The sequence below is a fragment of the Trichomycterus rosablanca genome, chromosome 2 (assembly GCF_030014385.1).
Source record: "Trichomycterus rosablanca isolate fTriRos1 chromosome 2, fTriRos1.hap1, whole genome shotgun sequence".
NCBI lineage: Eukaryota > Metazoa > Chordata > Actinopteri > Siluriformes > Trichomycteridae > Trichomycterus > Trichomycterus rosablanca.
This window is the reverse complement of record NC_085989.1, coordinates 43,539,959-43,684,137: the sequence shown is the minus strand read 5'-3', so window position 1 is coordinate 43,684,137 and position 144,179 is coordinate 43,539,959. Positions and strand designations below refer to the sequence as shown.

The following is a 144,179-nucleotide window of genomic DNA, read 5'->3' as shown; positions in this document are numbered from 1 at the left end:
TAGCAGTTTAATTAAGCTTTTTAATGAAGCTTTTTAATGTAAGAGAGTCACACAGAATGTTCTGTAGTAGCTGGTGTTTATTTAAAACCACGACATTTAATTAATAACAGTAAACACGGAGAGATAACTGAGAAGAGAAACTTACGCTTCGCGAAAAATGACTCGTGAATCAATGAATCACTTATAGCGATACTGTGAACAAAGCGTCTCTTCTAAAGGCACACACACACACACACACACACACACACACGCGCGCTGCTCCGCTTTATCTTCACTGTGAGGCTCTTTTTAAGTTTATTTATTTTATTTACTGCTAAACCCCAGCCCCCCATCCGACCCCCCGATCGCAATCGGCTATCGGCTATGTCCCTGAAAGGAGATCGGAGATCGGAATCGGTGCCAAAAACCCCGATCGTCCCATCTCTAATCTCCATGATTAAGAAGTGCAGGGAAGCAATAAAGAAGTAAAGCTAAAGTGCAGGTTTTTATTGTTTTTAATATTGATTTTTAACTGTTTTTCAATTAGATTTCAGTGTTTTATGTAGACTTTTTATACTAAAACGACAAGCAAGGAATTTCATTAGTGGAGAGAACTTGAGCAGTTATAATTAAGAGAAGTTTAGTGTTCCTGACTCATTCTTTTATTACATTAATCCACATTAAGCTTTATTATTATTATTTTTACGATGAGTGGTTTAAACTCGGAAAAAGTGATTCTCACAATTTCTTAGAACCTCGAGCTATAACTCAGAGTCGTCTCATACGCGCACTTTGATGACGAATTACTGCACCGCTCAAGCAGTGTGCCAAACAAAGCGGCTGTTTATTGTTAATTTAAAATTAAATAAATAATTTTTATTTCAAATTTAAGGAAACCGTCAAGTTTATGGGTACAAATTTCTCCATGAAGGGTGTCGAATTTTAAAGATTTTGAGTTTAGAGGACGTTGAATTACAAGGTACCACTGTACATCAATACTGCGATGCTGAGATGGATTCAATAATGACTGTAATATAAATCTAGCTGGAACAGTGTTAGACTGTAAGACAGACGACCGAGTGAAGAAGGAAGAGCAGATGGCGAGTGAGAATGAAGAGAGGAGGGTTGTACAAAATCTGGCTCAATAAGAGCTTAGAGACAGATGAATATAAACTCAGCTCACAACCCTGCATGGAATACATAATGATTAAAAAGCATTACAGCGTTCATTCAAGTGCTTCTGTCTATATTGGTTGTTGATTAAACAGTTATCTTCATGCTTACCGGCGCTCTCACACTATATGGACAAGTACTAGAACACATTTTTAGTATTGAATTAATGTGTTTCAGACACAACAATTTCTAACGGGTGTAATACATCAGTTATATAATGTGATTTATTTGGCCGGGACTAAACAGCAAAAGTACTTAAGGCTACTAAAACTTTGATTCATACCGTGTTCTAAAATCAAATGAGAAAAAGGATTTTAAGTTTATCATGGCAACAAACACATACAGTGGATTATATTTAGGTTTCCACTGTTGTGTGAAGAAAGATCTGGAACATCTTCAAACCTCAGTATGATAGCGCTCAGTATTCTGCATGGTAGTGCTCAGTATTGGTTATTTAAATCTCAGTATTCAGTATGTAGTGCTCAGTATTCTGTATGGTAGTGCTCAGTATTGATTATGTAGTGCTCACAATTCAATATGTAGTGCTTAGTATTCAGTATTTGGTATGTAGTGCTCAGTATTCAGTAATCAGTATGTAGTGTACAGTATTAGGTATGTAGTGCTCAGTATTCAGTAATCAGTTTGTAGTGCTCAGTATTGGTTATGTAGCGTTCAGTATTTAGTATGTAGTGCTTAGTATTCAGTATTAAGTATGTAGTATTTAGTATGTAGTGCTCAGTATTCAGTATTAAGTATGTAGTATTCAGTATTTGGTATGTAGTGCTCAGTATTCAGTAATCAGTATGTAGTGTACAGTATTAGGTATGTAGTGCTCAGTATTCAGTAATCAGTTTGTAGTGCTCAGTATTGGTTATGTAGCGTTCAGTATTTAGTATGTAGTGCTTAGTATTCAATATTGGGTATGTAGTGTTCAGTATTCAGTAATAGTTATGTAGTGCTCAGTTTTAATTATGTAGTGCTCATTATTTAGTATGCAGGGCTCAGTATTTAGTATGTAGTGCTCAGTATTTGATATACAGGGCTCAGTATTTAGTATTCAGTATGCAGTGCTCAGTATTGGTTATGTAGCGTTCAGTATTTAGTATGTAGTGCTCAGTATTCAATATTGGGTATGTAGTGTTCAGTATTCAGTATTAGTTATGTATTGCTCAGTTTTCATTATGTAGTGCTCATTATTTAGTATGCAGGGCTCAGTATTTGGTATGTAGTGCTCAGTATTCAGTAATCAGTATGTAGTGTACAGTATTAGGTATGTAGTGCTCAGTATTCAGTAATCAGTTTGTAGTGCTCAGTATTGGTTATGTAGCGTTCAGTATTTAGTATGTAGTGCTCAGTATTCAATATTGGGTATGTAGTGTTCAGTATTCAGTAATAGTTATGTAGTGCTCAGTTTTAATTATGTAGTGCTCATTATTTAGTATGCAGGGCTCAGTATTTGGTATGTAGTGCTCAGTATTTGATATACAGGGCTCAGTATTTAGTATTCAGTATGCAGTGCTCAGTATTGGTTATGTAGCGTTCAGTATTTAGTATGTAGTGCTCAGTATTCAGTATTAAGTATGTAACATTCAGTATTTGGTATGTAGTGCTCAGTATTCAGTAATCAATATGTAGTGTACAGTATTAGGTATGTAGTGCTCAGTATTCAGTAATCAGTTTGTAGTGCTCAGTATTGGTTATGTAGCGTTCAGTATTTAGTATGTAGTGCTCAGTGTTCAATATTGGGTATGTAGTGTTCAGTATTCAGTATTAGTTATGTAGTGCTCAGTTTTCATTATGTAGTGCTCATTATTTAGTATGCAGGGCTCAGTATTTAGTATGTAGTGCTCAGTTTTTAGTATGCAGGGCTCAGTATTAAGTATGTAGTGCTCAGTATTCAGCAATCAGTTTGTAGTGCTCAGTATTTAGTATGTAGTATTTAGTATGTAGTGTTCACACTCGGTGTGTATGGGGTGCTCAGCATTTGGTTTCGTTTCCTCAGGGTGTGTTAATTATTCCCACACTGCTTTCTCACCTCTTTAAATAACCTGCAATCTGCTTCCTATTCACTAAGGTACTTATTAAGCAGCAATATAACCTCCCTCAGTGCGCACGCACACACACACACACACACACACACTCATAAATACACAAATACAGTGGTGTGAAAAAGTGTTTGCCCCCTTCCTGATTTTCTGTTTTTTTGCATGTTTGTCACACTTAAGTGTTTCGGAACATCAAACCAATTTAAATATTAGTCAAAGACAACACAAGTAAACACAAAATGCAATTTGTAAATGAAGGTGTTTATTATTAAGGGAGAAAAAAAATCCAAACCTACATGGCCCTGTGTGAAAAAGTGATTGCCCCCTAAACCTAATAACTGTTTGGGCCACCCTTAGCAGCAACAACTGCAACCAACCGTTTGCGATAACTTGCAATGAGTCTTTTACAGCGTTCTGGAGGAATTTTGGCCAACTCATCTTTGCAGAATTGTTGTAATTCAGTTACATTAGAGGGTTTTCGAGCATGAACGGCCTTTTTAAGGTCATACCACAGCATCTCAATAGGATTCAGGTCAGGACTTTGACTAGGCCACTCCAAAGTCTTCATTTTGTTTTTCTTCAGCCATTCAGAGGTGGACTTGCTGGTGTGTTTTGGATCATTGTCCTGCTGCAGAACCCAAGTTCGTTTCAGCTTGAGGTCACGAACAGATGGTCGGACATTCTCCTTCAGGATCTTTTGGTAGACAGCAGAATTCATAGTTCCATTTATCACAGCAAGTCTTCCAGGTCCTGACACAGCAAAACAGCCCCAGACCATCACACTACCACCACCATATTTTACTGTTGGTATAATGTTCTTTTTCTGAAATGCAGTGTTACTTTTACGCCAGATGTAATGGGGCACACACCTTCCAAAGAGTTCAACTTTTGTCTCATCGGTCCACAGAATGTTTTCCCAAAAGTCTTGGGGATCATCAAGAAGTGTTTTGGAAAAATTGAGACGAGCTTTAATGTTCTTTTTGCTCAGCAGTGGTTTTCTTCTTGGAACTCTGCCATGCAGGCCATTTTTGCCCAGTCTCTTTCTGATGGTGGAGGCATGAACTCTGACCTTAACTGAGGCAAGTGAGGCCTGCTGTTCTTTGGACGTTGTTGTGGGGTCTTTTGTGACCTCTTGGATGAGTCGTCGCTGCGCTCTTGCGGTAATTTTGGGTGGCCGGCCACTCCTGGGAAGGTTCACCACTGTTCCATGTCTTCGCCATTTGTGGATAATGGCTCTCACTGTGGTTCGCTGGATTCCCAAAGCTTTGGAAATGGCTTCATAACCCTTTCCAGACTGATAGATCTCAATTACTTTCTTTCTCAATTGTTCCTGAATTTCTTTGGATCTCGGCATGATGTGTAGCTTTTAAGGATCTTTTGGTGGACTTCACTTTGTCAGGAAGGTCCTATTTAAGTGATGTCTTGATTGAGAACAGGTGTGACAATAATCAGGCCTGGGTGTGGCTAGAGACAATGTACTCAGGTGTGATAAACCACAGTTACAGTATGTTTTAACAAGGGGGGCAATCACTTTTTCACACAGGGCCATGAAGGTTTGGATTTTTTTTCTCCCTTAATAATAAACACCTTTATTTAAAAATTGCATTTTGTGTTTACTTGTGTTGTCTTTGACTAATATTTACATTGGTTTGATGTTCCGAAACACTTAAGTGTGACAAACATGCAAAAAAACAGGAAATGAGGAAGGGGGCAAACACTTTTTCACACCACTGTATGTACACACACACACACTCACAAATACACAAACATGTACTTTCACACTACGCTGTGCAATATGACATTAAAATCCAATTAAAATAATAAATACATACAACTTTATGCTTTTCAGATGTTGGAGTTGGTCTGCACCTACAGCGAGTGATGAAGTGCCACTGGCAGGGCCGGCCGCTGGACAAGATCAAACCCATCAAAAAGCTTTCGCTCAAACGCAAGCCGTTCATCAGCAGTCGTCTCTCTGACCTTTCATCCTCCTCCTCCTCTTCTTCCAAAGATAAACTCAAGCTGGGCAGCTCGCTCATCTCTACAGTCCGTAAGTCACACACCCACATTTTATCCACACAGGTCACCAGGCCTCTTATTAATACATTTTCCCATGGAGCCTAGCGTGAATCTAAGTACACGATACAGTTCTGTGTGTAGTGAGACTGGACATCTGTTGGTGTTTTGACTCCCTTTGATCAGGTCGAGCGCTGTGCTAGCAGCAGCAGATTCACAAACGACTGCATTCAAAGATAAAAGGGGGGAAATTTTTAATCCCTGAGGGGTTAACATTTGTTTGTGTGCAACCTTTACAGTGGTGCAAGTGGATGCAAACCAGGGATGTTAACTGTTTACAAGCTTTGTGTGTTCTCTTCACTGGCTTCCTGTAGCTGCACACATTCAGTTTAAAACACTGATGCTTGCCCACAGAGCCAAAAATGGACCAGCCCCAAGTTACCCTTGTGGTCTAATCAAACCCCGCTCTGTACCACGCAACCTCCGAGCCTCTAGTCTCGCTCGACTTGATCCTCCACCCAGGACTCGAGGAAGACAAGCATCAGCATCAATCTCTGTACTGGCACCCAAGTGGTGGAACAAACTTTCTCTGTCTGTCCGAACATCTGAGTCTCTTGAAAACCTTCATCACCTCTTTACTGAGCACTTAAGCTGACATGTACTTACTTACTAACGCTCTTATTCATTCCTTGCAAAAACAACAACAACAACAACAAAAAAAAACAGGTTCTATTAGGGTTTTAGCAGATTTGTGTTCTTGGACTGTTGTTTACTTAAAGTAGAGTAGGGCTGGCCCGATACCACTTTTTTATGTCCGATATCGATACCAATTCGATACCGTCGTTTGTCCTCCCAAACAACCAAGCAGTAATAATATGTGTCTCAATTCACCATGGTTAAACTAGCTATCTAAATAACAATGCTCAGACTGTGAAATAAATATTCTAAAGGAATAAATACAGAACCTACAACATCACACTTATACAAAACTGCTGTTTTTATTTTCACTTTTACACACAAAACATTTAGCAGCATTTTTGGCTTTTTAACAAAAGTGTCTACAATTGGAAGATGTGGATGTCAATCAAACGTGATGGACCAGTTAGAATTGACGCAGAGTTGAGTTTTTTTCGTTAAAGTTCTGTCACGTTTTTAGATTATTAAAAACCAAAGCACGCTTATTAAAAAACCCTGCTGGATTTTGAAGAGGACATCTGTGGCTAAACGGGAAATGGTGGTGTTTGTTTTATTTCGTAACACTGATGGATTAATCGTTGAGGATGTGAGAGCCTCCAAGCCTGAACAATACCGATTTATCCAAGTCCGATTGATCATTTATAAAGAGATTTATAAGGCGATTTTTATTGTGTTTAAACAGTGTTTAGATGTGGCAGTAGTAGATTATTTTTATTGTGTTAAACAGTGTTTTTAGTTGTGGCAATAGAAGATTATCTTTTAAAATGCTAAAAGTTTAAGTAAATCAGTGTATTTTAATTTCTGAATGGCTGTTGCGGATGAGTTGTAGATCAGTGGCACATGTTAATGATGTCATCAAGTGTGAGTGGCAATAAATGACACTTGTCATGTAATGTGAATTACATATATATTGTCTGGCCCTTTAAGAATGTTAAGTGTACAATGCTAGGGTATAGGGAGCGAGTGTGTAGGGAAGAGATTAGAAAATGATAGTCTCCAGCTGTGGTACGTTGTTCTGTGTTTGCACTGAGTGTTTGTGACATTAAAGTAGCGTTCTCGTGAAACCCCTAGCGAATGTTTGAACACTGAATTAAGTGTTATTTACATCAAGCGACAGTATCGGATCGGATTACACGTTTTTTTCCTTCCGGTGTCCGATCCAGTGATTTGGGCCAATATCGGACCAATACTGAGTATCAGATCGGTGCCAGCCCTAAACTAGAGTAAGGTAATGTTTACTGTGGAAGCTCTTCTGTAAGTTGCTCTGGATAAGAGCGTCTGCTAAATGCCGAAAATGTAAATTAATATACCAAACACCCTTGAGTTTCATATCTACAAGTCTTAATGCTTTGTTGATGAAAGCCAGCGTAACCTTCTGAGAAGAACCAATTCACTTTTCAGAATGTCGATTTGTTTGGGCAAAAAATGTGCCAAACCTAAAAAAGCTAAATATTAAGTTTTTAACGATCTACGCAGCAAATACTTGGTTTGGTAATAAGTAGATAACAAATAGCTGACTTGGTATGCAAAAGCCTTTCCTTTTGATACCCTTAAATGTTCAATTCTTGTGGGTAAACGTGTGGACAGCTTTTTACAGGATTAGCAGAGGCAGGGTCATTTTACTCAATGGCAATGAGTCATTTCCTGCTTAGTTTGTTTAATGTGGGACCAAATATTCTCTATAGGCCCCAAATCTGGGCAGAGCCTGAGCAACTTCTTGGTAGTCTGTGAGGCATTGTATTGTTAAAAAATAACACGTGATTGCTCCTACTTAGAAAACAACTGTGAGGTACAAGCCTCGTTTTGTAACATTTTCCAAAGCCTTTATTCATGCTTAATGTCAGTAGAGAAACAATTACTCTTGTATTTCTCTCCAGAACTTTTCTCTGGACCGTAACCACCAAAATGACACAAAGAAAAATGATTTTTGTAATCCATCCGAGTTCTGTAACTCCAAAAATCAGTTTATACTCTAACCTGTTCATTTTTTCTAGTGTTGATTGATGGTGTATATGTTAAGAGTGGTTTTTAGAGCAGATCGGACAGATTTAAATGTGATCTTTCTTCTCATGAATTACTACATCTTCAGCTCTTTCAAACCCTTTCAAATCTTAGCTGTCCCATTGACCTGGCCAGGAATCCGACAGGCACAGTTGGCTGTGCCTGAGGGAAGGATGGGGGTTGAAATGGGTTCCTCTATGTTGCTTTTAAAGACTCTTCTCTGGAAAATACCTCAAATTGTGATTCATCAGTCCACACAACTGCTGAACCACTCTGAATCAACCTTTCAATAATCTGCCAGTCTTCATTCTATCCTTAATGTTTTTCTTAGACAGCGATGGCTTTTTAACACGTCTTTTAGATGTTAAAATGCATAAGACAATCTTTGGGTTATTCTTTTTTTTTCTATTTTATTTATGCTTTTTCTCTCGATTTAGTGAAGTCAATTTGTCTTCCGCTGCTGGGGATCCCTGATTGCAATCGGGGCGGGTATATTGCTGCTTATGTCTCCTCCGACGACGACCTTTGCGGACATCTTCTTTCGCCCATGCTTTCTGCACAGGCACCTCTATCTGCTAACCAGTTTCCTTGCACAGTGTTAAAAGACCCCACCCACTTAGTCCGGTCATCCCACCAAGCAGACACGATGGCCGATTATTGTCTGCTGCAGGCACTAGCAAAAGGCACCCAGCCGACCGGTGGCAGAGCCCAGATTTGAACTGAGGTGTTTGTTTCAAATCATTGACCTATTCTCTTCATAGCTGAGAGTAAAATAGGGATTCGCTGTGTCTACAGCGTGTTGTAAATTTTTGAGTAGCTGCAGCTGACCTGAAGAAAACCAATGCAGGACTTCACTGGTTTATCTTGGGACTCACAAGAATGCATATTGTAGATGTCTTCCAGGCTTGTGATGGGCTGCATTAGGTGTAGGCTTTTTTGCCCAAGGGTTTTTTTCCCCACCCACCCAGATATAGCCAATCATGTCTGTATGTATATGCCTGACCAGCTGACAGCTTGACTAGGGAAACAAGCCCAGGATCCCAGCTGTAGTTGGATAGTGTTATTTATTGCTTTTATTGCATTAATTATTAAATGATATACTTTATTATGTCAAGTCATGTGCAAAGTGCAAACTGTATTTGTAGCAGAGCTGTTACTGGAATTGCAGCCTGGTTAGTAGGTGTGTGTTGAGCTGTGATTACGATCTTTATTCATGTCATGACTACAGGACACATTTGGGCAAGATAGAATTTTAACCAGACTGGTTGTGCAACTCCACACATGTTGTTTAAGGGCAAGTCATCAAAGCACACTGCACCTAGGGCAGGAATCAGCTAGAACCCCAGCACACTGAGTCACCCAACCCTTACAAGCTGTTTTTTGTCCTTTTAAAGGAGTTTCTGATGGGGAAAATGATCCCTGACCTTTACACAGATGCCAGACTGTGCAGACAGGTGTGAAACTGGTTATTTTTAATGTCAGACCAGCTGAAGCTGTTGATTAGGTTTAGGTAACGGTGACTCAGGACAGTGCAATGACCGAGCAGCTCGGTCTGTAAAGTATGGGTCGACAGCTGCAGTGGTGATTATAAATGGAATCGGAGAACACGTCGATTAGGATGTGGGTCACACTATTAACAGTGCTGTTTAAAGCGCATGCCCTCAGTCTGCTTTACCTATATTATTGCATTAATACCCAAAATGACTTTATTTACATTTTTATACCTTAATATCTTACAGTACTGTGACAGTATACACCGATCAGCCATAACATTAAAACCACCTCCTTGTTTCTACACTCACTGTCCATTTTATCAGCTCCACTTACCATATAGAAGCACTTTGTAGTTCTACAATTACTGAATGTAGTGGTGAGGTTTGAACCATTGACCTTTTCATTACTAGTCCAGTAACTTAACCACTAGGCTACAACATTTTCATTCAGATCACTAAGCAAAGCAAACTACACAAAGATGGAAAGACACCACATTCATCACTAAATTTGTATTGCTAAACCAGTGTAACACATTGAAAACACACACACACAAATTAGTAATAGAGTTTGTACTGTATGTCGGGCTACATTCACATTGCCGTTCTTGGCCTCCATTAAATACGCATTGGTGTGTGATGCTGATTTGTTTATGTATTCCAAACATAAGAACTAAAAGCAAAATGACTTTCAGAATTCATGCAAGTTGCATAACACCTTTTTTAGTTTTGATTGATGGTGTATATGTGAGCAATGGATTTTAAGAGCAAATTGGAAAGATTTAAATGAGATCTTCACAGTTTTTTGGACACTGTGGTCAAATTTATTAGCCCCCTGCATCACTTTTGAATCTCAGCTGTATTATCGACCTGGCTGGGCATCCGACAGACACAGTTGGCGACATAAGAGACATTAACTTGGTTCCTCTATGTTGCCACAGATGTGGCCTCTGCTGGCTGGTTGTGGCTCCTACACTAGAAGTAGGGATCTCATGTCCCTCTTCATGTATTCGACTCTATGCGAGATTCCACCCCTATGAAAATTGAAAGAAGCAGCGAGCAATGCACGTGTCACATGGGGCATGTGATAGTCTGTGGCTCTCCTCAGTCAGGGCAGAGGTGATGCAGGCTGTTGTATTACAATCAGGAATGGGAAAACTAGAGTGGGAGAAAAATGTCAAGAAGTGTTTTTTTTTTTCCTTTTGCATTAAGAAGCACTCTTTCGTGTAAGCACATTCAGCAGTAACTGTATTACAACCCCAAATCAAACAAAAAAGTTGGGACAGTATGAAAAATGCAAATAATAAAACAGTCTATCTTACAGTGACTTTTATCTCATTACAGACTAGGGATGTAACGATACACTCTACCCGCAATGCGATTTTTTTCCCGATTTTTTTTTCCTTTTATTATTTCTCTTTAATAAAAAATTTAAAATACTGTATTTGTGCTTATCTTTTATTTATCTGAATAATGAATGCCCTTTTATTTTTGAGGTAAGTACAAATATGAAATGAAATAAATCCCACATTAAATAAATGAATGAATAATACAAATAAAGAAAGTCTCCTCACATAAATCAATTTGGCTGGAAAATTCCGAACCTGGCAACCCTGTGGTGACGTCAACCAGGCGGTGAATAGCGCCAGTGCCCTCTGCTGTTTAAAGTAAATATCGATTCATTACACATGTAAACCGTACGAACTGTATGAACCCAGGACGTTTCATGTTTTGTCTGGTCAACTTCATTTCATTTGTTGATATTAGATTAGATTCAACTTTATTGTCATTACACATGTACAAGTACAATGCAACGAAATGCAGTTTAGCATCTAACCAGAAGTGCAATAAGCAGAAAGTGCAGAATAAACAGTATTTATGATATACATTACAGTATTTACAGTGGGCAAATAGCAGTGGTATAAACAGGATCTATAAACTATACTATAAACAAGATATGTAGCTGAAAACAATATACCTATTAAGGTGCAGATTAATATTAAGGTGCTATGCAGGTTAAAGTGATTAAGGTGCTATGGACACGATCAAGGAATGAGTACGTAAAAACATAATAAACAGATGTATACAGTATATATGAGATTTATGTACAAATGAGGTATGTACCAGTGAAATACAAATACATCCATTCCTGCATGGATGTACAAAAGGCCTACAACACATTCCAAAAAAGTTTAAACTGGAGCAATGGAAGACTAGAAATAGGAAAAAATAAATAAACTAAATAATTATGTGAAACATTTTGGGTTCATACTGTCTGCAATTAAATGAAATTCAGTCAGCACTTAATGTATTAAACACTGCATTTTTATTCACATGTTCGTATTGTCCCAACTTTTTCTGATTTGAGGTTTTAATTTAATTTCGATATATATAAATATTTGTACCTTGGCTGTTCAGAAATGTCCACCTTATAGTTTATTGTTTACCAGTGGTTGAAAGTAATGGTGCCTGTAATTACCTTGACTTCCCAGCAGATGTCTGACATCTAGTGGTGGATCTGTGTAATTACATAACTGTAATGAAAATCTTTTTAAATTCCTTACCAGATTCTGTATTTCTGTATTTCATAATGATAACCCAGTTAAAACATCAAATGTTCTATTAGACAGAACAATTCAGATCTCATGTTCACTCGCTGTCTCTCTTTCAGGTTTCTCCCATCACAAAGTGAGATCAGAGAAGCTGTTTTGGCAGCAGCAGCAACATCAGCAGCAGCAACAGCAAAGTGACAGCGAGACTCAGCAGCACTACAGATCAGAGCGCGGTCACACCCGCAAGAGACCCCGCGAACACTCACAAGAGCAATCAGACAGTATGCATATTTTCTATCTAATTTATTTTGGCCGTCTGTCCTAAAAAGTCAAACACGCTTGCTTTGCTCTGTCAGGTTTACAATAAGCTAATGAAACATACCCAAGCCGCCCCCCCTTGATGAATACAGAGAGACTGGCATGTTTCTCTGAGCGGGCAAGAAGCCACACGTGTCATCTCAACCAGTGTGGGAGTTGTACATTTGGTGGGCTTCTTAAGTGCAAATGTGCTCTGTTAGATGCAGTTACAGATCTGCAGACTGGGGAGGCCATTGAGGTCCACTGTCCATTGACATGCTCATAGAACTACTATAAAATCTGGATGTAGCCATTAAAAAAGATGGCAAATTGGGGACTCAAATGGATGCACATTTTATTATCAATACTCAAATAGACTGGGGTGGCAGAGTGGCTCATTGGGTAGCACTGTCACCTCACAGCAAGAAGGTCCTGGGTTCGATCTCCAGATGGAGCGGTCTGGGTCCTTGCTGTGTGGAGTCTGTGTGGGTTTCCTCCAGGAGCTCCGGTTTCCTCCAACAGTCCAAAGACGTTCAGGGGAGGTGAACTGGAGATACAGAATTGTCCATGATTGTGTTTGAACTGATGAATCTTGTGTAACCAGTAACTACCTGTCCTGTCATGAATGTAACCAAAGTGTGTAAAACATCACATTAAAGTCCTATTAAGTAAATAAGTGAATACTCAGACTGTTGTATTTACACAAGGCTTGAGTCCTAAATACTTACATGAAGTACAATGTATAGCAATACCTAAGACTATGAGAAACAATTCTCAATTTTTGGAAATGATTGGTCTAAAAGAGCGCATCTGATAAAACAATGTACTACAACAACTCTTAACAATGGCTATAGGCTGATATAAAAATTACATACCTTTGCTGTCGTGAATATACACAGTGTAAAACATCTGAACAAACAAATAAATAAAGTATGATTTCTGCTCTTGTAGTGAACGTTTTTCTAACTTTGCTGTCCTTTTCCTGTCTCCTTTTTCTCTACAGATGTGAGTAAGGTATACATGGAGGTGGCGAGTCCCAGTTCAACTCTTGCCATGCCCACTTTCAGTCCTGTAGTCCGACAGTTATCATCCTCCGAAAGCCCCACAGCCTGCAGCCTTACCAACACCACACCGGTAATAACCCACTGTGTGAGCATGGTAGTCTTTTATTATTGTTGTTGTTGAACGCAAATGCAGAAATAGAATTTAAAAAATAAGCTACATAATATGGTCAAAAACGTGGAACTAGTTGGACATTCCAAAACCATAGATATAACTATAGTGTTGGCCCCTGCTTTGTGGATTCCTCAGCTTACTATATTCTGGTAAGGCTTTCAACAACATTTTGATGTAGGAATGTATGTAGGACTTTGTGCCCATGAGTCAGGAGTATCTTTGAGGTCAAACATCAATGCTGGACAAAAAGGTTTGGCCCGCAATTGACGTTACGATTTTTTTCTTAAGGCGTTCAGTAGCTTTGAGTTCAGGGCTTTATGCAAGCCACATACACTGATCAGCCATAACATTAAAACCACCTCCTTGTCCATCTGTTTCTCTACATATCTTTTTTAGCCTGCTTTCACCCTGTTCTTCAATTGTCAGGACCACTACAGAGTAGGTATTATTTAGGTGGTGGATGATTCTCAGCACTGCAGTGACAATGACATGGTGGTGGTCTCAGTCCAGCAGTGACGGTGAGGTTTTTAAAACTCCATCAGTGCTGCTGTGTCTGATCCACTCATACCAGCACAACACACACTAACACACCACCACCATGTCAGTGTCACTGCAGTGCTGAGAATCATCCTCCACCCAAATAATACCTGCTCTGTGGGGGTCCTGACCATTGAAGAACAGCATGAAAGGGGGCTAACAAAGCATGCAGAGAAACAGATGGACTACATTCAGTAATTGTAGAACTACAAAGTGCTTCTATATGGTAAGTGGAGCTGATAAAATGGACAGTGAGTGTAGAAACAAGGAGGTGGTTTTAATGTTATGGCTGATCGGTGTAAGTTCCTGTATTAACCTCGCACAGAGGCACAGCGCTTGGCTTGAGTGGTGCGGTAAAACGTCATCAGAGTACGAATTTGAGACGAATCTGCATTTGTGTGGAATAACCATCAAATTCACTCTAAAAGCGTCCATGTGTATCTGTGTTTATCTGTATTTTTCTCACAGTTTCACTGTTAAACTTGTGTTACAGCTCACTAAACTAAACGTAGTTGTTAATGTATTAAAAGAACGACACGGGAACGCTAAACTTCTCTTAATTATTACTGATCATATATTCTCTCCACTAATGAAACTCCCTGCTCATTGTTTTAATACAATAAGCTTTGACCCTTTGAGTTCTTGTTACAAGGCAGTGGCTTCGTCTACTGATTACAGCTGCTCAACAACTCTTTTTATATCTTCCAGCAGTCTGCACAGCGCAAGAGGAGAGGCGACAGTCCATTCGACATCAACAACATCGTCATCCCTATGTCTGTGGCAGCCACCACCAGAGTGGAGAAACTGCAGTACAAAGAAATCCTTACACCCAGGTCACAACAGCACTCTTACACACCTGTTTACTTGTTTACTTGTGTTTGGTAGGTGTTGGACATGGAGCAGTGTGTAACTTTTTTTATTTGTTTGTTTGTCTGTAGTTGGAGGGAGGTAAACATCACAGCCACTCCGCTGTGTGAGGAGGAGAACAGTGTGGAGGTGAGCAGCAATCACACACTTCTCTCAATCAACACCAAACTCTAAGTATTTAAGCTCACACACCAATGCAGTGCACAATCAACAGGCTTGTTTTCTGAGTTCAGCCAAGGTTGGACTTGTGCGTATGACTTGGTTTATGCCCTTATTTGCTAGAAGTGTGTGTCCGAAATGGCAGCGTTTACATACAGACACCATATGGCCATGTCAGAAAGGGTTGGCGTCCTGTTTGATTGGTGTCCGTGATTCTAAGAAAAGGAGGATTAGAAGAATGCCTTTATTTGTCATATATATATATATATATATTAGGGATGTCCCGATCACGTTTTTTTGTTCCCGATCCCGATTATTAATTTTGATCCCGATCCGATACCGAGTCTCAAACCGATACTTGTATTTTCTAGATATTGTCTAGATAAGAACTAGATAATACTGTTCACACTTCAAGTACATTACAATTATTCAATTTAATCCAGTGTATATGTTTAACAACTATATAGCTCTGCAGTGCTGTAGGGAAAAATGCTGCATCCAAGCTATTGGTTTAATGTTTTTGTATTTTTACAAAATCAATCAAAATGAGTGAGATAATTAGTTTTACTTTCAACTTTACAATCAAAGAAAAAAAATGTTTAATGCAGTGATGCACTAAAAATGAACAGAAATCTGTGTAGCAGCTTAACTTGAATATAAGAAAAAAAGTTACTTAAAAGCATTACAGTAAAACCTGAATACCAAAATAAAATGGAAAGGCTCTTTTGTTATGAAGGAAAGCCAGTTCTTAAAGTGCTTGTATTGTGACAATGGTTTGATGGACGTTTGTACACGAAGTGAGTGTGTTTTGACCCTTTAGGCCTTCCATAGTGCATAGAATAGTGTGCTTGACTCTAGCTGTCGGCTATTCGGTACCGTAACAGAAGAAGTTAATAAAGTGTTCTGCTCCCGACAATATGTGAAAATACTGTGTATTTCTTTCTTTATTAAACGAGTGCATCACTACGTTGTTTTGTAAACCGGTGTGATCCTTAACTCACACACACTCTCACACATGAACGCAGCTCTGCTCCCACCGCCTCGTGAAACGCTCACACTGCAGACGTTACACTTCACTGTTGGACTTGTTTTACTTTTCAGTTTAAAGTATTTCCACACAGCGGACATGCTGACGTAACACAAAAGATCGGGATTAAGATCGGGTTTAGTAAAGCCGATTCCGATCAATTAAAAAATGCCTTGATCGGCCCCGATCCCGATCTTTGAGACATCCCCAATATATATATATATATATACAAGGGAATACGAGAAAAAGCACACACACACGCACGCATATACAGTGAAGCCCGAAATTATTCATACCCCTGGCAAATTTTGACTTAAAGTTACTTTTATTCAACCAGCAATTTTTTTTTTGGACCGGAAATGACACGGGCGTCTCCCAGAAGATAATAAGACGATGTACAAGAGGCATCATTATGGAAAAAAATATTTCTCAGCTTTTATTTACATTTGAACAAAAAGTGGCATGTCCAAAATTATTCATACCCTTCTCAATAATTAATAGAAAAGCCTTTATTGGCTATTACAGCAATCAAACGCTTCCTATAATTGCTGACCAGCTTTTTGCATGTCTCCACTGGTATTTTTGCCCATTCATCTTTAGCGATGAGCTCCAACTCTTTCAGGTTGGAGGGTCTCCTTGCCATCACCCTGATCTTTAGCTCCCTCCACAGATTCTCAATTGGATTCAAGTCAGGACTCTGGCTGGGCCACTGCAAAATGTTAATGTTTTTGTCCGCTAACCATTTCTTCACCACTTTTGCTGTGTGTTTTGGGTCGTTGTCGTGCTGAAATGTCCACTGGTGCCCAAGGCCAAGTTTCTCTGCAGACTGCCTGATGTTGTTGTTAAGAATCTTGATGTATTGATCTTTTTTCATGATGCCGTTTACTGTGATTAGGTTCCCTGGTCCATTGGCTGAAAAACACCCCCAAATCATTAGGTTCCCACCACCATGTTTGACAGTGGGGATGGTGTTCTTAGGGTTGAAGGCTTCTCCTTTTTTACACCAAATGAAGGATACATCATTGTGGCCAAACAATTCAATTTTTGTTTCATCTGACCATAAAACAGAAGACCAGAAGTCTTCTTCTTTGTCCAGATGAGCATTTGCAAAGGCCAAGCGAGCTTTTGTGTCCCTTTTCTGGAGAAGTGGCGTCCTCCTTGGTCTGCGTCCGTGGAACCCAGCAGTGTGCAGTGTCCGTTGGACTGTCTGCCTTGAGACGTTGCCACCAGCAGAGCCCAGATTCACCAGGATGGCCTTGGTGGTGATCCTTGGATTCTTTTTCACCTCTCTCACTATCCTCCTGGCCAGCACAGGTGTCACTTTTGGCTTCCGACCACGTCCTCTGAGATTTTCCACAGTGCGGAATGTCTTGTATTTTTTTATAATACTTTGCACTGTAGCCACTGGAACTTGAAAACATTTAGATATGGCCTTATAGCCCTTTCCTGACTTGTGAGCTGCCACAATGCACAGCCGCAGGTCCTTAGTGAGCTCCTTTGTCTTAGCCATGACTGTCCACAAACCAACTGCAGAGAGTTGCTGTTTTTCACCTGTTGAGTTGATTAAAACAGCTGTTCCCAATGAATCAGGGTAATTAGGATGCTTTAGAACAGCTTGGACTATTTGGAATGGTATAGAACTTTGGATTTTCCCACAGACTGTGACAGTTTGCAAAGGGTATGAATAATTTTGGACATGCCACTTTTTGTTCAAATGTAAATAAAAGCTGGGAAATATTTTTTTCCATAATGATGTACATCATCTTATTATCTTCTGGAAGACACCTGTGTCATTTCTGGTCAAAAAAAAAATTGCTGGTTGAATAAAAGTAACTTTAAGTCAAAATTTGCCAGGGGTATGAATAATTTCGGGCTTCACTGTATATATATATATATATATATATATATATATATATATATGTGCGTGCGTGTGTGTGTGTGTGTGCTTTTTCTCTTATTCCCTTGTAACAAACAACTTTGCTCTTCTCTCTTTTGCTCTCTCTCCTTCTCTCTGATTCAGATTGAAGATCTGTCAGACACTGCGTTCTCTCAGCTGCATCTTCCGCTTCAGGAGCAGGAACGTTCACGCTGGAGCTGGACGTCTAGCTCCATTGCCAAGAGGCGGGGCAGTCGGTGAGCATCTTACACATCTTAGCTACTGTAATGAATCAGAAAAGATTTTTGTTTTGCTGAATGACATTTTGATCTTAAGTTTTAAGTTTATGTAGCATAAGAACATAAATTAAATATAAACAAAATTTCTACTTAGCTCTGCCATCCGGCAGGCTGGGCACCTACATAAACAACGATTAGCTGTTGTTCATACAGGGTGGGAGCTGAACGGCTGCTCATAACTGATGCAATTACGACCTCTGCTGGCTGATTAATGCCGCCTGCACAGAGACGAGGGATAACGGGGATCAGTGTGTGACTCTCCGTACACAAAGCTGATCCACATATAAATTTGCCTTGTGCAGGTGAAAAGATGCATTTGGCTACTGCACATGTGTCGGAGGGGGTGAGTGTTAGTCACGGCTCTCCTCAGTCAGAAGTGGAGATTAACATCAGTAGAGAGAAAGCGTAATGCCCTCCGGTAATTGGATATGACTAAATTGAGGGAAAAAATTCTTGCTTATCATCCAGCATTAACAATGTTCACATTCTCTCAGTTGGGCCTCTCCATACAAACACAATTGGCTAGGTCTGGGTGAGGGTGACCAAGGCCCCGTGACTGATTGGTGTCACGTCTGCCCATGGACTCCCGGGGAAGTCAGACCCTCCATGACCTCGACCATAAAGTGGTGGTAAAACAAGGTAATCTGAAGGCTGTGATTATGATGCGTTTATTAATGATCCGGTGGGTATTTAACGCATCAGAAAAAGATGGATGAGGTGTGACTGGTGACACATTAATGCTCTACCTCACAGTCATATTATATTGGCTTGTGGTACCATCCTCTCCAGTCAGAATGAAACCAACTGTTTTCTGTCTCGCTCCTCCAGGTCGTACAAGTCGTTGGATGGACGCAGTACTCCACTGTTAGGCGGGACGACGCCCTCCACACCTCAGCCTTCCTCTCCTGACCCCGCCCACTTCACTCTGCTGCAGGATTACAGCTCTGCCCCGTCACCTTCACCCTCCAGTCCCGCCAGCCCTGACCTGCCCATGCTGTCCCACACACACACCCCAGCCCCCAGAGACTCGCAGCGATTCGTGTCCAGTGAGGACACACGTTGTTCCACGCCTGACACCAGCTACGACGAGACGGTAAGGCATACATGCAGGATTTTTTAGAGATTTATTCTGATTTATTGACCGTCACTGTAGCCCTGAAATATAAAGACAAGATAAAATAAACAGACAGTTTTGCCACTAAGTGACTTGTGTGTTAAATATGGTTAAAACCCAAATACATAAATTGGTCGTCATTATTCGTTCTGTCACTAATATACACCAACATTTTTGTTTGTTCCTATAATAGACCTACTATAAAATAGGGTGATTACATATGTTGTAACATAATGGAGTTATTGAACAGCTTGTCAGTATTGCTTCATATTGGTGAGGGTGGCTGGGTGAGCAAGAAGGTCCTGGGTTCGATTCCCAGGTGGAGTGGTCCGTGTCCTTTTTCCCCCCAATTTTCCTCCTAATCTAGCCGTATCCAATTACCTGATGGCATTATGCAATATTCTTCATCTCAACTGATGCTTATCTTTAATTTTCTCCACTTACTTCCACTGATTGAGGAGAGCGAGACTGTCACACGCCCCCTCCGACACAAGTGCAGTAGCCGACTGCATATTTTCACCTCACAAGGAGAGTTCCTTTACTCCTCAACTCTGTGCAGGCGCCATCAATCAGCCAGCAGAGGTCGTAATTGCATCAGTTTTGAGGTCCCTATCCGGCTCCCCACCCTGTATGGAACAACATGCCAATCATGGTTTATGTAGCCGCCCAGCCCAGCCGGATGGCAGGGCTGATCCGGGTCCTTTTTGTGTGGAGTATATATGTTCTCCCCATGTCTGCATGGGTTTCCTCCAGAAGCTCAGGTTTCCTCCTACAGTCCAAAGACGTGCAAGTGAGGTGAACTGAAGATACAAAGTTGTCCAACCAGTAACTACCTGTCCTGTCATGAATGTAACCAAAGTGTGTAAAACATGACTTTAAAATCCTAATAAAATAACTATCATATTAGTAAAGACCCAGCCCATACCTTTGGTCTTGCTTATGTTCTTTTGATATTAAGTCTGAAAGCTAGGTTTTCCCACAGCTTAGTTAATCATTTGTTTCTCCTCTGTCTTCTCTCTGTTTGGGTTCTTCAGCCTGTACAACCATGGGAGCATCGCACTTTTCCTCTGGATGCAGAACCAGAGCAGGAGCTCGATCACCACGTCAGCCCGAGCGTGGAGCGGCCCGGTCGAAGCGCCAGACGAATCTCGGGCTGCAGAAGCAGCACCCGGTCCGAGTGCGACGGGGAGCCTCCGTCGCCACTGCCTGAAGATACCGGCAAGCACAAAAGCCACCCACACAAACACGGCCACTGATGGACCCCTGAAACCCGCCTCCAGCTCCACCAGCTTTCAACCGCACCAACGCTTTACAGAGCAGAATAAACCTCCTGCTGTTTGATATTCAAACATCAGTTAATTCTTTCACAGTTTTTAGTGAATTGGTGAGTTGAAGATTGATAACCAGTAGAGACTCGTGTTCATCCTTTACGTTCTCTTAGCTTCTTTGTTTTCGGCTCACTTGGAAATTCGATGGTGGCTAAAGAGCTATTTAAACCATGAGAGAAGGAGATGAAGTCTTGGTGGTGTCCCAAATCGCTGATGTGCACTTGCTTCGACTCGGAACAGACTGAACAGACTGTAGTGGTTATCGCACAGCAGTGGGTTGACCGCAAGCTTCCTGTTAATTTAATTACAACCCCAACGACGTAAATTCACAGATTAATGCGCACAAATTTTGTTGTTGATTGTTTTAGCACTTTTGTTTTTTTACTTTCTATTTCTCATTCTTGGCTACTGCATTTCAAAACAGTCATGCTAACATAATGATGCAGGGTCAGCTTTAATAAAAAATCTTACACAATATTCTGACTTTAAACCAAATCTAGTCGGTCAGCAAAGACATGTTTGGTGTCCAACGTCCTTGCATGCACTGCAACTACTAGCTCTTTCTTTCTTTCTTTAGTAATAAATACGCTGTCCAAAGCTTATTATATTTTTCTTATATATTTTTTATTGTAAATAATTGCTTTAAAAATTTAAATTCACCCCATTTCCAAAAATAAATATATAAATAAATAAGCAGAACACAATAACAGTGTTTGGCCTTGTTTCTTGATTTCAGTTTGAACTAGGACTATAGTAGTGAACTGCACCTAAAACTATGAAAACATAACAAACCTACACCAACAAATGCTGGGAAAAAAACTAGAAATAATAGAAAATAATAAAGTAAGGGCCGCTCAGGTGGCGCAGCGGTTAAAACACACGCTGGAACCAGAGCTGGGATCTGGAATACATCGTATCGAATCTCAGCTCTGCCTAAAGGCTAAGGCTGAGCGGCCACATGAACAACGATTGGCCTGTTGGCCAACGATTGATGGCGCCTGCACAGAGATGAGAAAAGAGTGCTCTCAGGGTGTGTCTCTCCGTACACAACGCTGAGCTGCACTGCACTTATCAAAGTGTAGGTGATGAGATGCATACGGCATGCTGCCCACGTGTCGGAGGGGGCGTGGGTTAGCTTCGTTCTCTTCAATCAGCGTTGGTGGAGAGGAAGCATGATGCAATCGGGCAATTGGATGCGCTAAAAAAAAAATAATAATAATAGAAATTCTGCCTCCCAATCAAATTAAAATTAAAATAAATAAAAAAAACTAATTAATTTAAAAAAAATTTTTTAGTTAGGAAGTAGAGTGTATGACTTTTAGCCTTGATTTACTTAGTCTTTCTCTTTAATATGCAACTCCTTTCTTATGCTTTAAAGTACATAAAATGTAAAACAAAAAATACTTTAATTAGTGTAAAATCTGCCCTTTGTGATGTAATATTGCTTCGTTAATCCTTACAGATTTACAAGCACTTGCTGACTTTACATTTAACCAGAACAGAAGCTTCTAGTCTAGTGTACCAGCGGAGGTTCTTGTTTTTCATTGCACATGTGATAATTATCATTATTTAGTCAATCACGTTCCTGTTAGTGTAAACAGAATACATGTACAGTCTGTGGGCCAGTTTAGCTCCAGTTTAGCTCCCCTTTTAAGCTCTGACCCCTGACTGGTTGCCAGCACAAAGCCATGGTTACATCACACATTATTCGCTGTGGTCAGGCTCGCAGTGACTCAGCATTTTAGCTAAAAAAAAAAATGATCGGCTTCAGGATGCTGTGGTCCACATCATAAATGCAGTTCAACTTTCATTTAAGGACCAGATGATGTTTTAATGTCCACAGAGTTTTAATCATTGGAAGGCTGTTGGAAAGCTGCTTACTTCCCAGCCTGTCTGAGTAACAGAACTAAGCCAACCTCTCTATTTCCTCGGCTGCTCCCGATTCGCATTATTGATTTGGCACGGTTTTTATGCCGGATGCCCTTCCTGACACAACCCTCCCTATTTATCCGGGCTTGGGACCGGCACTACAATGCACTGGTTTATGCATCCTAGTGGTTAGGTACCTATAGGACAATTCAGTGTCTTCAATTTGCCTGCATGTTTTTGGACTGTGGGAGGAAACCGGAGCACCCGGAGGAAACCCATGCAGACACGGGGAGAACATGCAAACTCTACACAGAAAGGACCGTCCCACCTGGGGATTGAACCCAGGACCTAGCTAAGCCAACCTGAGATCTATAAATAATAAAAAGCAGTTTAAATTAGTCCCCTGAGTGACTGACTGCACCATGTTGCTGTATTTATACAGCAAACTTATAGCCAGTACACCGCTAAAGTTTGTGCTTCCTTAATTTTGTATTGCAACATGATGCACCACCCCAGAGTTTAGAACATTTGTACTAACAGTTTTTCATTTAATTTCATTTGCAGCTCACATGCAGTTTTTTGTGCTTTAAGGTTGCAGTGCTGCTTATTAGTATAAAATCAGTTTGAAATGAACCTTCTGTGACCACAAAGTTGCTCTGTTTGCATATTCACAGCTCTTGTCATTTATTAAACATATTGCTATTAATTAGAGCTCCAATATTTCTCAATATAAGGACAACGTATGTGCCGGATTTATTATTATTCAGTGCCGTCAAGACGATTCTTACTCCTGGCCACTATAAGGATAGTGTCTCGCCATAGTATCCTATCTACTGTTTCCTGATCTAATGATAATAATAATAAATAATAATATGTGTGATACATCATAATTAAGTACTAAGTAGCATGATGAGCCTTGGAGCTTCAGTGTGAAACTAAAAAAGCCAACACAACTTTGGACACCAAACACGATCTGTTTGCGCAGCTACATTTAAGATAGGACAGAATATGTGTATTATTTATCTCTTAGATGGCGAAGTTAAATCAAGTCTATGTTTTGCTGGTTTCATTTTGCTTCTGCATTTTCAGTCAGCAGGATTTTATCTAGCATTTGTGAGAATACCTGACTATACTGGTCAAGTTGTGTAAAAAGCACTCTTATATAACCTTTGCCTGCATCACCACCGCAGACCTGCATTCTGTGTCCCTTCAGGATTGATGCACTTAAGTTTCTTCTTCCTCTTATAATAGTAATTATTTTTTTAATTCCTGCTACCCTTGAATGCTTAAAGAAAACACCCGAATGCAACACTGCTGCACAAAGTGTCATCCTAAACATGATCTCCTTTCATTTTGCACTCTGATGCTTAGCACTTCTCTGTTCTGTCCTTCATTCCACATCGCATTCCACATCGCTTCAATCGAGCTCATATTGCACTTACACTGGAATCTGATTTCTATTCTAACAGCACTGCTAACGTTTCTTTAATGAAGGAAGAAAACAGTGGACTAAATTTAACACATTAACTGCCAGATTTTTCTATTTTTCTGTTTTTTTTCCGTTATTTTAAGTGACAGTCAGATGGCGGTACCAGACGGGTAAAAGTACATGATCCCTAAATGGGGATTATGGCAGTTAATAGGTTAATCTTCCTCATTTCCTCTTTTTCAGTTTATTTTATACAGTGCAAATTATTCTAGAAAGGCAGAATTATGGCATCATAAAGGTCTCTGTTTAAAAGTAATTGTACTTTAATGCATATTTTTTTCCGATTCCAGAGCCAGAGTTACAGTAATAATCCTGCAGCTATGATTATATTACTATATTCATTTCTACAGTCCTTTCTTTATAACACCAAATTCATTTTAGGTTGATTAAATAATTAAAATATCTCCCTTTTTATCACTAGTGCCATAAGCATACAGTCCTGAACAAGAGTTCCTCCTGCTCCTGCACACTAATGCACAATATTGGGTTGATTCGTCCTGTGTCTTGCCCTCACACTCTTCAGTTAGATACGTTTTGATGGTTTGCACGTGTCTTTTAGCGTTTCTTGAACGAATGTGGATGCTTAGCTTAATACAGCGTGTCCCTAAAGTCTGGACACACAGGCATAATGCATATTTTCAATATTCAAAATTTTATTTCATTGGAATATTAATCAATAACATCTTTAATGTGTTTTCCACTGTTTGTGATGCAATATTGTATGTGTGTGTATTTTTGTAAACATATAGTTAGTTATAGTTAGGGATATGTCCTATGTGTCCAGACTTTAGGGACACCCTGTATAGACAGACCTAGTGTAATGGAAGCTTTTCCCCATGTACACATGCAGATATCATTTATTAATGTTATTCTGTTGCTTTAATACATTTTAATTAAAGGAAAGGGAAGTAATGCATAAAACATAAGGCGAATCAGATTTTTGTAAATGTATGGAGTTTCTTTGTGCAGGACTCTACAGGCTGGTGAGGGTGGGACACAAGATTAATAAGCCTGATATCTTGTGAGATTCAAAAGTCAAACCCAGTGCACATAGACCACACTAACCGATTTTTATATTAAACAAAATCTTTGCCATTTAATGCTGGCCATTCATTAAAGTAGATCAATCCAAAAACCACATTTATTTACATTTTTGTGTGGACATCACATGGATTTTGGGGAGTAATTTTTTTCCAAGTTGGCACATTAGCACAATATATAGCTGTATATTCAGTTTAAATTCTCTGACCCATGATATAAGTATTTATACATATTTCATTCTGATGATCCCCAGTAAAGCCTGGTATTGAAGCCAGTGACATTGTTGATGGGGTGAACCTTAAATTACTTAATATTAGCTACACGGTGCACTACATAGTGTGCAGAAACTGGGATGTTGTTCCCCACCTAGTAGAATTCAAGAAATAATACTTGTCTTCCTTTTGTAAAAGTTGAGCCAGAAGGCACAGAAATAATACAACCAGCATGCCATTTTCGAACGTTTTTACATTTCTTCAGGGTTAGGGTTAGAAATCTTCAAAATGGCATCAACATTTCAGTGCTGACTAAAACACAAAAAGCGTGTTTTATTATGCGTCTATGATAGTCTGGAAAAGGTCTCAGCCCCTCTCAGATCTCCACCTTTAAGCTCAAACAGTTCCTCTACTGGGATTTTACTTACCAGTCTGCCCTTCAGTCACAGAGCTACCACTGCCTTTTCCTCATGTTGGAGCCGCACTGAATCTCTTCTCTATAGTGGAGTTTGGTTTTCTGCTTTGCTTAAATTATGACTCGAGTTTGATCTTTGCTTCCTCTATTCTCACATCAGTCTTCCGCTTCCATTTCTCACCTAAAACTACTTCAGCTCATCCTGATTCACTTGGCTTTGTCTGATTTATATGTGTTTGTGTGTTTTGACAAGTCCCTAGTGTGTCCGTATGTTATGTTAATATACCGAAAGCCATTTACAGTAGGATTGACACAATGCTATAACTATTGTGCTCTCGTTCATTGCGTGTCTTTGTTTTGTCCGATTCATTATCCATGAGGTATAATGTGTACATTTGGGTTGGTAATTAGGAGAATATTAGCTACTGCCCCGTTTTCTCATTATTATTTTTTTTTTTAGCCGGATCAGTAAACGGAAATGATCAGCGATGGTCAGCGACTCGTAGAGTTTGATTAGCTTTGGGGAGCCGATCTTGTATTGTGTGGGTTATTTTCATACTTTAAAATGTGGTAACTTGCGGGAAGTCTGGTGTATCCTTTAGCATGTAATAGTTTGTACAAAAAAGAGTATATTTTGTAAATACATTGTTTGATTCTTTACTGTGTTTGATTTTGAGGCTGTAGCTGTCCTGATTGTATAGAGAGAAAAACACATACAAATATTTAACAACTTTCTTTTACAAAAAAATAAAGGTGTATGGATCATTGGTCAATTTGACAGCATTTCTGCTTCTCCAAATTAAAGTGAATTATATTGTACTGTTGTGTGATGTGCTGTTTTTTTATTTAGAGTTTTAACTTCACACCAATAAACAATAAACTGTACGAGATTCACCCTAACGTCAGAAGTAAACCAAAAATACACTATGGAAAATGTATAGATCAAGTAACCCACACTAGATGTAGAATAGGCCATTCCAAACTGAGTTTTAACTACACACCAATAAACAATAAACTGTACGAGATTCTCCCCAACGTCAGAAGTAAAACAAGACTACACTACTGAAAGCATATAGATCAAGTAACCCACACTAGATGTACTGTAGAATAGGCCATTCCAAACTGACACCGACATCTAGTACGAGGTAGGGATGTAACGATACACTCTACCCACGATGCGATGCGATTCACGATACTGGGTTCACAATACGATTTTTTCCCGATTTTTTTAAACTGAAATTGAAGACAAATTATGACAAAGTTCCCTTTTATTACTTCTCTTAAAAAAATTAAATAAAATACTGTATTTGTGCTTATCTTTTATTTATCTAAATAATTAATGCTTTTTTTTATTTCTGAGGTAGGTACAAACCATGCAAAACAATTTTGAATCAAGCCCAATTTGGCTGAAAATCCCCGAATTTGGCAACCAGGTGTATAGCGCCAGTGACGTTAACCAGGCGAGGTGTATAGCGCCAGCGCCCTCTGCTGTTTAAAGTGAAAATCCATTCATTTAACATGTCAAATCGATTTGAATCGTGAAATTTTTGAATCGGTTATTAACTGTCTTGTGGTGAATCGTTACATCCCTTGTACGAGGGGAAGACCCCACACTATACAGAAATTGTCAAACACCCATCACGATAAAACATATCCTGAATAAAGGAAGTATTTTATTAGGGATTTAACGTCATGTTTTACACACTTTGGTTACATTAATGACAGGACAGATAATTACTGGTTACACAAGATTCATCAATTCAAGTCTTTATTGTAAAACACAGTCCTGGACAATTTAGTATCTCCAATTCACCTCACTTGCATGTCTTTGGACTGTGGGAGGAAACTGGAACTCCCGGAGGAAACCCACGCAGACATGTGGAGAACTTGCAAACTCCACTCTTTAAAGGACCCGGACCGTTCCACCTGGCAATCGAACCCAGGACATTTACATTTTCTGCATTTAGCAGACGCTTTTATCCAGGTTAAGGGCCTTGCTCAAGGGTCCAACAGTGGCAACTTTGGCAGTAGTGGGGTTTAAAACAGCAACCTTCTGCTTATTAGTCCAGTGCCTTAACTGATTGATGGTGTCTGCACAGAGTAGAGGAATAATGATGCTCATGCTCATGCTGATTGGCATGAGAACTCACCCTCGTGCAGTTGAAAAGATGCAGTTCGCTCTCCTCAATCGGGGCGGGGATCAGCATCAGTAGAGAGGAAGCATAGTGCGATTGGGTAAGAATCGGGGGGAAAAGGTGGAGAAAATGCATTTAAAAATAATATAATTAAATCTATGTTTCCTGATGACTGAACTCTAAAGCTGTAAAAATAATTAAAAGTCCAGGCCAAACAATTGTTTTAATTCAAATTGAATATAATTCTTGAATTTATTATTTTAGAATTTGAGGGTAATATAAAAATAAGTAAATAAATAAAAAATATATATTTTTACCAGCTAAGCTGCTTTCAATTTCACAGAAATCCTGTTTCGGGTGATTAAAAAATAATCAGAATGGGCTATACTGCTTTAAGAGATCAGCAAGATATGCAAAAGCTGAACCATTTAGAGATTTAAAGGGCATTAGCAGGACCAAAATTTGTGTGGTACCAACATCACAAGTCAGAACAAATTTCAGATTTATGGTGGCAGAATTCAAAGCTTTGGATTTTAATATTATATTAATATTATATTATCCTTTTTCTTGTGTGTGTGTGTGTGTGTGTGTGATAAACTGCGGTTCTTACTGAACATGTTGACAATAAAGAATCCCCAGCAGCCTCTGATTCATCCTTCTTCTGTAGTGTAGGCTGTAACAGTGTGCAGGAAAGAGTTCCCACATCATTTCTGCTTGGTTTGGAACAAAGAGATGCAGCCAGGCCAGAAATTGCCTGTGTGTGTGTGTGTTGTGTGTTTGTGGGTGTCTGTGTCTGTCTGCCCTGTGATGAACTGGTGACCTGTCTGGGATGTTTTCTGCCTTTCACCCAATGAATCAAGACCCACCATGACCCTGACCAGGATAAGGCTGTGGTAGACAGGTTTGTCTTTTAACTTCCTGATACAGCATACCTGAAGAACATGGTAGTTTGTTTTTTTGTTTTTTTTACATTTTTAAGGGACAGTGGTATCCTAGTGACTGAAAGGTTAAGAGTTTAAATCCCAGCTCTCCATGCAGCCACTGTTGGGCCCTTGAGCAAGGCCCTTAACCCTGTCTGCTCCAGGGGTGCCATGTGATGGCTGACCCTGCGCTCTGACCCCAGCTTCCAAACAAGCTGAGATATGCGAAGAAAGAATTTAATTGTACTGTACGTCTGTATATGTATATATGATAAATAAAGGATTTCTGTTCTTTTTTTCTTGTTGTTTAATATGTATTTTTATTTTTTAATGTTATATAATAAATTCCATATTTTACATTTAAAATGAAGCGCTTAATACAATGTTTCTGACCCAATCATGACCCCTTCATATCCCATTTTCCAGAACAGTTGGTGGATTGTCTACCCGACCGGCCAGTCAGTCTGAATATGAGTAAATGATCATGTGATATCCCAGAAAACAGGTCAATCCCTTTCAGGATGTGTTCCTGCTCTGCACCAGTTGCTTATTGTTGACAATTTCAACCCTGCTGGAAAATAATGGAGCTTCAATGACTGATCATGACTGGCAGAGAAATCAGGTCACCAAGAGGTTGAGTCTTGTCGTCTGGAATATAGGGCTGAAATTGCATTAGGTGCATTAGGCAATAAACACATGACAAGATCAAATCCAGCCCCCACCAACCACACCTAAAGAAAAAGATAATTAAAGTGAATTCAGAAAATATTCAGACCCTTGGTTTTGCGTTGTCTTGTTGAAAAATGCATGAATGTCCCTGGAAAAGATGATGTCTTGAAGGCAGCATACAGTGGTGCTTGAAAGTTTGTGAACCCTTTAGAATTGTCTATATTTCTGCATAAATATGACCTAAAACATCATCAGATTTTCACACAAGTCCTAAAAGTAGATAAAGAGAACCCAGTTAAACAAATGAGACAAAAATATTATACTTAGTCATTTATTTATTGAGGAAAATGATCCAATATTACATATTTGTGAACCTCTAGGATTCGCAGTTAATTTGAAGGTGAAATTAGAGTCAGGTGTTTTCAATCAGTGGGATGACAATCAGGTGTGAGTGGGCACCCTGTTTTATTTAAAGAACAGGGATCTATCAAAGTCTGCTCTTCACAACACATGTTTGTAGAAGTGTATCATAGCACGAACAAAGGAGACTTCTGAGGACCTCAGAAAAAGAGTTGTTGATGCTCATCAGGCTGGAAAAGGTTACAAAACCATCTCTAAAGAGTTTGGACTCCACCAATCCACAGTCAGACAGATTGTGTACAAATGGAGGAAATTCAAGACCATTGTTACCCTCCCCAGGAGTGGTCGACCAACAAAGATCACTCCAAGAGCAAGGCGTGTAATAGTCGGCGAGGTCACAAAGGACCCCAGGGTAACTTCTAAGCAACTGAAGGCCTCTCTCACATTGGCTAATGTTAATGTTCATGCGTCCACCATCAGGAGAACACTGAACAACAATGGTGTGCATGGCAGGGTTGCAAGGAGAAAGCCACTGCTCTTCAAAAAGAACATTGCTGCTCGTCTGCAGTTTGCTACAGATCACGTGGACAAGCCAGAAGGCTATTGGAAGAATGTTTTGTGGACGGATGAGACCAAATAGAACTTTTCGGTTTAAATGAAAAGCGATGTTTGGAGAAAGGAAAACGCTGCATTCCAGCATAAGAACCTTATCCCATCTGTGAAACATGGTGGTGGTAGTATCATGGTTTGGGCCTGTTTTGCTGCATCTGGGCCAGGACGGCTTGCCATCATTGATGGAACAATGAATTCTGAATTATATCAGAGAATTCATCAAATAATTTTTTTTTATTATTATTATTATTTTTTATAATTTAGCGCGTCCAATTTTTCATCCCATCAGTCAATCTCTCATTATACCGGTTCCTGCTCCTGATTTGGGGCTGACGAGGCCGTTCCACGCCTCCTCCGATACGTGCACAGCCAATCGACCGTCTTATCACCCACACTTGACGAGTGGAGCGCGTCAGAGTACTGTGCACGGAGGATCACACACTCCGCCGCACCCCCTCCCGTCTCCATGCAGGCGCCCCCAACCAGCCAGCAGAGGGCGCCACCGCCCCATTCCTGAGAGAGTATCCCCTCCGGTCTAAAGTCCCACCCCCCCATCTGAACAACAGGCCAATTTGTTGTTCATATAGCCGCCCAGCCTTTCGACCGGTGAAGGCAGAGCTGGATTCGAAACGACGCTCCTTCGACATCCAGCTCTGGTTGCAGCGCGTGTTTTTACCGCTGCGCCACCTGAGCAGCCCATCAGAGAATTCTTAAGGAAAATGTCAGGACATCTGTCCATGAACTGAATCTCAAGAGAAGGTGGGTCATGCAGCAAGACAACGACCCTAAGCACACAAGTCGTTCTACAAAGAATGGTTAAAGAAGAATAAAGTTAATGTTTTGGAATGGCCAAGTCAAAGTCCTGACCTTAATCCAATCGAAATGTTGTGGAAGGACCTGAAGTGAGCAGTTAATGTGAGGAAACCCACCAACATCCCAGAGTTGAAGCTGTTCTGTACGGAGGAATGGGCTAAAATTCCTCCAAGCCGGTGTGCAGGACTGATCAACAGTTACCGGAAACGTTTAGTTGCAGTTATTGCTGCAAAGGGGGGTCACACCAGATACTGAAAGCAAAGGTTCACATACTTTTGCCACTCACAAATATGTAATATTGGATCATTTTCCTCAATAAATAAATGATACAATTACAAGTACAATATTTTTGTCTCATTTGTTTAACTGGGTTAAACAACCCTTTATCTACTTTTAGGACTTGTGTGAAAATCTGATGATGTTTTAGGTCATATTTATGCAGAAATATAGAAAATTCTAAAGGGTTCACAAACTTTCAAGCACCATTGTATGTTGCTCTAAGTTCTCAATGTACTTTTCTGCATTAATGCTGCCATCACAGAAGTGTAAATTACTTTTACAAAGGGCACTGACACAGCCCCATACCATGACAGACCCTGGCTTTTGGATTTGTTGCTGATAACAGTCTGGATCCTTTTCGTCTTAGGTTCGGAGCACGCAGCGTCCATTTTTTCCAAAAAAGACCTGGAATGCTGATTCATCTGACCACAATACACGTTTCCACTGTGTGATGGTCCATCCTAGATGCCTCTGAGCCCAGAGAAGTCAACGCCGCTTCTGGACATGGTTAACATAAGGCTTCATTTTTGCAGAGTAAAGTGTTAAGTGGCATTTGTGCATGTAACTCTGTATTGAAGTGCTTGACAAAGGTTTGCCAAATTAATCCCTCACCCATGTGGTTATACCAGCTATTGTTGAGTGGTGGTTCTTGATGCAGTGCCGTCTGAGGAATCGAAGATTGGGCATTCAGCTTAAGCTTGCACCCTTGGCCTTTACGCACTGAAATTCCTCCTGATTCCTTGAATGGTTTAATGATATTATGCACTGTCGAGGGAGAAATATGCAAATCCCTTCCAATCTTTCTTTGAGGTTCATTATTTTTAAACATTTTAATCATTTTCTCACACATTTGTTGATAAACTGGATCCTCTGATCATCTTTGCTCATCAAAGACTCAGCCTTTCCTGGATGCTGCTTTTGTACCAAACCATGATTACAATCACCTGTTGACATCACCTGTTTGGAATCACATCATTATTTTTTTTTTACCTCATTACTAGCCCTAAATTGCCCCCATCCCAACTTTTTTTGGAATGTGTTGCAGGCCTGAAATGCAGGAATGGAGGTATATTAACAAATGAAACAAAGGTGAGCAGACAAAACATGAAATATCTCAGGTTCATCCTGTCTGCAATCAAATAAAAGTAAATGTAAGGAACACTGCATTTTTATTTTATTTGCATTTTCCATACTGTCCCAACTTTTTCTGATTTTGGTTGTATATTATAAAAACCAAAAATACTTCAATCCTTGTTTCCCTCACACTATGTCTTAATGAAAAGTCTCAAGAGCTTCAGACACAGAGACACACACACAAAGTCGAAGGGTTCAGTACCGACTTTATTTCCAAATCCACGTTCACAGGAACAAGTGTAAAGGAAACCGAAATGAGAAAACGCACGACTACAATGAGAACGATCACAACTGTCTAGCTCTGTGTACTGTAGCACTCGGATGGAAATGGTAATGAATTGGAACCCAGAAGATAGAAACATTTTCAGGCCAAATCTAAAGGTGTCGCTTCAGTGCAAATTCAAAAAGGCAAACTTCAGGCACTGAACCTCAGGCTGTTTGGTTAGATTTGGCTGAAAATGTACACTTGTTTTTTTTTTTGGCTCAATTGTCAGGGAACAGAGGCGGGTTATATGTTCGTTTACGACCTTCAGTATTTCAGTCTTTAGTATCAAAATGAAAACATAATAAATATCAGAAATCAACAGATCAAGACATTCAGTTCTTTTCTTACAAGTCGGTTACATCTCACATCCACACAATACCAAGAAATGCACAGGAGTTTTAAATGAAGCTTTTCCCCCACGTCTTAAACTCTTAGACTTTTCTAATATATGAGAAAAGGTGTGTCTGATAGTCAGTGGTTTTACTGCTGGACGGATTCAATACAGAGTTAGATAGATGAGTTTGAGGGGTTCAAATCTGTTGGTATTATATTTATTAAGATATAGCAGCTATGAATGAAAGGGTGTTGCAGCTTTTCATGAATAAAAAAGTAAGAAATGTAAAGAAAGCAAAGAAAGGCATTTGTATGTAACCTTTACTCACACTACAGCTACTCAGAATAATACATATCGGTTTGTCTTTATCAGTTTAGATGTAGCTTTGTAAGATGAAACTGTACATATAATGCAATGAGTATTTCTTGCCCTATAAAACATTAAGCTGTGATGAGTAAGCTGTGATTTTGACCGCTGTTCGGATGTGCATTAGATGTTTTGTTTACGTTTACAGCATTTCGCTTGAAATTTTTTGTTTGTTTGTTTATACACTCTAAAAAATGATTTAGCACATTAGTAAATTAAACCTTTTCAACGCATTATTTTGCTTTAGTACAACATCATACCAATTTTGAGTTGACCCAACTAAAATATCTGAGTTGCTTGAATGTATTATGTTTAAATACTGGGAAGGGGCGGAGCTTTACCCAGAAGGATTTGCGGCAGTGGTATCCAGACCTACCATGACCGTGCAGCCCAGCATTGGGAACAGTGTGGCTATGCTGAAATATGTGTTGATGTATGCTTGATAATCCGGGTACACAAATTCACAAAGTTTAGTCAGTTCATCTGGACACAAGTTTGTTGTAGAGTTTGTTATTCTCTCCAAGAAACTTGTGTCCAGATGAACTGATTCAACTTTGTTGATACACTGGGAAATGGATCGGCATGTGTATCTGTGGTATGAATGTATATGTGTATGAATAAGTGTCTGTCCAATGATTCAGTAAAAGGGCTGATTCCTATCGCCTTCTTCTCTCGCAGACATTACAATAATATTCAGCATATTCATATTAGCAGAACCTAATTTATTTGGGTTTTTGGAACAAAACAATGAAATTAAAATTAAGTAGGTTCAGATTAATTTAGCGTGATGGTGTTAAAGATTTTCATGTTGATATTACCTAATTTAGTTAAGTTAGTTTAACAGCGAAAGACTTGTTGCATTTACTTAAAACATTCTAGTTGAGATTACATAGAAAAATGCATGCAAATTGTTACCATAATTTTTTTAAGTACATCCAGTATATTATTTTTTAGAGTGTCTCCCCTTTTTCTCCTTTTTTAGCGCGTCCAATTGCCTGATTGCATCATGCTTCCTCTCCACCAATGCCGATCCCTGCTCTGATTGAGGAGAACAAAGCTAACCCACACCCCCTCCGACACGTGGGCAGCATGCCGTATGCATCTTATCACCTACACTTTGACGAGTGCAGTGCAGCTCAGCGTTGTGTACGGAGAGACACACCCTGAGAGCACTCTTTTCTCATCTCTGTGCAGGCGCCATCAATCAGCCAGCAGAGGTCGTCATGTGGCCGCTCAGCCTTAGCCGGCAGGCAGAGCTGAGATTCGATACGATGTATTCGAGATCCCAGCTCTGGTTCCAGCATGTTTTTACAGTGTGTGTTTTTACGGCGGCCTAATTCGCTTACAATTTTGACTGAATACCATCTAAGCAATTCAAGGTACCAGGCGGCTGTTCTGAATACAGGTTATCACCTCAGGCTTCTCTTACCTCTTGCATCATTATTAAGAACTGTAAAATTTTAGGTTCATGTGCACAGCGTTTGCAATATGTACGCTACGGGCACCTAGTACAGTTAGCATTCAGAGGCACTTGGCACATCTGTTAGCTTAGATTAGTGTTTTCAAATTTTTTTAGTATATGTGCAGTCGCAGCAAATACGGCTTTAATTTGTTCAACTGTCAGCATTAGGACCTCTCAGAGGTTCCAGCTAAACGTTTTGTGGCTTTAGCATAAATTAAAATCAATATCATTATCGCCTGTGGAATGAATCATCCACCACTTATGCAGGCGCACCTGCATTGAGGAATCCTGTTCACCACCCTCCCTCAGGCACAGCCAACTGTCCCTTTTAGATGCTCTGCATGGCCAAATGAAAGAGTTGGAGCTCGCAGTGGTGGTGGGGTGTTGTTCTTGAATGGGAACCCAGTAACGCTGACTTGACTGTGGGCGATGACACTCATGTTCCATTATGTTTGAGCAACCAGCTGAAGTCAATCACAGTAAGGACAGGGTACGTGCATTTATGCATTATTTTATAAACTACACCTACCAAACAGATAAACTTTGTGGGTATACAATTACTGACTGTAGCTCATCTGATGCTCTGTGCACTCCCTACACATATTCAAACCAAGGGGTCACCCACAGACCTAATTTACATGTACATTTTTGCCATTTAGCAGATGCTTTTATCCAAAGCTATCTACAGTACTGTAACAGCACACAGTCTGAGCAATTGAGGGTTACGGGCCTTGCTCAAGGACCCAATAGCAGCAACCTGGCAGTGGTGGGGCTTGAACCAGCGACCTTCTGATTACTAGTCTAGTACCTTAACCACTTGGCTACAACTGCCCTACCAAATGATGTTTGGATGACATTCTCAGCACTGCAGTAAGACTAACCTGGTATTGACATGGTAGTGTGTGTCTGGTATGAGTGTAGCAGGTGCAGCAGTGTTGTTGGGATTTTTAAATACTGTTTAAACATACTGGCCTCTTTATTAGGAACACATACCCTGTTAGCCATGGTTGTAGGTGTACAATTTGAGACTACAGCTGTTTTATTTTTTTCATTCACAATGTGTGTTAATCTTCCTCTAGTCATTTATCACTGGACCATTTCTGATCCCAGGGTGCTTATGGTTTGTATTTTGGGTGCCAGTTTGTATTCTCCTCCAGCAGTGACATTGACGCTGAGGTATTTAAAAATCCCAACAACACTGCTGCACCTGCTGCACTAGAACCTGTACAATACACACCAGCATGTCATTACATTACATGTTATGTTAGTGCCTATGCAGTGCTGAGAAAGGTCTACATAAATTACATCTGATCCTTTTCGACTGATAAATGGGGTATTGGCAAAGACAAAGATGGGCTTTAGTCAGTAATTGTTTACCCACAAAGTTCATCTGTATGGTAGGTGTGGCTTATACTATAGTCAATGAAAGTATGTCCCAGATAGGTGTACCTAATAAAGTGCACAATGAGTCTATGCTAACTTGTATCTGTTTGTATTAACATATATTCCACTGCCCACTGGAAAGTGTTTTTTTATTGGTCCAATCACATCAAAGTATCTGTCAGTTGAAACTCTATGCGAGCTGTATATTTTATATATTCAGAAGTCTTGCATTATTACAGTATAGAAACATGCATGATTGATCTTAAACCTGTAGAATCTATGGATTGTTGTTTGCATCCCAACAGTCTCAAAAGCCCATATTGGCTCATTTGGCTTCATTTTTTCACTTGCAGTCCAGTAGCAGGTAGTAAATTTCACATATAAAAACAAACCTGTTAGCAGTCATTAATAAATAATGAAAGGCAAATTAGGAAAAGCATTCACAATAAGGCAACTAAGCAGAGAGAGAGTGATGGAAAGGTAGCGTACAGTAAAAAGTAGATTTCCTAGAACTGTAGTTAAGTACTGAGTATTAAATCAATACAGTACCAACTCCAGTTCAACTCATCATAAATAACAAGCCAATAACTATCAGTCCCCTATAATTAAAAATTAAAAATGCATGAAGAAATCCAGCAAGCACCATTTTAATACTAAGGGAAATGCTTTAATTTTTTCTTTTTTAGTTGTGTTTCCTTTTTTAAACCTTTTTTTTTTTCTTGCAGGATTAATCTTGGGCTTCTCCCAGCGTTGGCGATCGGATCACAGGCCTTGTTTAGCGAGGGAGGCGGTCACCTGGTCTGCAAGCGTGGAGAGCTGTGGCGATTCACTCATGTTAATGCTGCCGGATGAGGAGACTTTGCTGAGGGGACGGGGTGAACCATCCGTGGACATGGAGGGGGATTGAACCACGATGTCTGCACCGTGATCGGTACGAGCCTTGGCCTGCTCACGGAAGCTTAACTTATGACTCTCAATCTGGAAGAACAGAAGATAACAGACAGAAACAGTGTTAGGGAAAATACTAATGCAAAAGTACAAAACCAAACACGTTTCAGTTATTGAATTCTGTGTATATCTGGGTTTCTCAACCAGTTTACTGTGGTCCAGTGGACCAGTAGTGGTTTTTAAATTCACATTCTGTAGAACCTAGTGGGCCTCATTGGGCAAGTGAACCTATGTCATAGTTATGGCTATTAGTGAGTAATGCCTTTACTTTAACATTGTGTTTGTGTTCATACACTGCTGTAAGTATTTATCGTTTGCCACAATGAATCATGCACTTACTGGATTGGTCCAGTTCTAGAGGTCTGACTTCCCCACACTCATGGGGGAGGTCAGCGGGTGCGTCCCCGTTTGGATGGACAGACGCCCCAGAAGGCCCGGTCGTTGCTTCATTCCCCTTCTCCCTCTACAGCCATGAGAACATTCACCACAGAGGTTACAGTTCAACATAATGAACAGAATACAACAGAATGAGAGTGAATTAAAAAAACTAAACAATTAAATCATGAAGGAAGACAATGGAAGACAAATGGCTGGAAAAGACTTGAAAATAATAATTAAAAACCAGAAAAACATATACACTGATCAGCCATATCATTATAACCACCTCCTTGTTTCTACACTCACTGTCCATTTTATCAGCTCCACTTACCATACAGAAGCACTTTGTAGTTCTACAATTACTGACTGTAGTCCATCTGTTTCTCTGCATGCTTTGTTAGCCCCCTTTCATGCTGTTCTTTAATGGTCAGGACCAGTGGTGTATAAAGTAGCTGAAAGTCATACTTGAGTAAAAGTACAAGTATTTTACCAGAAATTTACTTTGATAGAAGTAAAAGTCACCTTTTAGAATATTACTTGAGTAAAAGTCTAAAAGTATCTGATTTTTAATGTACTGAAGTATCAAAAGTAATTTTCTGATATTAAATGTACTTATGTATTAAAAGTAGAAGTAAAAGTAAATGCTGTTAATGAAAAAACACAAGCAGTCAGAATTTTGAAAAATTTGAAGATTGTTGTTTTAAGCCTGTAAACCACCTTAACAATGGAGCCGACCCTACACCTACAGAAAAAACAACTTTACAACATAAGAATTTATAGAACAAAATATATTTTATTCCTTTATCTGAACATGATTTGTGCCAAATCATGATTATAAGCAGCTGTTGACATTACCTGTTTGAAATCATGTAATTATTTAGTTTTATTTTTATCCCATTACTAGCCCCAAATTGCCCTGTTCCAACTTTTTTGGAATGTGTTGTAGACCTAAAATGCATGTATATGCTTTAAACATGTTTTAACATTAGAAAAGTTAAAAACTAGGAAAAGCAAAGAAATATTTTTTAAACATTATTTTCTTTAAAGGGTTAAAGACTGTTTCCTCTGTCGGTGTAATACAGAAGTTAGTTGAAGAAATATTAGTCGGCAGGTGAGTTTCTGTAAATGATGGACATGATGGACATGATGGACAAGTCTTCATGAGTTCTGCACTGAATTAATTCCAAACTAATTAGGTGGTTAGGAGGTGGTTAATAAAGTACTCAATTAATCAATCAATCAATCAACTAATTCAGTGAAACGTTATATCTGTGATTCGAATGTAATCAAAAATGGTAACTAGATATCCAAACAATCCTAATGCTAATTATAAGAAATAAAAAATATGATGCTGCAGATTTACTTTGTTAATCATTCTTAACTTACATCAGCGTGTTGGACGAGGAGCTTCTGAAATGCCGATATTTCCGTGTCTTTGGGTGATCGACCCGTTTCACTCTAATTGCATTTAGAGAACTTTTGTTTGCACCTGCGCATTAATGTGCTTAACCGCTGGTCTAACTTACAAGCACAAACCTGCATGCAGTGTGTCACACATCTCACATCATTTAGCTAAAAAACATCCGGTCGTTTTATTTTGTAGTAACGAGTAACGAATTTATATACGTGTATCGGAGTAAAAGTACACATTTTCTTTAGGAAATGTAGTGGAGTAAAGGAAAAAGTTGCCGAAAAAGTTTATACTCCAATAAAGTACAGATACTCCAAAAAAAAAAATACTTAAGTACTGTAACGAAGTATTATTACTTCATTACTTTACACCACAGAGTAGGTATTATTTAGGTGGTGGATCATTCTCAGCACTGCAGTGACACTGACATGGTGGTGGTGTGTTAGTGTGTGTTGTGCTGGTATGAGTGGATAAGACACAGCAGCACAGCTGGAGTTTTTAAATATCGTGTCCACTCACTGTCCACTCTATTAGACACTCCTACCTAGTTGGTCCACGTTGTAGATGTAAAGTCAAAGACGATCGCTCATCTATTGGTGCTGTTTGAGTTGGTCATCTTCTAGACCTTCATCAGTGGTCACAGGACGCTGATAGCCGATATATTTTTGGTTGGTGGACTATTCTCAGTCCAGCAGTGACAGTGAGGTGTTTAAAAACTCCAGCAGCGCTTCTGTGTCTGATCCACTCACACGATACCAGCACAACACACACTAACACACCACCACCATGTCAGTGTCACTGCAGTGCTGAGAATGATCCACCACCCAAATAATACCTGCTCTGTGGTGGTCTTGGGAGAATCCTGACCATTGAAGAACAGCATGAAAGGGGGTTAACAAAGCATGCAGAGAAACAGATGGACTACAGTCAGTAATTGTAGAACTACAAAGTGCTTCTGTATGGTAAGTGGAGCTGATAAAATGGACAGTGTGTGTAGAAACAAGGAGGTGGTTTTAATGTTATGGCTAATCGGTGTATAATGATGAGCCTAAACAGAATGCAGCATTTTTGCTCGAGGACAGAGAGAAAGGAAGAAATGCAGGAAAGGGGTTGAGAAAGTGTGTGAGAAAAAAGAGGAAGGAAAGCAAGAGGCCAGCCAGCTGCCACACTTATAAACCACAGCAGAGAATTATATCAGTGTCTGTTCCAACAATTCAGCTCTAATAAGTTTTAAACATGGGCACCACTCCCATACAGAAACAGCTTTAAATGGAGGACAAGAACGAGATTGAATTCATACTAGAATGGGTACATTTTAGGATTGCACTGATCTGATCAGACAAGTCCTGAATGACTTTGATAAGGGCTGAATTGACTGTGGGTCAAATCGCACACCATTTGAATCCTGGTGATGAGCTGAATGTGTCACAACACATTAAACCCTTGTGTATGGGACTATGCAGTTGGAGGTCAGTCAAAGTCCTCATGCTAATTCTGCCAACACACTGGGTATTACATTTACATTTTCGGCATTTATCCAGAGCGACTTACAGAAGTGCTTCCATAGTGAACATTACCTTACTCTAGTTTAAGTAGACACCAGTCCAAGAATATAAATCTACTGAAAACCCTGTTAGAACCAAATGGTTTTTTTAATGCAAGAAATAATAAGAGCATTAGTAAGTACATGTCAGCTTAAGTGTTTAGTAAAGAGGTGATGAAGGTTTTTAATTGTCTTTTAAGGACAGCGAGAGACTCGGATATTCAGACAGACAAGGGAACCTAGTTCCACCACTTGGGTGCTGGTAAAGAAAAGAGCCTTGATGCTGATGCTTGTCTTCCTTGAGTTCTGGGTGGAGGATCAAGTCGAGCGAGACTAGTGGCTCAGAGGTTGCGTGGTACACAGCGGGGTGTGATGAGTTCTCTCAGGTAGTTTGGGGCTGGTGCATTATTGGCTTTGTAGTCAAGCATCAGTGTTTTAAACTGAATGTGTCCAGCTACAGGAAGCCAGTAAAGAGGACACAGCAGTGGGGTGATGTGGCAGCATTTAGGTTGGATTAAAACTGTACATCTAAGAAATTAAAGAAGAAATTAAAGGTCTGATGAATTGACTGATCTGTTCCCTTCAAGATCATGTGCAGCCAAGCCTGTGTGCCAACTCCAAAACCTTGTGGAAAGCCTTCCTGGAAGAATGGAGGCTGCTATATCCACAAATGGACAATAGTCTAATAACATAAATTAGTGGGAAGTTTGTTTGCCAAGTCATCTGTGGTTAAACACCTGAACTTAACAATTAGGATGGGTGCCTACATACTGAAAGAAAATATGATACTTGCTCCCCTTACACTGTCTCTTACATGCCCCTCATCTCCTAACACCTTTTAGGTATTAAAATGACCCTTTCTGTTTGATCCTGTATCATGTGTTACCCCTCTCCTCCTTACACCTTTTTGGTAAGGAAATTACCCTTTATTACCTTCTTTGTAACCCAATCTCCATTCTCATTTCCTTTCCCCCTTAATCTCCTCCTTTTTTAATTACTTTCCTCATTTCTAGTGTAGATAAAATCTCCCCAAAAATATGTCTACTCAGAACTTGTTGGTCTTCCAAGCTTTAACAAGCAATAAAACTACTGCAGTCTCCTGACTACTGTATGCCGAATTTCTAACAATACTTTTGACCGTATAGTGTATATATTTTAGAAATACAACATATAATATTAGCAGGGTTTTCGATTATTGTTTTTAAAATGAAATTGTAGCAGTTCTGAATGCATTCCGAGCCTTTTCTCCATTTGTAGTCCTTCGCTGATGTTTACTTAATCCCTCAGACCTCTCAGGGCTTACTTAAACCTCACCCGAGTTAATGAAGTGTTGGAACAACCTTCAAGATGGCTACAGGGAGTCCACTAAGGGAATCAATAAGGGTGTGTTAAAAACACTTTTGGAATGCAGCCCAAATATGTAGATGTAAAAGGCAACTTTGGAAAACATCTGTGCTGAAGTAGGCCGGGAAGAGTTGTGCCACTCACACAGGATCTTCAGTTTAAATTAATACTGTCCATCCATCCACCCATTCATTCATCCATCCATCCATCCACAAAATATACAGTTTTTAAATGATCAGTTCATTTACTAAAGCAGAACTGCGACTGCAAACCAACCACTTCTACTAAGTGGAGTAATTACAGCCCACTCATTTTTGCAGACTTGGTTTAATTTAGCCACATTAGAGAGTTTTCACATCTCAATATGATTTATTTCAGGTCTTTGACATGGCCACTCCAAAATTTTAATGTTGTTTCCTTTGAGCCAATCAGATGTTGACTTGCTCTTATGCTTGAGATTATTATCTTGTTGGGTTACCCAACTGTGCTTGAGCTTTATGACATGGACTGATGATTACACAGTCTTGTTCATGATTTTCTGGTAGAGAGCATAATTTATGATTCAATTAACTGATGGCAAGTCACCGAGGCTCTGAAGCAGCAAAGCACTTCTGCACCATTGTTTTACCACTAGGTGTTTGATTAGTGGTTTAACATTTTAATAAAGGTATTCAAGGTATTTTTTGGTAAATGTAAGATGAGCCTTAGCAGTTAACAGTAGTTTTCACCTAGTAATGCTTCCATGGACACCATTTTTGCTCAATTACTTTTGAATGCTTATCTTATCTTGAATGGATTCATAAATCCAGACCAAAGCATTCAAGGTCTTCAGTTCCTTCGATGTTTCACATTATTTTGTCCTTGTTGCACCCTTTAAATCACGTTGGTGATTTAGCCACATTTCAGAAGATTCACTACTGTTTCAGGTTTTGGAGATACTAGCTCTTACTGTGGTTAACTAAGCTTCTAAAGCCATATAAATGGCTTTGAAACAATAGTATATTGATATAATAACAATAATAATAATAATAATTATAATAAATAAATAAATAATCTACATTCATTCTTTCATCTAAAAGTGCGATGTTTCCTGTGCCACACTTTATTTTAAAATACCTTTTTAAATTTGAGCAGAATAAGCTCATAAGCAAGTGAGTGTAGTTTATTTACCTGCTCAGTATAATAATGATAACTCTTACCCTTTTGTTTCCTCCTCCGGCCACATGGCCGATGTTCTCCAGAGATCCAATTTTCGACTGAGCCTTAAACTCCAACTTCTCTGATTTGATCTCAACATTTCCTCCACCTGAGGTCAACAGCACAAATATCACAGTTTAGATTAGTTGTACCACTTCAGTCAGCACTTTATCTATATAAGCACTTCAGTCAGCACTTTATCTATATAAGTTACTAACAGCACTTCAGTCAGTACTTAACTATACAAGTTACTTACAGCACTTCAGTCAGTACTTTATGTACAGTATATGTTACTAACAGCACTTCAGTCAGTACTTTATCTATATAAGTTACTAACAGCACTTCAGTCAGTACTTAACTATACAAGTTACTTACAGCACTTCAGTCAGTACTTTATGTACAGTATATGTTACTAACAGCACTTCAGTCAGTACTTTATCTATATAAGTTACTTACAGCACTTCAGTCAGTACTTTATGTATATGTTACTAACAGCACTTCAGTCAGTACTTTATCTATATAAGTTACTAACAGCACTTCAGTCAGTACTTTATCTATATAAGTTACTAACAGCACTTCAGTCAGTACTTTATCTATATAAGTTACTAACAGCACTTCAGTCAGTACTTTATCTATAAGTTACTAACAGCACTTCAGTCAGTACTTTATCTATAAGTTACTAACAGCACTTCAGTCAGTACTTTATGTACAGTATAAGTTACTTACAGCACTTCAGTCAGTACTTTATGTATGTTACTAACAGCACTTCAGTCAGCAATTTATCTATATAAGTTACTAACAGCACTTCAGTCAGTACTTTATCTATATAAGTTACTACCAGCACTTCAGTCAGTACTTTATCTATAAGTTACTAACAGCACTTTAGTCAGTACTTTATCTATAAGTTACTAACAGCACTTCAGTCAGTACTTAACTATATAAGTTACTTACAGCACTTCAGTCAGTACATTATCTATATAAGTTACTAACAGCACTTCAGTCAGTACTTTATGTATATGTTACTAACAGCACTTCAGTCAGTACTTTATCTAAATAAGTTACTAACAGCACTTCAGTCAGTACTTTATCTTTATAAGTTACTAACAGCACTTCAGTCAGTACTTTATCTATATAAGTTACTAACAGCACTTCAGTCAGTACTTTATCTATAAAAGTTATTAACAGCACTCCGGTCAGTACTTTATCTATAAGTAACTAACAGCACTTTGTCACACTTGAGCCTTCTGTGTGCTCCTGTCTGCCACACCCACCTCTATTGGAGCAATCAGCCTCCAGCCAGCTCCCCTCTCTGGATTGGTTCTCTGGGGCTAATTAGCCCCAGCTGCAATATATTTAAGAGAGGAACTGGGAGAGGCTGGTGGGGATTATTGGATTTGTTTCATTGTAATTTTGCCTTACGGTTTGCTACTAGTTCCTGTCTTGGTGATTTGTTCTGATCCTGTCTGTTAGCCTGATCCTGTCTGTTAGCGTGTGTTTGTTAGCCTGTTTAGTCTGTTCAGTCCTGTTTAGTCTGTTTAGTCTTTGTTTAGCCTGTCCGTTAGCCTGTTTAGTCTGTTTCGCCGGTTTAGTCTTTGTTTAGCCTGTCCGTTAGCCTGTTTAGTCTGTTTAGTCTTTGTTTAGCCTGTCCGTTAGCCTGTTTAGTCTGTTTCGCCGGTTTAGTCTTTGTTTAGCCTGTCCGTTAGCCTGTTTAGTCTGTTTAGTCTTTGTTTAGCCTGTCCGTTAGCCTGGTTAGTCTGTTTAGCCTGTTTAGTCTTTGTTTAGCCTGTCCGTTAGCCTGTTTAGTCTGTTTAGCCTGTTTAGTCTTTGTTTAGCCTGTCCGTTAGCCTGTTTAGTCTGTTTAGCCTGTTTGTTCACCCTGTTAGTCATGTAAGCCCTGTTAGCCTTGTTAATCCTGTTTAGTCTTGTTAAGTCTGTTTACCCTGTTTAGTTTGTTAGCATTAGCCTTTTGTTTGTTTAACCTCCATGTGTTAGCTCTGTTTGTTAGCTCTGTGTGTTAGCTTGTCTTGTCTTGTTGTACCTGTCTTTTGTTTATTAATAAATAGTCTAGTTATTCTCATCTCTGCGTGTGTGTCCGCCCCTCCTGTCTGTCTTAGCCCACAAAGCGTTACAGAATAATCCCCCATAAAAGGACACAGCGAGATGTCTTTTGTTTCAATGTTCCCTGATTTTGACTCCATGGGGTTCCCTCTGACCTTCCCGCTAAGTAGGCCAGCTCCATATGATGGAAGCGACTCATTTGTCGGAGGCTTCCTTCTTCAGAGCCAGCTCTACCTGCAGAACCTTCTGGACCCCCAGCCAGCTGAAACAGACAAGGTACTGTTTATGATGTCAAGACTGAGGGGTGCTGCTCGTGATTGGGCTAGGCAGCTTTGGTCTGACAGGGGAGCCGAGCTGAAATCGGTTAAGGTGTTTGAGGGCCTCATGCGAGCTCAATATCCAGGAAAGAACCCTTACGGGTCTGGTGTAGGGACGTTTTCCCAACCTCCCAAGTCCACGTTAGGAGCCAGCCAATATTATTTAGGTCCTGTTTCCTGTTTCGACCCCAAGGGCTCCGGGGGTCCTTCTGTTTGTTCGCCGGCTCCAGTCCCGTGTACTCGGGTTCAGATGAGTCCAGTTTCTCCAGGGTCCAAACAGCTGACTTCTGACGCATTTCCAGGGTCCAAGCAGCTGATTTCGGATGCCTCTCCAGTGTTTTCGCAGCTGAGTCCAGTTTCTCCAGGGTCCAAACAGCTGACTTTTGACGCATATCCAGGGTCCAAGCAGCTGATTTCGGACGCCTCTCCAGTGTTTTCGCAGCCGAGTCCAGTCTCTCCAGGGTCCAAACAGCTGACTTCTGACGCATATCCAGGGTCCAAGCAGCTGATTTCGGACGCCTCCCCAGTGTCCTCGCAGCTGAGCAATGTTTCTCCAGTGTTTTCGCAGCTAACTTCGGACGCCTCTCCAGGGTCCACGCAGCTGAATGTTTCTCCAGTGTTTTCGCAAGTGACTTTGGACACCTCTCCAGGGTTCTCACAGCTGTTTCAAGAAGTTTCTCAAGGGTTTTTGCAGCTGACTTCGGACGCCTCTCCAGGGTCCTCACAGCTGAATCAAGGAGATTCTCAAACATTTGTGCAGCTGATTAATGACGTTTCTCCAGTGTTTTTGCAGCTGACTCCGGACGCCTCTTCTCAAGGGTCCACGCAGCTGACTCCGGACGCCTCTTCTCAAGGGTCCACGCAGCTGACTCCGGACGCCTCTTCTCAAGGGTCCACGCAGCTGACTCCGGACGCCTCTTCTCAAGGGTCCACGCAGCTGACTCCGGACGCCTCTTCTCAAGGGTCCACGCAGCTGACTCCGGACGCCTCTTCTCAAGGGTCCACGCAGCTGACTCCGGACGCCTCTTCTCAAGGGTCCACGCAGCTGACTCCGGACGCCTTTTCTCAAGGGTCCACGCAGCTGACTTCGGACGCCTCTTCTCAAGGGTCCACGCAGCTGACTCCGGATGCTTCCTCTCAAGGGTCCTCGCAGCTGGCTCCCGAAGCCTCTTCGCCAGGCTCACCGCAGCTGACTCCCGAAGCCTCTTCGCCAGGCTCACCGCAGCTGACTCCCGAAGCCTCTTCGCCAGGCTCATCGCAGCTGACTCCCGAAGCCTCTTCGCCAGGCTCCACGCAGCTGACTCCCGAAGCCTCTTCGCCAGGCTCACCGCAGCTGACTCCCGAAGCCTCTTCGCCAGGCTCACCGCAGCTGACTCCCGAAGCCTCTTCGCCAGGCTCACCGCAGCTGACTCCCGAAGCCTCTTCGCCAGGCTCACAGCAGCTGACTCCCGAAGCTTCTTCGCCAGGCTCACAGCAGCTGACTCCCGAAGCCTCTTCGCCAGGCTCACCGCAGCTGACTCCCGAAGCCTCTTCGCCAGGCTCACAGCAGCTGACTCCCGAAGCCTCTTCGCCAGGCTCATCGCAGCTGACTCCCGAAGCCTCTTCGCCAGGCTCCACGCAGTTGATTTCTGTTCCTGAGTTGGTGCCCCCTGATGGCACTCCTGTTCCTGAGTTGGTGTCCTCCGACGGCACTTCTGTTCCTGAGTTGGTGTCTTCCGACGGCACTTCTGTTCCTGAGTTGGTGTCCTCCGACGGCACTTCTGTTCCTGAGTTGGTGTCCTCCGACGGCACTTCTGTTCCTGAGTTGGTGTCCTCCGACGGCACTCCTGTTCCTGAGTTGGCGCCCCCTGATGGCGCTCCTGTTCCAGAGTTGGTGTCCTTCGAAGGTGCTCCTGTTTCCTCATCGGCACCCACCGGCGGCACTTCTGTTTCCTCGTTGGCGCTTCCTGACAGCGCTTCTGTCCTCAAGTCGGCGCCCTCTGATGGCGCTCCTGTTCCTGAGTTGGCAGCCCCCGATGGCGCTTCTGCTCCTGAGTTGGTACCCCCAGAGGGTGCTTCTGTTCCCGAGTTGGTGTCCTCCGATGGCACTTCAGTTCATGAGTTGGCGCCCTTAGATGGTGCTTCTGGCTCCTCGCCAGCGGCCCCCGATGGCGCTTCTGAACTCTTGTCGGCACCCCCCGACAGTGCTTCTGAACCCTCGTTGGCGCCCCCCGACGGCGCTTCTGGATTTCCGTCGGCACCCCGAGTTACCGCACTTATGTCATGCCTGCCTCGGAACGTTATGAATTACTTTAAATTCGCCCCGCAGGGTCCAGGACCCCCTTTTGTGTTTATATTTGGGCACGCCGGGAGTCGTGCCTACAGGGGGGGCTACTGTCACACTTGAGCCTTCTGTGTGCTCCTGTCTGCCACACCCACCTCTATTGGAGCAATCAGCCTCCAGCCAGCTCCCCTCTCTGGATTGGTTCTCTGGGGCTAATTAGCCCCAGCTGCAATATATTTAAGAGAGGAACTGGGAGAGGCTGGTGGGGATTATTGGATTTGTTTCATTGTAACTTTGCCTTACGGTTTGCTACTAGTTCCTGTCTTGGTGATTTGTTCTGATCCTGTCTGTTAGCCTGATCCTGTCTGTTAGCGTGTGTTTGTTAGCCTGTTTAGTCTGTTCAGTCCTGTTTAGTCTGTTTAGTCTTTGTTTAGCCTGTCCGTTAGCCTGTTTAGTCTGTTTCGCCGGTTTAGTCTTTGTTTAGCCTGTCCGTTAGCCTGTTTAGTCTGTTTAGTCTTTGTTTAGCCTGTCCGTTAGCCTGTTTAGTCTGTTTCGCCGGTTTAGTCTTTGTTTAGCCTGTCCGTTAGCCTGTTTAGTCTGTTTAGTCTTTGTTTAGCCTGTCCGTTAGCCTGGTTAGTCTGTTTAGCCTGTTTAGTCTTTGTTTAGCCTGTCCGTTAGCCTGTTTAGTCTGTTTAGCCTGTTTGTTCACCCTGTTAGTCATGTAAGCCCTGTTAGCCTTGTTAATCCTGTTTAGTCTTGTTAAGTCTGTTTACCCTGTTTAGTTTGTTAGCATTAGCCTTTTGTTTGTTTAACCTCCATGTGTTAGCTCTGTTTGTTAGCTCTGTGTGTTAGCTTGTCTTGTCTTGTTGTACCTGTCTTTTGTTTATTAATAAATAGTCTAGTTATTCTCATCTCTGCGTGTGTGTCCGCCCCTCCTGTCTGTCTTAGCCCACAAAGCGTTACACACTTCAGTCAGTACTTAACTATATAAGTTACTTACAGCACTTCAGTCAGTACTTTATGTATATGTTACTAACAGCACTTCAGTCAGTACTTTATCTATATAAGTTACTAACAGCACTTCAGTCAGTACTTTATCTATATAAGTTACTAACAGCACTTCAGTCAGCATTTTATCTACATAAGTTACTAACAGCACTTCAGTCAGTACTTTATCTATAAGTTACTAACAGCACTTCAGTCAGCACTTTATCTATATAAGTTACTAACAGCACTTCAGTCAGTACTTTATCTATATAAGTTACTAACAGCACTTCAGTCAGTACTTTATCTATAAGTTACTAACAGCACTTCAGTCAGTACTTAACTATATAAGTTACTTACAGCACTTCAGTCAGTACTTTATGTATATAAGTTACTAACAGCACTTCAGTCAGCACTTTATCTATATAAGTTACTAACAGCACTTCAGTCAGTACTTTATCTATATAAGTTACTAACAGCACTTCAGTCAGTACTTTATCTATAAGTTACTAACAGCACTTCAGTCAGTACTTAACTATATAAGTTACTTACAGCACTTCAGTCAGTACTTTATCTATATAAGTTACTTACAGCACTTCAGTCAGTACTTTATCTATAAGTTACTAACAGCACTTCAGTCAGTACTTAACTATATAAGTTACTTACAGCACTTCAGTCAGTACTTTATGTATAAGTTACTAACAGCACTTCAGTCAGTACTTAACTATATAAGTTACTAACAGCACGTCAGTCAGTACTTTATCTATATAAGTTACTAACAGCACTTAAGTCAGTACTTTATCTATAAGTTACTAACAGCACTTCAGTCAGTACTTAACTATATAAGTTACTTACAGCACTTCAGTCAGTACTTTATCTATATAAGTTACTTACAGCACTTCAGTCAGTACTTTATCTATAAGTTACTAACAGCACTTCAGTCAGTACTTTATCTATATAAGTTACTAACAGCACTTCAGTCAGTACTTTATCTATATAAGTTACTAACAGCACTTCAGTCAGCATTTTATCTACATAAGTTACTAACAGCACTTCAGTCAGTACTTTATCTATAAGTTACTAACAGCACTTCAGTCAGCACTTTATCTATATAAGTTACTAACAGCACTTCAGTCAGTACTTTATCTATAAGTTACTAACAGCACTTCAGTCAGTACTTAACTATATAAGTTACTTACAGCACTTCAGTCAGTACTTTATCTATATAAGTTACTAACAGCACTTAAGTCAGTACTTTATCTATAAGTTACTAACAGCACTTCAGTCAGTACTTAACTATATAAGTTACTTACAGCACTTCAGTCAGTACTTTATCTATATAAGTTACTTACAGCACTTCAGTCAGTACTTTATGTATACGTTACTAACAGCACTTCAGTCAGTACTTAACTATATAAGTTACTAACAGCACGTCAGTCAGTACTTTATCTATATAAGTTACTAACAGCACTTCAGTCAGTACTTAACTATATAAGTTACTTACAGCACTTCAGTCAGTACTTTATCTATATAAGTTACTTACAGCACTTCAGTCAGTACTTTATCTATAAGTTACTAACAGCACTTCAGTCAGTACTTTATCTATATAAGTTACTAACAGCACTTAAGTCAGTACTTTATCTATAAGTTACTAACAGCACTTCAGTCAGTACTTAACTATATAAGTTACTTACAGCACTTCAGTCAGTACTTTATCTATATAAGTTACTTACAGCACTTCAGTCAGTACTTTATCTATAAGTTACTAACAGCACTTCAGTCAGTACTTAACTATATAAGTTACTTACAGCACTTCAGTCAGTACTTTATGTATAAGTTACTAACAGCACTTCAGTCAGTACTTTATCTATATAAGTTACTAACAGCACGTCAGTCAGTACTTTATCTATATAAGTTACTAACAGCACTTCAGTCAGTATTATTTTTATATGAGTTAAACTTCACTGTAAACTTGTTGGTTAACTGACTAGTAGCAATCAGTTGTTGGTTAAAAGAATTTACGAAAATTTGCACCTCCATTATTAAAGCTAAGAATCACAACTTATTTAATTCATTAATTCCACAAGCAAGGTTGTGATAGAGAAAAGACATGAACTGACAGTGAATCATTTCATCAGTGTGTTCAATTAAATCTGTTAGTGTGATTTTTATACCTGGTTTATGGTGGATGTTGGCCTTTGAGCCACACTTTGACTGCACGTTGCTCAGATCAATCTTTTTATGCACTATTTGAACCTGTACACAATAACAAAATTATGTAGAGAGAAAATGAATAAAAATGTCAAGCATAAAACCTATAAAGCTAAATATTCTTCATATATGAGTGACTGTGAACTAACTGGGTTCATCTGACAATCTAAAATTACAATAAAATCTATTAAAAAGAGGAAGATACAACCAAAAAATGAAATATGAAACAGCCCACCGCCTTTTTTAGGGATAATGGTGAACTAATCGTTGCGCATCAGCTCTCTTCAAGTCTTCATGTACACCATTTAGCCATAACATTAAAACCACCACCTTGTTTCTACACTCACTGTCCATTTTATCAGCTCCACCATATAGGAGCACTTTGTAGTTCTACAATTACTGATTGTAGTCCATCTGTTTCTCTGCATGTTTTGTTAGCCCCTTTTCATCCTGTCATGCTGTTCTTCGATGGTCAGGACCCCCACAAGACCACTACAGATGGTGGTGGTGTGTTAGTGTGTGTTGTGCTGGTATGAGTGGATCAGACACAGCAGCGCTGCTGGAGTTTTTAAACACCTCACTGTCCCTGCTGGACTGAGAATAGTCCATCAACCAAAAATATCCAGCCAACAGCGCCCCGTTGGCAGCATCCTGTGACCACCGATGAAGGTCTAGAAGATGACCAACTCAAAGAGCAGCAACAGATGAGCGATCGTCTCTGACTTTACATCTACAAGGTGGACCAACTAGGTAGGAGTGTCTAATAGAGTGGACAGTGAGTGAACACTGTATTTAAAAACTCTAGCAGCGCTGTTGTGTCTGATCCACTCATACCAGCACAACACACACTAACACACCACCACCATGTCAGTGTCACTGCAGTACTGAGAATGATCCACCACCTAAATAATACCTGTTCTGTGGTGGTCCTGTGGGGGTCCTGACCATTGAAGAACAGGGTGAAAGCAGGTTAAAAAAGTATGTAAAGAAACAGATTGACTACAGTCAGTAATTGTAGAACTACAAAGTGCTTCTATATGGTAAGTGGAGCTGATAAAATGGACAGTGAGTGTAGAAACAAGGAGGTGGTTTTAATGTTATGGCTGATCAGTGTTATATGACTGACATATACAAAGAAAAAAATCAATGTTTTCACTGATTAACTTCATTGTATTTTGTAAACATAAAACCATTCAAATTTGATGAAATCATTTTAAAACAGTGTAACTTGAATATTTCACTTTTCACTCTGATTTTGTTTATGTCTACAAAATCCAATCAAGCAGGTCAGCAAAAACAATCAAGGTAATTTCTTTGTACTTTAGTCAGTTAAATAAAGGTTCTTGTTTTTGTTGCATTCCACATGATGTATCAACCTTTTTGGACATGGGGTTTGCAAGATCATTATTTTATGTGAATGCAAGAGGATAAAGAAGTGACTGAGTAATATTATTACTTATTGCCATTAAAAGCAAGGTGAAATTTGAATAGAGGATATAATGGTTGTGTAATACAATATAAAGATGCTATCATGACTTAGATGTTTTAGCTTTTGGTGCTAATGAGTACTGTAATGTATTTCTCTGGCTAGCAGAGATGCAATTTAATCTAGAGTTTAAAAACTAACCATATGTGAGACATCTATCAGCTTAGACAGTATCAGTTCTAACAATTGGAGCTGGCTTCAAAATATTTGGACGTGAGTTAAAGTGACAGCTGTGACCAGAGCTTTAGGGCTAATTCATTCAGACTTTCATGAATCTACTGAAGCTTGCCAGGTTCATAGGCTTTTATATCTAAACTATAACAAAGCAATACAATGTTACACACAAATCACAGTGAGTATGCTGCTGGATGTAGATTAATTCAATCTGACCCAACAGAGTGAAGACAAGATGATATCTGTAAGTTTCTGAAAATGCTGACACACAAGTAACATCTATAACTGCATTTGATTAAGATGTTCAGATACCCTTTATCTATCATGTAGTGATTTAAATCAAAGACAACAAATTAAAAGAAGTGTATTATTTATATGTTCATTAGATTTTTGCTTATTGAGAATATATTTATAAATGTATAAGCTTCCCTGTTATAAAGCTTTAGTCCTTTTGCACAATGCAGTGTGAAAAACACACTATATGGCTAAAATCATGTGAACAGTTGACCATGAGCTTGTTGGACATGCCATAACAAAACACACCTAGACTGAACTTTACAACAGTCAAGGTTCTTTTAAAATATTTACTTTAAGCAGAGGAAAGGGAAGGAAGTGTTAAGGCTGATGGAAACATCTTTCCAAACAGACTTCAGAAAACCTTGGTCTGATAGGTATGGCAGTTTGACAAGGTCATTTCCGGAAACAAAAATGCATTAGTCACTAAGTCTAACTTCATTTTCAAGTAGTGAGGTTGGGACTTTTTAAGCCTACTGACCTGCAGTTTATAGAGTTGACTAAGATATTTTTTGCCTTCTAATGGGTTAATGTCCCCTCCCTCTAGACAGTTTGAATCTGTAGGGCCCTTATATTCTGATAAAATTATTATTATAAAACGGATAGTTCCGGTCCTAAAATCTGATTGGCTGAGCCGTGTTCGAAGCCGTTGTAAAATCCCCGATAAACGCACACCTATGACCACCTCACATCATTCCATATTAATACGCCACTGAATAGAAAAAGTTAATGTTATTTTCGCCCTCATGTTGCCTAGCAACACTGTTAATCGAACTATTTTGCGTCGCGGAAGAATGCTGCTTTATTGTAAGTTTATACACAATAAATACATTTATGAATTAAACATTGTTGTATTTATAATATTTTATGTTGACCGCCGTTTTATAAAAGCAATAAGCCACTCGAGACCGTGCATTACTGTTATGATTTTAGCACGGGGAAAGAAGTTTTAGGCACTCCGCTTCGCGTCGTGCCAAAAACGTCATCCCTGTGCTAAAATCACAGTAACGCACGGCCTCTCGTGGCTTATTGCTTAATTTAGATATGAGCACTTTTCTGTTTTAAGTCAATGCAATGACCAGTCAAGATTTTCGAATCTCTCAATCTGAGTAACTGTGTAAACATTTCTTTAAACAGATACACTTTTACTCTTTATTTTCTCCTGTTCCTTTTATTTGTTCCATGGACAGCTAAGAACCTTCAGTTCTTCTTTTAACCACTAAAAAAACAGCCATTTGAAACCAGTTCTCGAGAGGACTTAAGATGTTAAGCCAGCTTCTCAAAGAGTTGGTGTTACTGTAGCTCTGGGGTTATGCAAAAACATAATTGGGCTGGGTCTTAAAATCTTTAAAGGTGCACGGACCCACTGCTTTTACTTTTAAATGGAGGGAGCTTGGTTACTCACATGGCCACCTCCTGGAGTGTACTTGATGTTGGCTTTGGAGCCACACTTTGACTGCACGTTGCTTAAATCCATCTTCTTCTCAAGAATTTGCACCTGGGAAGTGAAGCATGAGCATGACAAAGGCTTTTGGTCAGTAGTGAAATAGGGGGCTGCATTCAGGGGTTTGTAGAATTTAAGAATTTACAAGCATTAGCATGATCAGGAGGATTTAGCCATTTCCTCTGACACCGTTTCCCAGGTTTGGCTCACAGATTAAATTTTGACAAGCTCACCTTGCCTCCTCCTGGCTGATGCTTAATGTTCTCAGTGGAGCCGATCTTAGACCTGACGTTCTTCAGGTCAGGCATAGGTGCGACGGGGGTGATGGGTGCACGGGATCTGAGCGAGCCAGGAGATTTGGGTGGAGTGCGCACAACAGCCACCTTTTTCACCTGGTGCCCTGGAGTACTGGATCGACTGGCAGGGCTGCTGCAGCCACTGCGATCTGGAGTCTTGGGTGAATCAGCTGTAAGACAGTCAAGAAAACACAGAAAGTAAAATCACAGATACAAATAAACAATAGCATGATGTGATACAACATTTTTATGGAAGTATGTTGTGAGTTTTGTAGTTATGATGTGGTAGTAATAGCCTTTTTTTTTTTATCAATTAGTTACATTATTTTATTACCCAGTAGCAGAAAAGCTTTATTAACACTACATCTTTTTCAGCATTTAGTAGACGATTGCTAAGATTACTAAGTAACCATAACAATCCTCTTAGTGTCAGCAAACCTTTTAGATAGATAGATAGATAGATAGATAGTTAGATAGATAGATAGATAGATAGATAGATAGATAGATAGATAGATAGATAGATAGATAGATAGATAGATAGATAGATAGATAGATAGATAGATAGATACAGTGGGGCCAAAAAGTATTTAGTCAGCCACTGATTGTGCAGGTTCTCCTACTTAGAAAGATGAGAGAGGTCTGTAATTTTCATCATAGGTACACTTCAACTATGAGAGACAAAATGAGAAAAAAAAATCCAGGAAATCACATTGTAGGATTTTTAAAGAATTTATTTGTAAATTATGGTGGAAAATAAGTATTTGGTCAATAACAAAAGTTCAACTCAATACTTTGTAACATAACCTTTGTTGGCAATGACAGAGGTCAAATGTTTCCTGTAAGTCTTCACCAGGTTTGCACACACTGTAGCTGGTATTTTGGCCCATTCCTCCATGCAGATCTCCTCTAGAGCAGTGATGTTTTGGGGCTGTCGCTGGGCAACACGGACTCCACAAATTTTCTATGGGGTTGAGGTCTGGAGACTGGCTGGCTGAAATGCTTTTTACGGAGCCACTCCTTCGTTGCCCCAGCGGTGTGTTTGGGATCATTGTCATGCTGGAAGACCCAGCCACGTTCCATGTTCAATGCTCTCACTGATGGAAGGAGGTTTTGGCTTAAAATCTCATGATACATGGCCCCGTTCATTCTTCCCTTAACACGGATCAGTCGTCCTGTCCCCTTTGCAGAAAAACAGCCCCAAAGCATGATGTTTCCACCCCCATGCTTCACAGTAGATATGGTGTTCTTGGGTTCTTCTTCTTCCTCCAAACACGACGAGTTGAGTTTTTACCAAAAAGTTCCATTTTGGTTTCATCTGACCACATGATATTCTCCCAATCCTCTTCTGGATCATCCATATGCTCTCTGGCAAACTTCAGACGGGCCTGGACATGTACTGGCTTAAGCAGGGGGACACGCCTGACACTGCAGGATTTGAGTCCCTCTCGGCGTAGTGTGTTACTGATGGTAGCCTTTGTTACTTTGGTCCCAGCTCTCTGCAGGTCATTTATCAGGTCCCTCCGTGTAGTTCTTGGATTTTTGCTCACCGTTCTCATGATCATTTTGACCCCACGGGATGAGATCTTGACCCCAAGGGAGATTATCAATGGTCTTGTATGTCTTCCATTTTCTTACAGTTGTTCCCACAGTTGATTTATTCACACTAACCTGCTTGCCTATTGTAGATTCACTCTTCCCAGCCTGGTGCAGGTCTACAATTTTCTTCCTGGTGTCCTTCGACAGCTCTTTGGTCTTGGCCATGGTTGAGTTTGGAGTCTGACTGTTTGAGGCTGTGGACAGGTGTCTTTTATACAGATAACGAGGTCAAACAGGTGCCATTAATACAGGTAACGAGTGGAGGACAGAAGAGCTTCTTAAAGAAGAAGTTACAGGTCTGTGAGAGCCAGAAATCTTGCTTGTTTGTTATTGACCAAATACTTATTTTCCACCATAATTTACGAATAAATTCTTTAAAAATCCTACAATGTGATTTCCTGGATTTTTCCCCCCTCATTTTGTCTCTCATAGTTGAAGTGTACCTATGATGAAAATTACAGACCTCTCTCATCTTTCTAAGTAGGAGAACCTGCACAATCAGTGGCTGACTAAATACTTTTTGACCCCACTGTAGATAGATAGATAGATAGATAGATAGATAGATAGATAGATAGATAGATAGATAGATAGATAGATAGATAGATAGATAGATAGATAGATAGATAGATAGATAGATAGATAGATAGATAGATAGATAGATCATCCAACATTTAGGGAACCTGACATTGTCACTGAAGAGAGTCTTGTTTAATACCTACACTTGCTCTACAGCCTTTACGGCCTATAGATGCATTTTAGCAAATTAACATGCTCATTTAATTATTTCTCTTAATGTTTATTTTGTTTTATTTATACTGTTTTCTTTGTGGTGCTCAAATTTGTAGCTTATTTTATTTTGTAGTTCATACCTTATAGAATAATAAAGAATTAAAATATAGTTCATCATCCTTCACTCTATTGGTTATTTCTGGACATTGTGAGTTCCTAGAGATACTCAGAAAAAGGACCAGGGGGCCAGTAAATATTAATTAACCTAAATGTACCTTATATGGACAAAAGTATTGCGACACCTGACCATGAACTTGTTGGGGATCCCATTTCAAAAGCATGGACATTTATATTGAATTGCTCTCTCATTCTTTTGTAGTTGTAATATCAAGACCTGGGACTGTGCCTGTAGGAATTCATTCCAAAAGTGTTTAGTTGGGTTAAGACAAGAGCTTTGTGTAGGCAACTGGAGCTTATGCATAACTAGTCAAACAATGTCTTAATAGACTTTGTGTTCGGGGGCATATTTATGCTAAAAACTGTTGACACAATATTAAATGCATATGATTTACCTTATATCAGTTTTGTACACCTGTTAGCAGTGGCTGTGGCAAAAACAACTACATTCAATTATTAGAAGGGTTGTCCACATACGTTTGGCTAGTGTATTTTTTATTTTTTGTCTTATAAAATACATCAGCAACAAACAATTCAAATGATATACAAGTATATACAAGTAATTTTTGATAGCAAGGCCTAGGTCAAGTTGTGGCTACTTGCCTCTGTGACCATGATGTGGTTTATGTACAAAACTGTAGGGAGGAGCTGCTGCATTTAAACTTATTATAATGGGTGCATTCGAAAACCTAGTGATCTCTCTACATAGATGCATTTTATGTCATCCTACACTCGCTCCTGAGAAGGAGGCTGTTCGAATTCTTAGATGCCTTAAAATGCTGCCTAGTAAGGCACCTTAAATTTAAATGGTATTTTGACTGAATAACATCTGATGCTGCCTTAGCGGTGAAGGCAATCCCAGCATTCAGTGCGGCACATCTTTTCTCACAAAGTTCTTTTCAAACGTATATAAACTCTCACTGATTTTTAATTTGTATAAACTGCAAATTTGGGCTTGTCAGCAAATTTAACCGTTTTCAGCACACGGAGGGAGACGTTAGTTGACAGGCTAGCTCGTTGTGCCACCTCATCTCGTTGGTTTGAATGGCATGAGGCAAACTGTGTTAGCTTAGTAAGCGAAAACTGATGTTATCTCTGTCTAAGAAGTGCGTTTTAATAACCTGACTTATAAGTCGATGACATTAGAATCCTTTCTACTGAGGCAGCTGCCTATGTAGGCAGTACGACAGCAAGGCAGCTCACTAGGTTTTCAAACACACCCAATAATATCAATTAATATTAATTATACAGTCATTAAAAAAGATCAAGTCATTTAAAAAGATTAAGAAAGATTAAAATAGAAGAATAAAGATTAGTGCTGCTGTTGGCTTATCTACTTCTGCATTCATTAGTTTTTTGGTTGCATAACAACAGGCATCCTATGTATCTACATTTCTGGTGGAACAAATTGCTCATATTGATTTCAACGTTTCAAACAATTGTGTGTGTGTGTGTGTGTGTGTGTGTTTAACACTTTGCTCTGCAAACCTGATGTACAACCAGACATTTCACAATCTTTAGATGTCTATTCTCATTGCGATCATGTGTTATCTTTAAGACTACCTATCATGTATCCTATCATCCATTTTTTTTTTACCAGATACTGCTGAGGCTGTGCACCATATGCTTATTTTAAGCTCCTGAGAGGAAAAAAGCAACTCACGTGGAATTTTGGTGACCACTCCCTGAGGTCTAGCACCTGTCTTCGTCCTAGCATCACCAGCCTATGACATGAAAAGGATTTAAAAATCAAAGTAAAGCAAGCAAACCTCTGCCACACCCTTTCCACCTCTCAGACATAGACAATCATGTTTGTGTAGACGGCCGATAGCACAGCTAAGATTCAAACCCAGAGCTCGGTGGTGGGCTAGCATTAATAAAATTATGTCTCAATTTTTGAAAATGAAGCAAAAGTGTGGTTTCATTCATAAATCTGCCTAAAATTGCTATATTATACATGTATTTGCTAATTTAACTACAAATATCCTAGCACCTTTGATATACACTAACTGAACTTTGACCAGAACTGGGATCCATGGGAGATCAGACAAAGTAGAATTTTTCCTCCCAATCTAGTTGTATCCAATTATCCAATTGCATTATGCTTCCTCCCTACTTATGTTGATCTCCACCCTGGTTGAGGAGGGCCGAGACTGACACACACCCCCTCCAACACGTGTTCAGTACCGACTGCTTCTTTTCACCTGCATGAAGCGAGTTTATATGCGGATCAGCTTTGTGTACGGAGAGACACTCCCTGATCAATGCAGTATCCCTCGTCTCTGTGTAGACGCATTAATAAGCCGCTAGAGGTTGTAACTGCATCAGTTATGAGGAATCCCTGTATGAACAACAGCCAATCGTTGCTCATGTAGGCACCCAGCCTGCCGGATGGCAAAGCTGATGTTTTAGTGCTTCGCCACCTGAGCGCTGACTTTTTTTTAAATCAACAGACACCTATAAAGGGTGGTTAAACAAGGAGAACCAAATTCCCACCGTTAAATATGATGGGTGATGTTTCAAAACTGTTATTCATTGTATAAATTGTGTAAATTACGCATTTTCTCCCCTTTTCCTCCCTTTTAGCACATCCAATTGCCCGATTGCGTCATGCTTCCTCTCCACCAATGCCGATCCCCGCTCTGATTGAGGAGAACAAAGCTCACCCATGCCCTCCGACATGTGGGCAGCATGCCGTATGCATTTTATTACCTGCACTTTGACGAGTGCAGTGCAGCTCAGCGTTGTGTACGGAGAGACACACCCTGAGAGCACTCTTTTCTCATCTCTTTGCAGGCACCATCAATTAGCCAGCAGAGGTCGTAATTGCACCAGTCATGGGAGAGAGACCCCATCCGGCTTAGTCCCGCCCATATCTGAACAACAGGCCAATCGTTGTTCATGTGGCCGCTCAGCCTAACCGGTAGGCAGAGCTGAGATTCGATGCAATGTATTTGAGATCCCAGCTCTGGTTCCAGCGTGTGTTTTTACCGCTGCGCCACCTGAGCAGCCTAAATTCTAGGAATCTTGTTAGAAAACATGGTGTCATGTTTTCACATTGGCAAGATGGTCATACAAAGTACTAAATCTAAGGAATTAGGGTTTACAAGTAATTGACAATGATTCCTTTTTATTTAAATAAATGTACTTAATTGTGTTAGATTTGTCTCATATTGTCAGTATGAGATTAACCTAGTTAACCACAAATACATCTTTATAACCCCTTTTCTAACCATTTTCCTAATCTAATCTAACCATTTCTTTTTTTAATAATAAACCATTAAAATAACATAGAAAGAATAATACATTCTTCAAATAGTGTTTGACCCCCTAGGAACATCCCAATATCCTGATTACATTGATAATAACATGATGCTATGAATGAGTGTCAGTCTTAGAGATCAAATGTACTTCAAATGACATTCTTGAAGAAATCTGAAAAACTTATTTGTGTAACACTTCTATCTCTGGACTTAAACAAAGCCAATGGGTGGAGAGTTGGATTACTCACATTACTCACTGTGGTTCTAGACTCCTCTGTTCCTACTGTGTGTGATTTAGAGTTTAGAGAAGCAGTTCTAGATGAAGCACAAACTGTGGCGGATGGGATGCATGGGATGCCAGAGGCTTGTTTAGACGGGGACACAGGGATTGATGAACCTCGTATCATGCTGGAGGTGAGCTTAGATTTAACCGGTATTGATGAGGATGGGATCTTTTGTATGATTAAAAACATGAGGGAACACAAAACATCATTGAAAATAAAAATAATATGTCAAACAAAGTATAATCAGCAAACTGAAGACAAAAAATTATTAATGTATGAACAATACAGGAGAACAAAAAACTGTAAAAATGTATTGATGTAAATTGTATTCAAACACAACACAGAGTAAAGCAAAACCAATAAAAAACCAATAAAAAACTGATGAAAATACACTATATTGCCAAAAGTATTCACTCACCCATCCAAGTAATTGAATTCAGATGTTCCAATCACCTCCATGGCCACAGGTGTATAAAACCAAGCACCTAGGCATGCAGACTGCTTCTACAAACATTAGTGAAAGAATGGGTCGCTCTCAGGAGCTCAGTGAATTCCAGCGTGGTACTGTGATAGGATGCCACCTGTGCAACAAGTCCAGTGGTGAAATTTCCTTGCTACTAAATATTCCACAGTCAACTGTCAGTGGTATTATAACAAAGTGGAAGCGACTGGGAACGACAGCAACTCAGCCACGAAGTGTTAGGCCACGTAAAATGACAGAGCAGGGTCAGCGGATGCTGAGGAGCATAGTGCGCAGACGTCACCAACTTTCTGCAGTCAATCGCTACAGACCTCCAAACTTCATGTGGCCTTCAGATTAGCTCAAGAACAGTGTGTAGAGAGCTTCATGGAATGGGTTTCCATGGCCGAGCAGCTGCATCCAAACCCTACATCACCAAGTGCAATGCAAAGTGTCGGATGCAGTCGTGTGAAGCACGCCGCCACTGGACTCTAGAGTGTTCTCTGGAGTGACGAATCTCTGTCTGCCAATCCGATGGATGAGTCTGGGTTCGGCGGTTGCCAGGTGAACGGTACTTGTCTGACTGCATTGTGCCAAGTGTAAAGTTTGGTGGAGGGGGATTATGGTGTGGGGTTGTTTTTCAGGAGTTGGGCTCAGCCCCTTAGTGCCAGTGAAAGGAACTCTTAATGCTTCAGCATACCAAGAGATTTTGGACAATTTCATGCTCCCAACTTTGTGGGAACAGTTTGGGGATGGCCCCTTCCTGTTTCAACATGACTGCACACCAGTGCACAAAGCAAGGTCCATAAAGACATGGATGAGCGAGTTTGGTGTGGAAGAACTTGACTGGCCTGCACAGAGTCCTGACCTCAACCCAATAGAACACCTTTGGGATGAATTAGAGTGGAGACTGCGAGCCAGGCCTTCTCGTCCAACATCAGTGTCTGACCTCACAAATGTGCTTTTGGAAGAATGGTCAGAAATTCCCATAAACACACTCATAAACCTTCTGGAAAGCCTTCCCAGAAGAGTTGAAGCTGTTATAGCTGCAAAGGGTGGGCCAACATTATATTAAACCCTATGGATTAAGAATGGGATGTCACTCAAGTTCATATGTGTGTGAAGGCAGACGAGCGAATACTTTTGGCAATATAGTGTAATAAAGAAAGTCAGTGTAGCGTAGCTCCTAAGTTTCACTTGCTGGGACTAGAGCTAACATTCACACTCACAGTTACAAACCTAAATTAGATGCTTTCAGTGACAGCATTGCTTTATCACATTGGGGAACTGTCAGTGTATATTCTTGTCACAGGTTTATCACTGTCACAGGTTTTAATGCATCATGGATGACCTACACCGATGGCAACACCCTACACAGCCAGCTTTAGGGACTAAGTTTCATGCTGGCACTTAACTGATTAAATATATTTATCGTGGTTTATTTTATGTACCTTTGTGATGCTTCCTACTCATTCATTAATGAAAATTACTTATCAGCCTAAAGTTTAAACCCAAATTACTTTCAAACTGTGGAAAAATGAGAATACCATTACAGTACCTTGGCATTTTTATCGTATGCTCCTGCTGTTGCCCCAGCTTTGGCTGTTAATGAAGAGAATAAGCAAATAAGTAAGTGAAAGATACTGCATATTAGTGATGTATATAACAAATCATTGGTTGGTAGGTAAAACATCATTAAAACTGCCTTCTCAGTTTTATAATACCCCTTAATATCCCAAAGTAAGCTTTAATCTGATAGAGTGCAGCTACTAATCTGCAAGGGTAAGGGTTAACACATGCTTCCTCTCAGATACATGGTCAGTTGTTGCCTCGTTTTGACCTGCAGCATACACTTTTTCCAAGGACCAACCACCACTACTAAACAGCAGTGGCACCACTGGGGCTCCAACTTGCAATCTTTTTTCCTGCTACTCAACTTAGAAATCCACATAAATAATCTGTTAAAGAGGTTAAATGTACTTTTGGTCCCTAGAGACACTACAAATGACATACTGTGTTTTTGGAGTTATTGCAATACATGGGTGTGCTCACTCCAGAAACGTGCTTTTCACATTGGCTTAAAAATAGGCATGGTTTTAAAGTGAATGAGAGATGGAAGTAGTTTTTAATTGTGTTCACATTAGATGAACTGAGACTAAGGTATTAGTTTTTGTTTTGTAATTGCAATTTTACAATTGATATTGAATTTTACAACTTGGAATTTACCTTTCCAAAGTTAATTTGGGGGAACATGGAACTTTCTGTACAATTCTTACATGTACACAGGAAAGAAGGGACTTGGTTTGGGAGGACCCAGGCAAAGCTCAGATATAAATGCCATCAAACGCAGTGGCGTAACTAGAAGCTCATGGGCCCCAGAGCAAAAATCTTTTGCATTTTTGGGCCCCCTCAACATATAAATATATATATATAAATGCTGTATGCTGATAGCTGATCAGAATGAATTAAAGGTACTCACTTTCAATATTTTACTTAACAAAAATATTGTAATATAATAACAACGACCTGGCGAGTGCAGCCAATGAAGGGGGCAGTGCGATGGGGGGTTTAGTTCATGTCGTGGAGCCCCCCCAAACCCCTCCCCCCGCCGCCATGGGCCCCAGTGCACTTGCCCCCCCAGTAGTTACGCCCCTGATTAAACGTATGTGGAGAGGCCTGAGTATGGCAGGTCACAGACACTCGCCATCCAATTTGACAAGAATTTGATCTGCTCTGGGGAATAGGATAAACTGCTCAACTTGTAGAGACAGACCCAAGACTGGCACCTGTAATTACAGCTGAAGGGCTGTTCACTTTTTCATTTTTAGTGAAATTATATATAGTATTATATATTTTTTATTAAATTATATATAAAATAATACATGTATATATACTGTATGTATATTAAGGTTCTATAGCTTTACAGATGGCAGTCTGCTCTGCTTGACAACATGCAACCTAAGCCAACTTAGCGCTTGCGTTTATAGTTAGGTATGGTAGAATTGCTTTATTTTGAGTTTAACTAATTGGAATATAAAAGTCCTTTAAAAGTCAATGCAGCAATAATTGTGCTATTGTTTAAGAAGGCAAATACACAGATCAAAGTATAACAAATGTGAATGCTACCAAATGTGTTACTCAAAACTGGTTTAGCAATGTAAAACTCATAAAACACAGCGATTCGAACCTGGTGTAACTGGAGGTGGAAGGAAGTGGGCTTAAAAATGGCAAGCTGGGTAAAGTAAGTACATTTTAGAAGGACTTTGTAGGCCAATTTGTATAAGATAGGAACACATATCCAAATTTTGTGGTTGAATACAATTATGGATAAAGATTACAGACACTTGTAAGGAACATGTATATCATGGCTAAAAAACCTCTAACAAAATCTGTACATTTTAATTCATTTTTGAATTCATAATTTCATCTTCAATTTTATTTATTTATTCAATTTTCTGTACACATGACAACATAGCCTTTAAAATTTCCATTAGTGATTATAATTGGCTATAGCTGGTTCTTTGTGCCCATATACACTGATCAGGCATAACATTATGACCACCTTCCTAATATTGCGTTGGTCCCCCTTTTGCAGCCCCATATGCAACAAACTGTGATGCATTGTGTATTCTGACACCTTTCTATCAGAACCAGCATTAAGTTCTTCAGCAATTTGAGCTACAGTAGCTCGTCTGTTGGATCGGACCACACGGGCCAGCCTTCGCCCCCCACGTGCATCATTGAGCCTTGGCCGCCTATGACCCTGTCGCCAGTTTGCCACTGTTCCCTCCTTGGACCACTTTTGATAGATATCGACCACTGCAGACCAGGAACACCCCACAAGAGCTGTAGTTTTGGAGATGCTCTGACTCAGTCGTCTAGCCATCACAATTTGGCCCTTATCAAACTCGCTGAAATCCTTACACTCACTCATTTTTCCTGCTTCTAACACATCAACTTTGAGGATAAAATGTTCACTTGCTGCCTTAAATATCCCACCCACCAACAGATGCTGTGATGAAGAGATAATCAGTGTTACTCACTTAACCGGTCATAATGTTATGCCTTGTCGGTGTAAATATTTGTTTAATTGTTTTGATTGCACCAGTTGAAAAGTACTCGGAACATGAAGGCCACGAAGAAAAAATACCAACCCTTTTAACTGGAACTAGGTTTACTATCCACAAGCAAGTAAACTTTTCCAGATTGGCATGGACATTTAGGCTGGTGCCCAACAAAGAAGCTCTGGTTTTTTTTGTCCATGTGTTCAGGAACAAACTTTAGTTCAGCATTAAGGTGACAGGCGCATAAAACACAGGCGCATGCAAACTTTTTACTTCAACAGACTTATATTAAACCAATAAGGATAGGGTTGCCTGCATTTGCTGGACAATCAGGGAATTTTAAACCCATGTGCCACATCTCACCTACTCCCTTCAGTCAGTGTTAGTGTCAAGTTATTTGTGTTTAGTATGTTTGTGGGCACCATAAAAAGATGCACAGGCAATTATGTGACTGAAATGTTGGTAACGATGCACCACAGTCAACAATCATGCACAAGTGACAAGTGACATCCATGCAAGAAGAGAGAACGGTGAAAACAGTGCCAGCAACACAAATAATGCTCAGAGTTAGTCGGGTGGGAAACACCAACCACAGTCAGGAAAGGGAAGGAAGTAAAGATCACAAAGAGTCACAAAAGATAGAAGGAGATTTGGTGGCTAGAAGCAGTCCGTTTCTTTAACCGAACACTCATTGGACTGGTGGTGTACGCTTTTCAGAAAGAGTCCTGCTTTGCTGAGCTTAGCTACTTGACTATAAAAAAGATCTGTGGAAGAAAGTAAGAAGGTGGTTTAGAGGGGGGTTGAGGAAAGACAGAAGGAAAACAGACCTTTGGGTGGGGCGCTTGTTTTTCGAATTGGTGCGGTGTCTTTTGAGGGGGTTTTCTCGAGCTTTGCAGTGGATTTGGTCACCGGTGTCGCAGCAACGCTGGCAACAGGTTTCTTTGCTTTTGGAACAATGGTGTCTTTGACAGGTTCTGTTTTAGCGGGTGCTGTTTTCATTGGTTCGGGGGCTTTGGGTTTGCCTGCATCAACACCAGCAACAGCTGCTGTTTGTTCTGGTTTGGCAACAGGCTCAGCAGCAACAAGAACTTTATCAGTTGTCTCCAAGTACTCTTCTGGTTTGGAGTCTGTTGGCTCCTCTGGTTGGGTGTCCTCCACTGGTTTAATTGCAGGTTCTGCCACTATTTGATGGGTTGTGGCAATGCAGACTTCTTCCACATCCTGTTCATTTGGTTCCACTTCCATTTCCACCTGTTCATTTGGTTCCACTTCCTGTTCTACTGGTATGTCCTCTGGGGTTTCTATATTCTGATAGTCAGTAAGTAGTGATTCTTGAGTGTGGTCAGCAGGAGTGCTGGGGGAGAATGGGGAGCCAGGGTCAGCTTTGCAGGAATCAGGACTTTTGCTGCCCGGGGGTGTCTTATCAGAGCCATTCTGCCAGCCGTCAGGGATTTCTTGTTGACCATGAGATTCAGTGTAGTCGAATGATAGAACTCGTTTCTTAGCTTCTTCTTGAGGAATTGAGGGTTGGAATTGAGCCATGCTGTGCATAGAGTCAAAGATTTCATCATTTTGTGGTGACACATCTGGGGCATCAGTGCTAAGAGCTGAAGGAATTGCGTCTGATTCTTTCTCCTCTTCTTGTTCCTCTTCTTTATCTGCTTGCTCTTTTTCTTCCTCTTCATCTTCTTCCATTTCTGGTTCATCTGTGTGGTCCTCCTTGTTAGAACCATTAGTAGGCACGTCAACACCTGCCAACCCTGTCTCATGATCAGAGCTAAAAGCGACATTCTCATCTTCTTTATCATGCTTCACAGCTTCCTCTTCCGATTCCTCATCTTTAAAAGCACTTGGAATTTGTTTTTCAACCATCTCCTCTGGACTTTTGTTCAGCTCGCGCTCGAAACCATCAATCTGCACAGCTGGTGAAGCTTGAGAGGACATGGGTGACTGACATGGGCTCAGTGACTCCCGCCCAATGACCACCTCCTCTGAAGGACTTCTCTTTAACCCAAAAGTGTCAGCTTGGTAATCTTGTAAGTCCTTCGGAGAGATGGGTGACTGCCGTGGGCTAACAGATCCAGGACTCTTCTTATTTAGAAGCTCCTCCTGCTCTTTTTCCACAGACGCCACACAGCTTCTGCCACTATGTGGCGGAGAGAGCTCATCTGGTGTTAAATCATCTAATGACCAGGAGGAAGAGCAATAGGAACAGCCACAGACAACACTGCAGGATTAGCAACACACAACAACGGAGACAAAGGTACCAAAGAACCAAGGGTTTAACATCATAGCAAGCAGATAAAGGAGTTTGAACACAAAGGGCAAAGAAAATTGTTTTATCAATATAAAACAAACTAAGGACACCATTTATGATTTATTTCTTTAAAATGTTCAACATTTTTAGAGCTGCAGGTACTTTTATAATAAGGGATATTTGCTACATTACTTCAAGCTTCAGTACTTGTTAACAGGGTCATAGCCTCTTGCACCCCAATCAGTCTCCACATCACACAACAGCTACCGGTGCTGGTGAGGGTCAATATGTACTCTCTAATGTCTGTTATTTTTTATGCATTTTCTCCCTTTTTTCTCCCGATTTTGGCGCATCCAATTTTTACCCAATTGTGTTATGCTTCCTCTCTACTGGTGCTGACCCCCACCCGATTGACGAGAGCGAACTGACACATGAGCAGTACCCGACTGCATCTTTTCACCTGCATGAGGCGAGTTCATATGCGGATCAGCCTTGTTCAGAGAGAGCCACACCCTGATTATTCCTCTACTCAATGCCATCAGTCAGCCAGTTATGAGGTCCCTATTTGGCTCCCTCCCTGGATGAACAACAGCCAAACGTTGTTCATATAGCTGCCCAGCCCAGTCGGATAGCAGAGCTTAGATTCGATACAATGTATTCAAAATCCCAGCTCTGGTGTGTTAGCGTGTTTTACCGCTGCACCACCTGAGCAGCTACTTTCTAATTTAAATTCAAATTTCTTTTTTTATTTATATATTTTTTATTTTCTTTTTAAATCATTAGCTGTAGTTTTATTGTAATTGGCCACTCTTCGTCTTTTAGGTCAGTTTCTTAATCTAGAATGCAATGGTTAGATATGTTGGTCTGACCAATGGCACATACACTATATGGCCAAAAGTATTCAGACACCTGACCATGAGCTTGTCGGCCAACCCTTTAAAAAACAATGGTATTAAAATAGCATTTTAGCTTTAACAACATCCACTCTTCTGAGAAGGCTTCTCACAAGACTTTAAAGTAGGTCTGTGTGAATTGGTGCCCATTCAATTAAAAAATGATTTGTATGGCTGGGCACCAGTGGCGGCTGCTGGTCTTTCAAAGAGGGGAAGCTCATTATCGGCTTACATCATAAAATTTGTCAATTTATTTATATATAAATGCATAAATTCTCCCCTTTGTTAGTTTTCAAGAAAATGGCATGAAATGGGTTGCAGTTTGTCTTCCGACTTCACTCGCAAAATCCGCGATGGTACTGAAGCTCCCAGCGACAGCTGTCAATCAAAACGGGATTCAGCCTTTCGACTGATCCTCCAATCATCTTGCAGAAGCTCAACCTCCAGACCCGCCCACAGCCCCATTCACCCCCAGAGACGCTCTGTGCAGGACACTGGAGTTTCTTTAAACCGAGCACAGGGGCACAGTCATGCTGGAACTGAAGGGATGTCCCATTACTTTTGTCCAGGGGTCCTCAAACTTTTTAACCAAAGGGCCAGATTACTGTTCTTCAGTGTTTCAGGGGGCCGGACTGCAGGTGAAATAGTAAACACACCCAAAAAAGCTATTTACTATGTATACTGGATGTATTGTCTGTGCTTTGTATAATTGTAGTTCATAATGATAAGGCAGAAATGTTATTTATTTTAATAATTTCCATTATCCTTCCTCATACAGTGTTTCCTTAAAAAAATCAGTGTGAACTGTGAGCCTACTTTTGCCTGACGAGAGTAAGCGTCAGGTTCCATATTTGTTACTGCCAGTCATAATAGCTAATAAATGTTGATCAGTGAGTCTGGATCTGACTCAGACTCAAACTCAGCTTTATTGTCATTCAAAACCATGTACATGATTAGAATGAAATGCACTTACTCAGGTCTCGGTGTGTGTAAACATAATAATATATAAAATATAAATAGCAAGAAAACCAAGTTAAGTAAAAATAAAACTTAGGACTTAAAAAGACTAGAAGAAATAACTAAGATAGGAATTTTAAATATTTACATTTACATTCAAGTATTGCACAGGAACTACAGCAGCTTTATGTGGATCTAAAGTGCATGATTCGAACTATATCAGCAGAAAAAGGCAGCACCAGGTCACAGGTGTTTAAGGTAACTGGTGAATAGACAGTACATGAGGGGTGGAGCAATTTAGCAGTCTGACTGCATCCGGTTGGAGATTTAAGGTGTTTCAACTTCGAAAAAGTCTGCTCACAGATGCAGATGCTCCCGAAAACGGTAGTTACTTTGAGTGCATGTTTTATTGAGATCGGGGAGCTCACAATGGAAAGAGAAGCATAAAAATTAAACAATGTGCTTGAGTTTTGATTTTGGATGCATAAATGCGTTGATCTCCGGGAGCAGATCGTTAAAACATTTCAAAACTCGCCCCGACTCAGCCAGCGGATCTCAGTAAAGCACATCTTCAGCTCAGACAAGAATTCCTGAAACTGCCTGTAGTTAAGAGCATTAGCTTTAATGAAATTAACACAGGACACGAGGATTTTCAAAACGAAATCCCACTTAACTGCTTCGCAACACAGTTCAGTGGCTGCGGTCACTCATTTCTCTATTGATGCGCCAGTCACTCCCCTCATGCTTGGAGCGCAACCCGTTGGATCGCTGCCGTAAAATCTACTGAGACTCCATGTGACCATTTTTTGTTTCCTCTGTTATTTTTTCCCCCGTTATAATACTGTGAGTTCGAAGATGAACAGGGGCCAGTCAACATGTATTGCTGCTGTGGTTAAAGGGGCCGGTCAAATTAAAGCATCGGGCCGTAGTTTGATGACCCCTGCTTTTGTCCATATAATGTATGTTATGTTTCATAAAGACCCATATTTAGAAATAAAAAGTGGCTCATTAGGATTTAGGCCTCTGAGATTGTCAGATGTTTCCAGAATATAGCTCTCAAGGAATAAGATTAGTAATGACATAGTTTATCTTACCATGCTAGGAGAGGGACACAGGTCCCCCTCCATAATCCATATAAATAATTTCATTATATGGATCATTTATATGGATTGCATTGTGTTACTCTGTTTGACAATGGAGAGACAAATGTGCTTCTTTACAAAAATATGTTCATTTTCCCTGGTCATGGATGCTATAACATCCCCTGACATAAGAAATTTGATTTACTGTTGATTGTTGATTGAAGGCTTTGTTGTTGCAGAACCAACATCTGGGCTGCCACTTGCAGCTGTTTCTGACTGGGACAAAATGAAAACTATTCATCTACAACATTGACTGCAGAAGATCCAGGGAATATCACATTTACATTTTCAGCATTTAGCAGACGCTTTTATCCAAAGCGACTTACATTATACAGTCTAAGCAATTGAGGGTTAAGGGCCTTGCTCAAGGGCCCAACAGTGGCAACCTGGCAGTGGTGGGGTTTGAACCAGCAACCTTCTGCTTACTAGTCCAGCATCTTAACTGCTAGCCTATAACTGCCCACAAGTGCAAAAATAGTATTTAATTCATTATAAAAGTACCTCACAACTTATTTGATCACAAAATACAACTTTAAAACAAAAGAAATAAAGCCAAAACACAACCAAGTACCAAAAGCAAAGCCAACACAAAAAATACACCCATTCAACTCACAATACTCACAATGAAACAGTAGCATTTCTGTCACTTGCATCAATGTAAAATGCTTTGCAGGAACATGACTAGAAACGGTAATGAATCAGTGCTGGACTTGTTGCCACATTGTCCATTTGCAAATTAATTTTCATACAGAGGATAGTTTTACTGGCAGACAAATGTGTATCTTGTTTAGAGTCATGCACAACTGCTTTAGTCTTTAGATTTAAATTTTAGTACAGCACCATTATCATGACACACAGCATTGCATTTAATGCACTTCTACTCAACACGGCACAACCATTCCTTAGTGTTGAGTTAATCATTGAATACAGAAGAAAATATAACAATACTATTGATTTGCTTTCAATTAATGTTTGTCTCGTTTAATGGTAGCCCTTTTAATGTTAATCAAATGTGTAAGAGGCTAGTATTAAATTTCAAGGTGCAGTAGCTGAAAATAAATAGCAGACGTAAGATCAGTCTTGTTCCTTCAAAGCTAACCACTCAAGATTGATAATGGGGTTGTAAGTTTGTCATACCTGCTCCTGGTGTTCTTGCTACAGCTAAATGTTAGATCAGCGGTCACATGAAGGTCATGTAGAGGAAAAAGAAAGACAAGAAGAAATATGTTGTGTTAAAATTTAGTGAAAAATTAAAAGTAAAATAAAAAAATAAAAAAAACAAGCAAAAGGTAAAGAACCAACTAAATCAAATATGCATTAGATCTTACTATCATACAGATGAGCCCAAGTTTACCTGCAGTTTGGTCAACAACCTGCATATTTCTTGTATTTTATTTCCAAATTACTGTGTACCTAATCTCCTCAAAAGAATGTTTTTACTTGAAGGCTGGATTTTACTTTAGGTATATGATGATTACCAGAAGTCATTACTCTGGCATCCTGTTTCAAGCATTTTCTCAAACTATACTAAAACATAAGAGGTCTGAGACCTGCGTGCTTTAGCAACACTGTCTAAATCATTAATATTTAAATGATCTCTAATAGCAGTTTTTCCATGCAGCCTTAACATAACATTAAAAATAAAGGATGTGATGGATGTAATGGTTCTGAGGGCAATTATCTTTTATGTAGTTGCTTATTTCCTACTGGCCTCAACAAGATTGATGAGATGGTGAACATGCTGGGCTTTTAGATACCTCATGAGTATACACTAAGTCATCCAGACCTCACCAAAAACATGTTATAGTCATAGTAAGAGATCACATGTCTGTAGTTAACTCCCATAAATGTTTAAAGGTTTTTATTTTCATTCTGTGATAAAGCCACTCGGGACAGGGTTATAGCCCAAGAGAGTGCATTACTCTGAACCATTAGCCATCAACTCCATTAAATTTACTTATGTGGTCTGACCATGGAATCACTAGATGCATATTTGACTCGAACTTTGCTTAAAACCTGTGAAGTAACTGTATCTAATCACTTTGTTAAGAATCCTACTGACCTTGAGGTATAGTAAGAGTTTACTGGTTGTATCAAAAACATCTCTCTATAACAAAATCTTGCATGGTTTATATTGTTGCTGATGTGCCTAATTATATTAAAAAATATGCAAAAACTACCTTGCAGCCTCCTCACAGCCCCAAGTAACATACTGCTCATGTGACTAGGACTTGTTTTTCTATTACTTTTCCTTTTAACAACCCTTAAAGGTTTGACAATTCTACCATTATACAAGTCATCAGAAGCAAATGTATAATGGGCTTCATCAATTTTAATTCCTACAGCACCTTAAAACACAACCACGAGTAACTCAACTTAAAATCTTTGAAACTCAACGTCCTTCATTGAAACAAATTTGTACCCTTAAACTCAATGTTTCCCTTAAACTCGACATGTGTGCGACTGCTGCTTTGTTCAGTGCCCGGCTTGAGCGGTGCGGTAAATCGTCATGCAAACATGAGACAAATCTGCATTTGTGTGGAATAACTGTCAAATCCAGTCTGAAAGCTCCACATGTATCTGTGTTTAGCTGGATTTTCTCCTGTTTCACTTTTAAACTTGAATCAGCTTTTCCAATAGAGTCTAGAACGCTTATCATTACAAAAATCTTAATGTGACTTAATGTATTAAAAGAATGACATAGAAAAACTAAACCTCTCTTAGTTATTACTGCTTATAAGTTCTCTCCACTAATTAAGAAGAATAAGAAAACATTAAAGAAGTAAAGTGCAGGTTTTATTCTATTTTTGATTGATTTTAACTGTTTTTCAATTGTATTTTAGTGTTTTTTATATTATATTTGTGTTATTTTTAGTGTATAAGTGTCAAAAACAACCCCATTATTTTACATAAGCCTAAAATATATGCAGTTCCAGAGGACCCTGGAACGCATCAACAGGTTTTCCATACATCCTTATGGGAAAAATACCTTAAAACTCGACGGCTTTTAAACTCAACGCCACTCCCAGAATCAATTTAACGTTGAGTTTCAAGGTACCACTGTACATCCAATGTTACAAAAGCCTGATTTATAAAACATACTATGAATTAAAACTATTAATTACAACAGCTACACCACTCAACCAGTATTAAACAGCAGAATGTGTCTTGGCATGGATATGTTGAAATATGCAGCTGTCCCACTTTTTTCCCTTTGTCACCCAAGAGACATGCACTGCCATCCGAGGTCAGCCACCCCCATGCATCTAGAAACCTTGTTTCAGCCATTATTCCTCCCTCTACGAAGACACAGCCAATTATCTGTCTGTGTAGGTACCCGGCCAGCTGATAGCAAAGCTGAGATTTGAACTCAGGAGCTTGAAATCTCAGCACTGTGGGGCTGGCATGTTTTACTGCTGCAGCCCAGACATCAATTTGAATTTGAATAAGCATACAAGCTAATAAGGTAAAGTAATAAAGTGCATGACTTTGTGCTGGTTTGTTTTAAATACAGGTCAATGTGCATTTTACATACAGCCCCAACTTGTGCTAAGGTTTGACCTGTTGATGATCCATAAACAAATAAAAAAACAGGTTAGCTAACAATAATGATATAAAAAGGTCCCCTTATAAAATAAATAAAAGCAAGTTGGGGAAACATGACAGTATATATATAAATAATCCTGCTTATGAAGCACAGATGGACAAACGAGACACAAAGCTTTGATTTAGAAAACCTCATTGCTTCAATTCTGGTCCCTAAATACAGAGAACCAACACCATTGCTTTCCTACTGACTTTTTCCCCAATAGAAATGTATTCATTCATTTGTCCATCCTCAGGAAGGAAAATTGGGTTAGCACAGGTGAAAAGCTTAAGCAGGAAGGCTAAGAAGAAGCTGCTAAAAAAGGAAGTGCAGAGCAAGCTGGGAGAAGCATGATGTATTTTACATTGTAACATCATACCAGACACCACCTCCTCATGATCTGAGGCAGCTTTGCACTCCGTACCCTCTGTTATATCCTTTTGGGAGGTCACTTCAGGCTTTGACCCCTCTGTCTCTTCTGTCAGTGTAATGCAGTCTTGAAAATTAAACAAGAAGATCCTGTTACATTTATTTTTCTGGCATTGCTTCAATCCGAAGTAATACACAAGTGCCACCATATTCCTGCACCTTTATTTTACATCCCTGTTTTTATTGTGTTGTGTAAAATTACACAAACATGGCGTTCTATCTTATGTTGTAATATAACAAATAAATCACAGTCATTACTTTACTGATAATTTGTGGGAGTTTAAGAAGTTGGTTATTAAGAATGTGTGAGACATGGGAGCACCAAATTAAGAAAAGAGGAATGAAGATAAACTCTTGAGCTCAGAGTAAGTGAATGTGTAGTAAGTGAAGAAATCGAACTCAAGAATGAAATTCTTCATTTGCACAACACTGTTCAGCCAAAGAGCAGCAAATGTTCCCAATAGACTCTTCTCCCATTGATCTCTTCACTTACAGACAGTACAGACATTATAACGATGGCAATAAAATACACCTATTATTTATTCATCTACCATCTGTTATAGCATATCATCTTCAAACCCATTTCTTTTCTTCTGTCTTACCCAGAGTCAGAAAAAATGTCTGAATGTCTGCTTTAATATACACTGATCAGACATAACATTATGACCACCTTCCTAATATTGTGTTGGTCCCCCTTTTGCTGCCAAAACAGCCCTGACCTGTTGAGGCATGGACTCCTAGACCCCTGAAGGTGTGCTGTGGTATCTGGCACCAAGAAGTTAGCAGCAGATGAGGTGGGGCCTCCATGGATCGAACTTGTTTGTCCAGCACATCCCACAGATGCTTGATTGGATTGAGATCTGGGGTATTTGGAGGCCAAGTCAACACCTCAAACTCCTTGTTGTGCTCCTCAAACCATTCCTGAACCATTTTTGCTTTGTGACATTTTTTACCTGCGATGCACTGTGTATTTTGACATTTTTCCTGCTTCTAACACATCAACTTTGAGGATAAAATCACTTGCTGCCTAATATATCCCACCCACTAACAGGTGCCGTGATGAAGAGATAATCAGTGTTATTCACTTCACCTGTCAGTGGTCATAAATTATAATAATTCTGATACAAACCCCAGGTTGTGATAAAAATGGTAGAAGTGAAATGATTTAAAAGTCTTGCAATGAATTAACTTGCATTAATCTTTATTTAGGGCGGCAGTGAGTCTCAAGCCTATTCCAAAATCACTGATGAGGCAGGGCATCAAACACTTGCTCTTTCAAACACAGAAGAAATGTAGGACATATACTGGTATGGTTTTGGGACGAAGTAAATTAACAATCATGCCCTCATACTGCCATAAATATATTAAAGTAAATGAATAGCTAATATTTTCTAACTAATGAATCAAAAAGTTAGTTTAACATTTGTGTTCACCACGAAGTAATAAAAAATACTGGGTTACTCTGCAGCCACAAATGTGCTGGCATTTACAGTTCATTTATAATATTAATTTCACTTGCACAGTCTGCATCTTTTCCGCCTACCAACACTTTGACCACTTTGCTGCCAATCTATATTCTAGACATTTTAACTCAAATGTATGCATGAATGCCCATCAAGTTTAGATTTCTATTAAAATATAAAATGTTGAAATAATTTTTAAACTATTTATACTTTTTTTCCCAATATAATTTATAACATATTATGTTTGACATGGTAAACTGTGACCTCACACTGACCTTTGCCTGGTCCATCTCCAGGCCCCATGTGTACCGCCATACCGTTCTTCATGCCTTCGGCAGGGCTGTCGTTGATGGACATGTCGGCCACGGCAGAGGCCACATTCTCTCCAGAGCCATACTGTCCAGAATTCATCAGGTCCTGGTGCTCCATTTTAAGATGTTTTCAGTCTAAGAGTAAATAAAGAATAAAGAAAGAAAAATAGTATTGATGGATTTGTTAATGATTATTAAGGATTCTGTAGTGCACTTGATCTTAGCAGGGCTGGGCCATAAAAAGAAAACATTAATCTGTTCAAATGTATCTTTAAGAGCTGTTGTTCATGCTTGAGTTTTTTTATGATAAACTATGCAGTTTTTCCTCTAAAATCTGGAATAATGTGTAAACATTAAACATTTTCTGTTTCTATGTCAAAAACGCTGAATAATCACTTATAATATAATTATTTAACTTCATTTATAAATATAACTTTAATTACATTGTGCAAACATTCCTTGGGTTCATTCATTCAAACCCAGTATCCCATGACCCATGTTGCTGTGTTGCACCCACACTAACAGCTACATCACTGTGCTACCCGCCATATTCCACAACCTTGAACTTTCACCCAAAACATTAGATTATAGAAGCTTAAATACAATCCCCTCCTTAGCTATTAGCACCCCCTAAAAGATGAGGTAAAGATAAGTAAAAAAGTCAATTTGAACTGAACTGATACAGTTTTTATTCATCAATACATCAAAAAAATTTAATAAATAATAATTTTTAATAAAACCCCATTTGCCACAATTATTGCCACACTTGCATTTAAGACTTCATGCAACCTCCCTTTGCTAGTTAAACAGCACCTACTGTAGCCTTCTCCTGTAACATCTTATAAAGTTGGAGAATACAAAGCAGGAAATTTATGGTCATTCTTTCTTACAGAATGTCTCCAGATTGTACTTTTTTATTGTTACTCCCTTGTACCTCTTTCGCACACCCCACAGGTTTTCTATGGACCTTAGATCAGGGGATAGAAACCCTCACTTTTACTAGGGCTGCCAATAATTGTGGAGGGTATTGTACAGGCTACTATTAATAACAGTTTACATTTCTCTAGGGCTGATTTAGATCTTTAAAAGCATAATATTAAAATGTGTAACTAGGCAGAGACACAAAACAGACTGATATGTCACACTTACATTCTTTATCCTGTATCCATTTTTCACAGAGTACAATTTACACTGAATTTATTATTGGCTGACGACACAGCTTAATGTGATGCATATTAAAACACATTATTTATTGATTTTACTAACTGCTCAGTCAGAAAACAGTGGAATCCAGTGAGGAAAACCCTCTGGACGGTACACAAATCCACTGTAAGGCAACACACACTGACACATTTACTCACTTAGTAAACCCAGGAGCAGATTAGGAACAGTCAGTTCATCTTCTGCATAATTTACAAGTTGGAAGGAAACCATGGTACCACAGGGACAAAGTGAAAACATGAAAATCCTCAATGAAGGATAGGAGGCTACGATCAAACCTAGGATCTAAGAAACCATGTTGCATGGTTGAACGGAAAGCTGAATGTAAATTTAAATGTGTGTTATTTATATTTTCTCTATATGGTTATGCAAATTTTACATGTTCTTTGAACCATTAAACAGTTTGTTTGTTTGTTTGTTTATTAGGATTTTAACGTCATGTTTTACACTTTTGGTTACATTCATGACAGAAACGGTAGTTACTCTTCACACAAGATTCATCAGTTCACAAGGTTATATCGAACACAGTCATGGACAATTTAATATCTCCAATTCACCTGACTGCATGTTTTTGGACTGTGGGAGGAAACCAGAGCACCCGGAGTAAACCCACGCAGACATGGGGAGAACATGCAAACTCCACACAGAACGAATCCGGACCGCCCTACCTGGGGATCGAACCCAGGACCTTCTTGCTGTGAGGCAACAGTACTACCCACTTAGCCACCATGCCACCCCCATTGAACAGTCATTATTAATCAATGTTTTTGTTAGTTTTCTGAAACGCTTAACTTCTATTCACCTTAGATATATTAGCTTCATTAGAAAACTTGAGCACCAGATATGTTTGACTAAGTCCTGTTTTATAGAAAAAATCTTGGACTTAATGCACTTTTGCTGTAAGCAAATGAATACTAATTAAATTTAAGAGTCAGACATGCTCCTGACATGCACAGAGACAAAAAAGGAAGGAAGGAAATGGTTAAAAACAGTTTGTAGCATTTCCTTTTGTCACATGTGCAAAGTGCAGGTTTCTATTCCTTTAGCTGACCAGTAAAACACAGTTGTGCATATACTGTAAATATCACTGAAGAAAATTCAAGGTTATTTAGCATTATTCACCTTTAATTTTATTGAGTACAGCTGGTTAGGCTTATTGAGTACAGCTGGTAGGTGTGGTTTTACGACCAGAAAGAAAAATCTAACTTTTCTCTTGTGCTGAGAGGAAATTTGTCCGTATGGTCAAATGTAATACACAAAACACAAGTTGGAACACAAGTGACACAGTCCAGAGAAAAGCAAGTAGATTTTAAGATCCAGTATTTTCTTTAACTTACTTTCTTTAACTTTTCTCCAGACTCCACCCACTTTGTGTGGCTAAAGCTCACTTCTCCTCTATTCTCTCCGTCTCTTAGCTCTTGTTGAAAATAATGAGAGCTGCTTTGTCATGTCATGCTGCCAGCAAAGTGAATGCAGGGTTAGGTGACACATCTTGCCCTGTTAAAAAAGCTGGTCTGGTGGTGTGTGTCTTTTAGTTCTGAAGTGAAGGCAATCCTCCCACACTGCAGGTATTTTAGTACATGTGATGCAATCTGAAATATTCCACCTCCAAAGAAGATAAGGATTACTATAAGGATACTGTAAACTTTTATGCAGAGCTGGATTTTGCTTTAAATGAAGTCTTTATCTGTTGAATGATGCAGCAAATGAACAAAGGGAATAAATGATGGAGAATTTTTGAGTAGCAGGATATTTTGTTTATACTGCCATGCCAGATCGACTGGAATATACCAGAGGGAACTGGATAGGCCTGCAGAGTTCTGGGACACAGTTCTATGGCGTGATGAATCAATATTGGAACTGTTTGGCCACATGTATCAGCAATTTGTCAGTGAGGTGCAAGAACAGCAAGGTATTAGTATTGATGTTTCTCTTCTTATGGATATTATTTTTCCTAACTGAAAAACCTGACTGTGTGACTGGCATCAAGGCACCTTCTGTGAAATTGAACCTTGGTGATAACTGGACTTTCCAGCAAGACACTGAACGGAAGTCAACCAAAGCTTGTTTGAGGAATCAGTTCTGGAATATCCTAGAGTGGCTTCACAGATTTATTAATTTAAATCCCATAGGAAATATTTAAAGAAAGCAGCTGCATACAAAAACCATCAAACCTCAATAATCTGGCAGCTTTTGCAGGAGAAGAACAGGTGAGGATTTCACAAAAGAGGTCTTAGAAGCTGAAATTACTGAAATTGCTTATTACAGATTATTAACGCAAAAATATGTTCTGCCAAGTACTGAAGTTGTGGATTGAACAATACCTTTGAACATTTGTCACAATGACTACGTTTTTCTTTTCAACACAAAATCATTAAAAATTATGTTCTGAAAATTGCTTGTATATATCAATGAATATTCTTCCTCTATTTACTGAGACTTCTTGTAGATTTTCATCCAATTCTATATACACACCATCATAATAGCCTTCAATCCGAGGGGGATAAATGTGTCTGACTGCATCTCTGTATCTTGTATTTGTGTGTTTTTATTTGTGTGCTGCACTGATGACTTCCTGTAGGACCTGTAATATCTGCAGCCAGTCTTGACTCATAATCAACCAACACACTACCCACTTATTTTATTCACAAAAGGGCAACATTTAAAGCCAGTGCTGGAATTATTTCATGGTAAAAATAACTTATTTTATATAGTAGTTATAATTTCACAGTGGTTGAGTAAAACATTAACATTTTCAGCATTTAGGAGACACTTTAATCCAAAGTGACTTACAATACTGTTACAGTGAACTGTCTAAGCAATTAAGAGTTAAGGGCCTTGTTTAAGGGATCAACAGTGACAACCTGGCAGTGGTGGGGCTTGAACCAGCAACCTTTTGATTACTAGTCCAGTACCTTAACCGCTAGGCTACAACTGCCTACAAAAAAATTTAATCTCTTTTGGTTTTTCTATGTCTGCACTTATTCCTGAAGATGTTCTTATGTTTCAGGATGATTATGTACCCCTGTACATACTGCTCAAATTATTTGGTGGTTTGCTGATCACCAGGACAGGCTATCTCAGTGGTTAGGGTACCAGGTTATTAATTCAATGTTGGCTTGCTTTAAGCCCATCCATTGCCAAGTTGCAACTGTTGAGCCCTAAGCAAGGCCCTTAACCCTCAATTTCTTGTACTTGCTTAGGATGTAAGTGCTGTACATCATCGTTTAAAATTCCTTCAGTGTCCTTCAGTACCAGATATGAATAGATAATATTCTCCCTGAATAATAATTTAACACCCCACCCAAACCATTTAGAAGCTGCAGATACACACACTGTTACAATTTCCATTATTTTGTTCATATCCAATATTTAAAAATCAACAGTTACAAGAAAAAAAGTGCTACAATAAATTTACCCTACTAATGTCGGTGGCACGGTGACTTGGTGGGTAGCACTGTCGCCTCACAGCAAGAAGGTTCTGGGTTCGATCCCCAGGTGGGGCGGTCTAGGTCCTTTCTGTGTGGAGTTTGCATGTTCTCCCTGTGTCTGCGTGGGTATGCTCCGGTTTCCTCCCACAGTCCAAAGACATGCAAGTGAGGTGAATTGGAGATACTAAATTGTTCATGACTGTGTTCGATACAACTTTGTGAACTGATGAACCCTGTGTAATGAGTAACTACCGTTCCTGTCATGAATGTAACCAAAGTGTAAAACATGACGTTAAAATCCCAATAAAACAAAACAAAACCCTACTAATGTCACATCCTTCTTTAGAGTCGAACCAAATTACACACTACAAGTCAAACAAAGATATTTGTATAAAATTCATCCAATATTCCTTGTTTACCAAAGCTGAAAAGATCGTTCCAGCTAATTAGTGACACATTTTCACTGAATGGTGAACAAAAACGCTGTTCTTACATGTTACAGCATGGTTAAAATATGTTGTAGTCAATTACTTATAGAAAATATTACGTATAGAAATGCTGCTATTAAACACTGTAGATTTGCTTCTGCTAAGCAAAAGTCAGACAGTTTGCCTCAGGAACAGTGCGACCATGCTACATGCTCTGTCGTTTTTTCTTCCATGCCAATTCTGTCTCTCTCTCTCTGTCTGAGTGTGTTATTATCATTTCACTGAGTGTCCGCTGTATGTCCTGTATGTGTTTTAATTAGCTAATGAACCTTCTATCAAAACTCTCCTGTACAACAAATAAATCACAGTCACATATTCAGCCCTAGTGAACATTCACTTACACACAGAAAACACAATTACTCATGTCTGAACCAACAGACTTCATAATTATAATATTCTGATGTGTGGCCTTCTTGTCCTGATCCTGTTTAACAGTGGGAGGTCTGAGCTTTGAGGTCTTTTGAAGACTAAACCTGCTGGGTTAAAAATATACATAGTATATACAAGGACGGATTAAGGATAGTCTGGGCCCCTGGGCAAAGAGTTTTTTCATAAGGGGCCCAAAAGCATGGCTAGGGCCCCCAAGAGGCCCTGGGGTCAAAGTCCCTAATAGTCAGAGGATCCTTAAAATGGAGGGCCCTTGGAAATAAAAATATATTGTATCATAAATGTTGATAGGCATCGCAAAATGTTTTGGGCCAGGGCCCCCCCGGGGCCCCCTGACCTCAAGGACCCCTGGGCGCTGGCCCCACTGGCCCGGTCAGTAATCCAGCCATGAGTATATACATACAGCAACTATGATTTATTCATTTAGTGAAGTGGAAATTTTTATAATGTAATTTAACTTTGCAACATGTCCTTCTAGTTCCTTGTGATGGTCATTTCTTTGTGCCCAATTAAACAGAGCTCGTTTGACTGCACCCATTAAAAAATACATGCAACAGTGATTTCTTGCCAATGTCAGGCATTTCTTTTAAGAAAGACAATCTAAAATGTCCCCATATGCCATTGCTCTGGGCTTAAAGAATGTCACACAAGAAGCCCCAACTCTAAAATCAGCACCCTAAAGCATGATTTAAGTTTCTCACAAAAACAGCAGCCTTTAAGTCCATGACAATGTAAAGCTCACTTGACTGAGACTAGTGTCATCCATTTCTAATTTAACTTCTCATTTATGGCAATCCTTTTTGTGGCTTTTGGATTACATAAGACAACTTTCTTCCCAACTTTGAGACCACTGAGACCACTGTTCCACTTCTTAATGCAGTAAGAGAAGCCCTATTTGGCCAAAAATATGTGACCATAACCATGAACAGTTTGGATTCCCCTTCCTCTTCATTGCAGCAATAAAATCTCCACTTCTTATTATTTAAAAAAAATAATAAGAACAATAAAAAAATTGACATTCCATTTATCCCAAAGGTTCAATAGGGTTGAAGTCAGGGCTCTGTTCAGTCACTGGAGTTCAATAACATTAAACTTGCTGAACCATGTCATTGTGAAACTTGCTTCATACACAGAGGCACAGTCATACTGAAACAGGAAATGACCTTCTCTAAACAGTTGCCACAGTTAAAAGTGTACACCGATCAGCCACAACATTAAAACCACCTCCTTGTTTCTACACTCACTGTCCATTTTATCAGCTCCACTTACCATATAGAAGCACTTTGTAGTTCTACAATTACTGACTGTAGTCCATCTGTTTCTCTGCATGCTTTGTTAGCCCCCTTTTATGCTGTTCTTCAATGGTCAGGACTCTCCCAGGACCACTACAGAGTAGGTATTATTTGGGTGGTGGGTCATTCTCAGCACTGCAGTGACATTGCAGTGACACAGTGGATCAGACACAGCAGCGCTGCTGGAGTTTTTATACCGTGTCCACTCACTGTCCACTCTATTAGACACTCCTACCTAGTTGGTCCACCTTGTAGATGTAAAGTCAGAGACGATCGCTCATCTATTGCTGCTGTTTGAGTTGGTCATCTTCTAGACCTTCATCAGTGGTCACAGGACGCTGCCCACGGGGCGCTGTGGGCTGGATGTTTTGGTTGGTGGACCATTCTCAGTCCAAGTTACAACATTGCTGTGTCTTATCCACTCATACCAGCACAACACACACTAACACACCACCACCATGTCATTGTCACTGTGGTGGTCATGTGGGGGTCCTGACCATCAAGGAACAGAGTGAAAGCAGGCTTAAAAGATATGCAGAGAAGTAGATGGACTACAGTCTGTAATTGTAGAACTACAAAGTGCTTCTATGTGGTAAGTGGAGCTGATAATATGGACAGTGAGTAGTGTATAAACAAGGAGGTGGTTTTAATGTTATGACTGATCAGTGTATAATCCATTTTATTATTTGATTAAATTCACCTGTTAGCAATGTTGGCTTGATAAAATCAATCCAATAGGTAGGTATTCATACGTTTGACGATGTAGTGTATATAAGCACATAGTACAATTGTAGTGTATTGTTTTATAATGCTTTGTTAAGCTGAAACCCTGGTTAAAGAGGGATTTGCGACAAGAAAGCCTTTGTGCTCTTGTCATCTTAGCTTGTCAGCTTGTCTCTAAAAAAATTTAGCTTTTTCATCATGCTAAAGAAACAGCGCTGTCCCTTTAAGAGACTCTGTCTGCCTGCAGGAAGGCTGAGAGCCTCTCCTCTTTGTGTGAAGAGCTTAAACGAAAAAACACCACCAGACGATTTAAACAGATCAAGGACGAAACAGACAGACAGAAAAACATCCAAATATTATTTTTTTATGTTTTAATGATTTGTCATGAACTGTTATTCGATTTAATAATAGGATTTCTGACGTGGGGAGAGTGGCCATGTGGGCTAGAAAATGTACGAAGGATGTGGGTGCGGTTCGGAGTGAGATGGCACGACCACGAGGGGGCCAGAATGAATAGATGGGATACAAGTGCCTGACAGCTAGCACCAAAGCCCTGCCTGATTTATCAATATTAGGAACAGACATCACTGCAGCATGAGAGAAAGACTGAGAGAGATTAGACAGAGAGAGAAGAAAGCAATTAATTCATTTAACCACTTTATCCTTGCCAGAAATGCAGTGATGTCAATGGACACAAAGCACGAACACACCCTGTATGCATCCACTGCATGGCAACATGCTTACATACATTCACTTAATCACTTACACCTAGGGGAAATTTACGGCAGTCAATCCACCTATAGCAGGTGATTCTTGCTCCACCATGCCACACAGATTTAAAACGGATTTTAAAAAAAAATACTTTTCTTATGCATTTTTTCCCGTTTTTCTCCCAACTTTTTAGCGCGTCCAATTGCCCGATTGCGTCATGCTTCCTCTCCACTAATGCCGACCCCCGCTCTGATTTGAGGATAACAAAGCTAACCCACGCCCCCTCCGACACATGGGCAGCAGCCGTATGCATTTTATCACCACACTAGGCGGGTGCATATATGCGAATCAGCCTTGTGTATGGAGAGACACAACCTGATCCGCACTCTTTCCCCGCCCCTGTGCAGGCGCCATCAATCAGCCAGCAGAGGTCGTAGTGCATCAGTTACAAGTAGTCCCTATCCGGCTTAATACCCCACCCCTATTTGAACAACAGGCCAATCGTTGTTCATGTGGCCACTCAGCCCACCCGGATGGCAGAGCTGAGATTCAATGCAATGTAATTAAAACTGATTTTAATGAAAAAGACAAAAATGAAGTGATGGAGAGAAAATCGAGAAAGTAAGAGAAATAGGGATGAAGAAGAGTTGATATTGGGTGAGGGAGAAGAAATTGGCATATGGGCAAGCGTAAGCAAAGGGGGGCAGTAATTAATGTACATAAAACAGTTAAAAAATCAAGTAATAAAAGAGAAAGAGGTGATGCACCCAGGTGGCACAGCGGGATATTCTGCTAGAAACAACCCGATTCGAATCTCGGCTCTGCTACCGGTCGGCTATCTAACGAGCACAATTGGCAGTGCCTGCAGCAGACAAAATTGGCCACCGAGTCTGCTGGGTGGGGTCTTCAAACGCTGTGTAAGGACCCTGGTTATCAGACCGAGACGTGAGCAATAGTGGATGAGCCTCATGTGCGAATCTACCAAGGCACGGGCGAAAAAAGGCATTAAAGACAAATATACCCTCACTGAACACAATCGGGATCCCAGCAGCGGAAGAATAATTGGCTAGGCTAATATTGAGAGAAAAAGCCTAAATAAATAGAAAAAAAAAGAGAAAGAAATGAGATTGAGAGGAAGCGGAAGAGAAAGTTAGAGTGCAAGTGGCAACGGCAGAATAACCGACTAAAGGAAATGGTTTGACACAAGGGACACAAAGCAAACAAATGTGGACAGACAAGGAAAGAACAACAGTGAGGCAGAGAAAAATGAGACAAACCCAGTAAGACAGACAGACAAATGCAGAGTGACAGGGTGACATGATGCAGCACATTTCCAGAGGCTGCTACTATAATTCCTTTTCATTTCATTGGGCATTGCATGTAGCTATGTACGTATGTGTATATATGTACATGTATATACAGTACATCGATCTGCATAACATTATGACTACCTTCCTAATATTGTGTTGGTCCCCCGTTTGCTACCAAAACAGTCCTGCAACTGTGATGCTCTGTGTATTCGGACACCTTTCTATCAGAACCAGCATTAACTTCTTCAGCTATTTGAGCTACAGTAGCTCGTCTGTTGGTAGGACCACACAGGCCAGCCACGTGAATCAATGAGCCTTCGCCGCCCATGACCCTGTCGCCAGTTTACCACTGTTCCATCCTTGTACCACTTTTGATAAATACTGACCACTGCAAACCGGGACACCCCACAAGAGCTGCAGTTTTGGAGATGCTCTGACCCAGTCGTCTAGCCATCACAATTTGGCCCTTGTCAAACTCGCTGAAATTCTTACGCTCGTCCATTTTTCCTGCTTCTAACACATCAACTTTGAGGATAAAATGTTCACTTGCTGCATAATATATCCCACCCACTAACAGGTGCCATGATGATGAGATAATCAGTGTTATTCACTTCACCTGTCAGTCTGTCTATCTATCTATCTATCTATCTATCTATCTATCTATCTATCTATCTATCTATCTATCTATCTATCTATCTATCTATCTATCTATCTATCTATCCATCCATCTGTGTGTCTGTCTGTGTCTGTCTATCTATCTATCTATCTATCTATCTATCTATCTATCTATCTATCTATCTATCTATCTATCTATCTATCCATCTGTGTGTCTGTCTGTGTCTGTCTATCTATCTATCTATCTATCCATCCATCCATCTATTCATCCATCCATCCATCCATCCATCCATCCATCCATCTATCTATTCATCTACCTATCCACCCATCTATCTATCCATCCATCCATCCATCCATCCATCCATCCATCTATTCATCTACCTATCCATCCATCCATCCATCCATCCATCCATCTATCCATCTACCTATCCATTCATCTATCCATCCATCTATCCATCCATCCATCTACCTATCCATCCATCCATCTATCCATCCATCCATCAATCCATCCATCTACCTATCCATCCATCCATCCATCCATCCATCCATCTATTCATCTACCTATCCATCCATCCATCCATCCATCCATCCATCCATCCATCAATCCATCCATCTATCCATCCATCTATCTATTCATCTACCTATCCATCCATCCATCCATCCATCCATCAATCCATCCATCTATCCATCCATCTATCTATTCATCTACCTATCCATCCATCCATCCATCCATCCATCCATCTATCCATCCATCTATCTATTCATCTACCTATCCATCCATCCATCCATCCATCCATCTATCCATCCATCTATCTATTCATCTACCTATCCATCCATCCATCCATCCATCCATCCATCTACTACTACTACTACTACTACTACTACTACTCATCCATCCATCCATCCATCTATCTATCTATCCATCTACTACTACTACTACTACTATCCATCCATCCATCCATCCATCCATCTATTCATCCATCCATCCATCCATCTATTCGTCTAGCCATCACAATTTGGCCCTTGTCAAACTCGCTGAAATTCTTACGCTCGTCCATTTTTCCTGCTTCTAACACATCAACTTTGAGGATAAAATGTTCACTTGCTGCATAATATATCCCACCCACTAACAGGTGCCATGATGATGAGATAATCAGTGTTATTCACTTCACCTGTCAGTCTGTCTATCTATCTATCTATCTATCTATCTATCTATCTATCTATCTATCTATCTATCTATCTATCTATCTATCTATCTATCTATCTATCTATCTATCTATCTATCTATCTGTGTGTCTGTCTGTCTGTGTCTGTCTATCTATCTATCTATCTATCTATCTATCTATCTATCTATCTATCTATCTATCTATCTATCTATCTATCTATCTATCTATCTATCTATCTATCCATCCATCTGTGTGTCTGTCTGTGTCTGTCTATCTATCTATCTATCTATCCATCCATCCATCTATTCATCCATCCATCCATCCATCCATCCATCCATCCATCTATCTATTCATCTACCTATCCACCCATCTATCTATCCATCCATCCATCCATCCATCCATCCATCCATCCATCTATTCATCTACCTATCCATCCATCCATCCATCCATCCATCCATCTATCCATCTACCTATCCATTCATCTATCCATCCATCTATCCATCCATCCATCTACCTATCCATCCATCCATCTATCCATCCATCCATCAATCCATCCATCTACCTATCCATCCATCCATCCATCCATCCATCTATTCATCTACCTATCCATCCATCCATCCATCCATCCATCCATCAATCCATCCATCTATCCATCCATCTATCTATTCATCTACCTATCCATCCATCCATCCATCCATCCATCTATCCATCCATCTATCTATTCATCTACCTATCCATCCATCCATCCATCCATCTATCCATCCATCTATCTATTCATCTACCTATCCATCCATCCATCCATCCATCCATCTATCCATCCATCTATCTATTCATCTACCTATCCATCCATCCATCCATCCATCCATCCATCTACTACTACTACTACTACTACTCATCCATCCATCCATCCATCCATCTATCTATCTATCCATCTACTACTACTACTACTACTATCCATCCATCCATCCATCCATCCATCTATTCATCCATCCATCCATCCATCTATTCATCCATCCATCCATCTACTGCAGCATGTCCACTTCCACACCCTACTGCTTCTTTGTTGTCATTTTGTAAGTAAAGAAGGAAAGGGTACAGATAGGTATTAGGAATAAATATTAGTATCAGAACCGATACTGGTCTGTTACAATGGATCACATTTACCAAATCTGGTCCAGATTAATTACCAGATCAGTATTAACCATAGTTGATTAATACTGATAGTGTTTTAAAAGGCTGATTCCGACAGAACAAGTTTTAAATAGTAACCTTGTGTAAATCCATCTTATAGATTCAAAGATTCATGTCTGCCTGAACTGGCTACATCTCTATTCAGATTGGATTAGTTTCACTTGGTGATCTGGGGTATATCTATTTTTACAGATTCTATTCTGTGATATTTTTATTCTGCTTTGGACTGCCTGGCTGACAAAAGTGTATAAGTGGAACAATGTATCTGTAGAATACATGTTGTTTTGTTTATTAATATTAATCAGAGAAATTGGTATCAGTGCACATAAAGGTTTATGTGGGAGAAACAACTTCAGGTATGGTTGTATTATTACATTGCATTATTCTAAGCAGAACGTAATAGACACTTGTTAGTTAAGGCTGGTGTTTGAAGATTGAAAGTGGTGGAAGTGCTGGACGATTTTCACAATAAATTCAGTTAATTCGTATTAACGTTTTCACACGATGTTAGAAATGTGACAATCAAGATTAAAATACCAACAAAAGCTATTCTCACAGGCCACCTCTTAGGTCTGTGCGCTAACCTTAGTCGCGCATGGAAGAAAAAAAAACACACACAGTGGGTGTGTTAGAAAACCTAGTGCGCTCTCTACATAGACGCATTTTACGTCATCCAATGCGTGCTCCAGACAAGTAGGCTGTCGAATTTCTAGATCCCTTAAAATGCTCACTAGTTAGATATCTTAAATGTAAATGGTATTTTCAGTAAATAATGAGGGAGCAGCCAATGCTTCCTTAGCGGTTAAGGCAATCCCAGCATTCAGTGCGGCACGACTTTTCTCACAAAAAAAAACACACCCAGGGTAATGTTAATGTAAAGAGGTTATGCTTGCACACCATTTAAAGTGAGAGTTGTTTGTGAGCTATTCCTAAAAAGGATATAGCTGGCCGCTCAGGTGACACAGCGGTAAAAACACACGCTGGAACCAGAGCTGGATCTCGAATACATTGTATCGAATCTTAGCTCTGCCTGCCAGCTAAGGCTGAGCGGCCACATGAACAACGATTGGCCTGTTGTTCAGATATGGGCGGGCCTAAGCCGGATGGGGTCTCTCTATCATGACTGGTGCAATTACAACCTCTGCTGGCTGATTGATGGCGCCTGCACAGAGATGAGAAAACAGTGCTCTCAGGGTGTGTCTCTCCGTACACAACGCTGAGCTGCACTGCACTCGCCAAAGTGTGGGTGACAAGATGCATACGGCATGCTGCCCACGTGTCGGAGGGGGAGTGGGTTAGCTTTGTTCTCCTCAATCAGAGCAGGGATCGACATTGGTGGAGAGGAAGCATGATGCAATCAGGCAATTGGACGAGCTAAAAAGGGGGAGAAAAAGCATAAAGAAAATATATTTTTTAAAAAAGGATATAGCTAATTAAGATTTCTGTTTTATTTTAATTATTGTTATAATTTTTGTTACAAATGTGGTTGTGCTTGCACAGTTTGAGTCCCTTGAAAGGATATTTAAAAGTAACCATTATTTGCACAATGTAATAATTATAGGTGGTGTTGTTACTATTTTTGCACTTCTGCAGTCTTTTAAATTAAAATGCAATAAAAAGAAATGTGTCTTTTTTCAATGCCATTATACAAGAACAAACAAAAAAACTCGGAATCGAGAATAATTAATAAATTTGAAAATAATCGAGAGATTTTTTTTGTGCAAAATTGCCCAGTCCTAAGTGGTGGGTGGGTGTTTAGTATGTTTGCAAAAGGGAAATGGGATAAAAGCTGCCATCAGTCCACCAGCTCCTGATTTCTGTGCCTATTCAACCAGATAAACGACCATCTGTCTTACCCAGTGTTGTCTGTGTGTGTGTGTGTGTGTGTGTGTGTGTGTAGGGTGGCTCTGATAACCCCATACATGCAGTGCAGTCTTATTATCCTAGCACAGGTGGTGGTGTATCTGCATGCCTGAAGGACTGATCTTAACATGAGATCTAGAAAGAAAAGACCTGTTTTGCACAAAATAATCAGAGCAAATCTTTCAGTGTATTAGGAAAAATATGAATAAAATATAATTAAAGCTTGGTGATTGGCATTACTAATTGTTTCACACAATTTATCTCCCTCCTACAGCAGAATGAATTTTACGGCTGCAGAAAAATACAATGAAGGACCTCTGTTAAGGCTGCAGACCTAATTAAAAATTAATTGGATTACAGTAATGAGCTGCATATACTAATTGTAACAAATCATCGTGATTACATCAATCTATTTCAAAACAAAAGAGTCAGGTCTTCCCCCAAGTCAAGTCTTCTCCCAATTGGCACCCATGGTAGAAAGAACTTTGACTAACTGTTCAAGCAAAATCTCTTGCTGTTTTCAAACTGCAAATAAAGAGTCAATTTTAACTGATGACCTAAATCAGGGGTGTCAAACTCAAGGCCTGCGGGACAAATCCGTCCTGCCACGTCATTTTTTTATGTGGCGAGAGCTTAATAGACGTATGATTGTTGTGATGGTTCGAGTAGTTACAGAGACGCAGTTATAAGTTAATGGGACACCCACGCCTTTAAGTGGCAACCGTTGACATCGTAGTCATGGCAACTAACTTTGACTTTGCTAAGAAGCCATGTGACTTTTACGTTTTAGTGGCAAAAGAACACGGGGGAAAGTCAGTAGCGTAAACATTAATAAATAGACGTTAATTCTCTTGCAATCCAATATTGTAAGTAGTAGAAGCAGAAAGAAGGTAACTTAATGAAAGATGGAAAAGTGAATACAAGTTTGTGCCTCAAGAAGTATAAATTTGGCATTTCGACACTAAACACAGAATTTAGCCTCCAAGAAAAACAACAAATTGTCCAAGACCTAAAAGGCAGACTGTATTACAGCAGGAAACTTTACAATCGGCCCTTTGAGGGCCACCATAATGCAGATGTGGCCCTCGGTGAAAATGAGTTTGACACCTCTGACCTAGATAAACACCATCCTTGCACTTAGAGAAATAAATTAAATAAACTTTTTTTTCTGTATTGTACTGTATGTTTCTTTTGTGCAATTGTTTGGCGGTCCGGGTCCTTTCTGTGTGGAGTTTGCATGTTCTCCCTGTGTCTGCGTGGGTTTCCTTCGGGAGCTCCGGTTTCCTCACACAGTCCCAAAAACATGCAGTCAGGTTAATTGGAGATACTGAATTGCCCTATAGGTGAATGGGTGTGTGTATGTGTGTGTATGTGTGGCTGCCCTGCGATGGACTGGCGCCCCATACAGTGTGATACTGTGTGCCTTGCGCCCATTGAAAAGATGGGATAGGCTCCAACACCCCCTGTGACCCTAATTGGACAAGCGGTTAAGAAAGTGAATGAGTGAGTGAATTAATAACCCAAAGTTCAATGCTTTGAATGTATATGACGCTGACTGATCTAAACTAACAAAGAATGTGAATACAGAAATTAATAAAACAATTTAGTTGTCTGATGAAGTTGGTTTGAATTGAAACTACTGGAAAGTTAAATATGATAAAATGGCTTTAAGCGGACGTGGATGCTAAGGTAAACAGATCGGGCAAATATGAAAGAGATCTTTTGTCATTTTAGAAACACCACACAATGACTGACTATGTGACTTACTGACTAAACGAAGATAATAGCTGCGTCCAAAACCGCATACTTCCATACTGAACAGTACTCGAAAGCAGTATGCGAAAGCGGGTAGTGTGTCCGAATATGTAGTATTCATTGAACAGTATGCGAAAAGTACCCGGATGACCTACTGCATGGGCAGCTATTTTTGAGTATGCAAACATAACACACTGTGGTCCGATAATCTATCCCATAATTCAACTGGAGGTGACAGATGGTGGGAAGCAGAGAGTCGGCTGTTTACAAGTGTAAGTAAGATAAAAATAAAAAATGTTATGATTAAGTACAACCCTGAATAACGTTATGAGTAGCTTTGTGGAGAACGACACAATTAATTTTGTCTGATTATAAAATCTATGTAACTCTGGCGATATGATGTCATGCATCATGTGACGTTGGTAAGATGGTGGACGTAGTACACACACTGCACACTTGTGTACTAAAAGAGCGTACTGCTTTACCAGCTGAGCAGTGCGCACTGCCTCCAATTTAGTATGTACTGTTTACGTATGCGTTTTCGAACGCAGCCAATAACGTCGTACTGATCTCCTGGCTTCTTTAAACACCCCCAGAATCTGGTGTGGTGCATTAGAGATACAGCTTCTGGGTTTTGTAGTCCATTTAGGACTACAACAGGTTGTTTTACTTTTCCTTCAGACAAAGTTAATCGACCTATTAGAGTCTTAGTGTATGAAACAGATATTCAGGTTAACAAGTTTCCAATAAAAAACACATTTGTTGATCTGATTAGGGAGTTAAGAGTTTGGACTGTTGAGTAAGAGTCCTGGAGAATAAATGGTATAAAATCCATTATGTTGAATAAAATCCAAATAGGTTTTCTAAAATGCAAATGCATCTGATGGAGACCAAATTAGGAATGAGCATTTTGGTTATTTAGATAGACTTAGTAACCAATTCCATTTGGGGGAGGGATGGGATGTGTCCCTGTTTCACATGTAGCATTCACAGTAAGCATTGATTTTGGGTGTCAGCTTTCCTAACTCTTGATTGTTTTGATTTACTATTCTGTTTTACAGCTGTGCAAACAAGTAATGCATAAAATGATTTAAACTGGGTATTCTTGAAAGCAAGTAAAACATAATTAGGGATGGCACCAATCCGATACCCTGTATCAGTATCGGTCCGATATTGGCCCAAATAACTGGATCGGATATCAAAAGGAAATATAAGGCCATTCAGAAATTAAAACACAGTGATCTACTTTTAGCATTTAAAAAAATCATCTACCACTGCCACAACTAAAAACACTGTTTTAAGGAGTGTCGTCAAAGTTTCTACAATTGAAAGATGTGGATGTCAATCAAACACGATGGACCAATTAGAATTGACGCAGTGCTTGGTTGAGATTTTCCGTTAAAGTTCTGTCACGTTTTTAAATTAGTTAAAACCAAAACGCGCTTATTAAAAAACCCTGCTGGATTCTGAAGAGGACATCTGTGTCTAAACGGGAAACGGTGTAGTTTGTTTTATTTTATAACACTAATGGATTAAATTTCATTGAGGATGTGAGATATCTCCAAGCTGGGACAAGATAGATACATTTGTTTATTTTTTATTATTGAATTATTTCATTTTTATTGTTTATAAAAAATATTTTTTATTATTTATTTTATAATTTTTTCGCTGCCTCTTCAAGGTGTAGACTTGAGAGTTGACAGATCTAGAATTTTATATTAAAATTATAATTTATTTGTTAAATACAGATAAAGTTTAGACTTTAAATTTTCTTTTAAATGTTCGTATGATGGTGTTAAACAAGCCAAAAATGCTGCTAAATGTTTTGTGTGTAAAAGTTCAAATAAAAACAGCAGTTTTGCATAAGTGTGATGTTGTAGGTTCTGTATTTATTCCTTTAGAATATTTGTTTCACAGTCTGAGCATCGTTATTTAGATAGCTAATTTAACCACGGTGCGTTGAGACATGTATTATTACTGCTTAGTTGTTTGAGAGGAGAAATGACGGTATCGGATTGGTATCGGTACCGGCAGATACTCAATTTGCAGTATCGGTATTGGTATCAGACATAAAAAAGTGGTATCGAGCCAGCCCTACAAATAATCCATTGGTATTTATAATAAATTATTAAAAAGGTTTCGTGCTTTGGATGGAATCAGTCCTGGCTTGTGATCCAGGCTGTGGTTCTTAATTTATTTGACCTTTTGAACTAAACGACCTTTATGTTCACATTTATGGCATTTAGCAGATACCTTTATCCAAAGTAACTCACCATTGTACCTAATTACAGTGCAATTGAGGGTTAAAGGCCTTTGCTAAGGAGTCCAACAGTGGCAACTTGGTGGAGGTGGGGCTCAGATTACTATTCCAGTACCTTAACCACTGAGCCACCTGCCCATTTTTTATGAATCATTTTATGCAGGGTGGAAGGTGATGCAGCAAGCTGTGTGGCTGCTGCACAGCTCAACAGCCCTGAAGACCTCCTTGCATTAAAATCCACACGAGTTTCCTACAGGTGCTCCAGTTTCCTCCCACCTTTCAAAACCCCAAAAAACATATACTGGCTGCTCTAAAACGCTGTTTGAGTCGTGTACAGGGTTTTACGATGGTGCAGGACCCAGAACATTCCTAGTCAAAATCAAGTCAATACTGAAAGAAACTGTACTCCTCCTGCATCACTTCAGAAAACGTTGTAAACTCTACACCATGCAGGCCAGTAACATATCGATTGAGCTCAGTGTATCATTAGAATCAAGGATTTTCTCTTTACCACTACAGTGGACACAACATTATTGGCATCTCTTGCAGCAGGGATGTTGTTGCTATGGCAGCAGTGTTAAAACTTAGGGACAAAGAATACAATTTGCTTTGGTCTTATTGATTTTAAACTCATTCAAAACCTGTATTAAAGACCAGATTTTAGATAATAATATCAACAAATAAAGAAAGAACCAGTTTAAATTGCCTTAGGAAAGAAAATATAAAAACATTCTTTTAAAATAGTAAATAATAAAGAAGACAACAATGCTGGTAAAATGTATTGACCAACATGTCTGTCCAAATGTGATTTAATATTAATTGGGTGGCACAGTGGTCTATTACGCTGACCCATCACTGCTGAGATCCAGGTTCAAATCTCAGCAGGTGCTATTGGCTGGCCAGGCACCTACACATATATGGTTGTCTGAGGATGGCGAAATAGCCAAAGCCCTGTGATGGACTGGTCCATATGGGGTGTATTCCTGTCTTGTGCCCAGTGTTTCCAGAGAAACCAGATCCACTGTGACCCCATTTAAAACTGTTAAGATTTAATCTACATCAAAAGCTGCATAATGCATCCATAATTTCATGACAAATTCTATAAACCAGGAGTAAAAATCCCTTTAATATTCATCTTTATTCCAATGATGTTCATCATTAATTAAAAGCCATGCAAAAAAACACAGAGTGCAAAGCAACAATGCATGACAGAACAATACACTTACCCATTCATTCACCCACTAACTAACAGACTTTATTCTAGAAATCAAAACCATCTAATAAACAAGAAATATACAAGAATATATGAGAAAATCTGATATACAATGATGATTTGATTTCGAGAATACAGTCAAAATGTTATGGCCAAATGGTGTGTCTATTTTTTTCTTCTAAAGAAATGCAGGTTCTTCCAAAGCTGTTTCAGCATTCTTATACTAATAACAAATTGATACTGATGTACTTAGGGCAATTGTAGCCTTGCAGGTAAGGTACTGGAGTAGTAATCAAATGATTGCTGGTTCAAGCCCCACCACTACCAGGTTGCAACTATTGGGCCTTTGAGCAAGACCCTCAACCCTCAATTGCTTAAACAATATACTGTAACAGTACTGTAAGTCACTTATAAGATAAAAGTGTCTGCTAAATGCTGAAAATGTAAATGTCCCAGAACATAAGATATTTTTTATTAGTGAAACAGATATGGAAATATAACTTTACCAAATCCTCAATGTCCCTCATTATTCTCAAAATCATTTCAGCTTTATTTTTGAAATCGAAACTTATAAAGTAAAAAACTAGTTGTACCTTAAAATTTCTGGAAATCTGACCTGATTAATATGACTTTTTGACACCCTGATGAGTTAGTATGGGTCTGGAGATTTTTCATTTCCTGTGGTTGCCTTTGGATCACTCCTCAGCAACACATGGCACTGACCCAGTATGGGTTAACTCTGGGCAGTGTGGGCTTGGCAAATCCAATACATATTCCATTTGGGCCTGCGTGTGTCAGCCCACACTGGGCCCACTGAACCACTGAACCATTCAGGGCCCATTGTGAGCTGACACCACAATCCTGACCATGATGAAGTGGTTAGTAAAATGAATGAATAAATAAACACAACCCAGATATCCTTTTAGAAAAAATGGCCGCTGCCTTGCTGCTTAGAATACCCATGTCCTGCACCTGTATAGAGGGTAGGAAGCGAGGATAGGCGTGGGGGAGGAAAGTGACAAAGATGCAGACATGTCCGTTTCCATTATTTGGACATTTTTCATTTAAATGGAAGTTAATAAAAGGGAAAACACACAATAAATCATTTTAAATTGTAATCAAAACGTGTATATAATGTCAGGGTGAGAGACATGAACAGAGTAAAAGAGAGAGATGAGGGTGTGTCCGTTAAAAATGTAACGTTAGCTTGCTGAAGATCTACAGCCTACAAAATTGATGAACAAATTCAACTGTACACATAAAATACATAGAAACACTTAGAAGATAATATTTGATGTTATTTTATAAGACAAAAGTCTTTGTTTCAGATGAAATGTGTATAGCCTCTAGCTAATCTTTTAATACAATGCTTAGCTAAGATGAAATGGTCGTAACCATACGGGTTTGTTCGGGAAGTTTCCGAAAAATGCCGAATAATCGCGAAACCAACGCAGAGGTCGTATATGCAAACATAAAAAGATTGAGGATTAAAATGCACAGAATAACAGTGATTCAACCACATGCACGTTTAAGACATATTTTCAAGTAAATAAATTAACGACACAAACCTGGTCAAAATGACAAAAACGTTATTTTACAAGCTCGTCGATGAGAGTTAAAATGTCAAACGCAGCATCAGCACCACCTAAACCCGGTTACAGAGACAGCGGCTCGATCCTTAATGTATTCTGATTACCTAAGTAGGCACCCTAGATAGGGAATGAAACAGCAGGTTCGTACGCTCAAGATAGTGCACACTGCGCTCTATGTGAAGCCGTTTGAAATGCGGCCATTACCCATTCTCTGAATCGGCAATCCAGACAGAACAAAAGCGAAAATATATTTAAATATAAAAACGTTAAATATATAGCTGCAAGCAAATATATATGACTTTATTCAATAAGCAATTATCAAAATAAAACGTAATAATTACAAAAAAATTTAACTAAATGAAGAAAATCGCGACAGGGGCTTGGCTTCTTTGGAGATCAGCATGACAACTGCACACCGGTGCTGCTGTCAATTCATCCAGAGAAAAATAAATGATATCAAAAAAGCAAAATATTGTGAATAGCTATAACGTTTTAATAAAATATTTAGCACCGATAGACTTTCTAAATTGCATTAAATGGCTTGGCTTGAACATTTAGAGAAGTAACTAGAAGCAGGAGGCACGCCGCCCATCCTCTATCACATAACACACCCAGCAACAGTACGTTCAATTTAAGAACGCTGTATAACCCAGTAAAATCAACACAAAACACCGAATGCACTTTAGAAATAGGTTATGCAAATCCAGACATGAATAACTAAAACAATTTACAGATGATTAAGAGATATTTTTCTCACCTGGCTGACTCGCAGTTATTGTCTGTTCGACTGCAGCAGTGAGCACTGTACCAGTGTGCAGTTTCTTCTTTGGCCTGAGGAAAAAGGGTGGCGCTGCAGAGACTCTTTATATTAAAGGTGTAGAGTAAGCAACCTCGACCCCTGAGACATGGACAACATAAAACTAGCAGCTATAAAAATCTTGCTAGAAGCACTTTGCATACCTGTCAAGTCTCCCGTTTTGTCCGGGAAACTACCGTATTTTACCCCTCTTTCCCGCCGTCCTCCCGTATTAGTATTTTCCCGTAAATTTCCCGTATTATATTATAATTAAAAAAAACATTCCTGTGCCTCTCCAAACTGAAATGTCACTAACCTCGCGAGAACTGCCACCCAGGCTGCTGCAAGTGGCAGTTCTCGCGAGGTTAGTGCGGACAGCGGGAACAAACCTGGAACAGGGAGAGATGGATGGATGCAAGGAGAGAGAGGGCATTCCTGCCAAAAAAGTAAAGACTGCATGTAAATATCTAGAGAAATGGGACATCGAATTTACCTTTCTAAAGAGGAGAAGAAAATAAAATGTGTTTCACTTTAAGACAAGCAATGTGTATATATGCTGAAAATATGTAAAATAAATAAATGTGCTTCAATTCCCTTTTGTGTTTTCATTTAGGCTGTATTATAAGAATTACATATGTAGGAATGTCCACAGCATTTCAGTGTCAACAAAGGTAGGCCTATCAGATTCTGATCATCTAATTGTAGTTTGTAAGTGGTTCACAGGTGGTTATTTTAGATTTCTTGTAAACCTGTCTTAAAATGTAAGGGATACTGAACCTCGGTTGGGCTGGTGGGACGGCTCGAAGCGCGCAGCGGAAAATTTCCCTTATTTTTAAATCCAAAACTTGACAGGTATGACTTTGATAGGTAATATTTCAATTCAACACAAATAGCTAAAAGAGATTCAAACAGATGAAACAGATTAAGTTCTAAATATGCCAACCAGTGCGTGCTCAAATCGTATGTGGCATGAATCAAGCTCATTGCAAGTGGCAGTGGTAGCTCAGTTGTTAAGAAAACTGACATATTAATCTGAATGTTGCTGGTTCAAGCCTCACGTCCAAGTTGCCACAGGTGGAACTTAAACCTTAATTGCTTGCATTGTATTGCTGACACAGTTGGATGAAAGTATCTGCCAAATAAAATGCATGTTAATAAATGAACACCTTTTTGAATCAGTCTCAACTAAAACAGTTTCAAAATGCTGTAAGTCATGGCAGAGCTACTATTTAGTTGAGTGTTTGTATTACACACCATTGGGTAAAAACAAAGTGCTACTTATTTAGCAGAGGAATTTGACACAGGATGTAGATAGAAGGTGATTGCAGTCCAATAATCACCAAAGGTCAATATTTCCACAAAAAAGCACAAAATGAATCACCCATGAATCTAGTCACACAATCAAGAGTGACAATTCCTGTTGCAGAAAAAAACCCTCACATCATCACTGACTGACCCTAACACTTTACTGTGGGGATAGTATTATTCTGGTCATAAGCCTTGCCATTCTTGTGCCAGGCAAATCACTAATCCAGTTCCTGTGCTTCTTGTTCAAGAGCAATGTGTGTCATGGAGCTGGAATGTTTAAGGTCTTAAATCCTATACTAAATCCTATACTATACTATAATTTGTTTTGTTTGTTCATTTGCTGTGTCATCATATAACTGATAAAGACTTTAAAGCAAAATCTAGCTCTGCAGAAAGAAATTAGGCTTATAAATACCCATTCTTAATAATTTTGTCCTTGAGAATGTTAGGAATTGTGCATGTATCTCCCTCTCTCTCATACACAGTCATGTGAAAAAGTTAGGACACCCCATGAGAACCTTGTGTTTTTAAACATATTTAAACATATGAACATTTGAGCTTCATTCGAACAGTATTGAGAGATGGAGCTTATATAACTAAACAAATAAAACTGAAAAAATTACTTTTAAACTCAAGTTGTAAAATGTAATGAACAAAAATGGAAATATATTGTGAGGGAAAAGTTAGGACACCCTATGCCCTAATAGCTGGTATTTTTCCCTTTGGCTGAAATAATTTCAATTAGACATTTCCTATAACCATCTACCAGTCTCTGACATCGACTAGGAGAAAGTTTTTCCCACTCCTCCATGCAGAATTTCTTCAGCTGTGTGAGGTTTGAGGGGTTTCTTGCATGCACAGCCCGTTTCAAATCCCCCCACAGCATCTCAATAGGATTAAGATCCAGGCTTTGACTTGGCCATTCCAGAACTCTCCATTTCTTCCTTTTGAGCCATTCCTTGGTGGATTTACTGGAATGTTTTGGGTCGTTGTCATGTTGCACGGTCCACCTCAGCTTCAGCTTTAGTTTTTTAGACAGATGGTCTTACATTTTCCTCAAGCACCCTCCTATACAGTGAAGAAGTCATTGTGGAATCTACAATGGAGAGCTTGCCAGGCCATGCTGCTGCAAAGCAGCCCTTAAACCATGACATTTCCACCCACCTTCATGCTTTACAGTTGGTATGAGGTTCTTGTGCTCAAATGCTGTGTTTGGTTTGCGCCAAACATGTCTTCTGTTACTGTGCCCGAATAATTCAACTTTGGATTCATCTGTCCAAAGCACCTTGTTCCAGAAGTCCTGGTCTTTGTCTAGGTGTTCTCTGGTAAACTTTAGTCTTGTCCTGATGTTTTTTTTTGACAGCAAGGGTTTCCTCCTTGCTCACCTCCCATGAAAATCAAACTTGTGCAGTCTCTTTCTGATGGTAGATGCATGTACCTTGACATCAACTGTGGCAAGAGCTACCTGTAGGTCCTGTGATGACATTGAAGGATTATTGGAGACTTCTTTATGCAGCCTGCAGTCTGCTCTTGGGCTGAACTTGCTAGGATGGCCTTACCTGGCCATGTTGGCAGTTGTTTAAATGTTCACCACTTGTAAATTATTTTCCGGACAGTGGAATGACTGATTTCTAATTGTTTTGAGATCTTTTAAAAAACCTTCCCAGACTCATATACATCTACAACCTTGTTTCTGAAGGCCTCAGAAAGCTCTTTAGATCTCACCATGGTGATAACACTCACTTCAACAATCAAGAGCAAACCAAACTAATGTCCGAGGTTTAAATAAAACTCCAATGTCCTCTAACGATGGTCTAATCATTGCAGCTGATGTGGTGCACCGGATTCTCAGACATTTTAGGTAGTAATAAATGTGGGGGTGTCCTAACTTTTTCCTCACCATAAATTTCCATTTTTGTTCAACTTGTGTTTCAAAGTAATTTTTAACATTTTTGTTGTTTAGTTATATAAGCTCCATCTCTCAGTACTGTTCAAATGAAGCTCTAATGTTTATATGTTTAAATATGTTCAAAAAGACAAAGGTTTTCATGGGGTGTCCTAACTTTTTCACATGACTGTATATTATTACCACATACATTAAGACCATCTTCCTAATATTGTGTTGGCCTCCCTTTTGCTGCCAAAACAGCCCTGACCCATCGAGGTATGGACTCCACTAGACCCCTGAAGGTATGCTGTGGTATCTGGCACCAAGATGTTAGCAGCAGATCCTTTAACTCCTGTAAGTTGCGAGATTGAGCCTCCATGGATCGGATTTGTTTGTCCAGCACATCCCAGAGATGCTCGATTGGATTGAGATCTGGGGAATTGAGGCCTAGTCAACACCTCAAACTTGTTGTGGTGCTCCTCATACCATTCCTTGCTTTGTGGCAGCAGGGTGCACTATCCTGCTGAAAGAGGCCACAGCCATCAGGGAATACCGTTTCCATGAAAGGGTGTACATGGTCTGCAACAATGCTTAGGTAGGTGGTACGTGTCAAAGTAACATCCACATGGATGGCAGGACCCAAGGTTTCCCAGCAGAACATTGCCCAAAGCATCACACTGCCTCCGCCGGCTTGCCTTCTTCCCATATTGCATCCTGGTGCCATGTGTTCCTGAGGTAAGCGACGCACACGCACCCGGCCATCCACATGATGTACAAAAAAACGTGATTCATCAGACAAGGCTATCTTCATACATTGCTCCGTGGTCCAGTTCCAGTGCTTATGTGCCCATTGTTGGCGCTTTCGACGGTGGACAGGGGTCAGCATGGTGTGGTGGAAAAAGAACCCTTTTAATAAATACCTTGAAGACTGGATTATAAGTAGAAAAAGAGGTTTAATCTTGTCTGCAGAGAAGGAACACACTGACAAGTCTCACATAGTAAACTGGGCAGTGTGCTCCGGAACAAAGGTACAGTATCTCTTATATACATGGTGACAAAAGGTTATGGTGTGCGGGAAAGATCAGATATTTCTTAGGTGGGGAGTAGTAACTGTTTGAAGTCAGCGGGAACAGGATTCGTAAACCTCTTGATTGCAGGCGACAGTCTTTTGTTGTGTATGGCAATTGGTACAAGATAGGATCTGGGCGTGATCACAGGATCTGGGAGTAGGTGCAAACCATGCACCTTTTGAAATGTATAAATTAACATTTCTTTGTTCTTTTACAATGGGCACCCTGACTGGTCTGCGGCTATGCAGTCCCATACGCAACAAACTGTATTCTGACACCTCTCTATCAGAACCAGCATTAACTTTTTCAGCAATCTGAGCTACAGTAGCTCGTCTGTTGGATCAGAGTGTCTGCTGAGGTTTCCTTTGGATGCTCAGGTTTCCTCCAACAAGTCTAAAGGCATGCAGTCATGGATGGACTTGTGACCTGTCTGAGGTGTTTCCTACCTTTCATCCAATGAATTAGACCCATCGCAACCCTGAATTGGATAAATCAGACAGTGAATGAATGAAATCTCAACAGACATACTCAGAAATCTTGTGGAACTCCTTTTTAAGAAAACTAAAGGGGACTTTATACCAGAACCTGGGGTTTTGAAATATACAAGTATATGTTAGCACTGACGGTCGACTGTGGAATATTTAGTAGCGAGGAAATTTCACGACTGGACTTGTTGCACAGGTGGCATCCTATCACGGTACCACGCTGGAATTCACTGAGCTCCTGAGAGTGACACATTCTTTCACAAATGTTTGTAGAAGCAGTCTGCATGCCTAGGTGTTGGTATTATACACATGTGGCCATGGAAGTGATTGGAACACCTGAATTCAATGATTTGGATGGGTGAGTGAATACTTTTGGCAATATAGTGTAAGTGTAGTGTTAGAAATTTTATACTGGCTATCATGTAAGCTTTCAAGTTAAATTATTAGATAATGGCAGCTTCATACAGTCTGTTTATTATGGTAATAGTAGTAAAAATTAAAAAATAATGAAGATGCTATGTTTATTAACTACATTTGGCACAAACGTTACTTATCCAGATAAATACTAAATAGATGTCTATGGTAAATGCTTTACCGTCCCAATTTTTTTTTAGGAATATGTTGCAGGCCTGAAATGCTGGAATGGATGTATATTAACAAATGAAATGAAGCTGACCAGACAAAACATGAAATATTGGTTCATACATTCTGCTATCAAATAAAAATCTAAGTAAATGGAAGAAACACTGCATTTTATTTTTATTGAAATTTTTAATTCTAATACTGTCCCAACTTTTTCTGAATTGGGATTTTAATAAGCTTTAAACAGGTCTCAGTGTTAGAGGTGTTGCACTGGTCTAGACTGCACTAACACTCTTAATGCTGCAGCTTCAGAACCCATTATGACATCACTCCATGTGACTGATATATAAGGGCAGCAAGCTGCACACTCATCACATTCAACAGTCACACACGAAGAGAGTACAGACGAGGTTACTTCAGTAAGATCAACATGGATGTTAGAGATCTGTTGGAAAAATACAGTAGATTACAGAAGCAGGTTGCAGAGATGAAAAGAGAAATTCAGATAAGGAACAGCAAACCCACCAGGGTATTTCATTTATTTTTATTTATTTTATGAAATATAACTTATTTTACATTGTAGCAGAACATAAATCCAAGATCATTAAAAAATAATGATAATAAACAGTAAAATGGTAAAGTATTTTCCACCAGTCAGTTAAAATGATCATTGTGGTAATTAATCTGAACATTTGAAGAATTTTAAAGCTTTTCGGCCTAAATAAATTTGGATTTGTGGGGTGAATTTGGTTCAACCAAGAAAAACTACACGAAACACAAAAACTACATAAAATAAAATGTGGTTCTCACTTGCAGGACGACCAGCTGCAGCATGAACAATTTGCATCCAGGTGCTCCAGTTTGATAGAGAAGGGTGAGGCATATGAAAAGACCCAGGAGGCCATCCTGAGACGCATCTGCGGCCCAAACCAGTCCATGGTGGAGACCAAAGGCTTTATCAGTTCTGATTACAGAAAGCCTTCTCCACCCTTGGAAAAGCCTAACAAAGGGTGGGAAGCTGAAAGAAATTCTGCCAGTCCAAAAGTGGCCTCCAGGTCTCATAGGTTCCCCTTGAGACCTAAAGATCTGGCAGAATTCGAAATGGAGGTTCAAGCCGTGCAGGCTCACATCCATCAAGAGGCACAGATTGCAGCATATAATGCCAGAAAAGTGAGCCGTAGTGCCCGCTGTGCCCAGAGCCCCATAGACATGTCTTCACCTGTGGACATGTCCACACCCACAGAGCTCCAGGCCCTTTCTGCCATAAGAACGCCTGAGCCACCATCCACGCCTGCACCATCCAAACCTAGCCGAATACCTAGACTGCAGGTTCTGCTAGAGCTAACCAAAGCTAAGAAAGAGAACACACCAGGTGAGAAATACGTACTTAAAGCAGAAGTTCTCAACATAACACTCATAAACAGCTCTGTAGAAATGAAGACGTGACACCAAACTACTCTGTTTGAGAACAGTGAACATGGAGGATATCGCCAGTCGCCTGAGTGCACTGACCAGGAGAAGAGACGTACCTCTTGAATCTGCAGCTAGCAAGCTGAAAGACCTCGCTGGTCAAAGGAAGAAAGCAGATTCCACCTTTTAGCGTTCAAGCAAGATGGCTGCCCAGAAACCAGTTTTCAAACCAGTACCTCCGCCAAAGAGGACCCAGGATGATCATTTTTATCTAGCTGAGCAGTTGACTCCTTTAGAAGCATCTTTGTTTTTTCCGAAAAAGGTAAAACAAGGTAAGGTACAAAACGAAGACCAAGTCTCTGCTAATAAAGTGCTTGCAGGTAGCAATCAAAAGGAACCAGTGGATCGCAGTGAGGCTGAAGACACAGCATCCTCATACAGAAGAAGACAGACACCTGAGGACCTGTGCCTGGATAGTGAGGAGCCACTGAAAAGACCTGATGTGGCACTTGAGCAGATGTTTCAGCTGCTGGAACTGGAGGACTGGTAGGTCTTTAATCAGCTGCAGTAGATCAGATAAACTGAGCTGATGAGATTGTGAACACTAACGTACTAATTCATCATTGTGTAACAGGGAACGGAAGATTGAGGGGCTAAAGTTGGTGCGCGCACTGGCTAAGCATCACGCCAACATCTTGTTGCACAAACTGCATGAGATATGCTTGGCCGTCACAAAGGAGGTGAGACGCACATCATACCAGCTCTTCTGGAGCTCAGCTATCATTACAGAACCTTTACTGTAAAAGTGTATTAAGCATCAGCAAAATAAAATCCCAAACTCACTACGATTTTGCTTTTGTTCACTATTTCAGGTGAAAAACCTGCGCTCCATGGTGGCTCGTGCTGCCATGAGCACTTTGGCCCACTTGTTTGCCCACCTGCAAAGGGCAATGGACCCAGAGTTAGATGGCACGGCTCTCGTCCTTCTGCAGAAATCTGGAGAGTCCAGTCAATTTGTTAAAGGGGACGCTGAGATGGCTCTTAATGCCATGGTCATCAGTTGCTCGTCTGGTCGCGTCCTGAATGCGCTACTTGCCGGAGGACTCAGGTACAACAAAACAACAAAAAAATCTACAACAGATTAAAAAAAAAACAGTCAGTCATCATTCTGATCATGATTTGTTCTCCAGTCACAGGAACGCCGCGGTGAGAACATGCATGACGCTGCAACTGGAGAAACTTGCTGAGGTTGTGGGGGCTTCACAGGGCCGTTTCTTTCCTCCATAAGCCGACTGGCCCACGATGCTGCACAGGAAGTGAGGTATGCAAAGGAAATCCTTCTCCAACTTTACATTTCATTCACCCTTCAGCTATGAAAGTTATTTAAAAGCACATTTCTGACCGCAGGTTTCATGCCCGAAACACCATCAGACTTCTGGCCACCCACACACATTTCATGAGCATGGTGGAGCACTTTGTGGCAGCGAAGGAAAGAGCGTCCATCAAAGACATCATAACCAAGGCCAGGTAAAATAATAAAATAGAAGATGATGGTATTTCTCATGTACATGAAAAATTGTGTGAATAACAATTGTTTTTACTGCTGTTGTAAATATCCAGATAAAATTCAGAGGAAAAATGCAATTCAGCAAGATTGTCCAGCCAATCAGAATGCAGAACAACTTCAGCACCAAACTTCATCATGTTCAGTCTGATTTTTTAAATAAAAACATTTACAATATCACTCGCTTCATCCTTTTATCAATAGAAAACAGCATTAGAATTAAAGATCAAACAATAATAATAATAATAATAACACTTTTAGGAAACCCAAAGTAGGGTCTTTTCAATGTCTTGCTCTATAAGGCATGAATTAGACATTTATAAATGATTTATTTACTATGCAAAGAGCTTTATTCATTGTGACTTTTATTAAAACGTTATTCTGGGTCTTTTATGTAAAAATTATTAATAAGTGTACTGTTAGTTGTAATAATGCACAATAAACACTTTATTAGGACCCTTAAATTATTACTTAAATGTACATGCTTTAGTATGTAACTGGCAGCACTTTGATTCATGAGATATTGTCATATGTGAGTATACAGAGTTAATAAGACAATAATAACTAGTACACTAGTACAATAATAAGTGTTCTATCAACAACTGATGGGAATACAAACAGATTATCAGATCATAATATTACACAAAGCTGGAATTTGTGTATTTATTATTTTAACATCAGCATAACTGAATATGGGGGGGGGGGGGGGTATTGTAATTACGACTCTCCCAGACATTAAAGGTTGAGTCTGTTATTTCCCTTTTTTCCAGCTTTCCCACATACCATGCTTTTTTTTCCAGAGCTCCCACCTTAACCCCATTAAACCTTTGTGAAAAACTGGAATGTTAATTTCAAACCAGTCCTTCATGCTCAGTTTTTAAATGAATAGGCAAATTCCCAGATAGTGGATGGCATGGTTGCACAGTGGGTAGCACCGTCGTCTCACCGCAGGATGATCCTGTGTTCAGTTCCCAGGTGGAGCGGTTTGGATCCTATCTGCACGTTCTCCCTGTGTCTGCTGGGGTTTCCTTTGGATGCTCCAGTTTCCTCCAACAAGTCTAAGGGCATGCAGTCATGGATGGACTTGTGACCTGTCTGACCCGTGTATCCTACCTTTCGTCCAATGAATTAGACCCACCGCAACCCTGAATTAGACAAAATTAGACAATGAATTAATAAATGAATTTCCCACAAACATATTCCAAAATCTTGTGGAACTTCATTTTAAGAAAACTAAAGGGGACTTGAAATGCAATGTCTAATAAGTCATAAACCTTTGGCCAAATGGAGTAAACAGGGCTTCTCCTACTGCACCCATTAAATAATAAAACAGTGCTCTCAAAGATTAAAGAAATGCCATCCCTGTATGCCAAGAAAAAAGGTTAAATATTTAAATAATACTTTGAGTCAACATATGACCCCACAGGTAATATATTGATACTGAAATCTTAAATATTGAAGGTTTTACCGTAACAGGCAGATACTAAATATTCAATATAATTAATTATCCTTTAAATGTAACAAGCACAGATGAAAAACGTAATAAACATAAGCCAGGACAACCATCAACCTTTAAAGATAACTACAACAATGTATTAACCTATTCATAAAATAACATGCTTTTAACCACAAGTTATTTAGTATGAAGTAAATTAACTAAATTTAGTGTTAGAAATTTTATGTTGGCTATCATGTTAGCTTTCAAGTTAAATTAGATAATGACAGCTTCATACTGTCTGTTTATTATATAAATAGTAGTAAAAAGTTTATAATAAATAAAATACTTAGGTATGCTAAACGTAGGTATGCTATGTTCATTAACCAAATTTGGCACGAACATTACTTATCCACATAAATACTAAATGAATGTCCATGGCAATCCTTTCAGAAAAAAATATAGTTTATTATTAAATTTAGAAATATATTTAAACCAGATAAGAGTGAGGTATAGGGTAACTGATAATCTCAAAGTTTAGATCTAAAAAGGAGGCTGTTTTATGTAAGAAATAATACAAGAATAAACTTGGTGGGGACGGCACGGTGGCTCGGTGGGTAGCTCTGTTGCCTCACAGCAAGAAGGTCCTGGGTTTAATCCCCAGGTGGGACGGTCCGGTCCTAGGTCCAATTTCTATGTGAAGTTTGCATGTTCTCCCCGTGTCTGCATGGGTTTTCTTTGGGAGCTCTGGTTTCCTCCCCGAATTGCCCTATAGGTTAATGGGTGTGTGTATCTGTGTGTGTCTGCCCTGTGATGGACTGGTGCCCCGTCCTGGGTGTTTCTGTGTGCCCTGCGCCCATTGAAAAGCTGGGATAGACTCCAGCAACCCCCAAGACTGGGAAAAACACTTGTTTGAAAACAGGTAAACAAGTGAATATGTAACAGGTGCTACTATTATGACAAAGTAAATTTAGGCCTTAACAAAAATTATGTAAAAATGTCACCATCTACAGTCCATAGTATTATTAAAAGATACAAAGTGTCTGTTTGAAAAGCTATTGATCTTTGTATATGTTATAATCCACTCTTACCTGGTTACTTTCGTTTTCCCTGACTCATTATTTTTAATGTTTATTTTCCCAGCCGGTTTACGTTCTGTTATCCTCCGCTTTATTTTGTTTTCTTTTAGGTTTATTTCGGACTTTCGCCTATTTCTTCTAGTTAGATTTGCGTGTGTGTTTTTGCTTGCCCGGCTTCCTTCTCCCCCCAGCGGCTTGGAGCGGTACTGTTCCCGGAGATTGCAGTGGAAGCCAACCAATGGATCGCTGGAGGGCGGACCTCACTCACCTGTGCCTCATTCTCCACTTAATCAGCTACTGCTCTTAAACGCCGGCTTTTCCACCACGCGTCGCCAGATTGTCTGCTTGTCACCGCGGTACAGTGATACCAGACTCCTGAGCGACACTTCAATTTTGCGTAGGACGCTATCTTGTTGCAGTTCTAGCTAGTTTAACCTTGGTTTCTTTTTCCTGTTGTTTCCAGCCCAGCGATCCATACACCATCTGGCTAGTGATGGGTTGATGAAGCCTCGTGAAGCCTTGACGCTTTCCATCAAATTGGTTCGAGAAAAGGTTCATTTCTCGAGGCTTCATTTGCACACAAACCCCCCTGCTGGTCAAAACTATCATTGTCATTTCAACTGATGTGATGACCCCTGCCTCCCATGCAAGTGTTAACATGGGAATAATCACTGCCAAGAATAGAAATAAAAACATCTTAATATGATTTTGTGTGGTTAATTCATCCATCCATCCATCCATTCATTCATGATTTCATATATGATTTTTGTTAAGTGGGGAAAAAGTAATATAGGTCTATTCATGTTTAAATTTTAGTTGTGTTTAGTTAGGATTGTGTTTGTGAATACTGGTGAGATGGACTTTATTCATTTTTATTTAGAAACAGTATTTTTTCCACTGTGCTTGGACTCAGGTGGTTTCTTTTTTTTGATAGGACCTCTCCAGCTTTTGAAAAAACCCTTTCACATAAATCGCGCCAGTACTCGAACCACTTCCTGAACCGGCTTCACACGTCATCCGTGACGTCACTTGTTCTTAAAGAAGCAAGCCTCGATACGCGCTTCACGAAAGACTTCCTAGATTTCTCGACACACGCTCCGAAGCCTCGGCACAGTACGACCCATCACTACATCTGGCTTCCCTGCTCTCCTGTTGGTTCCTGGACCTGGCTCCTCGCTCCTGTGACTTCGGTTTACCTCTCACGGCCACTGCCTGTTCTTCCTCAGCCCTGGACAGCTTGGGACACAAATCCCCCTTGGACCTGGACAAATCTAACTGCTTCTCTTCTCCTCCCGAACCGCTCCAGCTGCGTTTTCAGTGCCCTCTGGTGTGTGGGCTTATTACTATTTTTTCCTTTGTTTTATATTCCAATAAATACTCTTCGCCAACTTGTGGTCTAGACCTCTTTGTGTATCCATACTTGGGTTCCCCTAAGTTACGGGTTCTCTAAAACACTACTTTAACAGTGTGTGTGTGTATATATATATATATATATATATATATATATATATATATATATATATATATATATATACACACACATATATACACATATATACATATATATATATACACATATATACATATATACGTATATATATATATATATATATATATATATATATATATATATATGCAAAGCAACAGAGTTCTTTTCAAATGTAAATAAATTCTCATCAATTACACATAAGAACCCAGATTGACATTTAAGGAACTGCAGGCCTTGCTTGCACTACAATGACCAGCTATCATGATTCATAACTCCATCATCAGCCAAATATGGTATCCATGGAAGAGATAAAGGCAAAGTCTACTGTAAACCAAAAGGAACATCAGATAACATAAAAGAACACAAAAACACCATCTTCAGTGATCACTAAAGTCTTTTGTACTAATAGAGAAGGATCTGCCCTGATTGTGGGTTTTAAATAACCCTACTCACGAGTAATGTAAAGTGTGAAGTGATGTATTACTACTTTCCACCCAGTGTATTTAAGAACATGATCCAACTAGTAGCCATCAGTGCTGTGTAAGTACAACCCCAAATGGGACAGCATGGAAAATCCAAATAATACAAAAACATGAGTTTCTTACATTTACTTTGACTTTCAGGCCTGCAACACATTTCAAAAAAAAGTTGGGCCATTCCTTTTCACTACACTTAAAAAAAGTGATTTAGTGTTTCAACTTTTATTTTGTCCCATTCTTCCTGCAAACACGTCTTAAGATGTGCAACAGTACGGGTCATCAATGTCGCATTTTTCGCTATTGAGGACAGGTCAGGACTGCAGGCAGGCCAGTCCAGTACCCGTATCCTCTTCTTCCGCAGCCATGTCTTTGTAATGTGTGCAGCATGTGGTTTTCATTGTCTTGTTGAAAAATGCATGGACGTCCCTGGAAAAGATGAGCTCTAAGATCTCAATGTACTTTTCTGCATTAATGCTGCCATCACAGAAGTGTAAATGACCTTTGCCAAGGGCACTGACACAGCCCCGTACCATGACAGACCCTGGCTTTTGGACTTGCTGATAACAGTCTGGATCATTTTCGTCTTTGGTTCGGAGCACACGGCATCCATTTTTTCCCAAAATGCTGATTCATCCAACCACAATACACATTTCCACTGTATGATGGTCCATCCTAGATGCCTCTGAGCCCAGAGAAGTCGATGCCTCTTTTGGACATGGTTAACATAAGGCTTTTTTTTGCACAGTAAAGTTTTAAGTGGCATTTGTGCATGTAACTCCGTATTGTAGAGCCTGACAAAGGTTTGCCAAAGTAATCCCTCACCCATGTGGTTCTATCAGCTATTGTTGAGTGGCGGTTCTTGATGCAGTGTCGTCTGAGGGATCGAAGCTCACAGGCGTTCAGCTTAAGCTTGAGCCCTTGACCTTTACGCACTGAAATTCCTCCCGATTCCTTGAGTGGTTTAATGATATTATGCACTGTAGAGGAGAAATATGTAAATCCTTTCTAATCTTTATTTGAGCTACATTATTTTTAAACATTTCAATAATTTTCTCACACATTTGTTGACAAACTGGAGATCCTCTGATCATCTTTGCTCATTAAAGACTCATTAAAGCCTTTCCTGGATGCTGCTTTTGTACCGAACCATGATTATAATCACCTGTTGACATCACCTGTTTGGACTATATCATTATTTAGTTTTTTCACGTCACTACTAGCCCTAAACTGCCCCCGTCCCAACTTTTTTTTGGAATGTGTTGCAGGCCTGAAATGCAGGAATGGATGTTTATTAATAAATTAAATGAAGTTGAGCAGACAAAACATAAAATATCTTGGGTTCAAACTGTCTGCAATCAAATAAAAGTCAAAGTAAATGTAAGAAACTCTGTGTTTTTATTTTATGTACATTTTCCATACTGTCTAAACTTTTTCTGATTTGGGGTTGTATAAACCCCATTTCCAGAAGCTGGGACATGTTTAAATGCAGTACAAACAAACATCTGTGATTTGTTCATTTTCTTCAACTTTCATTTATCTGATAAAAGTACAAAGCACTTTCTGTTGGCTGTTCCACTGAGTGCCAAGCTTGAAACCAATACACAATTTCGACTATTGACCAAAAGTATTGAGAGTTTATTCACATGGAATTTTGTATAAAATGTATTTAAGTTAAAATAATAAAGCTCTGCAGTGGCCGTCATTTGGAGATGCAAAATCTTAAGACACATTAAACCTTGTGTCTAGAAAGCCACCAGCAGTGATTAAATGATTATGAAACTAAAGATTGCTATCTAATATTTGAAATAAGATTAAAACATGAAAAAAACAAAGTGTAGCTAGCAGGTTTGCATGAGTACATTCAAGTACACAAGATAATTTGTTTAGAAATTCTAATTTGATGATGTTTTACTGCACCGCTTAAGCCGAGCACTGAGCAAAGCCCTGATTTGCGCCGAGACTTGCGGTTTTGTCGCTTCTCATGTGAATGCGTCCTAACTGAAATTAAATGTTGTGCTGCAGAAGCCATACGTTTTAGTAACCAGGTTTCCATCCAAACGTTTCGCAAGTGTAATGTGCATTTACGAAATATCGGCAGAAAAAAAAGGCATTTCCATCAACTACAGTTATGCGAAAAAACTTTTACATGACGTGTCAACGCACTGCAGAGAAACGAGCAAGATGGAGAGACTTAATTCGGATTTTGCTTTAGGTAGAATTATATTTACAACCATTTGCCATCTTTTTATGGTTATGTTGTTTGCAGCTAAGAGACGTCGGGCAGAACGAGCAATGGCCCATCTAACGTGGGCTCAAATCTCCGTGCCACGGCGACGTTCACCTCGCATCTGGGAACGTAAACACACTTAACAATTTTGGGAGCACCTTGTGCAGAACCATTTTTCAGACGAGCTTTGGATCAAGAATTTCAGAATGTCAAAATCAGCCTTTGATAAGCTATGCACCATGATCGGGTCATCTGTAGAGCCAAAAGTTTACAGTCACCTGCCACCCGTGCCAACTGAAAAGAGGATTGCTATTGCCTTGTACAAGCTGGCCACTTGTGCAGAGTACAGGGTAGTGGGCAAGATGTACGGCGTAAGCGTAACAACAGTTCAGCGTAGTGTATAGGCTGTATGCCAAGCAATAACATCAAAACTAATGAAACATTACGTCGTATTACCAAATGCGCAGGAGGCAGAAGAAATAGCACAGCGTAATTATGCAGCGCACCACATACCACAGGTGTACGGTGCACTGGTACACACATTCCAATCCTCCCTCCAGCAGTCGGGTACAGGGACTAAGAAACGTCATCGTTTATTCGCAAAACCCGTTTCCATCCCCTTTTTTCGCATTTCGGTGATGCGATATTCTAACTTTTCCACCTCGTTCAAGCGTGAATTTTTTTTTTGCGATATTTACCGCGGTCACGCCATCTGCACTTAAAAAAAGCTCGGTCGCGCTATCTGCACTTAAAGTTTTACTGCGCGTTTAAACAGTATTTTACGGTAGCCGAAGCATTAATGAGAGTAGAGCTGCTGTTTACAGATTAATAAACATAATCTACCGTATTCTGATACACGAAATCCACTACATTAAACACAAGCATTTATTCTGTTATTAATGAAATACATTACATATGTTTTTACTGTGAGTAAAGTGTCTATTTGGTTGTATACAGACTGCTCTTTGAAGACTAATAAAATAAACAAATCAAATTGTTATCAAGTGCCACCTATACTGTCATGAAGAACACTTAGTCTAGTACACATAGTGTAACTTTGGGAAAATTTTACTGTAGAAATTTGGAGTAATGTCATAACAAACTTCAGTAAAGTGTCTATTTGGTTGAATACAGACCCCATTTTGAAGATCAATACGATTACCAAATCAAATTGTTATCAAGTTATACTGTCATGAAGAACACTTAGTTTAGTACCTATGGTGTGATTTTGGGACATTTTTACAGTAGGAATTTGAAATAATGGCATGGCAAACTTATGTAAAATGTCAATTCGGTTGCGTTTACACTACTTTTAAAGTCAAATAAAATTAACAAATCAAATTGTTATCAAGTTCCACCCATACTGTCATAAAGAACACTTACTCTAGTACTCATAGTGTGATTTTGGGGCAATTTTACTGTAGGAATTTGAAATAATCAAATAATGACATAACAAACTTGAGTAAAGTGTCTATTTGGTAGTGTACAGACCACTATTTGAAGATCAATTAAATTAACAAATCAAATTGTTATCAAGTGCCACCCATACTGTCATAAAGAACACTTACTCTAGTACTCATGATGTTATTTTGGGACAATTGTACTGTAGGAATTTGAAATAATGGCATGGCAAACTTATGTAAAGAGTCAATTTAGTTCAGTTTACACTACATTTAAAGTCCAATAAAATTAACAAATCAAATTGTTATCAAGTGCCACCCATACTGTCATGAAGAACACTTACTCTAGTACTCATGGTGTGATTTTGGGACATTTTTACCGTGGGAATTTGAAATAATGGCATGGCAAACTTATGTAAAATGTCAATTCGGTTGAGTTTACACTATATTTAAAGTCCAATACCATTAACAAATCAAATTGTTATCAAGTGCCACCAATACAATCATGAAGAACACTTACTCTAGTACTCATGGTGTCATTTTGGGACATTTTTACTGTAGAAATTTGGAGTAATGTGATAACAAACTTGAGTAACGTGTCTATTTGGTTGAATACAGACCCTATTTTGAAGATCAATAAAATTAACAAATCAAATTGTTATCAAGTGCCACCTATACTGTCATGAAGAACACTTACTCTAGTACACATGGTGTTATTTTGGGACAATTTTACTGTAGGAATTTGAAATAATGGCATGGCAAACTTATGTAAAGCGTCAATTCAGTTCAGTTTACACCACATTTAAAGTCCAATAAAATTAACAAATCAAATTGTTATCAAGTGCCACCTACACTGTCATAAAGAACACTTACTCTAGTACACATGGTGTTATTTTGGGACAATTTTACTGTAGGAATTTGAAATAATGGCATGGCAAACTTATGTAAAGCGTCAATTCAGTTCAGTTTACACCACATTTAAAGTCCAATAAAATTAACAAATCAAATTGTTATCAAGTGCCACCTACACTGTCATAAAGAACACTTACTCTAATACACATGGTGTTATTTTGGGACAATTTTACTGTAGGAATTTGGAATAATGGCATGGCAAACTTATGTAAAATCTAAATTTGGTTGTGTTTACACTACATTTAAAGTCAAATAAAATTAACAAATCAAATTGTTATCAAGTGCCACCTACACTGTCATGAAGAACACTTACTCTAGTACTCATGGTGTGATTTTGGGACATTTTTACTGTACACATTTGAAATAATGGCATTGCAAACTTATGTAAAATTTCAATTCGGTTGAGTTTACACTAATTAAAGTTCAATAAAATTAACAAATCAAATTGTTATCAAGTTCCACCTATACTGTCATGAAGAACACTTACTCTACTACACATGGTGTGATTTTGGGAAATTTTTACTGTACAAATTTGAAATAATGGCATGGCAAACTTATGTAAAATGTCAATTCGGTTGTGTTTACACTACATTTAAAGTCCAATAAAATTAACAAATCAAATTGTTATCAACTTCCATCCATAATGTCATGAAGAACACTTACTCTAGTACTCATGGTGTGATTTTGGGACATTTTTACTGTACACATTTGAAATAATGGCATTGCAAACTTATGTAAAATTTCAATTCGGTTGAGTTTACACTAATTAAAGTTCAATAAAATTAACAAATCAAATTGTTATCAAGTTCCACCTATACTGTCATGAAGAACACTTACTCTACTACACATGGTGTGATTTTGGGAAATTTTTACTGTACAAATTTGAAATAATGGCATGGCAAACTTATGTAAAATGTCAATTCGGTTGTGTTTACACTACATTTAAAGTCCAATAAAATTAACAAATCAAATTGTTATCAACTTCCATCCATAATGTCATGAAGAACACTTACTCTAGTACTCATGGTGTGATTTTGGGACATTTTTACTGTGGGAATTTGAAATAATGGCATGGCAAACTTATGTAAAGCGTCAATTCAGTTCAGTTTACACCACATTTAAAGTCCAATAAAATTAACAAATCAAATTGTTATCAAGTGCCACCCATACTGTCATGAAGAACACTTACTCTAGTACTCATGTTGTCATTTTGGGACATTTTTACTGTAGAAATTTGGAGTAATGCCATAACAAACTTGAGTAAAGTGTCTATTTGGTAGTGTACAGACCACTTTTTGAAGATTAATAAAATTAACAAATCAAATTGTTATCAAGTGCCACCTATACTATCATGAAGAACACTTACTCTAGTACTCATGGTGTTATTTTGGGATATTTTTACTGTAGGAATTTGAAATAATGGCATGGCAAACTTATGTAAAATGTCAATTTGGTTCAGTTTTCACCACATTTAAAGTACAATAAAATTAACAAATCAAATTGTTATCAAGTGCCACCCATACTGTCATGAAGAACACTTACTCTAGTACTCATAGTGTGATTTTGGGACATTTTTACTGTAGAAATTTGGATTAATGTGGTGATATACTTGAGTAAAGTGTCTATTTGGTTGTGTACAGACCACTTTTTGAAGTATCAATAAAATTAACAAATCAAATTGTTATCAAGTGCCACCTATACTGTCATGAAGAACACTTAGTCTAGTACTTCTGGTGTGATTTTGGGACAATTTTACTGTAGAAATTTGAAATAATGGCATGGCAAACTTATGTAAAGTGTCAATTCAGTTCAGTTTACACCACATTTAAAGTCCAATACCATTAACAAATCAAATTGTTATCAAGTTCCACCCATACTGTCATAAAGAACACTTACTCTAGTACTCATGGTGTGATTTTGGGACATTTTCACTGTAGAAACTTAAAATAATGGAATGGAAAACTTATGTAAAATGTCAATTCGGTTGTGTTTAGACAATTTTTAAAGTCCAATAAAATGTGCAAATTAAATTATTATTAAATGCAACCCATATAGCTATGAAGAACATATATTTTTGTACTCACCACATTATTCTGGGACAATTTTACTTTAGAAATTTGCAGTAATGTGATGATAAACTTGTGTAAAGTGTTTATTCGGTTGTGTTAAGACCACATTTTGAAGTCCAATAAAATAATGTAATCAAATTGTTATCAAATGGCACTACTATGGTAATAAAGAGTAATTACTCTAGTACACAGGTTGTAATTGTGAGACAATTTAACTGTAGGAATTTGGAGTAATGGAATGGCAAACTTGTAAATGTCTATTCAGTTGTGCTAAGACCATTATTTGAAGATCAATACATTTAGCAAATCCACTCTAATCATGAAGAACACTTACTCTTGTACTATTATTATATTTATGAGACAATTTTACTGTAGGAATTTGGAGTAAAGTGTCTATTTGGTTGTGTTCAGACCACATTTTAAAGTCTAATAAAATAAGCAAATCAAATTGTTATTGAATTCCACCCCAATGACCATGAAGAACACTTAGTCTAGTACTCATGGTGTGATTTTGGGACAATTTAACTGTAGGAATTTAAAATAATGGAATGGCAAACTTATGTAATGTGTCTATTCGGTTGTTTTTAAACCACTTTTTGAAGATCAATAAAAAAAGAAAATCAAATGTTTATCAAATGCGACCTCTAGATTCATGAAGTACACTTAGTCCAGCACTTATATGTTTTGACTTTGGGATAATTTCACTGTAGAAATTTGATATAATGGGATGGCAAACTTGTAATTAGTAACTGACAATATTACATTAATCCTTGAATGTCAATGGCTTTTTTTTGTTACAAGAATAAATTATTTATTTATTATTTACACACATACTATTTTAAGTAATATATTATTAAAAGCATGTCGTATTAAAATTATTTCATTATTTGTTAATGCTTGATCACCATGTTCAGATAATTAACACTTTGGACCAATTATGCAAATTTGTGATGCCATTATCCAAATTTCAGCAGTAAAATTGTCTTAAAATCACAACATGAGTACTAGAGTAAGTGTTCTTGATGAATGTAAGGGTGGTATTTAATAACAATTTGATTTGCTTATTTTATTGATCTTACTAGAGTAAGTGCTCTTTATGATCATAGTGGTCTCATTTGATAACAATTTGATTTGCTTTTAATTGGATTTCAGAAGGTGGCTTTAACAACACCGAATATACACTTTATGTGGATTTGCCATCCTGTCACTCTAAATTCCTACAGTAAATTGTCTCAATATCACAACATGAATACAAGAGTAAATGTTCTTTATGAATGTAATGGTGGCTTTTAATAATAATTTGATTTGCTTATTTAATTGTACTTCAAAATGTGGTGTTAACACAAACAGACACTTTACATAGGTTTGCCATCCGATTTCTCTACAATAAGTGTTCATCGTGGTTCTTTTGGTGTAATTTTACACTTTACATAAGTTTGCCATCACATTAAACCAGATTTCTACAATAAAATAGTCCCAAAAATTTTATTGATCTTCAAAAATTGGTCTGTACACAACCAAATAGACACTTTACTCAAGTTTGTTATTACATTACTCCAGTTTGACATCCCATTATTTTAAATTCCTACAGTAAAATTGTCCCAAAATCACACCATGGGTACTAGAGTAAGTGTACTTAATGGCAGTATGGGTGGAACTTGATAACAATTTGAATTGTTAATTTTATTGGACTTTAAATGTAGTGTAAACACAACCCAATTGACATTTTTCTTAAGTTTGACATCCCATTATTTTAAATTCCTACAGTAAAATTGTCCCAAAATGACGCCATGTGTACTAGAGTAAGTGTACTTAATGCCAGTATGGGTGGAATCTGATAACAATTTGATTTGTTTATTTTATTGATCTTCAAATAATGGTTTAATCACAACCGAATTGACATTTTACATAAGTTTGACATCCCATTATTTTAAATTCCTACAGTATAATTGTCCCAAAATCACACTATGTATACTATAGTAAGTGTACTTAATGCCAGTATGGGTAAAACCTGATAACAATTTGATTTGTTGATTTTATTGATCTTTAAAGAGGGGTCTGTATTCAACCAAATAGACACTTTTCTCACAGTAAAAACATTTGTAATTTATTCCATTAATAACAGAATGAATGCTCTTGTTTAATGTAGTGGTTTTTGTGTATTATAATACAGTACATTATGTTTATTAAGCTATAAAAAGCAGGTTCAGTCTGTTCGACGCTTTGATTACCGTTTAACACGGTTTAAACGCGCAGTAAAACTTTAAGTGCAGATAGCGCGACCAAGCTTTTTTAAAGTGCAGATGGCGTGACCGCGGTCGATATTTGGGTCTTTTTTCTAATTTTGAGCTTTTCCATCCAGGTTTTTTAATGCGCATTTTCAAAATTCACAAAAAGTTGGTGGATGGAAAACCCTCTAGCGTGACCGTACTGTGTCTTACTGCTGAGTGTTCTCCTGCTGATTGCCAGTGCTGCGGGTCAAGCTCAACAATGTGACAACAGAAAAAGACCAGTTACAGATCAGTTGCTACAACCTGACTGAAGAGAGAGATAGACTCCAGAAGAGACTTTCTGAAATGGGTAACTGGAATAAGAAATATACATATACTGTATATATACACCCATCAGCCATAACATTAAATTAATCTCCTTGTTTCTACACTCACTGTCCATCCAGTCTTTTGCATGGATATGAATTGAAACCATAATGCAAGATAAATTTACCATGGAATATGTAGTTTATTAGTGGGATGACCATCCTGCCAATGGTCAATAAGGTCAGTAAACTTTAGATGTGTGTTTATTCAAGACATGTGATGAGATTCACTTCCTGTAACAGTTGTCTATAAATATCACTGCATGAAAGGCTCAGATATATTCAGAGCTGGAGGGTTTTCTGTGAAGAACAGAATGGATATTAACGACAGTGTTTATTCCAATACAGAAGAAACTGTAGATTATAGCTCGGAACTAAATGACACTAATGATTTGTGGAAGAACCCTTGGAACAAAAAGTACCAAAAACTAAGGAGCTCAGGTATATATGCGACACACACACACACACACACACACACACACACACACACACACACACACACACACACACAAAACTACAACTAAATAAAACACAAACTTTAATTGTAATCTAACCAAGCTTAAATATTTTTACACCACATGTAAAGCTAAATTATCTTAAACATAATGTGACATGAACACAACAAACAATGCATATGAAGCATGTTTGTTTTATGCAGATGGTGCTGTAAGACATTAGACAAAAATAATAATAATAAAAAAAACTGTTAACAAAGAAGTTCCTATAGTTTTATTTTCATTTGAGTTTATGTGATCAATACGTACTCTAATCTTTTAAATGGGATTTTTAGGGTGGTCATTCATATACAGTATGTCTATTCCCTTGATTTATATTAAACAAATCTCCTTTCATGCAATAAAAATAAATAGTAATTTCTTAATTTTCTTAAATTATTTAACTGACAGGGCTTTGGAGTTTGATAACTTCATTCTTCAACTTCTGCATTCATTAAATAATGTCCAACAGGGCAAATTTCAAAATCCAGAAACAGAGACAGAGTGTGGTTAGATATAAAATGGCAGCAGATCAAAAACGCAGCAGCAAATCCAAAGTGTAAATTTACACAGGCACATACAGGTCGTACACAGAAACAAATCACCAGAGAACACACACACACACAAAAACTTACTTGGTCTGAGTTGTCGGCAAGGCTTTGCAGAGTGAGTGAATGAGTAAAGAAGTGATCTAATGCAGAGTGATCTGTTAACAGGTGTAACTGTGACTGAGTGAAGTGAATTGTCTGTTGGACATTTGGATTAACTGCAGAATCGTATCTCACTTGTGAAAATTCTGTCTAAGGGCGCATTCATGTGAGAAGCAGCAAAACTACTTTTGAGCAGACTGTGCCATTGTTTAATATAGAGTGTGGCTTTTGCTGTGTTGATCTGGCAATTTTTGCACTTGCTGTGCCGCTCAAACAGCGTCATATCTAACAGTTTGTCTTATTGAAGGAGCTTTAAAAAGGTCAGCAACAAACTGGGTCATTTTTTTGCTGACCTTTTCAAAGCTCCTTCAATGAGACCAACTGTTTCATATGACGCTGTAAAAGCGACTCATTCTGTATGAACAATGCTTAACGTGAACAAAACATAACGTGGCTTATTGTACTAAAACAACAACCGATGATTTTCATTAGTGAAGAGAACTTATGATCAGTAATAATTAAAATAAGTTTAGTGTTCTTGTGTCATTTAAAAAAAAATACATTAAACCACATTAAGCTTTTTTAATGATAAGTGTTTTAGACTCTTGGAAAAGCTGATTCTCAGAATTTCTTAGTACGTCGAGCTATAATACAAGTTTAAAAGTGAAACAGTGAGAAAAATCCACGTAAACACACACTGTTAGCCCGGACTTTATATCTAATCAAACATTTTTAGTACAACATACATCAAATATTTAAGTTTTTTTTGCCCTACTATAAAATGCAGAGTACATTGTACTCATTTGAGTACACATTTAAATGTGCTAAAAGATTTAAGTTTACTAAACAAAAAAAAAAAAGACTTTTCTATCAGATTAACTTAAAGAAGTTAAGTTAAGGTAATTCAACAGAAAAACGCCCACCATTTACGTGTAAGTCCGCCTTTTTTCAGCTTGCTGTTGGTGAATCAGGCAAAAATGATTTTCTTGTGTTCGGGTAGCCATTTGTTTTAACTTTTATATCCTATTGTTGCAAATTACTTTTTACTTTTCATTTAAGGCTTTTTGCAAAAGTAAACTTGTCTTTTGTGAAGTGGAACCTTTGTTAAACTAAATGGACGAACATTTTCTTTCTCATTATGCTATTTTTGAGTAGCATGTACACCAGTCTGATGGGACTTTTTCATCTTCCGTCTAATTTTGGTAAGTGTTGTACTTTACTTAACAATTTTGTTTCAAATAAATGATCTTAATGTTGACACTAAATAAATAATCAAACAGCGCTGCTTTATTTCCCCGTGTTTAGGCTACATGCTAGCATGCTAGCCTTCATACGAAGCAAAGAGTGTGCTGGCTTGCTTTATTTTATTCCTTAAATGAATGGTATTAATGTTGATATTAATACTTCTGTTTCTTGTTTTTTTTGTTTTAGAGAGCTGCAGCCAAACGTTAAGAAATCAGCTTGCTGTGTGAAACTGAGTACAGGTTCATGGTTACTGTGAAGAGCTGTTTGTGTTTCATCAGAACTTTATATACAGCTTGTACAGTTTTTAAGATGTTTTATTGACATGTTGTATTTTAAGTAAATACTTCTGAAGTGAAATAAAGAAAAATAATGTTATTATTCTGTCTGTTTTTCTATAAACATTTCTAATTGATATGTAAAGCGTAATTAACATGAAAACTAAGAAGAAATCACTATTTTTGTCCATTGAGCTCAAGATAATAAGTAGAATTATTGGGGAAACCAGTTGGTATAACAAAAAAAATAAAGTTTAATCAACTTGCCTTTTAGATGTAATAACTTAATGATTTAAGTTATGCTAACTCAAGTTTTCATTATAAATTACTTAACTTTTTTAAGGCAAGCGGTTTCCCCAAATTTTTTAAGTAGGTTGAACTCATCCGGGCTTACAGTGCAGATACATGTGGAGAATTTGACAGTTATTCCACACAAATGTATTGTCTCATATTCGCACTTTGATTCGCACTTTGATTCACACTTTGATGCACACCTTATTCACTGAGCAAAGCGCTGATTTGTGCCAAAACTTGCGGTTTTGCCGCTTGTCATGTGAATGCTCCCTAACTTAAATGAAATGTTGTGCTGCAGGAGGCATACGTTTTAGAGTGACCGTACTATGTCTGTTACTGCTGAGTGTTCTCCTGCTGATTGCTGTCGGAGTGCTGTGGGTCAAGCTCAACAATGTGACAACAGAAAAAGACCAGTTACAGAACAGTTGCTACAACCTGACTGAAGAGAGAGATAAACTCCAGAAGAGACTTTTTGAAATGGGTAATCTGAATTATAAATGTACATATACTGTATATATACACACACCAATCAGCCATAACATTAAACCACCTCCTTGTTTCTACACTCACTGTCCATTTGATCAGCTCCACTTACCATATAGAAGCACTTTGTAGTTGTACAAGTACTGACTGTAGTCCATCTGTTTCTTTGCATGCTTTTTAGCCGCCTTTCATGATGTTCTTCAATGGTCAGAACCCCCACAAGACCACTATAGAGCAGGTATTATTTAGGTGGTGGATCTTTCTCAGCACTGCAGGGACACTGACATGGTGGTGGTGTGTTAGTGTGTGTTGTGCTGGTATGAGTGGATCAGACACAGCAGCTCTGTATAGAAACAAGAAGGTGGTGTATATATATATATACACAGTATATATACTGTATATATGAATATGCACTGACATATCAATGCACTGACTCTGTAAATGCTGCTCTGTAGAGAACCGTGAGAACCAAGGGAGATATTTTGTCACCCATGAGATGAAAGGCTGGCATGAAGCCAGAAAAGACTGTCTAAATGAAAACGCCGACCTGGTGATTATTAACAGCCAAGAGAAACAGGTGAGAGTGTGTCTGATAATCATATGTGTTTTGGTCCTATCAGTGTTTTAATAAGCAGTTAATGAACTTTGTTAGTACAGACGGATTGCCTCTACACCTACGCCATACATACATACAGACACACAGAGTTAGACACTCACAGACAAACGAAAATGTCCATTTGCATCGTGATGGCAAAATAAATGCACCTACAGTTGAAGTCAAAACTTTACATACACTTCTAATTAAATGGGATGTCATGGTGCCTTGGAAACTCTAATGATATCTGTATTTCTTAGGTACACTCACTCACTCACTGTCTTAACCACTTATCCAGTTAGGGTCGCGGGGGTGGGGGGTTGTGCTGGAGCCTATCCCAGCTTTTCAATGGGCACAAGGCATGCCAGTCCATTGCAGGGCAGACACACATACACACACAAATGCATCCATTCTCCTATAGGGCAATTCGGTGTCTCCAATTACCCTGTGGGAGGAAACCGGAGCTCCCAGAGGAAACCCACGCAGACACGGGGAGAACATGCAAACTCTGCACAGAAAAGAACCGGACCAACCCTTGCTATGACCTTCTTGCTATGAGGCGACTGCTACCCACTTAGCCACTGTGACGCCCTAGGTACAGTGAAACAAGCTAAATTAATATGAGCACAGAGAAGTCACTAGCTATAGTAAATTATAATCGAATCACAATAAATTACAATTTCAATAGCAGAGAATTAAATCGAATTATTGATTCCATTAAGATTGCCATACAATACATGTCCATTATAGATGTAATGTAAACGTTGACCAACTGGGACAATTAGAAGTATTAAATGAGATGTTGTAGCCTAGCGGTTAAGTTACTGGACTAGTAATCAGAAGGTTGCTGGTTCAAGCCCCATCACTGCCAGGTTGCTTCTGTTGAGTCCTTGAGCATGGCCCTTAACCCTTAATGGCTCAGACTGTATACTGTCACAGTACTGTAAGTCGCTTTGCATAAAGGCGTCTGCTAAATGCTGAAAATGTAAACGTAATTGTTGATTCCCAACCTATTAGGTAATAAGTAGTATAATTGTGTACTGCTTTTAAGTGCTAATTATTCTATTATACTGTCTATATTATACTGTCTATTACAGGAGTACATCACCAAAAAGTTCCCTGGTGTTGAAGCTTGGATTGGTTTGATTGACATAGAAATAGAGAATGACTGGAAATGGGTGGATGGTACACCGCTAACCACTGAGTAAGAGATTACATAAATTGTTCTCATTATGCAGTTTTTCACTCTTATGCTATCTTCAGTAATACTATGTCTATGTGGTGTATGCCAGAATGAAGCTACAATACTGTAAAGAGCGAATGATTCCACGATCTAGACGTTTTAAAGCTGAACCATTTTCATGCTCTCAGTCCATGCAGGCAGGTCCAGTTAGTGGCACTTCTGTCCCTTGGAGTGGGTCTTCCAGTCCCCTCAGTGTCTGCCTCTGCCAGTCCTTCCAAGTCTCCTTCCTTCATCACGGTGTGTGATCAGTAGTGCTGGTCCTCTCTCCTCATCTTGTCTGGTCGGTTTTACCAAAAGAGTGCACTTTCAAACCCTGCAGCAATCTGGTTCCTAGCCTTAAATTCATCTGGGACCCCCCTTGGGACCCCTATACCATCAATCCACACGGTCTTGTCGAAGGATCCGCCAGGTTTGACCTCTCGGGTGTCTCTTCGATGGCTGTGGTGATTGGTCAGGACGTCCCCGGCATCCTCCACTCCGTGCTGCTTGTAAATTCTGAAAGGCATAATCAGAAAGACCAACGCACACTCCCCAGACCAATTCCCATGCAATCTTCGCCGGATTCTCATATCTCCACACAACCATACTAAATCTGCCCTACTGAATTTTTGTGCATTCAGCTGGCTGCCTGTATAATTCCCATCACTATCCAGGATAATGGTTTCCTTACACCAACCTTCTGAAAAATGTCCCCTGTTTATCGGTCCTGGTTTGTTGCTCCTGAAACAGGTGTAATTGCCTTTATAGGCTTTGATGTTAGTTGGGGTTGGTTCCTGAGTTACTGGGTGGGTCATGGATAAGTCCCCACACCCTACTGGCGCAATCTCATTGAACAATGAGATTAGGCATGTCCAATTACCTGAAATTACTGGATGAGTGGCCAAATTAGGTTTTGCAGCTGCACATACAAAACAATCTTTAACATCTATGCTCTTTACTGTAAATCTGACCCATTCTAACCACATGTTAGGCTCCTCATACCCAGTTTCCACCGCCAACTGATCGCGCCAGGTCATTGTTCCTGTTGGCGCTATGGCAACCAGCTGTGGCTCCTGACTACTTTCCCTTAGTTCCTCTATCTTGCCAGTTATATTGTTCGTAACTATGGTTGTCTTTGGTTTTACACACACTATGCCCAATGGGTCCTCGCCTTGTACATCTACTCCTAAGGTAAAATAGTAATTAAGTTGGGGACCCCACCCAAAGCTAGATAGCTTGGGTAGGGTTAGGAGAACTGTCTTTCCTCGCAACTGAAGTTTTGTGCCGAGATAGGTTCGGGGCTTGTCGTCCAAACCTAATGCATGCCCCCTTGATGAACGGGCCGTCGGGTCATAACGAAATTTATAATTTGGGTTCGAATGTGTGAACACTGATCCCCAAGTGGGACAGTAGGATTCTGGTGAGGGATAGGAGGCGCAGCCATAAATATGGTGACCTCTCCACCTACCTTCCTTGCCACAATCCACTACTCTGCACACATCGAACAACACATTGGTGGATCGGTTGTAATCTATCTCAATCTCGAAGCACTTAGTGGGGATTCTATGGTTTTGCTCAAGGGATCTTTTTGGTCTCGACTCCGGAGCAGTTATACTCGCAAAGTCGCACAATTCAAAAAGTCCCAGCAGGTGACACAGTCCTCTGAAAGTTAAACACCTCATGGTTATTACTGGGCTACTCCCGTATCTAAGGTCAAATCTCAATTTGTGTTATACTCACCACCTTGGTTTGCCTACCACTTTTCCCCTTTTCCGTACCAGTCTGTCCCACCTTAAGCAGAATCAGGAATCACTCTCAAGGATGGGTGCCTGCAGATCCTGTCCAGTCCCTGCGAGGGTTCTGGTCGGAGGTTCAGCACGGACGCAGTGGCTCAGATGATACCAGTTGTTACCTTTCTTCCCTCTTACTCTGACTGCATGTGAAGTGGCTTCAGTCACTTCCCAAGGTCCGGTCCACCTCGGCTGATCCCACTTCCTTTTGTGCACCTTGATCCTGACCCACTGTCCTGGTTCCACCTCAGACAGCAATGGTACTCGTTCCTCTCCTTCTTTCGGTTTCTGGGGAGAGATACTGACAACAAACTTAGTTAATATTGCTATCAAAGACTCAGAAATGGGCAGTCGCCGATAATGTCAGTCACTCATGATGTCACTTTAGCTCCGCCCCTTGAGGGTCGTCCAGGGCCCCCAGTGGGATTCCTTCAATTCACTACCAACTACAGAGGGGAGCACATACCGTATTTCTAAAGTTTATCATTAACACTACAATGGAGGCCTTAAACTTTTGGATCACGTAGACATGTGTTCCTTACTTCACAACCCCCACACATTAGAACAAAGAAACAATAGAACAATCTCTCAACAATACATGCACCAACACACCCAGCAAATCTCTTAATCACAATCAACAAGCACTGTGTTACTCTCAAATAATTTTAATCTTATTCATTTACACATTTTCAGCATTTAGCAGACGCTTTTACCTTATACTTGTATTCAGCATTTGTATACAGAGAAAAACACGACATCACTCTTAAACAAACACAAGCTTTGACAATATATAATCTAATATATTAACATATGTCTTAATCAGATGTGGAAAGAGTACCAAAAAAAAAACTGTATCCAAGTAAAAGTACTATTACTCCAATGAATCCTTACTTAATTACGAGTAAAGTTACTACTCTAAAAATCTACTCAAGTAAAAAGTAGAAAGTAACATTTAAAATTTACTCACCGAGTAAACAGCAGGGGGGGGGGGGGGTCTCTTCGGTGTAACAGGAGTGGATACAAACCTCACAACCATAGTCTTTAATTCAAATGCAATAGAAGGAACGTTGTCCTTAACTCAAATGCAATAGAAGAAACATGTTGATGCAACAATTAAAACAGTTAGGGATGTGTAATGTGTCATTTCAAATGACATAAAACTTTTTCAAACTGTATAATCACTAGCGATGTGTCGTAAAATGATTCGAATCTATGAACCGGCTCTTCTAACCGAAACAAAGGAACCGACTCTTCCGGGAGTCGCCATGTAAATACGCGGCTCTTCAAAAGGAACCGAGACAAAAGACTCGACTCCCGCAAAACTCACTGGATTCTTTCAGACGCCACCCACATTAAAACACACTTAATAAGGTACCATAACAAATACTTCATCTTAACTCAGTTATCTTAAGATTATAAAATTAAATTAAATTATAAAATTAACTGCAGCACTTACCCAATCCAGGCATACAAAGGCAAAGATATCCGACAGAAATGCGCTGCGCATAAAGAGCCGAAATGGCCGACATACAGCAAGATATCACGCTGTGCGCCCGGAGCCAATATGGCCGCCGCACAAAAGAAACCACGCTGCGCAACCCAGAGCCAAAATGGCGGATAGACAGAAAAGCACGCTGCGTTCCCAAGACCAAAATGGCGGATAGACAGAAAACACGCGCAGCTCTCCCAGAGCCAAAATGGTGGACAGACAGAGCCAAAATGGCGGACAGACAGAAAACACGCGCAGCGCTCCCAGAGCCAAAATGGCGGACAGACAGAGCCAAAATGGCGGACAGACAGAAAAGTTACAGACAAATACACACAGAAACACTGACAAACAAACTCCTGATGTACTATTTATCGAACCGAATTTAGAATTTAGAATAATCAAATTACTCGAGCCCCGTTGCCAAAACAGACGAGCCCGAATTTAGCATAATCTTATAGATCGAATCCCGTTCCCAGAACCAAAAGATTCTTTCAAGATTAAACGGCGCTCCGTTACCCAAACAGACAAGCCCGTATTTATTACAATCTTATTATTCAAGCCCCGCTACCAAAACCGACAGGCTCTCCTTTTAAGATTTGTAACAATCGAATTAACCGAATCCCGTTGCCCAAACAGACAGATTCGTTAAAATTTAGAACACTCTTCTTGATCGAATCCCGTTACCCAAACAGACAGATTCTTTCAAGATGTGTAACAATCGAATTAGGCGAATCCCGTTGCTCAAACAGACGGATTCTCCTTGCATTCCAATGGTGTTCCCGGGCCCAGCCCAGCCGAACACTATTTCGCCCTGTACAGTTTATTTAGACCGGTCTGGTTCAAATTCAGCAATCAGGACACATACATTTTAGCTCCAACATATATTCACAGTTTTAAACTATCTAATGATACTTTAGTAATTTAATCAGACACTTACGGACTCTGAGATTCACTTTCACACTCAGTACGCTAAATAATAAATGCAGCTAATATATATACAGAGAACGTCTGTTTACCTTAAGTAGGCGCGCGCCTTGTACTGAGTACAAAAGATCCTCAGAATTCCAGGTCCTACCTTGATCAGCTGAATCAATTCGATGCCACCTCAGACCTCATGAACCATATCCTCTGCTACCATTTGTTAGGACGAATCTTTTAGTTCAAGAGGTCCTGAAGAAGCAGTCGGGAAGTCCAGAAAGTACTCTTCAAAACACTTTATTAAGTGTAAAAAATGATCTGTGAATATATGTCAGAGCTAAGCCAATCGGCTCCTTTCTCCTGCAGTCTAGAAACACAACCACCAAAGAAAGAGAGCCGGCGTCTGAGCGCGCCCTTCTTTTAAACTAGTCTAGGCTCCTCCTCCGCCGCTGCTGTTGGAGCCAATGAAATGTGCTAAAAAGCCCAGGGCTCCACCTCCCCCCCCTCGGTAGGAGTCAGGGAGGGAGCCTGGCCGGCGCCATTTTGAACAAAGGGAGCATGGCCGGCGCCATTTTGAACAAAGGGAGCACGTGGGTGAATGCCGGAACACTTCCCATATTAAATGTACGTTTTTATGTTCCGAAAAACCTAACAATACTCTGTAAAATTAGGCAGACAGAAGAGGCAGGACATCGGTGTATTCAATTGGCGGGCACTTTATTAAGGCTGATCCAAGAGGCAGGGTAAGATTTGTAGCAGGGGTCCATTCGCGAACAAACAAATCCATAATCATAATCCGAGAAGAAGGCTGTAACACTATGGGCTAGGACGAGACAAGAGGGGGTGACACATGCACAGAGATGTTTTATAACAAAAGATAATACAAAGGTACACAAGACGGGTTAGAACAAAACAAGACAAACACACGACCTATGCTAAATGCTAACCGCTAATGCTAAGCTAAACACACTAACAATTTTAAGGCTAAGCTAAACTGTACTTGACCCTAATCTAAGAATACTAAAGCTAAACAGAAACGTACTAATACAAACTTCTAATTTAAACACACATGAACAAGACAAAGACTTTAAAACATGGACAAGAGTATTGACAAGAACAAACAAACAGAAGCTAAAAGACAGGGGCAAACTAATCAAACAAACCAAACCAAAGCGATCAAAGTTTGTGCGCTGATGTGCAGCGTAAAATCAAAGAGGATAAATAAATGAATCAGAGTGGATTTGGCTACGTGAACAGCATGAATTGTTCTATAGTGAGTTGGAGGTTAATAAATATTTTTGCAATGCAACATTTGTGTTTTGTAGAGAATGATCCGCCCCTGTCCCCCCTTTTTACATTCCTCCCCTGTGTTTCCCCTCACATCGTTGTGGATAAAATGTCTCTCTTATTTTGGACTTACTCACAAAATCTGAGAAGCTTTATCGAGAGTTTTGGTACTGAGCCTATTTTTCTTTGCTGCATGCAGTGCTAAACTAAATATAAGGAAACCAAAGTTTATCATATTCATATTACTATTTAAAGTATTTTATATTATATTCTCTCAATTTATTTAAGCACTCACACAATTTTATGTTCTGTTATTCCTCTGACTTTTCTTTAATGTTTTATTTTTATATATAGGATAATTTTAAGATTAACACTTTAATAAAAACTAGAAACACAGTGTGAATTATGTGTGAATTAATTTTCACACTTAGTCTAAAGCTCTAATGGTTAAATAAAAACAGACTTTTGATTCTCTGTGTTTTTCAGGTTTTGGTGGACTGGAGAACCCAATGACTGGAGCAATAATGAGGACTGTGTTGTAATTAACAGTAAATTTGCAAAATCTCCTGTGTCCACATGGGCTGATTATCCTTGTCATTTTCCTGTACGTGGGCTTTGCGAAAAAAAACAAAAACCCAATAAGTAAATAGCACAAATCACTATTGGGGCTCCATACTATTCGCACCTCTGTATAATAAAGTGCTTTAAAATTTTTCCCCACTTTTTTCTCCCAGTCTAGTCATATGTGATCATATTACTACTACAGACCTTCCACTTCTAAGCCAGTTTTTGTCTGTGAAGGTGCCTGACCGGTTGATAGTAAAGCTGAAAATTTTACTTGCGAGTTCAAAATGTTAGCACTGGTGGACTATCACATTTTATCGCTGCACGGTTAAAAACTTGTATTAACTGAATTAATTTAGAGAGAAATATTGTGGGTAATGAAGCGTAAGAACCTGGTTAGGAACATTAGTTGACAAATACTGCAAATGTATTTACTGAGTGGGAAAAAGTGTAATAATGATCTAACTAATCTACAGTGGGGCCAAAAAGTATTTAGTCAGCCACTGATTGTGCAAGTTCTCCTACTTAGAAAGATGAGAGAGGTCTGTAATTTTCATCATAGGTACACTTCAACTATGAGAGACAAAATGAGAAAAAAAAATCCAGGAAAATCACATTGTAGGATTTTTAAAGAATGTATTTGTAAATTATGGTGGAAAATAAGTATTTGGTCAATAACAAAAGTTCAACTCAATACTTTGTAACATAACCTTTGTTGGCAATGACAGAGGTCAAACGTTTCCTGTAAGTCTTCACCAGGTTTGCACACACTGTAACTGGTATTTTGGCCCATTCCTCCATGCAGATCTCCTCTAGAGCAGTGATGTTTTGGGGCTGTCGCTGGGCAACACAGACTTTCAACTCCCTCCACAAATTTTCTATGGGGTTGAGGTCTGGAGACTGGCTAGGCCACTCCAGGACCTTGAAATGCTTTTTACGGAGCCACTCCTTCGTTGCCCGAGCGGTGTGTTTGGGATCATTGTCATGCTGGAAGACCCAGCCACGTTCCATCTTCAATGCTCTCACTGATGGAAGGAGGTTTTGGCTCAAAATCTCACGATACATGGCCCCGTTCATTCTTGCCTTAACACGGATCAGTCGTCCTGTCCCCTTTGCAGAAAAACAGCCCCAAAGCATGATGTTTCCACCCCCATGCTTCACAGTAGGTATGGTGTTCAACTCAGCATTCTGCTTCCTCCAAACACGACGAGTTGAGTTTTTACCAAAAAGTTCCATTTTGGTTTCATCTGACCACATGATATTCTCCCAATCCTCTTCTGGATCATCCATATGCTCTCTGGCAAACTTCAGACGGACCTGGACATGTACTGGCTTAAGCAGGGGGACACGCCTGCCACTGCAGGATTTGAGTCCCTCTCGGCGTAGTGTGTTTACTGATGGTAGCCTTTGTTACTTTGGTCCCAGCTCTCTGCAGGTCATTCATCAGGTCCCTCCGTGTAGTTCTGGGATTTTTGCTCACCGTTGTCATGATCATTTTGACCCCACGGGATGAGATCTTGCGTGGGGCCCTAGATCAAGGGAGATTATCAATGGTCTTGTATGTCTTCCATTTTCTTACAATTGCTCCCACAGTTGATTTATTCACACCAACCTGCTTGCCTATTGTAGATTCACTCTTCCCAGCCTGGTGCAGGTCTACAATTTTCTTCCTGGTGTCCTTCGACAGCTCTTTGGTCTTGGCCATGGTTGAGTTTGGAGTCTGATTGTTTGAGGCTGTGGACAGGTGTCTTTTATACAGATAACGAGGTCAAACAGGTGCCATTAATACAGGTAACGAGTGGAGGACAGAAGAGCTTCTTAAAGAAGAAGTTACAGGTCTGTGAGAGCCAGAAATCTTGCTTGTTTGTGGGTGACCAAATACTTATTTTCCACCATAATTGACAAATAAATTCTTAAAAAATCCTACAATGTGATTTCCTGGATTTTTTTTCTTATTTTGTCTCTCATAGTTGAAGTGTACCTATGATGAAAATTACAGACCTCTCTCATCTTTCTAAGTAGGAGAACCTGCACAATCAGTGGCTGACTAAATACTTATTGGCCCCACTGTAAATAATTACCACTATAACCAAAGCATCCCAGAGCTGATTGAGGGGGCACTACATGACATAACATGGCCACACCTTTTGCCCTGCTTTTATTTTATGGGTCATAAGGTCATAAGAAGTAAATGGCTAGAATGTAACTTTATTTATCCTGTCAATTTACAGTCATTTTTCTTAAGAAAAAAAGATAAAATGTGTTTAAGCAAAACATTTCTGTCCTGTTTTGAATATAAAACTATATACATTTTAGACATATGTTAAAATATGTATATAAGATTTTCTTGCTTTTCATTTTTGTTGCAGACACTTTTGCTCTGTTAAAAAATCTTCAGTTTTAGACTTTTTACAGATGTAAACTCATTCGATATTATAAATGACTCTATGACATTAGTCTGAATCTCCTGCAAATTCTTACATTTTGTAAACAAATCATTTTACAAAACAGAAAATGCCTCTAAGAGGAGGCAGAATATGTAAGTTGCTGTAAAATTTTATAAAATAAATAAAATAATGAATGTCTTGAATATTTGAATCATCTGCTTTTGTTAAGTGTGTGTTCCAGCACTGTTGCCTCACAGCAAGAAGGTCCTGGGTTCGATCCCCAGGTGGGGCGGTCCGGGTCCTTTCTGTGTGGAGTTTGCATGTTCTCCCCGTGTCTGCATGAGGTGAATTGGAGACACTAAATTGTCCATGATGATATAACCTTGTGAACTGATAAACCTTGTGTAATGAGTAACTACAGTTTCTGCCATGAATGTAACCAAAACTGTAAAACATGACGTTAAAATCGTAATAAACAAACAATTAATTAGAAAGCACATTTTGTGTTGCACGCAGGGGTGATCGGCAAAGCAATACAAATGTTTAGAATATGTATTCAAAATTCAAAGTTTTGCATTGTTATGTTGTTTTGTGTAAAGCCTACTAGACATGGTTGCCAAATGTATAGTTTTACCTCAAAACTGGGCTGCTTTTAGACGGCTGCTAAGGGTTAAAATAAGGGACCAATACTTTTCACAGTACTCTGTAAGATCCCATTTTGAAAGCTTCATTACAGTACATCTCAGATAGGACATTATATTTTTGATAACACTCTTGACGTACAGTAAGGTTTTCATTATTTAACACCTGTAACAGCAGGTAAATTATTTGGGCAGGTTGTTTTAGTTTCTTATCATCATGACAACATTTCTGATTCACTTTGATTTACAATATTCACCCCCTGCCCCTCATTAGCTACCAGTTGGTGTCCCTGCAGCGGGTTTTTATTGTTTCTAAGCTGGACAATCTGATCCGGGTAAGGAAGAGAGACCAGTAAAAGACAGCGTTCATCACACCCTTGGGTCATGAAAACCTAGTGATGCCTTTCAGGTTGATAAATGCCCCAGCCATGTTCCAGGGATTAATTAATGAGGTTCCCCAGAAGGCTTGACCCTTAATTGTATGTGTTTGTTTATTTAGATGGGTACAAATAACAGTACATACATAGATACATCCAAGACTAAGGACTATATTTCTTAATGATCTAAACTGGTTTAATTCATGGGTGTATGGGTCTAAATTCAACAATTAAAGCTTTACATACACCAACCAGGCATAACATTATGAGCACTGACAGGTGAAGTAAATAACACTGATTATCTCTTTATCACGGTACCTGTTAGTGGGTGGGATATATTAGGCAGCAAGTGAACATTTTATCCTCAAAGTTGATGTGTTAGAAGCGGGAAAAATGTGCAAGCATAAGGATTTGAGTGAGTTTGACAAGGGCCAGATTGTGATGGCTAGACGACTGAGTCAGAGCATCTCCAAAACTGCAGCTCTTGTGGGATGTTCCCGGTCTGCAGTGGTCAGTATCTATCAAAAGTGGTTCAAGGAAGGAACAGTGGTAAACCGGCGACAGGGTCATGGTCATTGTATGTCATGGCCATTGTAGGGTCAAGGCTCATTGATGCACGTGGTAAGCGAAGACTGGCCCATGCGGTCCGATCCAACAGAAGAGCTACTGTAGCTCAAACTGCTGAAGAAGTTAATGCTGGTTCTGATATTAAGGTGTCAGAATACACAGTGCATCACAGTTTGTTGTATATGGGGTTGCATAGCCGCATACCAGTCAGGGTGCCCATGCTGACCCCTGTCCAACGCCGAAAGTGCCAACAATGAGCACATGAGTATTGGAACTGAACCACGAAGCAATGGAAGAAACTGGCCTGGTCTGATGAATCACGTTTTCCTTTACATCACGTGGATGGCTGGGTGCGTGTGAAAATTTCCCAGATCTCAATCCAATCGAGCATCTGTGGGATGTGCTGGACAAACAAGTCTGATCCATGGAGGCCCCACCTCACAACTTACAGATGTTAAAGGATCTGCTGCTAATATCTTGGTGCCAGATACCACAGCACACCTTCAGGGGTCTAGTGGAGTCCATGCCTCGACGGGTCAGGGCTTCACCCTCAAAGTACCCCACCCCACAGATTAAATATTATTAATAGATAAAAGGCTGCTTTTTCCTGAAAATACTGCAGCATGTCGAATCTAATGAAAAACAGAGAAAAGAGTACTGGTATGAATGTTGTACCAGAAATCTAAGAATAACTGAGGTTAACACATAAGAGGAACTAAAACTAGAAAAAATGATTATGCAGCAAAATCATAGTTAATAAGCACAGATGTGAGAAAAAATAAGGAACTTCATTTGTCAAAAACATCAGTGTTATTGGCTCAAACTTAAGTTTACCAAAGTGCATTAAATAAAGGAGAAGAAAAAACATTATACAACCCAAAATCAGAAAAAGTTGAGACAGCATGGAAAATACAAATGATAAAAAAAAAGAGTTTTTTTTAATTTACTTTGACTTTTATTTGATTGCAGACAGGATGAACCTGAGATATTTCATATTTTGTCTGCTCAACTTCATTTCATTTATTAATAAACATCCATTCCTACATTTTAGGTCTGCAACACATTCGGAAGAAAGATTGGGACAGTAAAGCATTCACCACTTTGTAATGTTGCCATTCCTTTTCACCACACTTAAGAGACGTTTTGGCACCGAGAATACCAAGTGATTTAATGTTTCAGCTTTTATTTTGTCCCATTCTTCCTGCAGACACGTTATTATTTGCATTTTGCCCGTGCCATCAGGGAAGAAAAAATGCATCGATGGAATAACCTGGTGGTTCAGTATATTCAGGAAGTCAGCTGACCTCATTCTTTGGGCACATAACGTTGCTGAACGTAGACCTGACCAACTGCAGCAACCCCAGATCATAGCACTGCCCCCACAGGCTTGTACGGTAGGCACTAGGCATGATGCGTGCATCACTTCAGCCGCCTCTCTTCTTACCCTGATGCGCCCATCACTCTGGAACAGGGTAAATCTGGACTCATAAGACCACATGACCTTGGTCAGGCAGTGTATTTAGTAGACAGTACATAACAAAAGAGTAGTGTAAGCATTTAAACATCTAATTCTGCCTTAGGTTAACCTTTCCATATCTGATTTAAAATACCTATTCATTCAATGCACTGTTTTACTAAATGTTAGCTGTACATTACAGTCCAACCATTTGTTCTTACTCCTTTATCATCTTTTCATCATGCTCTTCCTGGGATTAATAACTTTCCTGCTTATCTTTGCTGCTGTGGGTTTTTTTCAAAAACAACACCATGTACAGTGTATAATGGAAAGGATTTAGTGGCATCACCACCTTCCTGTACATTCTTTTTTATGCATTGTCTCCCTTTTTGTCCTCAATTTTTAGCGAATCAAATTTTTTACCCAATTGCGTTGTTTCCTCTTTACTGGTGCTGACCCCCGCCCCGATTGAGGAGAGCAAACCGACACATGTCCCCTCCGACACGTGAGCAGTAGCATCTTTTCACCTGCATGAGCAGAGTTCATATGCGGATCAGCTTTGTGCACAGAGAGCCACACCCTGATTAACACATTATTCCTCTACTCTGTGCATACGCCATCAATCAGCCAGCAGAGGTCATAACTACATCAGTTATGAGGTCCCTATCCGGCTCCCTCCCTGGATGAACAACACTCAAACGTTGTTTATGTAGGTGCCCAGCCCAGCTGGATGGCAGAGCTGAAATTTGATACGATGTATTTGAAAGTATTTTACCGCTGCACCACCTGAGCGGCACCTGTACATTCTTGACACTTTGTTTAGTTTCCGATTTGGCCTGACTGATAAATATACACAGGTATGGTTTGACAGCATTTCTGGCATATTCTTAAGGATGACATTTACATGTAACTGTTTCAGGTGTTTTCATCTATTTTACAAGATTACAAAATTGAAGCACATCCTCCAAAATTGCATGTGCTATTGATTGATAGTGGAACTGATGTGGTCCAACAAACCCATGTCCCATCAAGGTCCCATCAACACATGATTGTTAATGCAAACAAAAGAATGCAGTGCAAAGCATTTTGAAATTGAAATATGTAGCAATAGAAGTGTAATTTGATATTTTCCTCATAATGTGTGTATTTATCTATTTTGTTAACCGATGTCCGAATTATTTGATTTACTCATGTATTCTTTTTTTTTTCCTGAATGTGCATTTTGCATTTTGATTGGTGAGATCTTTTTTTAATTAATGAAAGACCCGGTCACCTCTACACCTCTAAACTGGAACATTCAATATACAGTTTAAGTTAGGTTAAGTTACCTGGCTGGGTGACCAGGGTCCTTCCTGGGTTTTTTCTGGGTGCCCTCCCACAGTCCAGACACTTACAGTCATATCAATTTGAGTCACTAAAATTGGCCTGTGTGTGTGTGTATAGAAGTTCTTTACTTTCTGGATGTACTTTAAATATCTTGCCACATGAGGGTGCCAAATGCATTGTGTATAAAAAGCCTGTCTCCTCGTACAGGTTTATGAATCGGTACGGTTTATTTATTAACCGCTGTATCCTGTTCAGGGTCTAAGTGGGTGGGCGCTACTTGAAAACATGGGCGGCACGGTGGCTAAGTGGGTAGCACTGTTGCCTCACAGCAAGAAGGTCCTGGGTTCGATCCCCAGGTGGGGCGGTTTGCATGTTCTCCCTGTGTCTGTGTGGGTTTCCTGCAGAAGCTCCGGTTTCCTCCTCCAAAGACATGCAAGTGAGAACCTTGTGTAATGAGTAACTACAGTTTCTGTCATGAATGTAACCAAAGTGTAAAACATGACCTTAAAATCCTAATAAACAAACTTGAAAACATTAGACAGGGTGCCACTATGGACACACTTCCTCCTTCTTATACTCCCACACACTCTCAAACATTTGCCCATTAACTCACTTACTCACACTGGATGTTTTTGGAAGGTGTGAAGAAAACTTAAAGACAATGACTGCATGTCTCCAGGTCCAAGTGTCACTCTGCTCCCTTGAATTTTTATTTCTGAATATAATATATGGCAAATATTACCTCTCAAAATTAGATTGTAATTGAACATTGTAGGATTTGGAACATTTTCAGTTAGTCAGTGTTTGTATTTTTAGATCATATGTTCTATCCATGTTGGTCCAAAATCCTCCACTTGTTCAACTAAGCTTAAAACCGGAACCTTGATTGCAAAACCATATGATTAATCCAAATATCGATATCATCGATACCAACGTTGGTATTGATATCGGATTGATACTAGTGTGATGGGATCGATACTTTAGTTCTACTTTCTTCTCCGCTACATTCAGCACGTTTCTCCCGTTTCATCAGAAAGTAAAGACCATGTCTGTACAGACTCGTTCCTCTCACATCTTACATGCACACCTCGCTCCTCCCCTCCTGCTCTGCTGTGTTTTGTTATAGTACCGTCACGCTGTTATAATCCTAACAGACATCAGTACTTTGGTAGGCATTGGAAGATTGTTAGTTTTCGAATACTTTGCAGATGCAGAAATAGGGGCGATTTTATGGAAATAATAGTGTAAACTATACGTATGTAAAGTACAGACGCACCTTACGCACTTTGTGCACCCTATGCAAATGAATCGGAGCATGTAGTGAGGCTCTTATTCCATGTTTTGGTGAATGAGAGCTTTTTTTTTACTTATAAATGTAAACAGAATAGCATCGATTTTTTATTTTAAATTAACAGGACACATGTATTCGGTCACTATTAAAAATGTACAAATGTATTCACCCAGCGAACACAACTATGTGGTATGAGTTAGCCGCTTTGTGGTGATACATCATGATGGTAATGTTGTGAGAACGTAAAGCACCAGAAACTAGAAATCTGACCACTTTAAACATCTGAATTTATTTACAGCCCTACTGAGAGCAGCTACTTACAAAAAAATTATGTATCACAATAATACACATAAAGGTCATGAAAATTCATTCAGATTTAGCAATTTGAAGATGCATCTACCTTAATTATTTAAAAGTATTGGTATCGGTATCGGCAATACTGGCCCTGTATTTACTTTTGCAGTATTGCACACCACTACCAGACGGGCCGCTGCATTTTGAATGAGCTGCATGAGAACGAACTTCCTTTGTCTGTCTGAACATCAGAGTCTCTCACTGTCTTCAAAAGATGATTAAAAACCTTCATCACCTCTTTACTAAATATTTAAGCTGATGTACTTACTTACTTATGCTCTTATTCATTTCTTGCAACAAAAAAAAAAGGTTCTAACAGAATTTCAGCAGATTTATATTCCTGGACTGTTGTCTACTCGAGTAAGGTAATGCTTACTATGGAAGCTCTTTTGTAAGTCGCTCTGGATAAGATTAAGATCTGCTAAATGCCGAAAATGTAAATGTAAACAAGTATTGCTCCAAAAAGCTAATTATTTCTAACTGTAGATGTCTTAAGGTTGTAATTACCAACAAGTGCTTTGTACCAAAGCACAAATGTTATTAATTGTGGTCTGAATACTTCTCCCCCAATCAGTTTCACATGTCTTTGTAAACACTCAGAAGACAGAGTGCAAATTTGAATTATGTTTGCTCTAAATAACAAAAATGAAATGGAAATGAAAAGCCTGGATTCTAATTTACTATAACAAGAGGAAACATCTCAAGTACATTCTGCTGAAAATCCTATCACAGCTTTAAATTAATGTGCTTAATATTGTGTAACTAGGGTGGCATGGTGGTACAGTAGGTAGTGTGATTGCCACACAGCATCAGGGTCTTGAGGACCTGAGGTTACACCTTGTCTCTGGTCGCTGTTGAAGTGTTTGTCATGTTTTCTCCATGTCAGTGTGGACAAAACATACAAACATACAAAATTTGCAGTGGTTGCTCTGACATGACCCAGTTGTGGTTGAGTACATGTGATGCCATCTTGCTCCCAGTGCTACCATGTACCATGAGAACCATTCTTATCCCGACCAGGAAAAAGTTGTTATTCCGAATAAATAAATAAATACACTGAAATCCAGCAGGTTAACATATAAAGCCAAGTAGTTTAATGTCCCAGAGCTGGTAAGCACCATGCCCCCTGTAAACAGCCGCAGATTGCTCAGTGTATGCTCATTATGGTGAATATTCCATGACTCAAAGCATGAATGGCATGAAAGGCGTGCCCTAAGGAGGACAGCCGGACCTGTGGCATTCACTGCATTCTGTCCAATCCATCAAACCCTCCTGGGGCAGTGATACCCTTGATGAAGAACAGGAAGAAGATTAAATCCTTAGGTTAATTAGGGTAAGTATAGTGGGGGAAAAAATCCTGTCACTTCATGTAATCACCTTGGCATTTTGTAAGATGAGGGAAGGAAGTGAGTGAAACATGGGACAGAGAGAGAAGTCATTGAGTTAAAACAAATGTTTAACCCACTTTTTTTTGTTATTTGATTTACTTTTTAGTCATAAACAATGTATTTTATAATGAGTAAAGTATAAAATTAGTGTTTTATGGCCCCACTCCTTTGATAACTCAGGTGATAGAGCAGAAGTCAGAAGTAGAGGTTAAGAAACTATACTTAAGTCGCTGATTTGAATCAGAATCTAAAGACATTGTGTTCAGTTGTGACCCAAAACATTATGGGTGGTAGTAGCTCAAAGGTAAAGGTGCTGGATTAGTAATTGGAATGTGGCTTGTTCAAAACCCATTGCTGTCAAGTTACCACTTTTGGATGCCTGAGAAAGGCCCTTAACTCTCAAATGCTTGGACTGTACACAGTCACAGCTGTAAGTCGCTTTGAAAAAAGGACCTGTTATAAGCGTTCTTTAAAAAGCTTCTGCACTTTTTAAAACTCTATCTATATAATAATATTAAAAACAAATGACATCACTTTTTTACAGTCACCTTCCGATGCATTTTTCCCAGCATCTTACCAGCTTCTTAATGCATCAGCAAAATCTGTTTTTGGTTGAGCGCATAGCCACTGATTCACCGCTGCTTTCACATCATCACATGAAAATCTTTTCCCCCTTAAAGCTTCTTTGAGCGTCCAAAAAGGTGGAAATCAGATGGTGCTAAATCTGGACTATAAGCGTCTGTCAGACACGACCAATTACTACTCCTTTCACCCTCACCGCTCTTATACCCTTCCAACCAAAATATAAAAGTGTAGAAACTTTTTGAACATCCCTCGTATGTATAAATATTGCTCAGCCATTGTTGGCGGTAGCATATTTAAATTGTATTTATTTATTTATTAGGATTTTACCGTCATGTTTTACACACTTTGGTTACATTCATGACAAAAACGGTAGTTATTTGTTACACAAGGTTTATCAATTCAAAAGTTCAATGTCATCACAATGCTCCCAGGTTCAAACAGCACTTTGCATATTTTGGTCCTGTGAGTGCAACCTTTCTTTCTTTATTATGATAAGCTGAAAATCTGTCAAAAAGTTCGATTTTATAATTTTTTCCCCTACATATTAGTTTTTTATGCAAATGACTTTTGGGTGGATGTAGAAACAGAGTTGATTTCATTGCAGTGCAGTTCTGTGCTTCTTGTTTACTGTACAGCCATTTCCACTTGCAGATTATCATACCAGCTGTACTTACCAGTGGTGCCGGGCTGACCAGGCGTCTACACAGACATTGTTGGCTCTGTCTGAGTTGAGGATGTGTGAGGCTTGTTCTAGAGTTACCCAGTGGACCTGCATTAACTGTGATCCTAACCAGATGAAAATCAGAAGGTTGATGAAAATGAAAGTATACACTGTAGTACATTTTTGTAGAGTGTACCTATAGAATGTTGTAATCTATGCTGCCATTCTCAAAATAGTCTTGTCTCATACCCAAAAAAAAGGGGGTAAAGTTTGTCACCATTTTTTCTGTCTCTGTCTGAGTATCAGTGTTAGTACATGGTACCCTTCTTGGATGGAATCATTATGGCTATTTTAAAGTGCTATCATGTAACTCTCCTTTTAACATCTCTATCCTTTACTTCCGCTGGCACTGATGCGCCGCCAAATATAACTAAAGCCTTTCATGTTAATGCCAAGATATAGATGGTGTAGAGTCTCTAATGTATTATCATTTGTTTTTCTTAGGATTAATGCACAGGAAATATAAAAGCTTAATTAACCAATGTAATCGCCCTTGTTTGGCCTTTGTGTAAACAAACAGAATTTATATATATATTTATTATGTCATGGAAATTATTATACAGTTCTAACAGGTCAAACGTTTGGCAGTCATGGCAGTCTTGACATTTCAGTGCTTTCTGCTTTGCATCATTGCCTCCTAAATCCTAGTTAGTTATTATGCTGAGTGTGTTATAATATCTACTACCAATTATGCACCAGTTATAATGTACATTAAAGAGAGGTAGCCTGCCAAGGTTAAACAGAAATACAAAACAGCTACGGTATGCTTAAAGACATTTTTGTATGTAGTCACATGTAATCCAAGACCCCTCCCCCAAAACAAACAAACAAACAAGAAAACACAAACATGGTCTGCTACAAATTATCCCTTATTAAATAGGCACCAAGAAGTCACCAGTTGTTGTCAATTACAACCTCAAATCAGAAAAAGTCAGAAAAGTATGGAAAATGCAAATAATAATAATAATAAAAAAACACAGTTTCTTACATTTCCTTTGACTTTTATTTGATTGCAGACAGAATGAACCTGAGATATTTAATATTTTGTCTGCTCAGTTCATTCATTCATTAATAAACATCCATTACTGCATTTCAGGCCTGCAACACAAGTTGGGACAGTAAAGCATTTACAACTTTGTAACGTTGCCATTCCTTTTCACCTGTAACACTTGAAGCCTGTGTGCTCTGGAGCTTGTCTGCCACGCCCCCCTTCTCCGTGAGCACACTGTCTCCTGCCACACCCTGATTGGTTCATGTGGACTAATTATCTCCAGCTGCTCCTTATTTAAGGAGGCAGCTTTTGTGTAGACTTTGGGACATACGGTATTTTGAACTGCTCTGGTGTGGACTTTTGGACAGGACTCGGGTAAGCTCTGTAAGCTCTGTAAGCTCTGTAAGCTCTGTAAGCTCTGTAAGCTCTTGTG

The 144,179-nt window shown here is 39.3% G+C and overlaps 4 protein-coding genes and 1 long non-coding RNA gene across 9 annotated transcripts in view; 4 read left to right on the top strand and 1 right to left on the bottom strand.

Annotated features, from left to right (window-relative positions):
* The window catches only part of kansl1b (KAT8 regulatory NSL complex subunit 1b), a 113,570-nt gene extending 91,930 nt beyond the window's left edge, over positions 1-21,640 (top strand). The window contains exons 8-15 of the mRNA XM_063016118.1: positions 5,047-5,247; positions 12,072-12,233; positions 13,253-13,383; positions 14,671-14,795; positions 14,901-14,958; positions 18,036-18,148; positions 19,019-19,283; positions 20,339-21,640. Coding sequence (XP_062872188.1) covers positions 5,047-5,247; positions 12,072-12,233; positions 13,253-13,383; positions 14,671-14,795; positions 14,901-14,958; positions 18,036-18,148; positions 19,019-19,283; positions 20,339-20,560 — 1,277 coding nt within the window. The 3' untranslated portion in view covers positions 20,561-21,640. The remainder of the gene's footprint in view (positions 1-5,046; positions 5,248-12,071; positions 12,234-13,252; positions 13,384-14,670; positions 14,796-14,900; positions 14,959-18,035; positions 18,149-19,018; positions 19,284-20,338) is intronic.
* A 14,882-nt stretch (positions 21,641-36,522) lies between these two features.
* Positions 36,523-98,391, bottom strand: maptb (microtubule-associated protein tau b). 3 transcript variants are annotated; one of them, XM_062990866.1, is made up of 12 exons: positions 98,325-98,391; positions 76,314-76,484; positions 71,698-71,721; positions 66,139-67,494; positions 62,806-62,849; positions 58,904-58,964; positions 54,676-54,908; positions 54,404-54,496; positions 51,008-51,089; positions 43,214-43,320; positions 37,678-37,801; positions 37,279-37,368 (listed from the first exon to the last, which is right to left on the bottom strand). In XM_062990866.1, the coding sequence occupies exons 2-12, from the start codon at positions 76,465-76,467 to the stop codon at positions 37,364-37,366; spliced, it is 2,283 nt and encodes a 760-aa protein (XP_062846936.1). In that variant the 5' UTR covers positions 76,468-76,484; positions 98,325-98,391; the 3' UTR covers positions 37,279-37,363. The 3 variants fall into 3 exon arrangements, with proteins under 3 accessions (XP_062846934.1, XP_062846935.1, XP_062846936.1); XM_062990864.1 differs by lacking the exon at positions 37,678-37,801 and having other exon boundaries at positions 36,523-37,368; XM_062990865.1 differs by lacking the exons at positions 37,678-37,801; positions 98,325-98,391 and adding an exon at positions 97,544-97,573 and having other exon boundaries at positions 36,523-37,368.
* Positions 98,392-104,692: 6,301 nt separating this feature from the next.
* On the top strand, positions 104,693-110,572 carry LOC134309222 (TOG array regulator of axonemal microtubules protein 1-like). Of its 3 annotated transcripts, XM_062990862.1 has the most exons (8): positions 104,693-105,068; positions 105,169-105,652; positions 105,741-105,846; positions 105,979-106,214; positions 106,297-106,427; positions 106,514-106,633; positions 109,376-109,581; positions 110,119-110,572. In XM_062990862.1, the coding sequence occupies exons 2-5, from the start codon at positions 105,309-105,311 to the stop codon at positions 106,391-106,393; spliced, it is 783 nt and encodes a 260-aa protein (XP_062846932.1). In that variant the 5' UTR covers positions 104,693-105,068; positions 105,169-105,308; the 3' UTR covers positions 106,394-106,427; positions 106,514-106,633; positions 109,376-109,581; positions 110,119-110,572. The 3 variants fall into 3 exon arrangements, with proteins under 3 accessions (XP_062846932.1, XP_062846933.1, XP_062846931.1); XM_062990863.1 differs by lacking the exon at positions 109,376-109,581; XM_062990861.1 differs by lacking the exons at positions 109,376-109,581; positions 110,119-110,572 and adding an exon at positions 106,727-106,815.
* Positions 110,573-113,444: 2,872 nt separating this feature from the next.
* LOC134301688 (hepatic lectin-like) lies at positions 113,445-131,818 on the top strand. The gene is made up of 7 exons (XM_062986517.1): positions 113,445-113,508; positions 120,230-120,340; positions 120,600-120,797; positions 123,613-123,795; positions 124,253-124,374; positions 125,490-125,596; positions 131,585-131,818. Exons 1-7 carry the CDS (start codon positions 113,445-113,447, stop codon positions 131,742-131,744), a joined length of 945 nt encoding a protein of 314 aa, XP_062842587.1. The 3' UTR covers positions 131,745-131,818.
* LOC134333941 (uncharacterized) lies at positions 121,332-123,120 on the top strand. The gene is made up of 3 exons (XR_010015426.1): positions 121,332-121,516; positions 122,560-122,702; positions 122,932-123,120. It is a non-coding gene; the product is annotated as an uncharacterized LOC134333941 (long non-coding RNA).
* Positions 131,819-144,179: the final 12,361 nt, after the last annotated feature.

Bases quoted from the DNA above. Each gene is read 5' to 3' on its own strand.
- LOC134301688 (XM_062986517.1), top strand. From the start codon at position 113,445: ATGGCCCATCTAACGTGGGCTCAAATCTCCGTGCCACGGCGACGTTCA. The intron at 120,798-123,612 runs GTATATATGCGA...GTTGTGCTGCAG, and splicing joins CCAAAAACTAAGGAGCTCAG to GAGGCATACGTTTTAGAGTG. The intron at 123,796-124,252 runs GTAATCTGAATT...GCTGCTCTGTAG, and splicing joins GAAGAGACTTTTTGAAATGG to AGAACCGTGAGAACCAAGGG.
- LOC134309222 (XM_062990863.1), top strand. From the start codon at position 105,309: ATGGCTGCCCAGAAACCAGTTTTCAAACCAGTACCTCCGCCAAAGAGG. The intron at 105,653-105,740 runs GTAGGTCTTTAA...ATTGTGTAACAG, and splicing joins CTGCTGGAACTGGAGGACTG to GGAACGGAAGATTGAGGGGC. The intron at 106,215-106,296 runs GTACAACAAAAC...TTTGTTCTCCAG, and splicing joins CTACTTGCCGGAGGACTCAG to TCACAGGAACGCCGCGGTGA.
- maptb (XM_062990864.1), bottom strand. From the start codon at position 76,467: ATGGAGCACCAGGACCTGATGAATTCTGGACAGTATGGCTCTGGAGAG. The intron at 54,497-54,675 runs GTGAGCTTGTCA...TTCACTTCCCAG, and splicing joins ATCAGCCAGGAGGAGGCAAG to GTGCAAATTCTTGAGAAGAA. The intron at 51,090-54,403 runs GTGAGTAACCAA...TATTGTGTACAG, and splicing joins ACACTCCAGGAGGTGGCCAT to GTTCAAATAGTGCATAAAAA.